At 38.6% G+C, this 127502-nt stretch overlaps 1 protein-coding gene across 1 annotated transcript; it reads left to right on the plus strand.

Annotated features, from left to right (window-relative positions):
* Window positions 1–44707: 44707 nt before the first annotated feature.
* On the plus strand, window positions 44708–101869 carry LOC308705365 (cell adhesion molecule 2-like; the record flags this gene model as incomplete). The annotated part of the gene is made up of 7 exons (XM_081390332.1): window positions 44708–44859; window positions 45184–45238; window positions 45339–45411; window positions 68502–68558; window positions 77236–77451; window positions 82666–82908; window positions 100173–101869. 7 exons carry the CDS (start codon window positions 44708–44710, stop codon window positions 100394–100396), a joined length of 1020 nt encoding a protein of 339 aa, XP_081246458.1. The 3' UTR covers window positions 100397–101869.
* Between the last annotated feature and the right edge of the window lie 25633 nt (window positions 101870–127502).

Here is a 127502-nt window from a genome sequence, read left to right on the forward strand (position 1 = left end):
CAAAAACATGATAGATTGTCATTTGTGATAAGAATGTAAAATAATGTGTGTGTGCGCAGTCCCGTAGTCTTTATTTACAAAGTTGCATCGCCAACTACTTGTCTGTTATGCGATATACAGCATTATTAGTCATTTTTTACGGGTTCGTGTGAACAGGGATCATTTTGATAACGTTGTCATCTATACAAAGAAAAATGTTTCTGTTTTTAGCACATTGTTCATACCCTTGTTCTCCAGAGTGCAGTGGAGATCCTCCAGTAGGTGGCGACAAATCACTGTCAATGAGTGAGTCATTGAACCTCATTCAAATTAGGGCTGCACAATTAATAGCAATTTACATTAAATCGCACTTAAACTTGTTTGGCTTATTGCGATTTTGAAATTTATAACGAAATCAATTCGCAAAGGCTGCGATTATTTCTTTATGCGCAGCTTGTCATTGATGTACGGCTCTGTAAACACTGTGAGTTTGAGTCACTTATAACGTGCATTTGAAAAAGCAACACACATCAGACATCTTTCCAAAGACGAGAAGCATTTATGAACCTCTTGTGTGTGTGTGTGTGTGTGTGTGTGCGTGTGTGTGTGTGTGAGTGAGTGTGTGACGCCCTCTGGCGTTCTGATGGAGCATTTACTACCGATTCTGCATAAAATAATTGCAGCCTTTGCCAAATCAGGTGCGGTTTCATTGCGATTAATCGTGCAGCCCTAATTAAAATCATTCGTTCAGAGATTCTTTCATTACGAGCAACTGTTCTCATGTGGCTTTGTTTAAAATGTAATTTTAAATTTTAAAATTTGTCTGAAATGTAATTTACTTCATACTAACTTGTTTATTAAACTTTTCTATAACAATATCAGATTTGCAATATGCTTTTCCAGGAAAAACAGCACTCTTGATCTTTACTCTTATTGCTTGCCTGTATCATTATAAATATAAAAATCAGGAACTCATTATTGGGGCATTCCTCCAATGTATTGATTTCGTTATAAAAATGGTGTTGTGTTTATAAACGTGAAAACTATATTTGTTATAACCATAAACTTGTAAAAAAAAAAAAAAAGATTTAAACAAATTGTGTGTGTGTGTGTGTGTGTTGTTGTGTATGTTCTTCAAACAGCTTGACAGTGATATCATGTTGCTTGTTCTAGATCACTCGTCTCAGTAATTAGTAAACATGCCAGTTTTATTCTGTATCAAATGTTCTGTATAAACAAATTACTAAATAAATAAGTGTGGATTTTAACTTATTTGGATTTGCTCTTTTGAACAATTGTTAGAACCCTGATCGAACTCAAATGCCTGTATATTTCTAGTAATCCTGAAGATCTTCATTAAAGTGTATCTCGACGGCCAGAGTTGCCCACTGGTTTATTTAATGTAACATCAACACTCTTTAAAGGATTACTTCAGTCCAAAAAAAAAAAAAATGAAATCACCATCATGTCGTTCCAGAACCCGTTGAACGTTGAACCCGGAAGCGCTGCACTGTGTTGAGAGACGCTCTCGTCGCTTCATAACATTAAGGTTGAACCACTGGAGTTACATGGACTATTTTAACAATGTCTTTACTACCTTTCTGGGCCTTGAAAGTGGTCATGTATTGTGTGGTAGATTTTTCCCCTACGCGCCTGACTTAGGTTGAACCGAGTGTCCCTAACACTTGCAAATATTATACTCAGTTGAGTTCTCCTCTGACCGCACGGGTTGACGCCTAAGTATCTGACCGCATAAAATGCCTAAGAATTATAGTTACCTGACCGCAATCTAACCCCGCCTAAGAGTCGAACGACGTCTCGGTCCGTTCAAACACTATCACTTGGGAATAGAATTAAGATCTCTAGTGTTTCGCTACATAACTTGCTGCGCAATAATAACCGACAGACTTCAGACAATGCCTTCGGATATGCTTTAATCACAGCCGGAGGATCTCAGACAAATCTCAGAGAAAATCCCACCAGCAAAAAGAATACAACGTTTTTTATAGAATAGGAGCAAAAATGACATGATAAATTACATAATTTCCCTACATCGAATTACGAATTTCTCCCATCTAGTGGTGAAATTGTATTTTGCATTCAAACGAATATTGCTCTCCAGCGCCTCGTTTTTTCAAATGCGTGTTGCATCTACGGTAGCCGTTACGTACCATAAAGCTATGACAGGATGTCTTTTAATATCACTTCATCGAGTTCTACTGTCTGTCTATATAATAAAGTACACAACCAAGCAATGAAAAAAAGCTTGTAATTAAGATCGTAACATTGACTTACCTGTCGAGAAGAAAGCAGGCAACTTCAGCGTCTCTTTTGAAAGCTTTCTCCTGCATTAGCTCTTTCCACCTGGAAAAAGCTATCCCGACATTAACCCTTGTTTTTGTAATCTCCGGTCACGTTTCGTTTTTACGGTCTACTTTGGACTTTTTCGACGACGAGGACTCCTTATCCTGTGACTAATAACCGTACAGTGCAGCTTTTTAAACTTGCCGAGGCAGTGACAAGCGCCTCTCACCGCTCTGCTCCTCCGTTTCTGCTGGCTTCAGTCACGTGGCGCTGGCTCTGAACGAAAACGCGTTGTGGAAACATGTTGGCCTAGTACTTTTTGTCCCTCTCTGCTATTATAGTTTTTCAAGATGGCGGAACTAAGCCTCCGTGGACCTACCCGTCCCATGTATATAAAGATAATAAATTCTTTGCTTACGAGGATAAGTCAGATCATTGGCAGAGGTATTTGTACACCATTGAGGACATATTTAAGAATAAAAATATTGATTTTAGATAATAAAATACCTAAAAAAAACTACACATTGTCCCTTGAGAAAACAAACAGGAAAGATTAAGTGTGCAAGAGTTCTTCAGGATGGAGCATTGATGGTAATATGTGAAAATGAGGAACAGAAGGATAAGGTGATGAAAATGAAGGTTGTAAACAAGTGATTTCAAGTTGTAAGCAAACAGGTGAAAAACATGGATATGTGGAGTAATTACAGGGGTCCTATTGGATGTAACAATGACAGAGCTGAGGAGGAATATAAAAGGAGGAAATGTAATTGAAGCAAAGTGATTGCAAAGGAATAGGGAAGGTAATGAGGAAGAAAGTCTGTCTGTAATGTCACGCTTTGAAAGAGGAATGTTACCAAGTAGAGTGATGGTTGAATATGTTAGCTTTCAGGTGAGAGCATATGCGTGCTCCAATGAGATGTTATAACTGCCAGAGATATGGTCATATGTGGCCCTGGAACACAAAACCAGTCACGAGTCGCACGGGTATATTTGTGGCAATAGCCAACAATACATTGTATGGCTCAAAATTATACATTTTTCTTTTATGCCAAATATCATTAGGATATTAAGTAAAGATCATGTTCCATGAAGATATTTAGTAAATTTCCTATCGTAAATATATAAAACATTTATTTTTGTGAGTGAATGCGAACATAAATGGAGAACTTTAAAGGAGATTTTCTCAATGTTTCGATTCCAGATTTTCAAATAGTTGTATTTCAGCCAAATAATGTCCTATCCTAACAAACCTTACATTAATGGAAAGCTTATTTATATTATTTATATTCAGCTTTCCATTGATGTATAAATTTCATTGTCCAAAAATTGACCCATGTGACTGGTTTTGTGGTCACATATTGCAAGTGTATGCAGAGCCAAAAAGAGATGTGCACATTGTGTGAAAGAACACGAGTATGGAAAATGTGGAAGTAATGTTGAAGCAAAATGCTGTAATTGTGGTGGGGCGCATAATGTGGCATATGGAGGATGTCAATGTCAATTTTATTTCTATAGCACTACTAAACACAACACCAGTTGACCAGTGTGCTTTACATCAATACAAGAGGCAATACAAACACACAAACAAAACACAATGCAATACATTTCATCCTTGACCATAAAATAAGTTTTTAGCCTAGATTTAAAAACAGCCACGGATGGAGCAAATCTAAAACTAAAAGGTAACGCATTCCACAGTGTGGGAGCAGCCGCTGAAAACGGGTGGTCACCCCTACTTTTCAACTTTGATTTCGGAATACGTAATAATTTCTGATTAGACGACCGGAGAGACATAACTGGAAGATGTTCTGTCAGTAGATCCGAAAGGTAAGGAGGGGCCAAACCATGTAAGGATTTAAATACCAAAAGAAGAATTTTAAAATCAACACGATATCGTACAGACAACCAGTGCAAATAACGTAGCACTGGAGTAATATGGTCCCGTTTTATAGTACATGTCAGAAGTCTTGCTGCCGCATTTTGTACCATCTGTAACCAGGATAAAGCTGCTTGGCTGATCCCGTAATACAGTGAATTGCAATAGTCTAACCTCTGTGGAAAAAATTTAATATGTTCTATATGTTTGCATTTTCTTATATTCATAGAATCTTAGAAATATGATGATAATCAGATGAATGTAGTGTTGATACATACCCTTATGAATATACAAATGTGTATGTCCTTGTATATGACCTGACAAAAGTTAATGTGACTGAATGTATGACCGAGACAGAGAGTCTCCATTCAAGAGTGTAATATGATTAAATATGATAGACAAATCTAAACAATATTAGTTATGGCTAAGATGTATCTTGATGTAGCCTCGGGAAAACAACCTTGGGGGAGGAACAACTATAAAGAATGAAGGATACCCCCCACTCGTTGTTACACTCTGCAGGCACTTTGTAATGACTGTATGACTGCTGACCTCTCCTTGCAAGGGAATAAATAATTGTTAAAGACAATTGATACCTGTTTGTCTCTTATTCAGATTTAGAAAGTTGTTTGGCACCACACCTCGATGATAAAAATGCATGAATTAATCTTTCAAAGTTATTAAAAGATAAAACAGGTTTTACTTTGGCTAAAAGACGGAGCTGGAAAAAGCAGGATTTGACCACTGAACTTATCTGCTTGTCAAATTTCAGACCATCATCAAAAACAACACCCAAGTTCTTTACCCAAGGCTTTGCAGAAAGTATTAAATTACCTAGGGTTATTTGACTAAAAGAATCTGATGAGCCAAAAACTATAATTTCAGTTTTATTTTCATTAAAATTGAGAAAATGCAAAGATTACCAAGCTTTCACCTCAGATAGGCAGGCCCTAAGTGTTTCCAGTCCATCAATATTTGGTTTTAGGGGTAAATAAACTTGAGTGTCGTCCGCATAGCAGTGGAACGACAACCCATGTTTCTTGAAAATAGACCCTAATGGAAGCATAACGTAAAAAGAATGGGAGCTAAAATGGATCCCTGAGGAACACCACAAGACAGAACAGCAGCCTCCGACGAATATTCCCCAATATTAACACTAAACTTCCTTTTTGACAGATAAGAATTAAACTATTCTAGGGCAGCTCCTTTGATACCAACCCAGTGCTCCAGGCGAGCAAGAAGAATAGAATGATCTACCGTATCAAAAGCCGCACTCAGATCTAGCAATACAAGTACGGTAAACCCCAGAATCGGCAGCTATTAACACATCATTTAGAATTTTCAGGAGTGCAGTCTCTGTCGAGTGATATTTTTTTAAAACCTGATTGAAAAAGCTCAAATACCTTATTTTCATCCAGGAAACTCTGCAATTGTTGCAACACTGTCTTCTCTAAAATCTTAGAAACAAAAGGCAAATTTGAAACAGGTCTGAAATTGGCCATAACATTTAAGTCTAGATTTGGTTTCTTTAAAAACGGCCGAACTATAACATGTTTTAACGCTTCTGGTACCATGGAGGTTTCCAGACATCGATTTATGATGTTTAAAAGATAAGGCCCCACGGCATCAAAAACTTGTTTCAAGAGAATTGGAGGGATGGCATCCATAGAGGAGCCGACGGCTTTAACTGACCCACCATTTCTTGCAGATGGGAGAGAGAAATAGGTTTGAATTGCTTAAACTCCGCCGAATAAGCCGTCGAGATAAAAGGATCAAAAGAAGGGCAAGATATCCCCAATCTAATGTCACTGATCTTATTCACAAAAAAATGTAAGAAAATCATCACACAAAGTACTTGATACAGTAGGATACTCATAAACAGGTGGATTTATAATAGAATTAAAAACAGTCAAAAGAGTTCTTGGTCTATGGTAATTTTTAGTAATGAGTTTCGTAAAATAATTGGATCTTGCTGCTCTCAAGGCCTTTTGGTATTTTAACAATGAATCACTTAATATTTCAAAAGAGACATGAAGCTTATATCTTCTTCCATCTTCGCTCTGCTCTTCTGCAGGACTGCCTCAAGGAGCGCATGTTATCATCAATCCACGGGTCAACTCTTGGCTCAGGTTTTAAGGTCTTTACGGGAGCTACTATGTTTAGAACATTCACACATGTAAAATTGAACTCACACAAAAGCTCCTCTGCACTTAATTTATACTGGTTTGCATCCATAGCTTGCATAGTATTGCAAAAAGCTGATGAGAAAACTGTACTAGTATAAGAGTTAATTAATCGGGATTTACGGACTAGCCTTTTAAGTTGCAAAGAGTTTGATGATGTAGGAATAGAAAATATAACACATTTATGATCAGAAAACCCATTGTCCACTATCTCCAGATCATACAAAAAAATACCATATGATAACACAAGATCAAGAGTATGTCCACCCTGATGGGTAGGAACATTTACATGCTGATCTAAGTCAAAGGCATTTATCAAAGTAATAAACTCTTTAGCTAAAGAGTATGTTGTGCAACACACATGCACATTAAAATCTCCTAAAATTAACAATTTATCATAGCCTACTTTGGTACAAATTCACCTAAAAAAATCTGCAAACTCGTTTAAAAAGTCTGCGTTGTGTTTAGGAGGGCAATATAACAAGGCAATCAATAGTGGACTATTCAGTTCAAATACAAAAAGTTGCAGCTCAAAACTTCTGTAGTCATTTTGTACTATTTGGTGGTATGAGAATGTGTCTTTAAAAATAGAGAGTAATCCGCCACCCCTGCCAGTTAAGCGAGGCGAATTTAAAAACAAACAGTTTGAAGGTAAAAGTTCCGACAGAGGGCTTGAATCACAGACGGTGAGCCAGGTTTCTGTAATAAATAAGTAATCCAATTCACACTAAGTAAAAAAGGTCATTTATAATAAAAGTCTTATTTACCACCGATCTCGAATTGAGTAGACCCAGCCTGAACCGAAGCGGACTGTCCGTCAGCTCCTCCGACTGCCGCACCTGAGGAAAAGTGCGAAGATGGCTGAGGCACACTCCTCGACCGCAGATATGGGGAGAGCCATACACACCAGAGGTCCCCACAACACCTCCCCCGACGTCCCAAAGGCCGCACACCACACCGCAGAGCCAGGTAGGACTTAAAGGAACACTCCACCGTTTTTTGAAATAGGGCTTATTCACATTCTTTCATACATTTAGATAGGAGGGTAAATGCATTTTTGTCTCAGTGCATGCATTGTTTTAGTTTGACAGGGTCGGCGCTAGCTTAGCTTAGCACAATGAATGGAATCCTTTGTTGCCAGCTAGCATGGCCTGAGTAAAAGTGATAAAAAAACAAAAAAAAACACGTAATTACTTATTGTGGCCTGCGTATTCACAACGAGTACAAATAGCGATGCAGATTAACACTAGGCGATTTCCTAGGCAGATATTGACTTGGGACTATATTAGGGGGAAGCACAGGCGAAGCACTGCTGCTTAGGCAAAGCACTGCTACTTGGGCGCAGAGATATCACGCAACACATGAAATCCCACGACTTCCGTCAACATACCGGTGTGAATAGTAGCTGGCTATTTTTCCTACAGTACATGAATGGCAAAGAACATGGCTGATTTTGTGTGAGCCAGAACCATACCTATATGTACAAGAGTTTACAGAAAATGAGTGGAAATAGAACGACAGGCGGAGGTTGCGATCGCTCAACAGCCCGAGGACGTGAGGATGAGAGCCAACACGAACTGGTGGTGTGAATGTGGGGGAATATGCCGACTGAAATAGTGTCTGTGCTGTGGCGAGTGGGACAAGTTACTGCCGTCGATGACCAGGCTCAACGTGTCAGATCAAGATGAGTGTGCCCGCAGTTGTGTCACAGCTACCGAGGATTTCACAGCGCTGATCCATCCGGCAGTACTCGATTTTTTTTCCCGGTGTGATAAAGTGAACTGGAAAAAACGCCCCACGCCGAATAGACCAAATGGACAGCTGTCCACAGAGTAAGTGATTATTTTAAACATGACACATGTATAGTAAACTGCTTGTAGCCTTCTCCTCTTGGTAGTTGTACTAAAACTCCTGAGTCAAAAGAACCAGGCTAACGTTAACTCGGTGAGAGAAATAGCTAACTTAGCCCTCAGTCATTTCATTTTACAGGTAACGATAACAGCGATTTTTATTTTAGTTTGGTTGTTCATGCTAAACAGGTTGAATTCAACATGAGGTTACACTAGAGGAGGCTAACTTTATTTGAACTGTAGTCTATATACAACTTCTCAGCATCTATCTTACAACCGAATAAAGACACAGATTAACATAAGGAAGAGTAATAAAAGACAACTTACATGTGCACTTTGTTCAACCTGTGCTTTGAAAATAGACGGGATGGGACAGCCGTATGTTTCAGACGTAACTTAGTACCGTCTTTCTGAGCCCATATTCCATTTTTTCAAAGTAACTTAGTCCTCCGGTGCAAAATGCTCTTCGCAAACACGATACTGTTTAATTTTGTAGAGAGGCGTTGAAGTACAGATATCCAGAGCAGCTAGCCATTTATTTCTCAGTTCCACATTCGATGGAATTCTGTGAAACATTACATTCGTGTATGTCCTTTGCTTGTTCTCAAGCAAAAGTTATTTTGCTACGCAGGTAATTACCATGTTTGCTGTAACTATAGCTGTAACTTCTCAAAATAAACAATCCAAAAGCGAAGACACTCGGTGCAGGTCACGCGCGTTGTTCTTCTTCTTGTCACAGGTCGGGGTGGGCCGAGCCAGACTGCACCCACCCCTGGGGACCGGGCACCGCCTCGAGGAGCGCGTCAAGGGACCAGACAAAGACAGAGGATAAAGGAATAACAATTTCTTTATTAAGTAAAAACAAGTAAATTTGAAAAGTCCTAATTAAAATCTCTTCTTTCTCCAGAAGCAATTCGATGGGCCCCCTGGACCGGGGCGGGATGAACGTTCGTGGACACCCTGCGGCTCGTCGGGAAGGAATCAGAGGAGGACGCACACCACTCAGGTAAGCCGCTGGGTAAGTACCCTTTACAAGGCTCTCAAGGAAGTCTTGGCTACACGGACCCCAATCGGACTGGAACCAGGTAGGTATTCGCAGTGAGGATGGAACGAACGCCGGAGGCTGCCCAGAGGTAGGTATCCAGAGGACGGGGATCCTCGACTCAGACGGGTCACAAGGACGCAGGTGGCGAGCGGGCCGGGCCAGGAGGGGACCATGAACAGCAGACAACACTTTAATCGAGACACATGCCGTAGTTACTCTCCTTCCTTCTGAACAGTAGCAATGCTTTGCAACACGGGCACGGAGGGCCACCCGGCAAGAGAACACTTCACTTTGGCTATGCCCTGCAACGATACGACAGGATTCAATGGTTCAACAAGATGCGTCAACAGTGATACCTTCTCTCCTTCTGAACAGGCGGAGGCTTCCAGTGGGGACAGGTGGGAACCACCAGGCGGAGAAGATGCTTTGAGGGAGACACTCCACTTGACTGCACACTGTAACCAGGTAACAGGATTCAACTTCCCAACAACATATGGAACGTTTCAATTACAATACCTTCTCTCTTTCTAAGCAGGACAAGCCGTCAAAGGGGCAGGTGGGGACCACCAACGGAGGGGACACTTGAGCAAGACACTCCACTTCGGCTGTGCGCTGTAACCAGGTAGCAGGGGTTAACGATTCATCCGCATGTCAAACGTTCTTTCCAAATACCTTTCTCTTTCCTGAACAGGCCAGCAACTTCCGCTGGAGCATGTGGGGACCACCAGACGAACAGGATGCTCTAAGCAAGACACTCCACTTCAGCTGTACACTGTATCAACACAACAGGATTTGACCATTCAACAGTAGATGGAACATTCATCTATAATACCTTCTCTCCTTTCCAACCAGGGCGGAGGCTTTCGATCGGGAACGTGTGGGGACCACCAGACGGGAAGATTGCTTAAGCAAGACGCTCCACTTCAGCTGTACACTGCAACAATGTAACAGGAATTAGTGGATCGGCAACATTCACAGAGCAGAACTGTCTCAAATGGTAAGTTGGACGCTGGATGTAACAAACCCCGTTCAGAGACAGCGGGTGAAAGACTTATAGAAGCGAGTGCACAGCAGACTATTAATACTTCTCCACACGATAAACTTCACTCCATGACACAAACCGTGTGAATCGTCACTTCAGGCACTGCATTCCACTCGCACACCGTGCATTCGGGCCAGCACTCACCCACCGGTCTTTCTCCCACCAGATCGACTCTCGTCTCTCACACGGGCTCCACTTCTCTCAGAGACAGTCAAACGGATGTAGTAATCGTCACATTCAGTGCAGGAAGAACAAAGGTTGGAGACAGATCATTAATTCACTCGGTGTAATACTTCACTCGTGCCACACACTTTCCAGACTCTCCACACCACTTCAGTGTCAGTGCATATAAACAATGGATCAAATACTCATCACTTTGCGTCTTTCCCACCGTTGACGATATCCCCTGGATCTTCATTGACAACTTCACTCTCTCATTTCCATTTCTCAGCTTCAATCTTCGCCCTGCTGCACAGCCCAGCTTCAAATATAAACAACCCGCCGACAAAACACAGTATCCCACGGGAGGAGAACCACAGACAGGGAGGAGAACCCCCAGGCGGGGAGGAGAACCCCCAGGCGGGGAGGAGAACCGCCCCGACAGTCTGTTTCCTCTCTCTTTTTAAAGCCCCATCTTAATGCGCGTTCCTCTTACAACACTCTCTGTAATTCTCCTCACCTGTTGTCAATCAGGCAATTGGCCTCGCTGCCATGGCAACAAATTTCACGGTGTGATGAGACGACCATCCACAAGAGGTCTCCAAATAATACTGCCTTCACGAGGATTTTACTCTCTCTCTTTATCTGGCTTTTGTCACACCGTGACATTCTTCTGTGTTTTGACTCGTTGCAATGCACACCGGTATGTTGACGGAAGTCGTGGGATTTCATGTGTTGCGTGATATCTCTGCGCCCAAGTAGCAGTGCTTCGCCTAAGCAGCAGTGCTTCGCCTGTGCTTCCCCCTAATATAGTCCCAAGTCAATATCTGTCTAGGAAATCGCCTAGTGTTAATCTGCATCGCTATTTGTACTTGTTGTGAATACGCAGGCCACAAGAAGTAATTACGTGTTTTTTTTTATTTATTTTCTTATCACTTTTACTCAGGCCATGCTAGCTGGCAACAAAGGATTCCATTCATTGTGCTAAGCTAAGCTAGCGCCGACCCTGTCAAACTAAAACAATGCATGCACTGAGACAAAATGCATTTACCCACCTATCTAAATGTATGAAAGAATGTGAATAAGCCCTATTTCAAAAAACGGTGGAGTGTTCCTTTAAGCCTAACAGCACAGCCACCCCGTTTTCCGCGTTTCTTCCTATGATGTGAAGTTAGAAAGAGGGCAATTGAAATATAAAAGGAAAGAGATATTAGAAAGAAATATTCAGAAGCAGTTAATAAAGTGGACTCAAGGAAAGAGAAAGAGAGTGAGAAGGAGGAATGGAGAGACCAAATCAGAAATGAGAAAAAGAGAAGCAATATATCAGATGACATGATAGTAAGTAAAACGAGTTTTGTGTTATTCATGGCAGAGGTCATAAATAGTTCAGTGCAGGCTGAAAGAAGAACAGAAAAGAATAGTGAGAGTCGCAGGCCAACATTGGAAATGATTAGAGATGGTCTAACTTCAGAAGTATGTAAAGGGTAAAGTTAGTTAGAAAACTGTTCACAGTTAGGCATAATAGATGTTAAAAAAAAGTAATTGAGTTAGTACAGTTAATTATACTACCATTTATTGCTAAAATAAACAATGTGGAAAAAAATACACCCATATAATATTTTTTTTTTTTCATGATATTGTGTATTAAATAGTTACTAAAAGGCAAATTTCATTGTATTGTACTTGCTACTGTGGTGGGGCGATACTTAAAGAGGTCATTAGATGGCGCAACTGAACTTAAAACCCTTACTGTGAGTTCACACCGGACGCGAATAGCGCGTCAAATTCGCGCCTGCCGCGTCTATTTATACGCTTGACCACTTTGTGTGCATTCGCGCGTCAAGAGCGAAATTGACGCGCGTAAAATCAAAAGTTTGAAGCGAAATTTACGCGCGTCACGCGCGTCAGAGGCGAACGTTTCGAAACCTGTTGGCGGCCATCTTTTTTTTGTTTATCGAGCATTAGCATTAATCGAGAGAATCACCGCTCGTATATGCTCTGGAGAGCAGAAACAGCTGCGTAGGGGACATCGTCGCTGTACTCGGGTCCACCAAACCCTCCGGAGGGTTTCAGGAGGTAGGTTTGGTGGACCTAACGGTGAGGACGCTGACGAGGACAGCGTAGGCCGTATAAGCCTCGGCCTCGAGTGGTCGCTGCCTGACGAGCCCGCGCTGTACAGCCCGGCGCGAGGTTCACCCTCGCCCGCACCTAATCTGTGATTTATTTTTGTTTTGATAATAAATGGAGCCAGCCTTCAAAAGTGAAACCTGTCCTGTGATTTTTGTTTGTTTTTATACAGTAAATTGTGTTTGTTGTCTTTACATTAGATTAATAATATTTCATATAATCTAGAATAGATATGGAATAAATAGCATTCAATACAAAATGAGTATCTCTATTGAAATCGAGTTTTATGTTTTTATTTGCTTTATTGTGCATTTTAGTCATATTACAAAATAATTTATTGAGGCCAAACATAAAATAACATTATAAACTGTCACTTCACCACGTGACAGCAGCATGCAAGCAGGCTCCTGATTGGTTAACGCGGCGCGAATTGACGCAGAAGTTCAGATTTTTCAACTCGGGCAGCAGACGCGAATTCGCGTCAAACGCGTGAATGCACAAATAGCACTAATAAAATCATTCGCGCTTAACGCGGCAGACGTTCAATTCGCGTCATTCGCGCGAACTTGACGCGCGAATGAGGCGAATTCGCGTCTACCGCGCCGCACTAAACGCCTCATTCGCGCCGCAGGAATTTTTTACGCGTGTAACGCGTCTTTGCATTGACTTAACATTGAAATCACTCGCGCCTGACGCGCTATTCGCGTCCGGTGTGAACGCACCATTACAAGTTGATTGTACTGAAATGTGTGTTGGCAGTGCCTGTACACAACCATCATAAAATGATAAAAATCCATCCAGTGTTTGTTTTTAAATCTTCTTATATGTTTCCTCCTGTCTCAAATCAAGCTGTTCGATATTGTGACGTCACAATATCGACGCCCCTCCCACGATGGGTGATTGACAGCAGCGTTTCAAACACAGACCCGCCCTCGCGCCCTCGTGAGCGAGCTGTCAATCATAGCATGCGCCGCCGCCGACGCGCGCCGCGTTCATTGTTGATAGCTGGAGTGCTGAGTAGAATGGCGTCTCATTGTGGTGTTCTGTTCTTGGGTGTAATAACGAACACAGCAGTCATATAGATGATGTTTCTAAATCCGTACAGCTGAAGAGGCAGTGGCTGAGTTTGTTTTCGAAGGGAATATTCCCCACGATCAACGTCAATGCTGTCATGTTTGCGCGAATCATTTCACCAGACTCGAGACTGCTTTACAAACGAGGGTCAATATAAAGCTGTTTTTGCTAAGAAGCTGCTCCAGAAAAAAGGATCATTACCAACTATTCGTGTTCCTGCTGAACCTCCAGAAGAACAAGTGAGTGTAACGTTTTATTGACCTTTATATTAATCTTTATATTAATCTTTGCAAATAGCTTGCACGCTTCAGATGAATGTGGCTATTTTTACACTCAGGGTACATTATGGCATGTTTTCTAAGTACGACTTTCTCAATATAATTCATAATCCCACGTTTATAATGAACAACGCGTTATGGTTTTTGTATTATTATTTTAAACGGTGTACGCACAGAACAGAGGGGCGGGCTGAGCAAAGCTCATTATCATTTAAAGACACACTTAAATGGCGTGCTGAAAACAGAGCTGCTTTTGACCAGGTAAAATGAGTGTTTTCTTACAATACTAATGAGAATTTTTAATTAAAGTATATTACAAACTTTTAATTTAGACCCTAAAGAATCATATTAGCTTGTGGGTCAATGACGTATAAGGATTTTCAACAGGCCAATTTTAAAATACGAAAATTAACAATATATATTGCAATTGTTCAATCATTAAGAATGTTGTGTACATATAAATTCAAATAAAAAATTTAAATTAAGTGATTTTAGTGTTTTTTCATCTAGATGAATTGTCCATAGGCTTAAAAAATGTCATGTGGGGCGACCGTGATTTATCTTAAAATTAATTAATTTCCTTAACATAAATGTATTTTTTTTTACATGTTCTCAGTAATTAAAGTGTTTAAAAACAGAGTATTTGAATTTCTTTTGAGTTTTTATATATAATGATCTCATATTTTTGTTCTGCAATTTCAGTCGCCTTCTAAAATGCAGTTAACAGACTTATTTTTCCTGTAAATCGCATAAAACTGATAGAAATGTTTTAAAAATATAATTTACTAAAGCATACTGTATCAGTGATTCATATTTCAGCCACAGAAATAAGATATTTTATTTTAAATTTAATACAGTGATAGCTTTTATTGGTCGCACCACATGATAAGTGGTCGCTCCAAATGACACGAAAACCTTATATAGTTAAAAATCTATTTAAAGAGATCAATGAACAATACATTTTATAAAAAAAAAATGTATTTAAACCAGATTTTATACAAATTTCACAGAATTTTCCTGAACACAAACATTTTATAAACTCACTTTTATAAAAAAAAAAAAATCACTTCACAAACACAAGTGCACCATTTAATTTAACTTGACTTAGAATTTCTTTAATAATAATGTTATAGATATAAATTATTTCATAAAAGTATTGTATACAGGTAACATTTGGGGTCAATAGTTTTTTTAAGTAATTAATACTTTATTAATCAAGGACACATTCAGTGTCACATTCAGGCGCAGGCTATAATGTTCCGAAAGATTCTATTTCAAATAAATGCTGTTCTTTTGAACTTTCTATTCATCAAATAATCCTGACATATAAAATGTATCACAGTTTCCAAAAAAAATATGAACATTGATAATAATCAGAAATGTTTCTTGAGCAGCAAATCATTGGTGACCCTAGATCACAAAACCAGTCACAAGTCGCACAGGGTATTTGTGGCAATAGCCAACAATACATTGTATGGGTCAAAATTATCGATTTTTCTTTTATTCCAAAAAATCATTAGGATATTAAATAAAGATCATGTTTTATATTTTGTAAATGTCCTACCATAAATTTATAAACATTTATTTTTGTGAGTGAATATAGCAATATTGCAAACATAAATGGACAACTTTAAAGGCGATTTTCTCAATGTTTCGATTTTGTAGCACCCTCAGATTCCAGATTTTCAGTTGTATCGGCCAAATATTGTTCTATCTTAACAAATCATACATCAATGGAAAGCTTATTTATTCAGCTTTCATATGATGTATAAATCTCAATTTCAAAAATTTACCCATGTGACATTGACCCATTGAGTGGTTTTGTGGTCTAGGGTTACATATTAGAATTATTTCTGAAGGATCATGTGACACTGAAAACTGGAGTAACGATGCTGAAAATTCAGCTTTGATCATAGGAATAAATTACAGTTTACTATATATTCACATAGAAAACAGATATTTTAAACTGTAATAATATTTCACTCTTCTCCTATCAAGGTACTCTGCTCTTGCTGCAGGGTTAGAATTTTTTCTCTTGGCAGTGGCATCTGGTAAAATAGATTAAAATAGTTTTAAATAAATAAATAGGCAATAATAAATACACTACTAACACATGCATTATTACTAAACTGAAATTACATGCTCTAATTTTTTTTTTTGCATTTTTCTCATATTGTACAAAGAGTAAACACAAACTGTCTGAAATCTATAAAAAATCTATAAAAATCTCAAATTGCATAAAAATCTATTCCAAATGATATTAAAGTAAAGTACTTTTTTTATATAAACTGTCAATTGAATATAAAAGCATAAAACTGCCAATCTAGGACATATATCTATCATGGAAAACAGTCTGCAGTGGTCGCACCACATGATATTTGGTCGCACCACATGATATTTTCAAATTCAGTCATAATTTACAGGCACAGAATTGGCCACCTAAACAAAACAAGCTAGCTTGCCAAAAAAGGTCACTATGAAATTTATAATAAAAATATATATTTGTAGAAATAACTTTAATATTAATTTTTTTTTTAGGTCATCCCACATGACATCCAAATGTGGCAACTACATACCAACCATTACAAAGGTTTATTTTTTTTCCAATTTGAGAGAATTACAAACCTGCTTGCTGCTTCTATGGGTCCTTGGTATATTGGTTTATGATGTAACTTCCTGTGTTTGAATAGTTTTCAACATATAAGTCCCAAAATGGTAGTTCCTTGATGGTCGCACCACATGATATTTCACAAAATGGACATCATCGGACAAAGTTTGTTTGTATATTATGATGGAAATATAAATACAAATGCTTTGAATTTTTTTAAAGGATTACAAAACATTTTGGAAATCATGCCAAATAGTGCAGAAAATAAATTTGAATAAATTCAGAGTAATTTCAAAGACGTTTTCAAAACAGAAGTTATGGCCGGACGGTCGCACCACATGATGTTTTGACACTTTAAATAACAAAAAAAATAACAAATAAGTAAAGGTTTTTTAAAAGTTAAAGTGAGTACATACATGGGAGAGGTACTATAAATATACAGTATCTTTTTATGCATTTAAACCCATTTTTGCCTGAAAAAATGCAATCGGACAGAAAATGTAGGCGTCACGTCATTGACCCTTGTACAAAAATGACATTATATGACCCCTTTAAACGGTTTTCCTGTGTGTGTAAGCATTGTAGTTGACTTTAAAAGTGATGGAAATTTAGTCATTTGTGTAATGTGATGAAACTGTCGAACTTTGGAAAATGTTTGTTACAATAACCAAATGAGAACAAGTTAGTTTTGTTGTTCGACTGGTCAATATGTAATTCACGTCAAATGAAGCACAATGAAAAGTATGGACATGGATATGGTTTATTTTACTGTGCTTCCGTTATTATGTATTCACATATGTTATCACTACTTTGGTATTTTCTGAAGTGATATCTTACATACTTGAAAGTACTGTGAAATACCTGATGCTACAACAAGCATTTTGTTTATTACCTCAGGGAGTCGAATATTATTATTTTTTCCTTTGTTGAAGCAGAATAAATACTGCAGTTAAGCTGAACGCAAGCTAAAGTTTCTGTCTCATTATTTCTGCTTACAGGATTTAAGAACACCCCCAGGCCAGGGGGGGGGCAACAAGTACAACCTAGTCAAGAATCATGGGATGGACAACAATCTTGATGTTAGTAATGGAGTGCTAGAAGTTTGGTGGCTAATGGATTGTAATTTAAGGGTTATCTAAATCAGATGGAGGAAAAACAAGATGTGATATGTGTACAAGAGTCTTGGCTGAAACCTAAATTAGATTTTGTAATAAAAGGATAAGTATCTGTGAGAAGAGATCGGTAAGAGGGAAATGGTGGTGGGTGTAACGAACTAGCTCTATGAAATATTAATAATCAATAATAACTGGTTATACTTGATTATGAATATTTGGATCAGTTCATATAATTAACTTAATGTAGTAAAATTAATATTAAAATCAACCCACCCATTCGTCGTTTACCAGAAGAAGAGAGAGAAGAGCTGGTGTAGTGACCATTTAAAGGAGAACTCCGGTCAATTTTAACATTGAGCTCATTTTTTTGTAAATTTGGAGTGCTGTCAGTACAGAGAACAACGACAAAAATCGGTGTTGCCTACACCGTGTTTTCCTCTTTTTAAAATTTGCACCCTGTTGACTTCAATGGGGCAAGTTTTAAACCAGCTTTTAGCCTCTTAACATCCTTGATGTGTCATTACAAGTGCACAGCCAATGTGAGTGATTCCTTCAGAGTGAACACGGTGAATCTGACTGCAGTAGATGTGAAAAATATGAATAAAAGTGATGTTAATTCAGCCAGCGCACATACCTGTATTTACATCCTGTTTTCGGTCTAAGTCCACAGTAGTCGATTGTCGAGTTCACACGCTCACGTGTAACTAACTAAACCTACGCGTGAACTCGTACTGACAGCACTCCAAATTTACAAAAAATGAGCTCAATCTTAAAATTGACCGGAGTTCTCCTTTAAAGCCTGAGAAAGGTCCCCTTTCAGGGTTGGCTCAACCAATAAGAAAGGGGGAATTTCCAAGCGGGAGATTCCTCTGTGGGGAGGATTTATAACGCTATCTCAAGTGTGGTTAGACATCTGCCTTCCCGTTTGTGTCCATTAATGCTCAGCTATATAACAAACACACACTCCATTCTAAGAGAAGGTGATGTACACTAAAGTGTGAGTCATTAAATGAGGATTAATTAGATAAGAGTCATGATACAGATGGGGTTACATTGACCGTTGGTTGTATAATAAAATACATACCGAAGTATCAAATACATAATAGTACACAAGACAGTAAATCATTCACACAGTTTCTGGGATGCATGTTCATTTATAGATCAGTTTGCATGATTAATGCAGCAAAGTCTGTATTAAAGGCTGTTTCCGTCTTCCCCATTGTCTCTGTCTTGACCATGTGAGCACATTTTTAACAGCAATAAAACCAACTTATCTGATCGTGGTCATGGTAACCAAGACCTTCTTGCCCTTGTTGAGGGGATGGGACCACAGATCCCAGAGTTTTAAATATTATTTGTTGAACTATAACAAATACTTGTGTCTGATTTGTCTCAGTCGACACACATGGGTGTGTTACTTTTGTTAATTCAGGAATACAGTATAGAATGGTGGGGAAAGGAAGTGAAATATATGTGGTGGTTGAGGTATGGAAGGAAGATAAGAGTGTAGTAATAATTCATTTTTACAATCCATGTAAGCAAATGACATTGGAAGAGATGATATAATGGATGTCCCATTTGGAATGACGGAACTAAAACGAGCAGTGAGGAGAATGAGAGAAACTGCTCCTGGTCAAGATGAAATCAGCTATTATATGATTAAGCAGTTAAGCAAGGAATCGTTGAACGTGATGTTAGAGTTCTATAATAAAATCTGGGAAATGAGAGTACTACCACAAAGTTAGAAAGAGGCACTGGTGAAGCCAATAAGGAAACCAGGGAAGGATCCAAGTAAGCTAATTTTAGACCAATAGCCCTTACATCTCATGTAGGGAAAGTGATGGACAGAATGATAACAGACAGATTAGTGTATTTTTTGGAAAAAGAAGGAAAATTCTCACCTTATCAAAGTGGATTTAGGGTAGGAAGAGGAACTATGGATCCGGTTATGTGTTTGGAAGTGGAAATAAAGAAAGCTCTATCAAATAAAGAATCAGTAATAGCAGTATTTTCCGATATAGAAAAAGCATATGACATGTTATGGAGAGAGGGCCTGATGATAAAACTGGAGAAGATGGGGATAGGGGGAAGAATGATTCATTGGATTAATGACTTCCTTAAGCAAAGAACAATAAGAGTGAGAATAGGAGACTCTATATCATCTCAAGGAATAATAGAAAATGGCCCTCCTCAGGGAAGTGTAATAAGTCCAGTGCTTTTTATAATAATGATAAATGATAATTTTAATAAGGTGTATTGGAAGATCATTGTTTGCAGATGATGGGGCTTTGTGGTTCAGAGGAAGAAAAAATAAGTATATTATGGGGAAAATGCAGAAGGCTGTGGATGAGTTGAATGGTCATACAATTGGGGATTTAAGTTTTCTGTGGAGAAGTCACAAACTGATATTTTCTAACAAGAAAGTAGATAATGAATGGAAGTTAAGAATATACAACAAAGAAATGGCACGAGTGACATCAATTAGATTCCTAGGAATGTGGCTGGATACTAGTGAAATAGTATCGCGTAATGCTGACGTTAATGAACAATTTTGATTAAGGCAACATAAGTTACATAAGGCTGCATTTAGGCTCACCAAGGCTGCATTTATTTGATAAAAAAACAATATATATATATCAGTATATATAACAGTAATATTGTGAAATATTATGACAATTTAAAATGACTGTTTTCTTTTAATATTTTTTAAAGGGCACCTATTATGCAAATTTCACTTTTACATGGTGTTTGAACATAAATGTGTGTTGGCAGTGTGTGTACACAACCAGCCTATAATAATAAAAATCCATCAAGTGCTTTTTTTTATAATCCCCATAAATCATAAGCACTGTCTCAGAACAAGCTGTTCTCAGATTCGGGGCAATGTGACGTCACTTTGCACAGGCCCCTCCCACGATGGTTGATTGACACTGCAGTTTTAGCATAGACCCGCCCTGAGTGAGCTGGGCACAGTCCGCCATTGTTTCAACGCCGGAGCAGCTGTAGACAAGAATGTCTCCTAAGCGATTGAGGTGTGTTGTTGTTGGATGTAAGAATGAACATAGCCGTCTTCATTTACTCTCGTTGTTACTCGAGGATGGATCTGTACTGTTTGTGATCAAGCTTACAGTCTCCGGAGCGACAGGACTAACGTTAATGATCACGGCAGAAATGAAAGTGAGAGCGCGCACTATCACAGCTCATCGAGTCATTTTACGGATATAAGGTTTACCAGTTTATTTAGCACCCACTGAAAAGGTGTGTATATATTTGTTTACTCTTAGTTCTAACCAGTGTTTTGTGTACTTCGCTGTGTATGTTCCATGATAAGGAAAGGGAGAGAGAGAGAGAGTTTATGGATAAGACTTTAATGCGCACTTCTTATACTGTGTTTATTTAGCTGCTCTTACAGTGATTCTCTGGAGTAAAACTAACGCTTCATCTTTTGTGTGATGTACATTAAACTTCACTGAACTCATCAGTATATTTTGGTCATCATTCGGGCGAGGTCTGCTACAGCAGGCTTGTATTAATAGTGGATAAAAGTAGATGACAAATAACCGTAATTAAACTAAACTATTCCTGTTCTATCTCCATACAGCATTCTCTGGCGCTGTTGGCATTATTGTCCGACTCCGAGTCGAAATGAACACCATACTGAGAGTTTCTGTTCTGATATTATCAGATGAGATTGTCCTGGCTCTGAGCGTGAGCTCGTGAGGCTCCGCCCCCTGGGCCGGCAGCAGCAGTTAATTTGCATTTAAAGGGATACACACTAAAACGGCGCGTTTTTCTGAGCCCCAAAAAATGACAATTGAAACATGCTGTAAAAAATCTGTTGGGTATTTTGAGCTAAAACTTAACATACATACTCTGGGGACATCAGAGACTTATTTTAATTATTAAAACTGTAATTTATTCCTGTGATCAAAGCTGAATTTTCAGCATCATTACTCCAGTCTTCAGTGTCACATGATCCTTCAGAAATCATTCTAATATGATGATTTGATGCTCAAGAAACGTTCATTATTATTATCAATGTTGAAAACAGTTGTGTACAATTTTTTTTGCAAAATTCTTTGATGAATAGAAAGTACAAAAGAACAGCATTTATTTAAAATAGAATATTTTCTAACATTATAAATGTCTTTACTGTAACTTTTGATCAGTTTACCTCATCCTTGATGAATAAAAGTATTGATTTATTTTATTTATTTCCCCAAAATCAAATTCTCAAATTCTTACTGACCCCAAACTTTTGAACGGTAGTGTTTAATGTTACAAAAGCTTTAGATTTCAGATAAATGCTGTTCTTTTGAACTTTCTATTCATCATAGCATCATGAAATAAAAATGTAAATAACTGTTTTCAACATTGATAATAATCATAAATGTTTATTGAGCATCAAATCATCATATTAGAGTGATTTCTGAAGGATCATGTGACACTGAAGACTGGAGTAATGATGCTGAAAATTCAGCTTTGATCACAGGAATAAATTACACTTTACTGTATATTCACATAGAAAACAGCTGATTTAAATTGGAATAATATTTCACAATATTACTGTTTTTGTTTGTATTTTTAATCAAATAAATGCAGCCTTGGTGAGCAGAAGATACTTCTTTTAAAAACATAAAAAATCTTACTTATATATATATATATATATATATATATATATATATATATATATATATATGTGTGTGTGTGTGTGTGTGTGTGTGTGTGTGTGTGTGTGTGTGTGTGTGTGTGTGTGTCATGGGGTGCAGGAATAAGGAATACAGGTGAACTGATGGCTATTCTGCTGGCAATACAACTAATTAAGGAAATAGAATGCGGTCATATGTTCAGATTCATATTCAGCAATAGTTAGTATTGATAACCAAAAGTCAGAATCAAGGCCAGACATAGTAATGGAAATCCGTCAAAATCTCTTTGAGTTAAAAAAAGATATATATAAAAGATATAAATATAGTATAGAGGAACAGTTTATGTGGGTTCCAGCCCATGTGGGAATTAAAGGGAATGAAGAAGCAGATAAATTAACTAGCAGTAGATGACAAAATAGAAATTGAGCTACCACATAGTGTAAGAGAAATTAAATCAGTCATAAAAGAGAAAGTGATTAAAAAGTGGCAACATTTGGGATAATGAGACTAAAGGGAGACATTTATATGCAATACAAAATAAAGTAGTATACTAATAAACGGTAGAACGTGATTATAAATTGTAAGGATTATGATGAAGAAAGAGAAGTGCTAAGAGAAGAAATGTGGAAGAATGAAGGAAAAGAGTTAACATTAAATAATATTTTAGACTCAGATATAGGAAATAGTATTCTATTGGTAAAGGTGTTGTTTCAGTTTCTGAATAACACAGGATTAATTAAAAGAATGTAGGAGAAATGTATAAGAGAGGAGAGTGCGGATAAGATGATAGTAGTCTATATGGGGGACTATGTGTCAAAAATGATTTATGACCCTTGATTTATGACCCTTCATGACATTGTTTATGACAGGAAGTCCTTATATGGGGGTTTTATGACCAACAGGTGGTATGTGAAATTTGACCCATGTGTGGATCCGGTGGGGAGGGGTTTATGACTGTGTGTTTTATGACTGCAGTAATGCTTGGTGTGACAGTGAATGTTTTATCAGGGGATGTTTTTTTTTATTATTGGTGGAATTAATAATTAAGTCCACAGATTGGTGAAATGGAAGTGAATGTTTTTTTGCAGGGATGTTTTTTCTTATTGGGGGATAATGTCCACAGAATGACGAAATTATGAACATGACGAAATCTGTCATGGATTTGTTTTTCAGATTTCATGGCCGCGTCCATAATGTCTGTGGGGCGAGAATGAAAACGGGTTTAAGAAATAGCATTGACAAACACATAAAATAAAATAAGATGACATTTATTTAAGTATATGCATTTAAAAGTAAGTTTTAACCTTTTAAACACCACATTATATGAGTTAAGAATGCAAATGTCTGTCTGATAGTCTCTCAGGAGTGTATAAATAGCCGATCGTGGAATTTAAGGAGCAGAAGAAAATATGTCAGAGTGAATTGTTTTCAGATTACACAGTCACATCCATAAGTAAAACCATGTTGATTATATGAAACAAGATGTTAAATGATCAAGTATAAATATTTTAATCTAATATACAGCGAAAGACTGCCTTACATAGATAAAACATAAAATAGTGAATAATAGTTCATATTATTTTAAATTTTAAATGATCAAGTATAAATATTTTAATCTAATATACAGCGAAAGACTGCCTTACATAGATAAAACATAAAATAGTGAATAATATATTTGAAATGTTAAATTATCAAGTATAAGTATTTTAATAGTGAATATTAGTTCATATTATTTGAAATGTTAAATTATAAAGTGTAAGTATTTTGATCTAATACACAACAAAACACTGACTTGCATAGATAAAACAAAAATAGTGAACAATATTGCATATTATTTTAAATGTAAAATTTTAAAGTATAAGTATTTGAATCTAATACACAACAAAACACTGACCTTACATATATAAAACATAAAATAGGGAATAATATTTCATATTATTTTAAATGTTAAATTATCAAGTATAAGTATTTGAATCTAATACACAACAAAACACTGACTTAGATAAAACATAAAATAGTGAATATTAGTTCATGTTATTTTACATTTTAAATTATTAAGTATAAATATTTTAAGCTAATACACAGCGAAAGACAGCCTTACAAAACATAAATAGTGAATAAAGTTCATATTGACTAAATTGTTACATTTGGCATACAATCTAAATGAATAGCTTCAGTAGAAGTTTATCTATAAATGGGAGTCACTGGTGTCACTGGGGTTCTACCATAAGAAAAGAGACACCAGTGACAGCAACACCAGTAACAGTTTTCATGAAAAATACCACATCTTGTCAATCATGGTATACTAACTAAATGAAGTTGTTTATGCCATAAGTATTCTAGTTTATTTTTTATTATTTTTTACAACTCCCTAACAGTAAAGCAGGTCATACCAGTGAGTTCAACTAAAGCTTCATATGAAACCATGAGATAAATGAGAAGATTTTGATACCTGAAAAGAGGCCATGGGCCTCTCTTCATAGATATTCATGAATTTGGAAGAAGGAAGTTGAGTGATGTCATCAGTATGATTTTTATTTTAAAAAACATTAGATTTTTGTTTAACGGTAACACCAGTGACACAACTCCAGGGGACCACTACTTTCAAATATTAAAAATCAAATATTGCCACATAGAAGGCTCAAGACGACATAATTGTTCAAATAACATATTGTTTTATTTTAAAATGTAAAGAAATTGTAACCCTAAAGTATTTTTCAAGTGCGATATTTCTGTAAAGGCTAGGGACAGAAAATGGACAATGCCATAAAATGACCCAGAAATGATTTTGCATAAATTTTACCCAAGCTATTATTTTACACAACAGCATCTGTTGAAAACATTACAATTTTAAAGCAAAAACTGTGCTTAGTCGTCTTAAATCTTATTTATCCAAAGATATTCAAACAGTATTTTGTCCACCGACACATACCAGATGTATCCGTGGAGTGCGTATGTAACGTTATGTATGTATTTGTATATGTGTGCGTGTATGAAAAAGTATCCTAAATGAAAACTATGCAGCCCAGAAACTTTTCTAAACTATAGCAAAACAAAACATTAAACATTACTAAATCACCCACTTAACATTAATCTGGTACAAAACAATTTTAGCATTTACTCTCCCCCTTTAAGTGTCATGGCAAAGCATGCGGGGGAGTAGAGATCCCAGCCCAGTTTCAGTTCAATTTAAGTTTGTCAAATAAAAAGAAACAAGTTCATAGAACTCAAATCAATTAAACAGTTCAACATAATTAAAATGTGTAAGTTTTGTGAACTCAAAAGAAAAGAAAGTTCTTAATACTCATAAAAGTTAATTTGATTGAACTAATTTGTACAGTACAATTTAAGTTGGCCCTACTCAACCAAGTCATTATTTTGAGTTTTTGTAATTATTACAGTGTATCTTTAGAAAATCAGCACACATAAGCCTCTGTGGTCCATGACGTAGCATAAGTAAAGTTGTCTTGAGTGGATATTTAATTGTGCTCGTCTTAAGGTCTTCAGAAGTCATTACTTCAGGGTTCAGTGGGGATCCCGAGAATATTTAATTTCCCTTAAAACCAAAGATTAAGCTAAAAGACACTAGTTTCCAGTGTTCCCTACCAAAATCAGATAGTGTATACAATTTGTATTACACTTTTTGTTGTGTTATGACACAATGTCATTAATTGGTACTTTTTATTTTATAAAATGTACTTTTCTAACGTCTACACTGTTTCAATGTCAATTAATATCCTAGCAAGTATAAAATATAAATGAAATATTATAAATATGCCTGACGCAATGTTTTCAAGAAATAGCTGTTGCAATACTCCACACAGTTCCTCACACAATGACATCCCGCCCAAAACAAAGACTGTATGTTTTGTATTACACTTTTCAAAGAATAATCTAGCTTTAAAGTTAGAATAAAACAGTAAAAAACAATCATGCTGTAGCTTCATACCTGTTGTGTTCTGACACAAAGCCATTAACTGGTTATTTTTGTGTTATAAATGTAGCCTACTTATCTAATTTCTACAAATTTCAATCGGATAAATATAGAGTTAACACACGATGAAACAAGTGAATAATGCTACCAAATACATCTGACACAATGTTTTAAGAAAAGCAGTGTTTAAAATACAGATGATTTTTCTTTTGACAATCAAATAATACCCCTGTGGGTTTAACATCCAATAAGTAGTAATTTATGCAAAGGTTATATGTTTTATTAAGTTGTCATAAACAACACCCAGATCCTCCCATAGTTGTAGTAAACATTTACAATATGTAAATGGATCAGTTTTCAGATTTGTTAAAGTGCCTGTACCACATTATTGTGAGGCAATCACATTTGAGGAATAATGTGATTTATATATTTTTCCCCACTAGCGGATGACACTGTTTACATCTTGTTTCTTTCACAGTTTTTAGACGAAGACTACACTTTGAGCACTGTCAAACATGTTCATATAGGATTAATGAACAAATACAGCATAAGAAAATTATATAAATTTTAAAATTTAAACTGTGATATTCTTTTAGGTCTGTCTACGAAGCGGTCACAGGACACATAACAGGCCCAATGTGAAAAGTGAGGCCTGATGGTTTTTCTATCACACATACGTCTGTTACACTTAAAACAAAGCCATCAATTAAGTTATGCATTAAAGTGTCAAGGTGTCACAGATAGACAATTTGTCATGTTTGTCTTCACAGTGTGTGTTTCTTTAAGAAAAACAGTCTTTGTCCCACATCAGCAGCATACCAAAATTGTTTAACATATCTTAATTTTTCACGATTATAAATATTGATTGGCATCAGCTCACAGCTCAATTGTTACCAAATGCTAATGAAGAGATAATCTACAGAATGTCACTGTCACATTAGTTTGCTATTACCAAAGATTTGACTATGAAGCAAAAAAACTAAAACAGCAATTAGTTGTAGCAGTATGGAGATTGAGTTTTATGTTTCTTTGATTTTGTTCTCATTTTTCTAAAACAGCCTGTTTTAAACTGTTTACCTCGGTTTCATTCTTAACATCACCATTCTTGTTGTAATGCCGGGTGTGATTGTAATGTTTGTGTAGTGTTTTCTTTACACTTTTCCCTGGATATCTGTTTCCTATGTAATGTTAGTGAACTCGAGGTCTTCTCGTCTTCTATTTGTTCATATACGACAGTATTATGAATTTGCTTGATTTAATAACTTCCAATGCTGTGTATTATATCCATATATGTGTTACATAACGCCAACATGTATTTAAAGGACCATTGTGTTACAGCAAAACCACTATTTGTAGAATGATATTGTAATGTATCGAGTTTTTGCCTCTGTTTTTCTGTTACTCGACATTATCTCAGTGTTTCTTGCTATGTTTATTTTGTTTTTGTTTAACCGTGATCCAATTTTCACACCTCAAATCTTACAGACGTAATGTGTTTTTCAGAATTTAGACTACTGTTTAAAAGTGAACGTGTAGGGTTATATACAAACGGTACATTGTTTTTAATCTCACTATAGAGACAATTTAATAAACGCTTCAGGGACTGAACTTTAACATTTTAATCTTTGGTAAAAGTTAACTTAAAGTTGGCACAAAAAGAAAATTCCATCCTATCTATCCTTTCTAAATGTATGTTATGGATATATTGCGAACAATTCAGGCATATGTTTTGACCGTGTAATGTTTAATCAAAATTCTGCTGGAAACTTAAAAATATATGGTGGATTTACTTGTGGAATTTAATTAACATTGTTTATTTCAGTAGACTTAAGTTTATTACATAAGGTTAATTCAGTGCCATTTAGATTCAGGTTAACATTCTTAATTTCGTCCAAAACTATTAAGTTCAATTATCCTAAAATTAATATCAAACAAAAATTAAAACAAATAATCCAATTGTTTAATTGATTCTTTTATTTAGTGAATGCGTTCAACAATTTTACAACTTTTGCAAATGTCATCTAATAAGAAAACCTTTTAAAAAATCTTTACTCCGTAGTAAAGACTCTTAATGTTAAGCATTTGCTAGAAAACGGTTATGTTGCATCCAATGTATGTCTGAAGTAGTTGTTTTTATTATTATTAAAACCACTTTAATTGTTGTTAGCACGTCCTCACCCAAGCACATGGTCTACACTTCATCACAATGGTAACCTCCAAAAACACTAACATATCAGAAACTCTTTTAAATATAAACATTAAAGAACATTAATCATTAACAAGTCACCAATTTTTTATCACGATGATGAAAAAACACATAAAATAAAGTTTTATTTCAAATTTACACCCCTATTCAGTCCTGTGCAAAGCATGATGGGGAGGGGGAAATCCTGTTCCTAGTTTTCTATATTGCTATTTTAACACAACTAAACTCATTTATGTAATCTCAACTCAAATGGATTAAGTAAAACGGTTGAAAAGAATCGTGTTGAATTAACTCCATTTACTTAAGTAAATTGAGAAAGCATCAAATGTTATTTTTGGTCTACTTAACTGAAACATGTTCTTTCGACATGAAAATATTGAGTTAAGCCAAACGCAACTGTTTCAAGTCAGTTTAACGCAATGCATTGTGTTTGAATGAGAAAGCTAATACAACGGTGTTAAATGAAAATTATTTTTAAATAAACTGTTCAGTTTATTTAAAAATCATTTTTGAGCGAAAACAAAAACTTCTCTCTGGTGACATAGGTTCTCTGAAATATTTAATCTTTTAAAGGTGAACTAAGTAACTTTTTTTACCTTAACTGAACTGCTTCGGAGTCATTGGAATGGTTATATTACTTATTTCGGGTTGAATGGTGGTCGTTTCGCACCCCCCTGGTGCCCGTGAGCGGAAAATACGCACTTGCAACTTTGAGCCGGCGGGCCACCGGCCGCCGCGTCAGGAAGTCTCGCGTGATATCAGGTCTCGTGATGTAAACAATTGCTTTACGGCCAAAAGAAATCTGCTAAACTGCTGTCATTATTGCGCTCCCTCACGCTGTTCGAACCCGAATGAAGAAGACGTTTTAAAGAATGTCCCATCTGCTTTGATGTCGTTGATCTACTAGCCATCGTGTCTGAGAATCACCAACGAGTTTTTACAACAGTGTTTTAAATATTTATTCCGAAGCTGTGGGGGGAGCTCTAGAGAGAAACCTGCGAGCAAAAAGCGAGAATACAGCGAAGAAATCCCGAAGCTACTGAGTGCTGCTTTAAATCTTGTAGTATGTTTTAAAATGCCGCAAAACAATGAATGAAGATTATTAAATTATTAATTTGTAAGAATCAAGATGCATAATACCATTTTTACTAGCTCAGACAAATGAATGACGAGTTAAGTGACTCAACCTTTTATTTCAACAATATTTTTCTTTACAAAAATATGATTGTCCGAAAACAATATGAAAACAATAATGCCATTTACAGGTGGTCTAGCCAGAATAGGAAATCGCGGCAGGCTATCATGTTTTGGTCAAGGGTATAGTTGACCAGACTTTCAACTATTTCAGCAAGGTCAGTTTTTGCATTTTTTGACACCAGTGACACACAGAGATCTGTTACAAATGTATACATACACAATATTTGAGTGACTTCTAGTTCACCACCACATTCACACAACACATCCAGAACTTTTCTGAGGATTACACCAATCGGCTCTTTGGTGTTAAAAAACATGGGGGTCACATCTGTCCATGAATTTGTCAGGCCTCTTACAACATCCATTTCATTTTTGAGATTTGTTACACGTTTGGTATCCAACACACAATCTTTTTTCATATCACATGCAGCATCGATGATCCTACGCATCAAGCTAACCATCTGGCCTCTAAAATAATCTTTAAACATACAGTCTATCGTAGCTCTTAAACGACACTCATTGCCCGTGGCGCACTCGCACTCCGGATGATACTGGTGCCCCGCATCGCTAGAACTTGACGGGCAGTCGCTCTCTATTTCAGAAGTTTCTAGATTTTTCAATTGTCGAATAGGCCCCTGTTTGATGATGAAAGATTCGGTTAGGTCCTTGAATCTCCTGAGTGAGTCCTTGCGGTTGTCCAGGCCTTGTGCGTTAACGTTCTGAAGTTTGGGTTTTGGGTCAGAAGTGTATCCAGAAGAATCCAACGGTGCTGAAGCAGCCATCTGTAGCGTCGAAACCGGGTTTAGCTGCGGAATCGTTACCACCACACACGCATCAGTTAGGAAAGCGGCTTGCGTGCGATAACTGAGGCTGAGCTCTGTAAGCTCTGTGAGCTCTGAGTTTATCAGGACAGCATTTGAGGTCCACCCTCGCCCTCCTGTTGTGTTTGGGGGTCGTCATCAGCACGCCATAAATAACTAGGTCCTGCATAAACAACGAGTCCTGCATGTCACCAGAGAGAAGTTTTTGTTTTCGCTCAAAAATGATTTTTAAATAAACTGAACAGTTTATTTAAAAATAATTTTCATTTAACACCGTTGTATTAGCTTTCTCATTCAAACACAATGCATTGCGTTAAACTGACTTGAAACAGTTGCGTTTGGCTTAACTCAATATTTTCATGTCGAAAGAACATGTTTCAGTTAAGTAGACCAAAAATAACATTTGATGCTTTCTCAATTTACTTAAGTAAATGGAGTTAATTCAACACGATTCTTTTCAACCGTTTTACTTAATCCATTTGAGTTGAGATTACATAAATGAGTTTAGTTGTGTTAAAATAGCAATATAGAAAACTAGGAACAGGATTTCCCCCTCCCCATCATGCTTTGCACAGGACTGGATAGGGGTGTAAATTTAAAATAAAACTTTATTTTATGTGTTTTTTCATCATCGTGATAAAAAATTGGTGACTTGTTAATGATTAATGTTCTTTAATGTTTATATTTAAAAGAGTTTCTGATATGTTAGTGTTTTTGGAGGTTACCATTGTGATGAAGTGTAGACCATGTGCTTGGGTGAGGACGTGCTAACAACAATTAAAGTGGTTTTAATAATAATAAAAACAACTACTTCAGACATACATTGGATGCAACATAACCGTTTTCTAGCAAATGCTTAACATTAAGAGTCTTTACTACGGAGTAAAGATTTTTTAAAAGGTTTTCTTATTAGATGACATTTGCAAAAGTTGTAAAATTGTTGAACGCATTCACTAAATAAAAGAATCAATTAAACAATTGGATTATTTGTTTTAATTTTTGTTTGATATTAATTTTAGGATAATTGAACTTAATAGTTTTGGACGAAATTAAGAATGTTAACCTGAATCTAAATGGCACTGAATTAACCTTATGTAATAAACTTAAGTCTACTGAAATAAACAATGTTAATTAAATTCCACAAGTAAATCCACCATATATTTTTAAGTTTCCAGCAGAATTTTGATTAAACATTACACGGTCAAAACATATGCCTGAATTGTTCGCAATATATCCATAACATACATTTAGAAAGGATAGATAGGATGGAATTTTCTTTTTGTGCCAACTTTAAGTTAACTTTTACCAAAGATTAAAATGTTAAAGTTCAGTCCCTGAAGCGTTTATTAAATTGTCTCTATAGTGAGATTAAAAACAATGTACCGTTTGTATATAACCCTACACGTTCACTTTTAAACAGTAGTCTAAATTCTGAAAAACACATTACGTCTGTAAGATTTGAGGTGTGAAAATTGGATCACGGTTAAACAAAAACAAAATAAACATAGCAAGAAACACTGAGATAATGTCGAGTAACAGAAAAACAGAGGCAAAAACTCGATACATTACAATATCATTCTACAAATAGTGGTTTTGCTGTAACACAATGGTCCTTTAAATACATGTTGGCGTTATGTAACACATATATGGATATAATACACAGCATTGGAAGTTATTAAATCAAGCAAATTCATAATACTGTCGTATATGAACAAATAGAAGACGAGAAGACCTCGAGTTCACTAACATTACATAGGAAACAGATATCCAGGGAAAAGTGTAAAGAAAACACTACACAAACATTACAATCACACCCGGCATTACAACAAGAATGGTGATGTTAAGAATGAAACCGAGGTAAACAGTTTAAAACAGGCTGTTTTAGAAAAATGAGAACAAAATCAAAGAAACATAAAACTCAATCTCCATACTGCTACAACTAATTGCTGTTTTAGTTTTTTTGCTTCATAGTCAAATCTTTGGTAATAGCAAACTAATGTGACAGTGACATTCTGTAGATTATCTCTTCATTAGCATTTGGTAACAATTGAGCTGTGAGCTGATGCCAATCAATATTTATAATCGTGAAAAATTAAGATATGTTAAACAATTTTGGTATGCTGCTGATGTGGGACAAAGACTGTTTTTCTTAAAGAAACACACACTGTGAAGACAAACATGACAAATTGTCTATCTGTGACACCTTGACACTTTAATGCATAACTTAATTGATGGCTTTGTTTTAAGTGTAACAGACGTATGTGTGATAGAAAAACCATCAGGCCTCACTTTTCACATTGGGCCTGTTATGTGTCCTGTGACCGCTTCGTAGACAGACCTAAAAGAATATCACAGTTTAAATTTTAAAATTTATATAATTTTCTTATGCTGTATTTGTTCATTAATCCTATATGAACATGTTTGACAGTGCTCAAAGTGTAGTCTTCGTCTAAAAACTGTGAAAGAAACAAGATGTAAACAGTGTCATCCGCTAGTGGGGAAAAATATATAAATCACATTATTCCTCAAATGTGATTGCCTCACAATAATGTGGTACAGGCACTTTAACAAATCTGAAAACTGATCCATTTACATATTGTAAATGTTTACTACAACTATGGGAGGATCTGGGTGTTGTTTATGACAACTTAATAAAACATATAACCTTTGCATAAATTACTACTTATTGGATGTTAAACCCACAGGGGTATTATTTGATTGTCAAAAGAAAAATCATCTGTATTTTAAACACTGCTTTTCTTAAAACATTGTGTCAGATGTATTTGGTAGCATTATTCACTTGTTTCATCGTGTGTTAACTCTATATTTATCCGATTGAAATTTGTAGAAATTAGATAAGTAGGCTACATTTATAACACAAAAATAACCAGTTAATGGCTTTGTGTCAGAACACAACAGGTATGAAGCTACAGCATGATTGTTTTTTACTGTTTTATTCTAACTTTAAAGCTAGATTATTCTTTGAAAAGTGTAATACAAAACATACAGTCTTTGTTTTGGGCGGGATGTCATTGTGTGAGGAACTGTGTGGAGTATTGCAACAGCTATTTCTTGAAAACATTGCGTCAGGCATATTTATAATATTTCATTTATATTTTATACTTGCTAGGATATTAATTGACATTGAAACAGTGTAGACGTTAGAAAAGTACATTTTATAAAATAAAAAGTACCAATTAATGACATTGTGTCATAACACAACAAAAAGTGTAATACAAATTGTATACACTATCTGATTTTGGTAGGGAACACTGGAAACTAGTGTCTTTTAGCTTAATCTTTGGTTTTAAGGGAAATTAAATATTCTCGGGATCCCCACTGAACCCTGAAGTAATGACTTCTGAAGACCTTAAGACGAGCACAATTAAATATCCACTCAAGACAACTTTACTTATGCTACGTCATGGACCACAGAGGCTTATGTGTGCTGATTTTCTAAAGATACACTGTAATAATTACAAAAACTCAAAATAATGACTTGGTTGAGTAGGGCCAACTTAAATTGTACTGTACAAATTAGTTCAATCAAATTAACTTTTATGAGTATTAAGAACTTTCTTTTCTTTTGAGTTCACAAAACTTACACATTTTAATTATGTTGAACTGTTTAATTGATTTGAGTTCTATGAACTTGTTTCTTTTTATTTGACAAACTTAAATTGAACTGAAACTGGGCTGGGATCTCTACTCCCCCGCATGCTTTGCCATGACACTTAAAGGGGGAGAGTAAATGCTAAAATTGTTTTGTACCAGATTAATGTTAAGTGGGTGATTTAGTAATGTTTAATGTTTTGTTTTGCTATAGTTTAGAAAAGTTTCTGGGCTGCATAGTTTTCATTTAGGATACTTTTTCATACACGCACACATATACAAATACATACATAACGTTACATACGCACTCCACGGATACATCTGGTATGTGTCGGTGGACAAAATACTGTTTGAATATCTTTGGATAAATAAGATTTAAGACGACTAAGCACAGTTTTTGCTTTAAAATTGTAATGTTTTCAACAGATGCTGTTGTGTAAAATAATAGCTTGGGTAAAATTTATGCAAAATCATTTCTGGGTCATTTTATGGCATTGTCCATTTTCTGTCCCTAGCCTTTACAGAAATATCGCACTTGAAAAATACTTTAGGGTTACAATTTCTTTACATTTTAAAATAAAACAATATGTTATTTGAACAATTATGTCGTCTTGAGCCTTCTATGTGGCAATATTTGATTTTTAATATTTGAAAGTAGTGGTCCCCTGGAGTTGTGTCACTGGTGTTACCGTTAAACAAAAATCTAATGTTTTTTAAAATAAAAATCATACTGATGACATCACTCAACTTCCTTCTTCCAAATTCATGAATATCTATGAAGAGAGGCCCATGGCCTCTTTTCAGGTATCAAAATCTTCTCATTTATCTCATGGTTTCATATGAAGCTTTAGTTGAACTCACTGGTATGACCTGCTTTACTGTTAGGGAGTTGTAAAAAATAATAAAAAATAAACTAGAATACTTATGGCATAAACAACTTCATTTAGTTAGTATACCATGATTGACAAGATGTGGTATTTTTCATGAAAACTGTTACTGGTGTTGCTGTCACTGGTGTCTCTTTTCTTATGGTAGAACCCCAGTGACACCAGTGACTCCCATTTATAGATAAACTTCTACTGAAGCTATTCATTTAGATTGTATGCCAAATGTAACAATTTAGTCTCATCTACTTAATTATGGTTGAAGAATAATGATCTTTGGTCGTATGTGGGTCATTCATTGGTGATTCATTGTGTCATTGGTGTCACTGTCGTTTTCTGTCACGTTAAGTAAAATGTCACATGATAATAATTTTACATCCAATTAATTCTGATGCACTCAAAGTTAAGATTTAAAGGATTGCATCATTACTAGATTTTAACAGGTTTTTCAGATATTTTCATGGATATAGCAAATACATGTTAGCGCAGATGAACTATCATCATTCAAGCATACTTTTAACATACCTGATTAAAATAAATAAAACATAATCTCCTTATTTGTTGCACTACTAATATGTTCTGTAACTCTGACTGCATGTGCTGAAAAATAGAAATAATATTTCATAAAACCTTTAATATTGCGTCAAAATGGTAGGCCTACATGCAGTCTTTAAATAAATGCACAAAATATAAAAATCATTAAGCTGTCATTTTTGCGTATTCATAAAGTCAAAGGGTGTTCTATAATGTGTTCCAAGTTTAAATGTTAGAAAAAGAAATCTGATCTTCAAAAGGTGTCAGAATTGAGGTGTCATTTTGGGTTTTATCTTTCTTTCACGCGTTCTCCTAGAACAACAGGTTAGGGGACAGCACCCCCAGGAAGGAAGGATGATTTAGCTTATCATAAAAATCCCATAAGAGTAGGCTATATAAAATGTAAATTCCTGGCTCTTTTGTTTTGACCCCTGACTTTTCCTGAAGACACTGGTATACATCTAATTATACTGATGTTACAGCCTGGTCCCTGTGAAGTGTCAGAATGGGCACATTTTGGGGTCTCCCTTCCTGACAGGAATGCTCAGATCAGGAGATTTTATGATAGGAGACTGTGGCATCTTTGATTGTAAAACACCAGGTGTCCGGCCTATCTTTTAATTGCTTGATGTTTTCTGAAACAAACTGCATATGCTAATATAGCAACTACGCAGAGAAGAAGGGGAGGGCCTGTGCCCCTGCCATGATGGAAACAATCCTCATTTACAATTTAGCAAACGGAGAGCAAACATCTCTTCTGCTTAAGGATTCTAAATTTAAGCATCTATGATTTTATCCAGAGACAATAAGACCTCCTAATTTCACCGATGGTAAGTTCACTTCAACACATGTTTAAAACTACCTTTAAAATACTTTAATAATTTAACATCTTATTTCAAACAAAACAAACTATTATACACTATTTTATGTTTTATCTATGTAAGGTAGTGTTTCGCTGTGTATTAGATTAAAATATTTATACTTGATAATATTACATTTAAAATAATATGAACTTTATTCACTATTTATGTTTTTTCTATGTAAGGCAGTCTTTCGCTGTGTATTAGATTAAAATATTTATACTTGATAATTTAACATTTCAAATAATATGATATAATATTCACTAAAGTGCTTATACTTGATAATTTAACATTTCAAATAATATGATCTATTATTCACTATTTATGTTTTATCTATGTAAGGCAGTCTTTCGCTGTATATTAGATTCAAATATTTATATTTGATCATTTAAAATATAAAATAATATGTACTAATATTCACTATTTTATGTTTTATCTATGTAAGTCAGTGTTTTGTGTATTAGATTAAAATACTTATACTTGATAATTTAACATTTAAAATAATATGAAATATTATTCACTATTTTATGTTTTATTATGTAAGTCAGTGTTTTGTTGTGTATTAGATTAAAATATTTATACTTGATAATATAACATTTAAAATAATATGAACTTTATTCACTATTTATGTTTTGTAAGGCTGTCTTTCGCTGTGTATTAGCTTAAAATATTTATACTTAATAATTTAAAATGTAAAATAACATGAACTAATATTCACTATTTTATGTTTTATCTAAGTCAGTGTTTTGTTGTGTATTAGATTCAAATACTTATACTTGATAATTTAACATTTAAAATAATATGAAATATTATTCCCTATTTTATGTTTTATATATGTAAGGTCAGTGTTTTGTTGTGTATTAGATTCAAATACTTATACTTTAAAATTTTACATTTAAAATAATATGCAATATTGTTCACTATTTTTGTTTTATCTATGCAAGTCAGTGTTTTGTTGTGTATTAGATCAAAATACTTACACTTTATAATTTAACATTTCAAATAATATGAACTAATATTCACTATTAAAATACTTATACTTGATAATTTAACATTTCAAATATATTATTCACTATTTTATGTTTTATCTATGTAAGGCAGTCTTTCGCTGTATATTAGATTAAAATATTTATACTTGATCATTTAAAATTTAAAATAATATGAACTATTATTCACTATTTTATGTTTTATCTATGTAAGGCAGTCTTTCGCTGTATATTAGATTAAAATATTTATACTTGATCATTTAACATCTTGTTTCATATAATCAACATGGTTTTACTTATGGATGTGACTGTGTAATCTGAAAACAATTCACTCTGACATATTTTCTTCTGCTCCTTAAATTCCACGATCGGCTATTTATACACTCCTGAGAGACTATCAGACAGACATTTGCATTCTTAACTCATATAATGTGGTGTTTAAAAGGTTAAAACTTACTTTTAAATGCATATACTTAAATAAATGTCATCTTATTTTATTTTATGTGTTTGTCAATGCTATTTCTTAAACCCGTTTTCATTCTCGCCCCACAGACATTATGGACGCGGCCATGAAATCTGAAAAACAAATCCATGACAGATTTCGTCATGTTCATAATTTCGTCATTCTGTGGACATTATCCCCCAATAAGAAAAAACATCCCTGCAAAAAAACATTCACTTCCATTTCACCAATCTGTGGACTTAATTATTAATTCCACCAATAATAAAAAAAAACATCCCCTGATAAAACATTCACTGTCACACCAAGCATTACTGCAGTCATAAAACACACAGTCATAAACCCCTCCCCACCGGATCCACACATGGGTCAAATTTCACATACCACCTGTTGGTCATAAAACCCCCATATAAGGACTTCCTGTCATAAACAATGTCATGAAGGGTCATAAATCAAGGGTCATAAATCATTTTTGACACATAGTCCCCCATATAGACTACTGATGATGATGTACTGTGGGTAAAGGAAAGAATATCTGAAGGAAAACAAGGATATAGAGAATTATTGGGAGTTAAAGGGGTGGAAACTGGAGGAGATGAACATGCATCGTGCAGTACCAGTGTTTTTTTTATTTTATACATATATATAGTGGGGGTGGTTATAAAGTGTTAAGAGGAATAGGAAAATGTTTCTGAGCCAAGCTACCTGATGATGGCAGTAATGCACTGTTTAGTGCGGTTTCTTGTGTTACTCAACATGATGTCCTCTTCATGACATAAACACTATAGGCCTATGTGATATATATATATATATATATATATATATATATATATATATATATATATATATATATATATATATATATATATATATATATATATATATATATTTAAGTCTATAAAAAAAGCAGCCAATAGATTTAAAATATTTGTGGAGTTTTTCTTTGAAATACTTTTATCTTGCAGCAAAAATATAAAATTAGACCCTTGAAACAAGTCAATTTTGTGTTATGACACAGTTGATCACAGTCTATTGCTTACACTCCTTGAGAGAGTGTCTGGTGTGTCGGGGACAGTTTTGAAGTGGTTTAGATCCTATTTTGCTGACCGTTCCCAGTTCATCTCAATGGGTGACCATAGGTCTGAGATTAGCTCTGTTCTCATTGGTGTTCCTCTTATCCAGAGTAAAATGAGGAACCTTGGAGTTATTTTTGATGCTAATCTTTCATTTGATTCTTTCATTCAGAGTACTGTTAAAACATCTTTCTTCAATCTTAGAAACATCGCTATATTGCGGCCAATGTTAACTTTTCCTGTAGCTGAAAAGCTGATAAATTCCTTCGTCGTCTCTCGGATAGACTATTGTAACGCCCTTTTAGCCGGAGCAGGGCCGGAGTGGGACTCATTTTCAGCCCTGGAGTTTCATGCCTTAGACCGGCCCACTTTAGTTCCCGACTGACTATTAAAATATTGTAATTAAACCCTCAGTATATAAGGCCCAATCTTTCAAGGGCTATCTGGCCTTTCCCCCTTACCCCTACCCCTCCAACCAAAAAAGAATTGAGACAACCATACCCCTTCACGGGAACACGCAAAACGGAGGGGTAGGGGCAAGGGGTGAATTGGGATTGAGCCTAAGTCTGCAATAGTGCACTGTTCTGTACAGCCTTGTAATTCATTGTATTTTTCAAAAATATAATTTTCTATTCAGTGCAATATCAGTACACAGTGTTTTATAAATACAGAGGTCCCAAAAGTGATCTAGGGGGTTCGGGGGCATATTATTTTTCCACTGTCATTGGCAAAGAACATCTGACTGTGTTAAATAGGAATCCATTGTAATAAAGTTATTCTCATTATGGGCACAGTATGCAATAGGCTATTGCTCTACCTGCTCTCCTCTCTCATCTCCATCTCCTTCTCTCGTTCTTCTTCTCTCAGTCTCTTTATCTTTACCTGTAAATCTCCCCTTCCTGAAGATGCTTAGATTGATACATTCTTTGCAAAGTGATTATTTATGTCGGTCGTTTAAAATTTCTATCGTAAAACAGCTGTTTAGTTTAGCCACTTGCACCTTATCTCGTGAAGCGTCGCGTTGGGATTCGCGCGTTGCCGCAGCTCGCGCTTCTGTGAACATAAATCCCGCTTGCTTTGATCGGTCATCTCAAACATTTTGCCGACGAGCGTGTTTGAGTGCTGAAGCAGCTCAGATGATGAGGTCAGTTATCGTCTCGATATGCGAATCATTGCAGCAGTTAATATTAGGCAATTATTTCACAATGTTCATTATACACTCAGGAAAAATTACCGAGGTCCGGACCTCGGAGACCTCAATGGTCGGTACGGCCCTGACTCGTAGGCTATTTGGCCGCTTGAGTTTCTAGAGATATTTTATTATTTTGGCCTTTTCAGCGCCGCCTTTGCGCCTATGCTATTATCCATGTTTTGTATCTCTTATTTTTTGTTCGCACATCTCTAACAAAGTGACTTTATTTTTTTTGTGGGGCTGCGATAAAGTAATAATAAAAAAAGTAGTGGGGCTGCGCTATGACTGGAGCCTATAAGGAAAGCATTCAACCCAGTGCCATGACTACACTCCTAATCGCAGGTTGCGCTCCTCACAATCGAGCATGCTGGTTGTTCCTAAACTCGCTTAAAGTCTATGGGTGACGGGGCTTTCTCTTTCTATGCACCTGTCCTTTGGAATGCTCTACCTCTTGAACTTAGGGAAGCTCAGACTTATGCCATTTTTAAAGGTCAACTTAAGACATTTTTTTAAACTTGCATTTTCCTGTTGATGTGTTTCTTGTTGCTTTTAACAATTGTTTATGATGTGTACAGCGCTTTGAGAAGCTGCTTTTAAAGGCGCTTTATAAAATGAAGGTTATTATTAATAACATAACATTTCAGAAAGCCAATGATAATCAGTTATAGAGCCGCTCACAAACCAAGAGTTCATAATGGGTCAAACACCCAATAATAGCGACTCCGCAGAATTCCACCAAAATATACTGATTAGAAAACTACAAATAATGTCTGCAGAGCAGAACCCACTAATAATTAAAATGAAAAACAAGCCATTAAAATTCATGCCCATCTAAAAGCGATACTAAGACCCTGCATCACAAAGCTCTACTGTATCTGACCACAGAGAGAAGGCCCTCAATCACAACTTAACAAAAGTCAAACAAGTTAAACCCTAAAACAGAACCTCAATCACAACAAATCAAATTATTAAAACATGCACAAAAAAATGATTTAAACACTGGGCAGAAGCAACAACTTAAAGTAAATTAGAATGTTTTCTGTCCCTAAACAGAGAATAAATTGTGAGTTTGTGTTGCTTGTTTAACTCTCTTTGCTATTTTCTGCAGGTTTTTAGCTCTGCTGAAGCTGTTGGTTCCTCATTGCATGTGGTTTTACACGTCCGAGGCCTGCTGTCATTTTGCTGTTTTTTTTGTTTCCAGGAACATTATAACCACATGTTTTAACGTACAGTAACAGAGTTCTGCCCTGATGCTGAGTTTGAGAGTTTGGGGTCAGTATCTTCATCAGCTTCTCTCTGTACATCCACTTCCTATACGGATATTTGAACACTTTCTCCAGCACAAGCCTGGAAATAAACATTTACATTTTACATGTAAACCATATTTTATCCAAATAATTATTTTGTCCATGTTTTATTTTTATTGTTTGTTTAAATGTTATTATGTATAACTCAATTCAAAATGACACCTCTTTTTTTCACAGTTTCTGCCAACAAGGCAATATGATTGCAACACTTTTTCAGCTGTGGTATATGAGTTTTACCAATTTTAACCAACTTTATCTTTGTGTTTTGTGTTCTGATAACACTGGTTTGTACCTCTAAATATGTGAGATTGCTGTTCATCTGAATGTGTGTGTGTGTGTGTGTGTGTGTGTGTGTGTGAGACTTAAGGACTCTTCCTTAAAGCAAGGGTGACAAAAAAAAAAAAAAAAAAAATTGCTCAACAAAAAGACTACAGAAAACAGAAACAGAAAAACTAATTTAATGAACAACACAATTCATTCTCACTCAAAGATGTTAACAGCCAAAAAACACTCCATGAACCCCAACAAAACCCTAACTTCTTTACGCAGAATAATTAAAATGAAAGAAACTAATTACGTGACTAAGGTTGGCTGGAAACACAAGGCTGGGCATCGGATATACAAAAAAAAACAAAAAAACATCAAATGTCCCGCGATCCACTCCCGTTTACAACAACCATAAAAGCTACCAGCAAAGCTAAATCAGGCCTGATCAACTGCTGAAATGAAACGAGATCAGGCCTGACCAGTGGCCTAACAAACCATCCATAATGTTTGCTTCTGCATTAAATCACAATACCCTAATTTAGTGGAACAAAACTACATATTATACAACAAGAGATAAAATGATTGATATTCACTTAGCTCACCCAGGTAATGTCTTCGCAAAAAAACATACAAGGAAGAGCTATCGGACATAACGCTTCAATGCATAAGACAAAACCCGAGCTGTGTCCCAATTCAGAGGCTGCATCCTTCGAAGGCCGCATTCGAAGGCCGATTGTGTCAAAGCGGTGCGACGAAGGCTGTTTCAATTCGAAGGCTTCTACAAATCCTGCCATCAAATGTGTCCTCCGTTTCCCGTGCAATGAAGGAGCAACAGAAGTGCTGCATCCTTCGAAGGACTCAGACTTTAAAAGCCGCGCATTGTCACTGGTGCGCAATGAATTCTGGGGTAGGAAAGGCTAGTGATGGGACGGTTGATCCGGGGCTCCGATGCTCCAACGCAGTTTTCAAAGCACTATTGTATCACTCACTGTACCGATGCTTGTATCGAAACGACAATACCACGTGATTGATGACGTTTGAAGCTTCAGAAGTTCAGGACAGCTGGTTTGAAAAAAATTGGCGCTTCGCGACCTCATCTGATGATGCATAAAAAAGAAAATGATTATTGAGGAGGCATTATTTAAATGATGAACACTATACTTCCCTATAACATAAATTGTATTTTTTTTAAACCGAACAGCCAAAATATTTTTTCAATTACAATTACTATAATTATGATCACATACTTATGATCATATACTATATATATATATTATTTATTTATTTTTATTTTTTCATTGATCAAGAAGTGAATCCGTTGACCAGGCTACACATTGTTGTGAGTTGTGGTCTCAGTAGCACAAATTAATTTCGATGATATTAGACAGAACTGTATTGATCGACTTCCGAAGCTTTGTTTGGTCACATGCTTATTCTGCTCTGCTGTGATTTGTTCAATACCACCAGATATCACTAATGTGCATTGTGTTAAAAGTAGTGGTGGGCCGTTATTGGCGTTAACGCGCCGCGTTAACGCGAGACTCTTATCGCGCGATAAAAAAAATATCGCCGTTAATCTATTCCCCAAGTTGGGTTGGGAGATGGCTCTACTACACAAGCTATGATGACGCAATCTACCCGCGGCCGCGAGGTAAACCCGGCTGCAACGCATATTCGTCGTCATCTTAAGTAAACACGGCTGTAAGTGAAAGCTGCAACATCCATTATTTGGACTTGGTTCGGATTTAAAGGAGAAGTTCACTTTTAAAATGAAAATTCTGTCATCATATACTCACCCTCATGTTGTTTCAAACCTGTATGAATTTCTTTCTTCTGCTGAACAGAAAGTAAGATATTTAGAAGATTATCAGTAACCAGACAGTTTTTGGGTCCCAATGACTTCCATAGTAGGAAAAAAAATACTATGGAAGTCAATGGGACCCAAAAACTGTCTGGTTACTGATAATCTTCTAAATATCTTACTTTCTGTTCAGCAGAATAAAGAAATTCATACAGGTTTGAAACAACATGAGGGTGAGTATATGATGACAGAATTTTCATTTTAAAAGTGAACTTCTCCTTTAAGCCGTCCGACAAACAGCAGCAAACTATCCGAGTGTGTGGGGTAACGGTTCGGTAAGTTAACACACGACTAATCCGTTCTACCACCTCAAATTCAAAACGAAACTGAAACTGATATCACTGAATACCAGCGCGCGCGTATTATTCTCAATCCTATCTTAGTGGTGTAACGTTAACACATAATCTCTGTCTACGCCCGATTTTAAGAATCGTTGTTGTGTTTCTTTTTAACTGAAAAGACATCAGTTAGACAATATTATAACTTTAAATTTGGGGTTTCATAAGCTCAAAGCTATAATAAACATTAGACCTACTTAAGATCTCTGCAGCTAGTGTACTTAAATTTTATTTATCTGCAAAATTATGTTGTATACTTACAGTTTTGCACAATATATGTTCTCAAAACTACATATACCCTTTAAAAAAAAAATTAGCAGTTGTTTAGCAGGGTCTGTGTAACCTGTTCTGTAATGGTTTTATTATAATATACTGTATATCGTTATCGCAAGAGGCTGCAATGTATATCAAAATATAGATTTTAGGCCATATCGCCCATCCCTAATTGATAGCCTATAGTAGTTGATAATAACATAGGCCTTTGTTGCCTACGGACGGTAACAGTACAGTAGTAACCTTTTACAGTCTATGAGTAGAACAGCTTTCTCAAGCAGTTTGTGATGCATTTTGGAAACAGTTCCTGAGATGAGCCCCTAGTCTAATGCGCCACCTGGCTTGAGAAACCCGTTCTCAAAGACTTACTTTTATAGTCATTATTTGGGTAGCACACATATTCTGAATGCCTTCGGCAGAATTCAAATGAGCCATTTTAATCTAGATTAATCTAGATTAATTTCAAAATTAATCTAGATTAATCTAGATTAAAAAAATTAATCTATGCCCACCTCTAGTTAAAAGCTTCGAGTAATGAACCTTTTTTCGACACAATTTGATGAAAGCCTCAAATGCTTCAGAAAGCCTTGGTTTCCTATCACTAGGCAAGGCCATGAATGATCCATCTGTTGTATCCTTCATTTCACAGAAAACGGAGGACACATTTGAAGGAGCCTTCGAACTGGGACAGCCTTCATCGAGCTGTGATGCGATCGGCCTTCGACGGATGCAGTCTTTGAATTGGGACACAGCCCACATCTCGAGGTCTCAGTTTTATGGCGGGTAGCACCAACATTAAGGTGTATTATCGCCACCTACTTTGTTGGAATGTGGACGCATTTCATAATTTTTTTTTTTTTTAAATCTAAATTCTCTTAATCAGCTCTGTTCTCTTCAAATAACAAAACACACTCTCTAGTCCACAAGTTATTATATTCTTAAATATTTTGTTCTGCCACTCCCACCAAAGTTCCCTCTGTTTATCGTTCATTATAATACTTTTGAGAGACAAATAACCAGTTTTATTAAGCTTGGTATGCCCAACCCTTAATCTTGTTAAAATATTTTCCTCTTTGGTGCTTCTTTTAGCTATCCTCACTACTCCTACTTCTTCATAAAGTTGACGGAGCCTACGGTGTTTCCGGTATCCAATTTTTGTTGCCACTCTTTAGTGGTTTAAGTTTTAGTTATTCCTTTTGGTTCATATTCACTAAGTGATATATTCATGATCTCATTTTCCAAAGCCTGTCTCGAGGTCTCCTTTCGAGTGCCTGCCTAAAAACCCTCTAAATCCCAGACTGGCCATGCCCTTGACTGGTAACCACCTCACCGGCTAAATATATCTACAGATGTTTAATAACTGTAAAAAATAATGATAAAAGCATTGACAGCCTTATGGATAATATAAACGACCCTAATGTTCGCAAAGAGAGTTCTGCAGACGTTTCTCTCAGGTGGTGTGGTTTGTAGACGTACCTTGTAGCGGAAGTCAAAGCATTAGTTGTTTCTAAAAGTAGCCTTCATTTTTGGAGGCCATTGGTGGTTGAAAATGAAAATTCAGAGTCACAGCAAATCACCTCATTTACAGAGGCTTCTTTCAGCTCATCATTGAAGATGTATTGTTAACTTTAGCAGCTGCTTGTAGAGAGAATATTACAGAGTGTCTTTAGTTTAAGAGGCCTATAGAGGTGAGCTTAATAGTTGTGGTTTGACTTCTGCTCTGTTTCTGTTCTGTGGGTTTACCCGACTAGAGGAAATATTTGTGCCCTTTCTGCATCTTTAGTTTCATAAACCTCAAAATATCACCATAAAACCAAAGATTCACAGTAACAACGTGCCTGTCATTTTCATTGACTTCCCCATCAAACCCATCTGTCTGTGTACAGGAAGGCCTGAATGAAGCACTTCTCGTTTCTAAAAGTAGTCACTTTTATGGTGCTACACTCCTTTTAGAGAAGAAATGAACATGTTTTAAATCCTGTTGCGGCCGATCATCAGTCCATCTGACCTGAATCAAAATCACTTTATCTGTGTCACTTTGTGTGACTGTATTATTCACTTTCATTTGTAGGCTACTGGTGTTCATTGCAACTGGGGTCTCTGACATTTTGAAAGTAGTAAAATAATTGAAATATCTTAAAATGTATTCCTTTGTTTACTTTCTCATGTATTTAAATAGCAAAAATCATACTGGGCTTTAAAATGTTGACAAATCGCTTCAAGTCTTCTGTGTGCAATATGAGGATGTATACAATAATAGTAAAGCGGTAGAAGATTTGTATCTGGTCATTTTACACAAATAATGTCAAACACATTGGATAACTTGTTAATTATATAAATGTTCTAGTTATTGCAGCAATATTTCAAATGCATTCACTTTTTTTTAGCAATAAGCAATGTGGTAGCGTTATTTGCGTTTGCAGATCAGTGCTGGTCAAACAGAGCTGAAAGTTGTCCGACTCGACCGCTCTTTTCTCCCTGGTTTCAGACACTCTTTCGTCTGCTTTCAAGACGAGGCCTTTGGCATCTTAAATTACTCTAATTACAATGGCTTGTTATCATTGGGGTCAGACACAGATTTATTCTAACATGTTCACTTAATATTGCTTTAAACAGAATAGCATTTCTATAAATTCTCCATAGTAAAAATCTCATAAATTGTGATGTGCTTGCAGTGTGATTAGCTAGATGATAATTGTAGCTATAGTGCATCTGTGACCCAGCTGCGATTTTGTGATGTATTTGGTCAAAATAATTCTGGTTAACAGCATTATAGCTAGTTTGTGTTTCTGGTGTAGTAGCCTACCAATGTACAAAAGGCCCTTAATGAGTCAAACATGTATAATTAATCTGGAAACATCACTTTGTATGTCCAGTAGGTGGCCATCACTCAAGTTCATTGCAAGTATGCATCAGCCTTTTTTTTTTTTAATGGGGATTAGGTTATAAAGCCCATGGAAAACCATATGAGATACATACACATGGAAAAATGTATTATTGGTCAGCGCCACCTATTGTCCAGGCGTTAATCATCCAAAGGCGATCAATCGTTTTGCAATTTGCATTCGGTGTGTGTGCATCATGCATGCTTGGTGTGAAAACGCCTTTACACCAGTAGCCCTAAACTAGATATCACGTGGTGATTTAATTTTGTATTCACTGTCTGTAGTGTGTGAAGCGCGAGAACAATCACTGGAAAAACTTTTTTCAAGTAGACGAACAGAGCTGAAACAACCTGCATACACCAAAAGACAAGCTAAATATCTTAGAATGGCTCTCTCTTTTCCTTTCTCTTTTTTCATGTACTTCTGTGTAGAGTTTTGTCTCCTCCTCCCTCATCTCTTCTTGAAGTGTGAAATGACTGTTTAAACACAGGAAGTGTGTGTTTTAACACTCAGCGCTGTTAACACAGTCTATTAATGTGACAGTATGGGCTCCAGTGCACTGCCTCTCATCTGTGAGTATTTTATTATATTCTTAATATCTTCTGTTTCTAATGCATTGTATTCAGCTGAAGATGGGATACAATAATGATTGTTGTGTAGGAGAGTCTATGAATCCACAGTCTCACTGTATTCTTCATTGTTCAAATTCATTGTGATGATATGTTGCGTGTTGATCAGACAAAGAGGTTGATGATGCATTTATCTGTGTGATAATGCTTGTGAAAGATGGAGGCAATGTGTGCATGTATTTTTGCTTAGTTCTGTTGTAATGTTTCTTCCTATTTCAAGTAGTTCAGTTAAATCAGGGGCCGTATGCACAAAACATGTTTTCTTACGACTAAGAGTTCTCCTAAATAGCAGTAAAAGTTTTTAGTTAATAGTTTTCTCTTAAACCCTATTCACAAAGCTGTTGAGATCAACTTTTAATAAGGAATAGAGAGAGAGAAGTCTAAAGCTAAGAGAAAGGGAGGGATGGCCTCGTTGCTATGGATGATGTCATCATGCTTACTAAATATGACCACAGTGATTGGCTGATGGGAGAGGCGTCTCTGTCAGTGATATAATCATATAAGTATCATGTTGCCATATGCAAATAAAGATCTTAAAAATATAGGCTAGGGGTCACTATTAATATGTTCAGCTAATTGTCAGCCTATTACATGTCTGCATCTTTAGAGATTGTAGAATTCAAGCGACAAATGGTGCTTTATAAACAATTCCGGAAGAGCATGTTCAAACGGTCTATCTAATCATCTCAAGAGGAGGTATATATATATATATATATATATATATATATATATATATAGTATATACACACACACAGCTGACTCACCAAGTTACCTCGACAGTTTTCTGCATCCCTCCACCACATAAATTATGAAGTCTGAGCCCTCGATCCCCTTCGGACAGCAAGCCAAATACACTTATTTTACTCGTTTACTCTATTCGCATTCACACTCGTGAAAACAACTGCCACAGGTAATTGGACATTGTTTATTTATTTATTAAACATTTATTTTTGCCGTTTTTGCCTTTTTATTATGATAGGACAGTGACAGGAAGCGAAGTGTGAGAGAGAAAGGGTGGGGGGGATTGGGAAAGGTTCACGAGCCAGAACTCGAACTCGGGTCAACCCGAGCTTCCCACAAGGCTATCGGCGCAGACGATGGGACAATGACTACATGTGCACCAATAATGAGATTATTTCTAATAGTCAGAGTAAGGTCTTAATCGCAGTAACATGTTTATATGACACGAGCAGAACTCTTCACTCCAGTTTACATGCAATATTCATTACTCTGATTATTCGTTAATAAGTGTGGTTATACCACTCTCAGATAGGCATTTAATCTACTCATATCAAATTCAAAATACATGTTTATACTCCGTCTGGATGAAGATACGGAGCAGAGACTGCACAGTGATTTGTGTAGACAGAGTTTAGCGATTTGGAGAAGAGAAAACTTGAGAATAATGTCACATAGTTCATTAATGAAGTTGTGTGAACATCACACACGACGTCATTGTAGAACCGAGCACAAGCGTACTTTGGTCAGAGCGGTTATAAGGTGATTAAAGGAGTAGGCCTAGTTCACTTTAATATTAAAATTAGCCCATGATTTACTCACCCTCAAGCCATCCTAGCCTTATATGACTTTCTACTTTCAGACGAATATAAGAGTTATATTAATAAACACCCTGATGCTTCCGAACTTATTTAATAAGGGTTTATTAATATAACTATGATAGTATTCGTCTGAAAGAAGAAAGTCATACGCCTAGGATGGCTTGAGGGTGAGTAAATTAATATTTAGATGAGCTGCACACTGAGTGGTTGGTTTACAACGAGGAATCTCCAAAGCAAAGATGCAACATGCCCAATGAAGATTGGCAGTACTCACTGGAGGTGAACCATGGAGACGTTAGGTGTGCAACCATATATGTTTGAGCCTGAATCAGCACCTTAAAACACAATGTGTGCTATTGTTGTGTGGTATTATCACATGTAACGTCAAGTGAGGGGAGGAATAGGCCTTTATATTATTTATGACCATCCTGGTCTCACGGGTCGTGCTGTTAGACAAGCAAGCGCCGCATTTAAGCAAAGCAAAGCCTCTCCTTTTAACATGCAATACAACAGGGAATACAACGCATTGTTAACCCGTTGCTCTCTTGCTGGGCTTAGTGGTTTGTGTGCAAGCCGTTTATTTGACAGCTATGTTAACTCTTTCCCCGCCAGCGTTTTTTTTTTTTTTTGCCATCTACCGTCAGTATTTTTGATCATTCCAGAAGCAGTAAACTTAGCACGCCGGCTAAACTGTGTCTGACTGCATGACCACCATTGATATTGCTGGGCCAAGAAAGTGGGCTGTGTGTATGCAAATTTAGGGGTGTGACAAATGTACAGACCAGATCCAGATAAGGAAATCCCCCAAGTGTTACTTCACATCTGAGCTGATTTGAGATCCAACCGTTTTACAGCTGCAGTTTAAAGTTTTGAGATTTTCATATTAAGGAGGTGACATAGGATTTTGAGATTCTGTGTATGGTCATTTTACCCACCGAGCTGCTGTTCAACTATGCCAAGGTAAACTTGGTTTTGCATATACCACCCCTTTAAAATGAACTACTCCTTTAAGGTGTTTACATGCCTGTTTATTGTGATTAAAATCAGCGTATGCCTCATAGTTTACTATGATTATGATCTTAAAGGGTAACTAAACCCCTGGTCAGAGCCTGACTCCACCCACTGGCAATATTTGAAAAATGCTAGAAAAGTGGGCAGACCCCAGCGGAGATAGAGGGGACGAACCGTGAGCGGGGGGGCGTGCACCTGAGACCTGCTGCCAGACTCTCTAAATGGAGAGTGACTCACAGGGTCACAAGACGACGTAAAGTAAATGCATCTGATGAGTTTTATCGAGTCGATCGATGTCATAGCGCGCACTCTCTAGGCATATTCATATTTTGCCACTATGTGAAAAAATCCAGCAAAAATTTGTCGACCCCAGAGGATTAACATTAGCCTAACCATAAATTGTGATTAAAATATAAATGATCACTCACATCAAGACGGCGCTGTGGTGGTGGAGTCCATGCAGGAGGAGCAGCGTTTGGCACTGCGTCGCTTTTCAGCGCCAGCTGTGTAGAGAAGCCCATTTCCACCTCTATTGCGTTGGAAAAGCATAAAATGCAGGTTTCACACTCACGGTCTTCCAGGCCAAGTGCATGCAACCACTGGTGCCTAATTTCCAAGTCTGCTGGACCAACCAACCTGGGGTGCGTTTCCCGAAAGCATCGTTAGCCAACTATGGTCGCAAGTTCCCTCGTTACCAATAGAGTTCAATGGACATTGCGATGAACTTGCGACCATAGTTGGCCAACGATGCTTTCGGGAAACGCACCCCTGGTCTGCAACCAGCAACACTACACCTACGTACCATCCTGACCACTGTACTAAATACAGATAAATCTACGCTAGCTCGTACCAAGGGCGTGGTGAGCTCAAACATCCAATAGGAAAATTCAACTGCAGTAGCCACCGTTCAACCTGAAGAGGGCAGCACTTAGACGTTTTTACACCATATATTGTAGAATTAAAACCCTTTATACCTAAATGTCAAAAAAGTCACTCGAATCAATGAACAGCATTAATAAAGCCCCATTCTTACAGATCATTAACTAAAAAAAAGTTGGTTTGGGTTTCGTTACCCTTTAATCGCATTAGTTTGATTGAAGTATTGCATTTACATGAGGTAAAGTTTAATCGCAATAGCCTATTGCCAAAATCCCAATATAGTCGCATTATGAGGGTGCATGTAAACATATTGATTGATTTCAACTTGACCGTAATGTTTTATTCTCCGTCATTCAATGTGTTTTGCCTGTACATAAATTAATCTTTATATAATGTGGTTGCAGATTAAAATCTATATCGGCAAGTTAGTTACTTTTAGCCTTAAGGTGTCTTGTGAATACGGCCCCTGATTGTATTTGTGTTGATGTGAGTTAGTGTTGAATGATGCTGTATCTTTAAGAAACTCTCCATCAGAGACTCAGAGAGCTTGAGAATAGTGACTGAACACACAATCAGCTTCTCTATCACTTCTCTTTCTCTCTGACCATCTTAAGAAATAGTTGCAAAAAGTATCTGGACACTTAAATCACTCATAGATGTGTCTGAGTTTCATTACATTTGACACAGTTTATCAAACCAAGAGGAAACTGTCATCAAATGATGCTCAAGCTTTTCTCAGAACTAACTTCTCTTTTCTGAGACACTTTACAGTTATTTTTTAACAAGCTGGTCTCAGTGTAATTTTTTATTGGATGTATAAAGTCATCATAATGCACACACTTCTACAGTTATATCAGAGAATGCCTAATAAGGCGAGAAGTTTCACTCTCAGTAAACTTCCGGCTTCTGAACTGGTTGCAGTTCCACTCTGGCTCCACATGAGGGCGCTCACAGGACGAGTGCAGAATGAATGGAGGTCTATGGCGCTATACACATCAAAATCCACTTTTCTCAGGATATAATATTTTGTCTAGTAATTTGAATGTTGTATTCGAAAGGAGATGCAAAGAAATTACACATTGCTGGGTGTTAGATTTTTTAGAGTCACTTATTTGCTTTAAAAAGTCTTTTAAAGTGTCAATGACGTCATACACATCGTACGACCAGAGATACTGCTTTACGGCAATCCTTCAGTCACTTTGGTGCTTTCGCGCTCTGCACTTTCTTTTCACTCGAGGCATCGACAACACAGCTGACACAGGTAAACACACGTGCTAGACGAGTTTTTGTTTTGTTTGTTTCTGGTCCCGCTTCGGATGCCACGATGCCATCAAGCGGTATCTCTGGTCGTAATCAGTCCTTCACTGACCAATCAGCATTCATTAGCAGAATGCTAGCGTGTTATGAGCAACAACAACTCAACCTGTAAGAAATCAAAAGGACTTAAGTACTCGTTCATTCAACTTTAAAGCTATAACCCATGTTGAACTTGCAAAACCTACAATCAAATCTGAGATTTCTCAACGGCAATCGGGTGAAAGAGACAAATTTAGCCGTCTAGCCCCATAGACTTCCATTCATTTAGCACTCATGGCGATCGCCCCCAGTGGAACTCTGGTGGAACTACAACCAAAATTCGGTACAATAGAACTTAATAGGGAGTGGGCAGGCTCTCCGTAGACGGGCTCTGGTTATATTGTAGTAACCTGGCCCTTTAAGTCCCTTAACTACCTCTACTGTATTCTTGTTTCTTATTGGTTGTTCAGTTACACACTCCTTAGTATGGAGCGTGAAGTTACGCTGGAAACGTCACGTTTAGTGCCGGAGCAAGAGCGCCTATCAGCTGCATTGACTGAATCTTATGCTGAGTCCCAATTCGCCTACTTATACTACGACCTAAAAGTATGTACTTTTTTTGTGAGGAAAAAGTACATACTTTTGAGTGTGTAGCAAAAGAGTATGCACGTTCTGGGACATACTTCGATGACGTCATGCAACGTGAACTTGAACGTGGTTGCCTAGTTACGCACACCTCGACTGTTAACAAAACATTTTACATTTCATTCATTCTTATATGTCCAATATAATTTTATTTACTATTCCCATCTTTTTTTCCACAATACATTTACAATGTGTTTTACCAAATTGAGGAGTGAAGCAGGGCGTCGTCGTAGATCAACCAGACGCAGGTCGTTTGTGAGGCGGCTGGTTCTGACGTTCATGTGCAAATGTGTGTAACGAAAGCTACTTATTTTCTGAGTTAAAATATTTAAAGTTTAAAATGTAACTATTGTTTAACGTATTTTATACTTAACCTTATACTTATGTATAATACTTAAAAATACCCCGATGAAAATGAACCATGCTTTTACTATAGTAAAAGTGTAGTTTCTTTGGTTGGACTGATAAAGTTAACATTTGTACAGCCACAGTATTACTACAAATAAGTCAGACAGAAACATCAAAATAAATACATAAAAAAGACACTTGCATGACACTTTACTAAAGCCTTTTTATTTGTTGTTTTGTAGCCTGCAATGAGACGCTCAGTATCTTCATCGGACCCTACAAGATAAACACGGTACTTTTTTGGCACAACATAAACCCATTAATATTACGAGACAATAAAATATAACTTTTATTAGGGTTAAACATTTGAATTCTAAAGCCGCTTGTCCACCAGCGTCTCGATTTCTGACGCGACGCCAAAGCCCATTCATTTCCTATGGAACTACGTCAGGCAGCAAAAACGCCCCCGCAAAGCATGATGGGTCGCGTCGCATCGATTTGGTCAACAGCGGCGCTGCAAAAAAGTATCTCGGTGGATACTTTATGCAAATGAGAGCGTCAAAACGCGGGGCAATAGCCAATGGAAACTCGGCGGCGAGAATTTGTGTATGGCCGTTGCTATGGTTTCATATTTAAAGTACATTCCCCCAAGCAGCGAAAACGTCACAGGCGTCGCGTCGGAACAAAAATTGATCGGACGCTGGTGGACAAGCGGCTTTACACTTCAAAACTGAGGGCACATCTCCGCTGCTGCATCCGACTGCCAGGTTTACATCACCACCATCACCGCAAAGCTCCTCCCTCCCGCACGCAATGGGTTGTGGGCAATATTAGCCGTTAGAGTGTGCATTGATCTGCACTTCGAATTCTAACCGGAAATAGTAGACCATCCGGGTATCTTTGGAACACTCATTTAAACATACTACGATTTGGGACATACTAATTCTAGTTTCGCATACTATTTAGGACGGATAGTATGCGAATTGGGACTCAGCAATAGACTTTAAAAAAATATGGACATAGTGTCCGTGACGTCACCCGTAGGTTTCTGAAGAGCATTTTTGAAGCCTAAAGTGGGCGGAGCCGGCCGTCGCCATCTTGGCCTTGCGTCACTCCAGGATAACAGAAAATGGGCAAAGAGGCGGGGCGTGAGTGGAGCTGAGGAGCCTGAAATCACGCACATCTAGCTCGACGTATAACGTTAATGCTACTGACAGTACCAAGTCTGCGACTGCAGGGCCTCGCGCTAAAGTAACAGTTGATGATGTAAAGCCAATTAAAAGTTCCTATTTTTGCCCTTCGAAATATTATAATAGTTAAAAGATATGGCTTATAAGTGAGACTGTGTATCGTGATTCTGTATTTTGCTAGTTGAAAATGTATTATGCAGTAACTTAATATTACTCTGAGAGAGTGTTTGTGACAGTGATATATGTGCATACATGTCAGTCACTTTTTTATAGTCTATGGTCCGTCAGCGCGGCATCGCTCGTCAAGTTCGTAGAGAGCTTTTCAGTCCATTTTAAATTCTGATTTTGGCCGCCTCTCAAATGGGTTATAGATAAATTGCCTATGAAGTTCAAGGCGCTCATTCAAGGATGTGCATATATTGCATGGACGGAGAAAGCGCCGACGCCTGTATGATTTCATCTGACGGTACATAAGCATATTATAATCCATCTGTTCCGTGAGAGCAGAACGAACGAGCCTTTATTGACGTTTTTAAATCTGAAAACTCCAAAAAGCAACGAAATTGTCAGACATCCATTAGTGCATGTTCACAGAGGAAAACAACTGAAATACAGCGCTGGTACCCAGGGGGCAAAACACCTGTTTTTTAGGAAATCAGACATGGGCTGCTGTAAAAGGTTGTCATATAAAAATGAAATCTATGATGTCTGAGGATCACAACCTGGGTGGCCAACCCGGTCAACAAGCTGCTGGAAACTTGTAATTAGGGTCAAAACAATGTTACCTCAAATTCGGCTTTAACTGCCAGAATCACCCAAACATGCTAAAACGGTTATTATATTTTATTTATTATTTTTTTTTATTTTATTTATAGTTTATTTATCAGGGACAATGCAGCGCACATTATTACATACATAATTATCATAGACAAAGCCATAACAAAATGTGTAAATGTGTTGCATAAAAAGGTTTCTAGCCAATAGGCTAATTTGCAACCCCAGTCCCTGGTCAGGCCTTTCTAAAAACATATACCAAATATATAATTTATAAAAAACTACATAGTGTAAAATACACAATCATGCAACAAATACCTTATTTTACACAATCCCGACCACATTACACAAAACAACACATCACATCCAGCACAGACAATACATTACAACAAAAATGACTCAATGTCCACATATTTGATTTTCTTTCAGCCAGTGTTTCACCTTTCTATTAAATGTTTTCAGGTCGGTTTCTGTTTTTATTTCCGTTGGTAAATCATTCCAAAAATGGGTCCCTATCACTGAAAAACTTGACTGGCCAAAAGTGGTTTTGCGCCCCTCTGCTATGCAGTTGCCACCCACTGCTCTCCTAGTGGCAACTCTCCTTGTGTTTATTTTTGTCACAAAAGGACAGAGTACGGCTGGAGCTAGATTATTTGTGCATTTAAAAATCAACTTAAGAAAAGAGAACTTAATAAAACTGTCAAAATTTAAAAGCTTGTATTTCTGTACAATCAAACAGTGATGCCACATAATTGGTTTCTGATCCATTATTTTTTCAGTGCTTGTTTGTATAATGATATGATGGGTTTGACTGTTGTCTGGGAGGCTTGGCCCCATACAGTAATACAATAAGATAAATGAGAAAGTATCATAGCATGAAAAAACAGCAAAGCTGCTTTGACAGGTACATGATGCCTAATCATTCTAAAACAGTTTAGGTTTGTCCGAACAGTCTTACAGAGTTTGTTAATGTGTATATTAAATTTGAGTTGGGAATCCAAAATAATACCTAAAAATTTAAATTCCTCAACTTCCTCTATGGCTTCTTGATCTATTTTAATAGTACATTTAGTTGTTCCTCTAATTGAGAAGCACATAGATACCGTCTTTTTGACGTTAAGCGTCAGATGATTTTCTTTAAGCCACTGGGATATACCCTCCATTTCCTTGGTAAGGGTCTCTGCTACTATAGTTGGTGTCCTAGCTGATGCATAAATTACTGTATCGTCAGCATACATTTGGCAGTTGGCTGACTGACAGCATGTAGGTAAGTCGTTTATATATAGACTAAAGAGCAGAGGCCCCAAAATGGAGCCCTGTGGAATACCCATTGTGGATTGTAATGATGTTGAGAGTTCGGCGTTTATTTTAACACGTTGCTCTCTATGCTCCAAATATGATGCAAACCAGCCGATAGTATGTTCAGAGAAGTTGAAGGTGGTAAGTTTGTTCAAGAGTATGTTGTGGTTCACGGTGTCAAAGGCCTTTTTTAGGTCTATAAACACAGCTCCCACAACATTACCCTTGTCCAACCTACTCTTAATGTTCTCGGTAAGGTAGCAATTAGCCATTTCTGTAGAATACCCTGCTCTGAATCCAAACTGTTTAGAGTTGATAAGTTTGTTACCTTCAAGATGTTCTACTAACTGTTCTATGATAATTTTCTCTAAAATTTTGGATAAAGCCGGCAGTATTGAGATTGGCCTGTAGTTGCTTGCTTGATTCTTTGCGCCAGTCTTGAAAATCGGTGTAATAATGGCTTGTTTCCAACTTTGTGGGAATTTGCCCACTCTGATGGAAAGGTTTACAAGGTGGGTTACAGGTTTAATCAAGGCAGAACAGTGAGTTGTAATAAAGGCAGTGTCCAACCCAAATGCATCCTTTGCCTTAGATTTATTTAATTTATTAATAATTGTATGTACTTTTTCCTGACTAACCTCTTTAATTTGAAAAAGATCTGATTGGTCAGACTTTGTAGTCTGTGATAGGGTTGCTGGTTCAAAAGTCTCAGCAAGCTCCTCAACAGACTGAATAAAGAAATTATTAAATTCATTTGCAATAGCTGAGTTGTTAGTGCTGATAACTCCATTCACTTCCAACTCAGCTATTGTTTTTTGTTGACTAGGCTTAAGTTTAGTAAGGCTATTGAGGTGCTTCCAAAGGGATGCACTATTTCCTTCCGATTCCTCAATCAATTGCATAAAATAGGCTGTCTTTGCTTTACGCAGTTCTCTAACTACTGCATTTCTCAATCCTTTAAAGATGAGAAAATCGGTATTTGTTTTGGAGAGCAGCGCTTTTTTCAATGCATAGTCTCTTTTTTTCATTAGCTGACGAGTGTCATTGTTCAGCCATGGTAAGGAGGCTTTTCGTTGCGTGCCTTTGAATGTCTTACTATATTTCCCAATCAGATTTGTGAGGTTTTTCATCAAAGAGTTACAACAATTTTCTAAATCATTCGATTGTAAAACATTATTCCAATCTAAATTATCTAAATCATTTTTAACTTGTGTCAAATTATTTTTGGGGATACCCAAGTTCCCTGGTTTACTTTCGATCGTAAATTTGGGTAAACGCTGTTTAGTGAGTTTCCGTACAACCATGGTCATATTGTGATCAGAGAGCCCTGTTAGTAGATTATAAATTCTAATGATTCTCTGTGGTCTGTTAGTAACTATCAGATCTATCATAGTTTTACTCGCTCGTGTGATCCTTGTTGGACCTTTAATCATCTGTTGAAGATTGTGTTTTGACAACAGTCTCTTTAATTTGTTTCTACGGCTTTTCTCTAGCCAGTTAATATTAAAATCACCAAGAAAAACAGATTCTGTACGAGTATTTACATATTTAAAAATTTTGTCTAAATTCTCATAAAATGAAACATCATGTGATGGTGGGTTATACAGCACTATAATGTTAAAATTCATCTTAGGGGATAATACAACATTTAAAGCCAAACATTCTAATGGTGTATCCAGTTTGATTTCATTACATTTCAGAGTGTCTCTAACATAGAATAGTACTCCCCCCCCCACCTTTTTTAGATGTTCTATCCTTTCTATGACAAATGTAACCAGGGACATCAATCATACTGGTCTGAATATTACTGTTCAGCCACGTTTCACTCAACGCTAAAAAATCTAAATTAGAGTCAGTTAACAGATGTTGGATCTGATCCCGTTTAGGCAATATGCTCCGAATGTTCAAATGTCCACCTAGAATACCCTTAGGTTTAGACATAGGCTCCCATATTACCCGTGCGTGATTTACAGTCTGAAAAAATCTGAATTCTCGTTGCTTCCTTACTGATTGGATACTGTCACCGTATGAAATTCCTGTTACCTCGGGAAAGACGTCCGTCCGTCCGGAGGTCAGCCGCTGCACGCGCAATCCACCCGCCGATGCACCCTCCGGAGAAAGGCCAACAGCAAATGGGCCTGGATTCAATTGTACGTCCCCAGACAGCAAAATCAAGGTCAAGAGAACACCAAAATCACGCCAATTGCAACCTCTCTGGTAATCCCGCTTTCTCAGCGTGCCGCGATGGGTGAGTTCAATTTGTTTGGTGTTCGAGCCGATGGCAATGTTTTGTTTGCTCGGCGTGCCGCGACGGGGGTGATCAGATTGTTTGGTGATCGAGTAGATGACAAAGTATCCATGTCCGAAGAAGTTTAATCTTGGTAATCCATTCGTATTTACTGACTGATGGTTGTCAGCCTGAGACAACTGTTTGTTTGCGCTTAGGTGTTGTCCAAGTGGCAACAACAGAAGCCAACAGCAAAGCAGAAATACGCAAACATTTCCTTCATCTCTATAATTATTATTTAACTGGTTTCTTTGTTTTGTTCTTAAACCAGTAACTATTTGAAAAAATGAGTTAGTAGAAAGTATTGGAGTGGAGCCTGACAAACCACCCAACATATCTGCCGACATCACATATCTGCCGACATTCATGAATCGTAAGCCATATCTCCCTGATACTTTATGCTAGAAACAAACTGAGCACACCTTTAGAAAGAGTGGAAGATAAGCTTTCATCTGATGCCTTGATTGTACATGTAATTAGAATGTAAGAGTTAACAATGCCTCTTAATTCATAGGTAGGCAAAAAAAAAAGAAAAAAATATTGAACATTCCATTTGTAATCGGTAGCATTCTTTTCCCTTTGTTGTTGTTACAATAAACAAATTACCATGTAAAGTTAACTTTTACTGGATGAAATCATATTTTGATTCTTTTTTTACTAACCAGACAGTCCTCATGGCCCATAACACATTTAGAGGGAATTCAATGTCAAGCCTATAATAGCCTGTCAATTCAAACAAGATCCAAGAAAGAAGTTTACCATGGTGTTAATTGTATACTGCTCTGTTTCTGTATGTACAGTATATCGTTTGCATATTTATGCAATATCAATTATTTGTATTGCAATGTCTATTTCTAATATTCTTTCACAAGTGGGATAGCTTTATTTATTCTATTGAAATAAAAAAAAGGGATTTGAGGATTTTGGTTTAGGCTGGTTAGTGTTCAATCCTGGTGTTTGGAGTGTGAGACAAAGGTACTGACAACTAAATGCTGAAAGACTAAAACACACAGGAGTCATGTGTGGAGTAGGTTTAAAAGTATTTACTGATTAAAACTGTTACATTAAGTAGCAATTTGTACCAAAGAAAAAAAAAAAAAAACGAAACAGACAAACAGATTACAATTCAGAGTGATGACTAATTTCTGTAATAATGTTTATACAATTTGTTTAGCTGTTTTCAGAGTCACCGCTGCTGTCGCTGCTCTCTAGTGTTTCAGCATGCTGTATCCTACTACATTTGGTTGCCAACCCCTATAACAACGGCATCCTATGTAGCATGAAGCAGTTCTTCTGACAACCTTTAACCAGAGATGGGCACAAATACATCAAAAAGTATTAAAATACAAGTAATTTGTAATTTGAAAATACAAAAATATATTTTTTACAGTCTTCTGTAGTGTAAGTGTGGCGTTAGGTACATGTAAGAGTCTAGAATATTGCAATATTATTGTTTAGTGCAGAAGATGCGCTTTTAACGTACATGTTGCCACATACTGTCATAATAAAATATAATTACGCATATAACGCTATATTTGTATTATTTACACAAAAACTAGTTAACGCTGTTGTGAGGGGGTTTCTAATAGCGCGGCTATGACAAAGTTGACAACTTTCTTTCTTCCGACTGCCATTATCTATTTTTTTACTCTTTTTGAAAGTTGTGAAAACACTGTTGTGGCGTTTTTCTTTTGCTATTTGAGCAAATTGGAACACAAAAATATATATTTAATGTAGTCTTTCATTCACTGCTATAGAAGTTAACCCAACTATGATGCCTTACACTTCTGAGAAACCCAGAAATGTGAACAGGGTCAATAGGATGTGTCACATCATGTGATTTACTTGCCAAAAACTGTGATAGGCAATTTGGTAGTCCTATTTGTATTTTATGTCTATGGTCCTAGGGATAGTTCACCCAAAAAGGAAAATTAGCCCATGATTTACTCACCCTGACGTCATCCTAGGTGTATATTACTTTCTTCTTTCAGAAGAATACAATCAGAGTTATATTAAAAAGTGTCCTGGCTCTTCCAAGCTTTATAATGACAGTATATTTTTCATCAAAGTGCATCTATCCATCATAAAAGCGTATCTATCCATCATAAAAGTACATCTGTCCATCATAAAATCGTATCTATCCATCATAAAAGTACATCTATCCATCATAAAAGTGCATCTGCCCATCATAAAAGTACATCTATCCATCATAAAAGCGTATCTATCCATCATAAAAGTACCTATCCATCATAAAAGTACATCTATCCATCATAAAAGCGTATCTATCCATCATAAAAGTACATCTATCCATCATTAAAGTGCATCTGTCCATCATAAAAGTGCATCTGTCCATCATGAAAGCATATCTATCCATCATAAAAGTACATCTATCCATCATAAAAGTGCATGTGCCAATCATAAAAGTGCGTCTATCCATCATAAAAGTACATCTATCCATCATAAAAGCGTATCTATCCATCATAAAAGTACATCTATCCATCATAAAAGTACATCTATCCATCATAAAAGCGTATCTATCCATCATAAAAGTACATCTATCCATCATAAAAGTGCATGTGCCAATCATAAAAGTGCGTCTATCCATCATAAAAGTACATCTATCCATCATAAAAGCGTATCTATCCATCATAAAAGTACATCTATCCATCATAAAAGTACATCTATCCATCATAAAAGCATATCTATCCATCATAAAAGTACATCTATCCATCATAAAAGTGCATCTATCCATCATAAAAGTACATGCTTGTTTCTAGCATAAAGTATCAGGGAGATATGGCTCACGATTCATGAATATAATTAAACCGTTTTAGCATGTTTGGGTGATTCTGGGAGTTAAAGCCGAATTTGAGGTAACATTGTTTTGACCCTAATTACAAGTTTCCAGCAGCTTGTTGACCGGGTTGGCCACCCAGGTTGTGATCCTCAGACATCATAGATTTCATTTTTATATGACAACCTTTTACAGCAGCCCATGTCTGCTAAACCCCCTTTGCCCCCTGGGTATGGTTGTTCTCTCGAACGATACTCGACGACAACGACGGAATCCTAAGCCGTGGGCGAAGTAAGAGGTGTATTAAATTGTATGAAATTATCCCGAAAAAAGCACAAAACACTGCAGAGATGTCAAGTTCAGCAGCAACATTTGCTGAGGTGAAGTGACAGCTAGTAACAGCAGACAAACGGCTAGCATTGACAGCGGCAATCCACCTGTCACTCAAGTGGCCACACCCTTAATTATGCAGAACTTTAAATATTAATCAAAACGGATGAGTTATAAAAAAATTCACCGTTGTTATGAAGGGCCGTTGTTATTAAATTCACAGTTGTTATGAAGGGGAAAATTAGCTGTATAGACCAAAGCCACATAGAGTTCCAGGCTGTAAACATGTTTTTTTCTGCTGTAAAGTTGGTAATTTTAACATGGGGGAGATACAGATTTGACTCACTTCTGCAGCCAGCCTCAAGCGGCCAGTCGATGAATTGCAGTTTAACTCACTTCCGTGTTGGTTTCAAGAGAGAGACGGGGAGGTTGCCGCTTGGACTGAATATATGAATATCGCACTATTGGTGAGTGTGCTGTGAACTGTAACCTACATCCCTGTCAGAAGAAGTTCAGTAAAGCTTGTGAAAGAATCTCCTTGTCGTGGCTCATTCCACACGTTTCCATGTGCATTAATCCAAATCAACGGCACGACAATATTTAGCATTACAACATAACCTTACACACAAGATTGTGCTTTCTGTTTTTTGTTGTTTTTTTTTCGCACAATGATGAATTACATTTTAAGTATCAACTGCATAATCATCAGATATGTCAGCTAGAAAGCAACTTGCGACATCACTCATAAATAAACCACACGGGCCACCTCATTTTCTGTCCATTTACATTATGATCATCACAAGTACTGAGGTCTTGCATCTGGTTCTCTTTCTGGTTCTTGTTAAATGCCAGTTCAAACTAACAAAACACTGACCAATGCGGACAATCACCAGATTACAGTATGTCACTCCTCAGACATTTAATAAATGCAAAAACAAGCGCTGACCAATACCAACAGAGACAGAGAAACACACTGATCGACAGAAACCGACTGAGTCTCTGTTGCAGTTTGTCGTCGATGTCGTACAGTGTGAATTGGACTGAACTGAACTGGGTTTGGTTCATTAAAGTGTTGTATATGTGAAACACACTAAGTGTCCAAATTATTTTTGCAGCCACTATAAAGTCATAATGAAGTTGATGGTGCCGACATCAAACAGGAAGTGATGTCATGTGTCTCAAACACTTTAATCTGATTTGGTTCTGAGTTCTGAAGCTTGTTTTGTTCCAGTAAAGAATCAGTGCTGTGAAACGTTAATGATAAAAGTTTATTTTAGGGTTAATTTCTCACTTTTAGCAGGCATATAACGATATTGGCTGATTATTAGCACTTATAAAGCACATATGCCTTAGTCAGCATGATCATATTCTACATCTCTTAGTCCTGCCCAATACCTAAACTTAAACACTACAAAAACTATTAATAAGCTTAATAACTATTAATAAGCAGTAAAATATGAGTTTATAGAGGCTAAAGTTGTAGTTAATAGTGAATATGTGTTCCCCATACTGTTACCACATTAATCATATTAATTTTAGCTTGTAATGTGTGTATGCGAGTGTCTTAAAACACACACATCTTTTTTTTATGTAATGTCATAGTGGCATGAATATGCATTATTCTATGTTATTTATATACTTTTCATGTTTTACAAAACAATAAGCAAACACAAACGGGGACAGAGGGAATGATACAAAATTGATATGGAACATGAATAGTTGTATAGAAAAGCAAAAGAGAGTTTCAGAGATTCACTGACTGATCACATTTATTGACGAGATTAACATCATATGTTGTGTGTTGTGAAGCTCAGTGGTTCAAACTGCTGCTTTTTTGTTGAGCATCAGTGAATCCTTCAGTGAATCGACTCTCATATCAGTTCACGAGTCATGTGACATCATTGAGTGTGATGATGTTAAAGGGATAGTTCACCCAAAAATGAAGTTTCTGTCATTAATTACTCTCCCTCTTGCCGTTCCAAACCCGTAAGATCTTCGTTCATCTTCAGAACACAAATGAAGATGTTTTTGATGAAATCTGAGAGCTTCTGACCCCACATAGCCAGCAATGTCATTGCAACTTTCAAGGCCCAGAAAGTTACCAAGTTTCGTACCATTCTGATGAAGCTGCGATTTTTAGAGATTCTAAACGATCGAAAAAAATGATCGAAGAGCACCTGAGGGTTAAATTCTGGAGAATAATCCATCAGTTCTCCCCTGAATGAGCATCAAAACAGAAAATCACTGTCATTTCATGTAGAATAAACTCTACGTTTCAGTGTGTGATTTACCTTGTGTTGAATGAATGGAAAAGCTTCATATCTGTTTCTTCTGCTTTTAGTGCTGATGTCCCTCGTTCACTCTGGACTCGGTCAAAATGGGACGGGTGCTGAAGGTAGTATATATGCATTATTATTACAGTAAATTGTATCTATTTAACAAATGTGGGTTGTGTTGTAGTTTTTTTTTTAATGTTTATTGTATGGATCAGATCAGGATCACACATTTGTCTTTTTGCTGATGTTTATGTCCATATTTTGCTGTCACACATTTCCACACAGCATCATCTGTCTGTGTAGTTCCTCATGCTGCTGAAACTGTTTCTAGCTGTTTATTCAGTCAATCAAACACAGTCTTGCAGTTGTAGATCAGTCAGACAGTCTTTTATGGGATTAATATCGTGCCATGATTCAAAACTGAAAATAAAGTTCTGAAAGGTTGAAACTAAGTGTTCGAAAACTCAAAATCTTACAAAAAACAGTTTTGCAAGATCGAAAAATAAGATTTGCAAGCTTGCAAAATGTAAAAAAATAAAAATATCTCTGCAAACATATGTTGTTTTTGAGATTTCCTTCTTCAGAACTGCAACATTTTTTTTTACGATGTTGCGCAAACAATTTTTCAGAGTTTCAAATTTGTCAGTGTTCTCCCACTGTATTAGTTTGTTTTCCAGGTTTGAAACCTTGTAAATGGTGATCTGAAAACTGGTGTGCGAATGTGTGAAAAAAAAGTTTTGAAACTCTGAAAACAGAGTTTTGCAGGCTTGCAAAGTGGTAAAAAAAAAAAAAATCTCTGCAAACATAATTTTGTTTTTGAGTTTTCCTTCTTCAGAAGTGCAACACTCTTTTTTACGGTGTTGTGCAATCATTTTTTCAGAGTTTCGAATTTGTCACTGTTCTCCCAGTGTATTAGTTTGTTTTCCCGATTTGAAACCTTGTAAATGGTGATCTGAAAACTGGTGTGCGAATAGGTGAAAAAAGTTTTGAAACTCTGAAAACTGAGGTTCGAAAGGGCGAAACTTATTACATTACATTACATTTGCACTCCTATTGCAGACTATTTTTTCAGAGCTGAGTTTACAACACCCACTTTGCGGAGATACGCACACACAGTTGCGAGCTTGCGACTCACGTGATTTGTGGCAGCGTTGTCACGCAGCTCTGCTCTGAAACTCTGAAACTCAGACTGAGCGAAAATGAAGCTTCACAACTTGGCAACTTCAAAAAAAGCCTGGAGGGAGGGCCTTCTGCTCTTGGCCAATGCTTTGCTGTCTGCTGACGTACAGTCCAATCACAAGTCATATTTACTGGAAAGGTGGGATTGACCATAGACTGTAAAAAATAGGGATTGACCGACTGCTCTGCCAATGACGAAATTCTCACTCTCGAAATTCTCATGCTCACTCTCCTCACAGCGAGCGACTCACTTTCCTCACGCAGCGAGCGACTCAGTCATGTACATTGGCCTAATATTATAATAAAATCTCAAGTACTGTATTTGTGCAATAACTAACTTCAGTAAACTGTTCAATTTTTGTGTTGTAAAAGTCATTTATTCTGAACCAATAATCTTAAATTGATTCTCATTGCATTTTTTTTTTTTTACATTTATAAAGGCAATTTCCCCCTAACTGTCATCTTTCAAGTCAAATTCTATATATTTTAAGTCACTATATTGCTTTTACCAATCAAATTGACTAGTATCAACAAAAACATTTTTTTTCCCCCACTGCAGAGAAAACAGAATCTGCATCAGAGGTGGCATTTATAAAAAGTTTAATATGCAAAACAAGCATAAAAAAAAAACAAAAAAACAACAACATTGTTTTGGTATCAAATATTCAACATGAATGCATGGGGCAAAAATTAAAAAATATTTAGTGTATATTATGTGTATTTTATGTTTGTTTAATGACTGCTGCTGGCCAATAAAAAAGCCAATAAAACTTATGAATACAATTGGAGTTAAAAAACAAAAAATAATCATAAAACATAATGGGGCATTCATGTTGAATATTCTTTTGAATGGTGTTATCAAATAATAATCTGTTATAATCTGATAGAGAAAAACAACATGAAAGTAATTTATAGGCCTACAGTTAACTAATGTGATCTTTACTAAAACATAATGGTGTATGTAACTTTGAAGTGTGTTTTACCTACACTCTAAAAAGTGCATATGGCTTGTCATTAGTTTAAATAACTTTTTATACTTGATCTGACTCAATACATTCACTTTTCTGGCATGTCGTTGGTCTAATGTAATTGAGTTTATTTGTCTTGAAGTAAAACAATTTGTTTGGGTGTAATTTAAAATAATTGCTTTAGATCAAATTAAATCAAACAGTTTTACGTCCACGTCCAAACCACGTGACTACTGACGTCATCAAGCTTGGGTCGAGAATTTTTTGTTCGGCCGCCATCTTGTTTTGCTGTATGAAGACCGTTGCGCATCCACAGTATTGGTGAGTAATCCTAAAAATAAGTTTTCATTAAGTTTTATCACCGTTGATATACATTTGTATAATATTAAAGTAGAACTCAATGCATTCATGCATGTGTTTGGTTGAATATCTGTTTTATTTTGGTCAGAGTCATCTGATATTTCAAGTGTAGGCTACAGTTAATGCTAGCTAACGTTAACTTATAACTGTTAGTAACGATGGATAGCCATTAATAGATACTTAAGTAACGTTAGATAATGTGTGGACTTTTAATTACATTATTTATTTATTTATTTGGGTTTTTCCTGCATTGAGAATTACAAGGCGAACGCCTCCGTCAAATGGCGTGCCCTATCCGGCTGTCCTCAAAACTCAGACAGGCTCAGATTACGCCTGTCGCGATAAATAATCAGAAATATTGTTACTCAATCATTCACAAATTCTAATATAATGATTTAAGTGGTGTAAAGCCATTTCATATCTTGTTGTGAGGGACAGAAGAAATTTTACATCGTTAAATTAAAGCTTGCGCAAACTCGTCTTCCCTCCGCTGCTGTCAATCATTTGATCCATTCAGTATTCAAACAGCGCGTCGCGGTAAAACTCCTCGTCTACCAAATTGAACAATCGTAACAGCCCAAGTTCAGATACCTATTTTCCAAGCAGGATTTTACCACCTTCTACTCATTTTGATCCAGGAAAAACCCTAAAATAGTATAGAATTGTTACTATCGGTAGAGATTGTAACGTTATAATAATACATTGCGTATCTACATTTCGTTCAGTGAGTGGATTGCATAAGTTTCTGACATTTGATTGATGTAGAAACATTGGTGAATGAGAAAAATAAAGTAGCAAGAGTTAGTTAATACTTTAAAATTAGTCAAGCAACAAGTTGGTGTGATATGCTTCAAATCAAATGACAAGTTTGCATTCTGTTTAAGCCACGCGAGTGACCACGGACGGACAAAATTCTTCTCGACCATCATCTTCTTTTGCTGCAGGATAACCTCATGGTGGACACAAACTTAGCCTACATGGTGAGTAATCTTACAAGTTAAGTTAAGTTTGTTTTTATCATACATTTATAATCACATGAGGATCAGTTAACTGATTAATGCAAACGTGTTTTATCAAATAATTCAAAGTTTGAATTCAAAGTGGACATCAGAGAATTTAGACTTTATTGCACAGCACTGAATTGAGTTATTTTTAGTGTCATATGGCGTTTGAATGGTCATAGATATTTTATTTTAATTGAAAATGTCTACCTAGTCAAGTATTCACATTAACATTAACGTTGTGTCTTAAACATTTGCCAAAAAATCGAGTTTGTCTTTGTTGGTATGTGTGTTAATTCTTAAAGTGACAGTAGCTTCATATATACATACTACTGTAAGACCTTAAAAGAATAAATATATGGTAAATACTTGATTGATCAATTACGTTGTTGACGTTTTAACACACTGCAGTAGGTTCCGATTACGTCATAAAAGTTTAAACATGCATACACGCACACAATGACTTATTACATAATATGATACACAAAATACATTATTTTATGAAATCTGTATGACATGACATCTTTGCAACTTTGAAAATAATTATTGATAAATGTTCAAATTACACCAACTTATTTAACGTATTATTTATAAATATCTAAACTTGCAAAATTTTGGGCTCTTAGGTAAAAGCATATCCATCCATTTTAATATTCTTTATGAAAGTTGGTGATTGCTGTGTTTGTCTTTTTTTAAGATACAGATGTTGAAAGAAAACAGTTTGGAGTCATTGTAGTCGAGTCAGAAGATAAAGGTAAGTAATTGGTCTCTTTTTGGTAAGAGCAGTTGAATTTATGAATTGGCTCTCTGAGTAAGAATTGTTTCTTTTTTTTTTTTTTTTTTTGCTTGTGTCTCTTTCAGATTGGCCAGAAAGATGAAGCACAGAGAGAACTTGGACAGTTTTTGTGCTCTGTGAAAGGGATGGTCTAAGCACTCCCCTGGACATCAGCATTGTCATTGATGGTATTAAGGTTTTACATGAGTTGTCCTCAGTTGCATCTGCTTGTGCCATGATGTTTGGAATCACGTACTGAGAACTTGAGGTATCCTGAAGTACTTAAATATACCTTTGAGGCCTTTCAAAAAATTGTCATGGACATAGCGAAGATGCAAATGGATTTTAAAGGGTTAATTCATCCAAAAATGAAAATTCTGTCAGTATTTACTCACCCTCAAGTTGTTCCATCCCTGTAAGACTTTCGTTCATCTTCTTGACATGTTCACAAAAGCAACACAACGCATGCGCAAGAACTGAGAAGATGCCGCAGATGGATGGTTCTAAAGTGTGCATAACTGGATGTCCGAATCGTGAAACACCAACGAGAAAACGTATAAGTTCCTTGCCAATGCTGCTAAATGAATTGCTTACCTTTCAGCCTTTCCCATCAAATGATCGTGAACATCATCTTCTCAGTTCTCGCGCATGTGTCGTGGCGCTCTCGTGAACTCACTCAAGACCCAAACTCAAGAAAATGAATAGTTGAATAAAGTCGAAAGTTTTGTTTGTTTTTTGTACACAAAAAGTATTCTCGTCGCTTGATAAACTTAAAGGGATAGTTCGCCCAAAAATGATATTTAAGCCATGATTTACTCACCCTCAAGCCGTTCGAGATGCATATGTCAATCTTTTTCAGACGAACACATTTTCAGTTATTTTAGAAAATGTCTTAGATCTTTTAGTGGTTATAATGTGAAGTTATGGGGTCCACATTGTTGAAGTCCGAAAATGTGCCTGCATCCTTCACAAAAATAATCCATCCGGCTCCAGGGGGATAAACGAAGGCCTTCTGAGGGTAATCTGTGCGGTTTTGTCGTAAAAATATACATATTTAAAACTTTATAAACGAAAATAATCCGGTGGCGGTCGGCGCGTGTTCATGGAGATGGATGCTGGCGTATGACGTAGCGTAGGAAGCGTCGTGACGTAGAACGAACAGAGTTTTGATTGCTCTGCTCTCTGACTGCGCTGTCACGTTCGTTCTACGTCACAACGCTTCCTACGCTACGTCCTACGTCATAAGCCAGCATCCATCTCCATGAACGCGCGCCGACCGCCACCGGAAGCCAGTTATTTTTGTTTATAAAGTTTTAAATATGTATATTTTTACGCCAAAACCGCACGGATTACCCACAGAAGGCCTTCGTTTATCCCCCTGGAGCCGGATGGATTATTTTTGTGAAGGATGCAGGCACATTTTCGGACTTGAAGCAGCTGGACCCCATTGCTTCACATTATAACCACTGAAAGATCTAAGACATTTTCTAAAATAACTGAAAATGTTTTCGTCTGAAAAAAGATTGACATATGCATCTCGAACGGCTTGAGGGTGAGTAAATCATGGCTTAAATATCATTTTTGGGCGAACTATCCCTTTAAGGTTGATCCTGGACTATTTTAACAATGTCTTTACTAACTTGTCTTGGCCGGCAGAATGAAATTACATAGCAACCTATGAAGGAGTGAGATAGCTCTCAGATCTCATTGAAAATATTTTAATTTGGTGAACTAACCCTTTAAATGTTCCTTCATGTCATGTCTTTTAAAGAGCTTTCAATGTTGATTTGTTTCAGTGTTTTTTTTTTTGTTTGTTTTTCAATGAATTGATGTTACATTGGATGATTTATCAATGCCATATTAAGGGCTTTTCAATGTTTTCTGTTACATTCCTAAATTTAATGCAAGTTAATCTGAAATGTCAAGTGACAATTTTACTATAGCAAATGGAATTGATGTATACATTTATTGATGGATGTTTTTTTTTTGTTGTTGTACAAAATTACATTGTTGACAGTTTTATTATTGAATGTATTTATTTATTTATTTATTTATTTATTAAGTCATGCACTAAAACGGTTTCAGTATTGACTTGTAAATCAAATGAATTCTGCATCACATGTTTTAACAAGTGGAAATTCTGGTTTATGTGAGTTTGTTGGAAGATTGCACTAAATAAACAGTTAAATGTTTGATTCCAGAGTGTAAAAGGCTTATTTTTTCAGACAAAAATTTGGTGATATTAAATGTTTGTAATTTTGTTTTGTATTTATTTTGATATTTAATATATATATAAAAGTTTTAAAAATTAAGTTAATCCAAATAATAATTTTTAATTTGATGCTAATTAAACGAATCTCTTTGGTTGAAAGAGTATTTTTACTTTAAGTTGACTATGGAAATGTGATTTGAGTAAATGCATTTTTTTAAGTTGAGATAAAGTAAACCGATTACTTGTAACAAGTTGAAGTAATTGTTTTACTTTGATCCAACGACTCATTTTTTTCAGTGTATTTTGATACCAATGTGAATCAGCAAAAATGGAAATGTCACTTTTTCAGAATATTCTATTTTAAAGATAATTTATAAAATAAACTTTTAAAAAAGCCGTGCATCCTGTTTGCGTATCCTGTGCGCTTTCGTCATTGGCAGAGCAGTCGGTCAATCCCACCTTTCCAGTAAATATGACTTGTGATTGGACTGTACGTCAGCAGACAGCAAAGCATTGGCCAAGAGCAGAAGGCCCTCCCTCCAGGCTTTTTTTGAAGTTGCCAAGTTGCGAAGCTTCATTTTCGCTCAGTCTGAGTTTCAGAGTTTCAGAGCAGAGCTGCGTGACAACGCTGCCACAAATCACGTGAGTCGCAAGCTCGCAACTGTGTGTGCGTATCTCCGCAAAGTGGGTGTTGTAAACTCAGCTCTGAAAAAATAGTCTGCAATAGGAGTGCAAATGTAATGTAATGTAATAAGTTTCGCCCTTTCGAACCTCAGTTTTCAGAGTTTCAAAAAATGTTTCACCTATTCGCACACCAGTTTTCAGATCACCATTTACAAGGTTTCAAATCGGGAAAACAAACTAATACACTGGGAGAACAGTGACAAATTCGAAACTCTGAAAAAATGATTGCACAACACCGTAAAAAAGAGTGTTGCACTTCTGAAGAAGGAAAACTCAAAAACAAATTTATGTTTGCAGAGATTTTTTTTTTTTTACCACTTTGCAAGCCTGCAAAACTCTGTTTTCAGAGTTTCAAAACTTTTTTTCACACATTCGCACAGCAGTTTTCAGATCACCATTTACAAGGTTTCAAACCTGGAAAACAAACTAATACAGTGGGAGAACACTGACAAATTTGAAACTCTGAAAAATTGTTTGCGCAACATCATAAAAAAAATGTTGCAGTTCTGAAGAAGGAAATCTCAAAAACAACATAATGTTTGCAGAGATATTTTTATTTTTTTACATTTTGCAAGCTTGCAAATCTTATTTTTCGATCTTGCAAAACTTTTTTTTGTAAGATTTTGAGTTTTCGAACACTTAGTTTCAACCTTTCAGAACTTTATTTTCAGTTTTGAATCATGGCAGGATATTAATCCCATAGTCTTTCTGTTGAATCCTGTTGACTGTAAACAGCGCCATCTACCGGCCAGAACAGGTTCTGTTCAACAACCGCCAGACAAACGTTTTCTCATCAGTTAAAAAAAGGTCCGTTTGAGTGATATAAAATCTCCTTTAAAATAGACTATTGTTTGTGATGCATTATGACAGTCGAGCTTCAGAAACACAGAGTGATCAGATGATCCAAAAAGAAGGATGGCAAATGGTTTATTTGTAAAGAAGGGCAAGTAGCCTAACAGCAAGGAAATTAAAGAAACATGCACTATTAGAAGGATTAAAACACTCTGTAACAGTGTAACACTCTAATTTAAACATATTTTGCTGGTGCTAAAAATGTGTAGAAAAAAAATAAAATTTTGTGTGTAGTTTAAAAATTAACACAACTTCGTTATTTGTGGCATTTAACACAGGAGACTGATGTGCTTAAAGGCACAATATGTAACTTTTTTTGCTTTAAAAATAGCAAAAATCACTATATCTATGTTATATATTTTTTTTAGTTGTGTACTTACATTATCCCGACTGTTTCCAACAACTTTCAAACCAGGATAAATTTTAATTTAATTCGAAGACACGGCACGTTTCTTTATTTCCGTTTTGTCGCAGTCAATGGCTTCATATCCGCGTTGTCCCTGGTTTCCGCTACTGCCATGGTAACCAGAGCTATGAACTAGAGCCCTCTGATAGTAGCCTAACCAAGACGACAGACATGGACCACTGTAGTTCGCAATGTCTATCTGCACGCTGTTGTTGTTTCGTTCAAACATTATGGACCATGGCAGCAGACTTTGGATAAAAAAGGAGAACTAAAACGAGAATCAATATCAGCGCGGTGTTTTCGAGATGCCGAGAGCTCCCATAGACAGTATATAAACGAGAGCTCCACGTCCGAGACTTCAACCGCTTCTACATGTAACGTTACTTTATTAAACAGGTGAGCACATTTACATAAAACTAATCAATGTTATATAGTTCAACAATGATAAAATGTTAGAATATGATCTGTATGTTATTCTCATGTTGATCTAGCTTACTGCTAGTCTCATACAGACAGACTAACACATACATTTAAACACATTCAAATGCAGTTTAGTGTGCTAGTGTAATGTTAGACCAAGTGAAACAGCGCTGCGTTACCTCACAAGTTTAATTTGTCTAATAAACTGACCTGTGAGTTGTAATTCTGCGTGTAGTTTGGTAGAATGAAATGTCCATATTCCTTTTATATCCGCGGGACTCGCGTCGCGTTTGGAGCTGATAGCTGTCTCTTAGCAATCCCGAACTGCTTCATATCACAGTCATGATAAAAACATCTGTATTCAGTCATCCATAAACATTATTAGATCGGCCGGCTTGACGTTGACGACAAGATCCATAATTCTTAGCAAATGTTGCGTCATCAAACTACGCCTTTGTTATTGTAAATAGGTTAGCGACCCCTAGTGGAGAAAAAAATCCATACTGTACGTTTAACACACTTCATGTTATTTTTTTATTTTTTTTTAAATGCGTTATGTAAATGATCTAGTTGAACTGAACATAAGTCAGTCCATATAACTTAGTCTGTTAATGACAGTGACTTGCCATTTCATTTTTACTTGTATAGGCCTATTGTTGTATATAAAACATCATATACAATAATCATACTTCAGCGTGTTAATCAATACCCTTGCTGACTGCTAGTAAGATTTTGAATCCGTCTTCATCTGTTTACTTTTTTATTTACGAAAACAATATTTTTGTCTGGCGGCCCATAAACTTAAACATGGTGGAGGAGAGACGATTGCTGCTGTTAAAATGTATTCTATTAGTTTTTTACACAACAGCTATCGCCTTGTCTTGTTGTTAAAGTATATTTGAACATTTATGTCACTCTGGATTATAAAGTTTCAGATGATATAAAAGTTTGTGTCCACTGATGTAGAGTTTATAAAATACACACTGATGTCTATGAAAGCGGCAATAATAATCCTTTCCATATAATGAGGCACAAACTAACATGGCGCCGCCCATTGCGCATATACAGTAGGCTAGCTCAACTAATGCAATCATTATAAAGGTGTTTAAACAACAAAACGCGTCAATATTTTGAATAAAAAAATAAAAATAAAAGCAGATCATCAGTCATTCAGCGCTGTTGTGGCTGCGGTGTGTCACGTGACAAGCAATGACGCGTCACCATGGAAACAATAAAGTGATACTTTCTAAATAACGGTCGCCTTGAAAACCTCACAGGGGTCAGCCAGAATATTTTAAATGTAGCCTACGTGTAAAAAGGTTAAATATGATTACAGAGCCTGTGTTCATTTTATTTATTTATTATAAATTACAGTACTTTTTTAACTTAATATTTTAAGTACAGTACAGTTTTTTATTTAACTTTTAAGTACAATACATTTTCATAACATAATCTTAATCATAATCATAATCTGCAATACATTTTAATTTCATCATTATTTAAGTTTTTTATTTACCTGAATAGAGTAAGGGGAGCCGCTAGAAACTTTGGGCTCTATGAAAGAATATGAGGTTGGGCTCCCTCTACTGCACCCATTCCATTAATAAAATCGATCTCCGGGGCCCCAAAAGTGCGTGGGCCCTTAGAGTCGTCCTAGTTTTCTCCCCCTTAGCGGCGCCCCTGCCTGTATGTAAGCAGCACAGTGCAGTGCTAATATTCAATCTGTGTTTTTACAATGTTTAAAGTGGCTGGCAATAATAAATATTTTTTATTAGAAATAAAACTGCCTCATTTTTGAGCTGTAATAGTTAGGCCTACTCTACTGTATTTTCATATTGGTAATTATGGTGGTATTTGGTGAGCCACATATTTTCTGAGGTGGTACTTGGTGTAAAAGAGCTTGAGAACCACTGTTCAAGTGCATCACACACACACACACACACACACACACACACACATGCGCGTACAAGCTTCGTGTTTAACATATTTTATGCACTTTTGTAACGAATCACTCAAAAGTAATTTATAGATCGTATTCAGAGCGGCGCCATGACAGGCAGAGGCGGACAGAGTACACAGCTTCATTACTTGAGTAAAAGTACAGATACCCCTTGCTAAATTTTACTCAAGTACAAGTAAAAGTACTACAGTCAGATGTCTACTTAAGTAAAAGTACTGAAGTACTTGTTTTTAAAAGTACTTGAGTATCAAGAGTACAAGAGTACATTTTCTAAATATTGCATTACTACTGCCACAGTGCTTACATTGGTAAACACAGCAAACACTTGAAGCGAAAACTATCATTAACTTGTTCAGAAAATTGAAATAATCTGGCGAGGTGGGGCCATGGGAGCCATATTTTTTTTCCCAGGATGGTAGGGGAAGACTAATGAATATTCATTAGGGAAGTCATCCCTGATTGGTCTGATGACCTACCCCTAACCCCGCCCCTAAACCTACCCGTCACTGGGGTTAAGACCAATCAGGGATGACTTCCCTAATGAATATTCATGAGTCTTCCCCTACCATCCTGGGAAAAAAAATACTCCTGGGATGGACCTGCTGCGTCTTCATCCATTGTTTCGTCCATGGTTTCGTCTCTTATCTAAATCTGACCATGGAGTTGACTTTGGCGGAAAGCTGAAGGTGATTGCTTGCTGATAGGCTGTCCCAATCAGTGGCGCCTGCACAATCCAATCACATTTGAGAGGGAAACAACAAATTGAGGGTTTCCGAGATGTTTTTTTTTTTTTTTTTTTAGAAGAAGTAACGGGTACTCACAGTTATGGATAGAAATGTAGCGGAGTAAAGAGTACAATATTTGCCTCTCAAATGTACTTGAGTAAAGTCATGAGTACTCCCCAAAAATGATACTCGAGTAAAGTACAGATCCCTCAAAATTGTACTTAAGTACTATACTCAAATAAATGTACTCCGTTACTGTCCTGCTCTGATGCCAGGAATGAAAGCGAGGCTGTGAGGGATAAATCTACCGTTTTCAATGACATCCGCTGTTAAAAGCTGTTATTAAAGCTCATAGATCACTTATAATTTTCCACAGCTCATATTGTCTGGGGTTTTTTTGTCTACTGAAATTTCTTGGAAAGATATTTTTTCAGTGTTTCGTCAGCAGAACAATCCAAAAACACATTAAATAACAGTAACACCCACTGAAGATGTCTGTCCACAGCCTCACTTTCATTCCCGTTAAAAATCAAATAAGCTGCTGTGATTAAAGGTTTATTTACGGTTTATTTTTATCTGCTGTCAGACTAACATCTATCTTTTTGTTGCAATTAATCTGATTATTATACATTTCAACTTGTTCTAGATGCCCCCCCCCCCTTTTTTTTTTTTTTTACATCTGAGCTCCTGCCCCTGAGAAACTCAAGTTTAAATAATTTAAATATTATATTTTTTATGCTTAAAATTCAATTATTTTATTGTTATATGCTGAAGGTTTATGAATTAGATTTTTATATATATTTTTTGACAATAAAATAAAAACCAATGACTTTACATTAATTTTGTCAAATGTTAACATTTTGTTTTGGGATTTTGTAATGTTTTTTAACACAATGTTTGTGGCCAAGGACAGCACATATGTTAATGTTACATGTTCACACATCTTTGTGATGACCTTTCTTACACATTTACTGTGTTTAAATTCATTAACACTATAAAGGAGTTAAAATGAACAAAGCTCACGCATTAAAGTGTAAGAATTTAACACGGGTTGAGTCATTTTTAACACATCCTTTCTAAGAGTGTGTAAATAACATTAATAGGAATATTAATTTCATGGTATCATAAGACAACTTGACTAGTCTTATTGAAAATGTATTTAACTTGTGTACAGTAAATATTGTAAATGTTGGACAAGCTGTAATTTGAACATGATTTATTCAAAGAGCATATCATACATGTGGACTAAATATAAATATAAATATTTTATTTAGTTTTAACAATACATTTATTTATTTATTTATAATGTAATCATCAACACAAGCAAACTTTTTTTTTTTTTTTTGAGTTCATGACAGTGATCTTGATACTGCAATACTTTTTGTTATCACCTGCAGGGATGAAGAATCAAGATCAGCTTCAGACAGTCACTCTCACATGTGAGATACAGAGAGAAGACATTCAGTGGAGATACAGCTGGTTTAAAGATGGTTCAGTCATCAAAGACAGCACTGAGAGAGTCATCAACATCACATCTGTGTCTGCTGGTGGTCAGTACAGATGTGAAGCAACGAGATCAGACATCAGTGCTGGTGTTACAGTGAATGTATCAGGTGAGTGTTCATATTCAACTGTGTTGCTCATTTAAAATCCACATTTGTGTTTCAGCACTTTTCTTATATTCTTCTGTATCAGCCACATCTGTTCTTAAAGGGGAAATGAAGCAGTCAATCAAGTTTACATGATTTACAAGATGGATTTCCACTTTAATCAACAATTATATAAGAAACATGACAAATGTAAACATATAAAAGAAAAAAAAGAAAAACCGTTATATCTTTTGCTACCAGGGCGCTGCCATTGTGTGCAGTATTCTAAAGTGTGACGTCACGGGGTTGGTTGGCTTTAATAAACCTGGCTGAATGTATTAATATCACAACGTCAAACTGTCTACACCACGGAGTTTTGACCGCGAACAACTAACGTTAGGTACAGTCATTATTAGCTAACAGCTGTAAGCATGAACTAGCTAACACTAACTTAGTGTTTAGCTAACTTTAGTGGAGTTTATTAGTACCAGACAAAAAGACGACGTCTAACGTTAACGTTAACAAACTGCACATGGAAACATTGTTCGCGATTTCTGCCATCATATTCATGTCTCTTGTCAGCACCATGTAAGTTAGCATGTATTAATATATGCATTTGAGCCGATACGGCGTGGGAACCGAGCAGTGGAAGTTACGTTGTTATGTCGAACAGCCGGTGGTGGTTTTGGGCAAAGAGCGGGTTGGTAAGTTGCAACGCGTGCGGCTGTTGTAATGCGATGCCCACCGTGTCAGAGTCCATCTGCTGTATATAACATCTAACGTTAGACTTCATTAGTTGTTCGCGGTCAAAACTCCGTGGTGTAGACAGTTTGACGTCGTGATATTAATACATTCAGCCCTATGATTCAGCCAGGTTTATTAAAGCCAACCAACCCCGTGACGTCACACTTTAGAATACTGCACACAATGGCAGCGCCCTGGCAGCAAAAGATATAACGGTTTTTCTTTTTTTTCTTTTATATGTTTACATTTGTCATGTTTCTTATATAATTGTTGATTAAAGTGGAAATCCATCTTGTAAATCATGTAAACTTGATTGACTGCTTCATTTCCCCTTTAAGACAACTGAAGCAGTTCACTTTAGTCATTATTCTCTCAGATGCAGAACTGCTCACTGAATAAAGCTCAGTATCTGTTTTCTGCTCATTTCTTTAAAGTCCCATTTTGCTTTTTCAATATTACCTGTCATGCAGTGATGTTGCTGTTTATGAATGTAAAAGGTCTGCAAACGTTTAAAGATCAAAGTGCAGATAAATAAAGTTATTGTCTCCTAAAAGAATAGATTCTGAACTGCAGAAACGAGTCGTCAGTGTTTCCAGTCTCACTTCCGTAACTTATCTATGCAAAAATGTAACTAATTTGCATTATTACCAGACTATGATCTTCATTATCTGCCCGTGAACAAAGTCTGATTTGACACTCAAACACTTTAGGTCAGAGGTCAGGAACCTTTTTGACTAAAGAGACATTTTTATTCTTCTTTGCTAGAACCGCATCATAGCTCATTACCATAAAGCTGACCTGACTTCAGCTCTCCTCGACGCCCTCACCGTCCCAGACGCGCCACCAGCTCTAAAAGACCCTAATCTGAATAAAACACAAAACTTTTAAAGACAATTTCAATAAACATTTTATAGAAAAACACTATTGTTTTACAGATATATCCTGGATTATTGTGATCAAACATTCTCTGTAATATGTAATGGTCTTGCAGTTAACCGTTAGCTAGCAATAGCATAGCACATGAGCTCATGTATTTATCACTGCAACAGTTACTGCCTATAAAGCAATGCCACATATCATCAGTGTTTGTTGGTCTTCTCCTGACTGAAGCACAGACTCTCTTCAGCACAACGGTGACCCACAAAACTCACACAACAGAAACACTTTAAATCCCAACAGAACTTTAAACACTAACAGATCTCTCAAGATCTCAGCGTCTTCACTTATTACAATCCAGTTTGACTATTTCTTTCAAACAAAAATTCTTGTAGAATTTACAAAAGTTTAGTTGTTGATGTTTTATTGAAAATAATAAAGATGTTACCGTTATGGTGATCAGTGTTTGCTTTAGTTGAGCTCTTGACTTTTTTAACATTATTATTTATTTTTTTCTGGCTGTTTTAACTTTGAGTTTCTAAAGCACATTTGTTATGGCAAAAATTGCAAGAGAAAATCTGAACAGATGATAGACATGCAGTGGTCTGATTCACTGATCTCGTCCTATTATATTGTTTTATTATGAAAGTTATTAATTTCACATTGCTTATCTAGCTCTAGAATATAACTGCTTAATTTCCTGCAGTGCTTTGATATTTTGAAATATTTTATTACACTGAAACAGTTGAAGCAAATCCAAATCCTGTCTCCACAGTGACCCCTAGTGGTCAGAACAGTGTAAATGCAACAAAACCCAGACCAAACATGCATAAAAACGTTTTTATTTACAATTTTATTATTATTATTATTTATTTTATTTACATATATCTCATGTAATCGCTCAATCAGTGTTTCAGTGGAGGAAAGACATAAGTAAAACAGCTTGTAGACAATATGCCATGTAGACATTTACCTCAGGCAAGTCCATCAGTGTCCACAGCTGTTAGTCAGCAGATAAATGATCTTTCACTAAATATATGCACTATATTATACATTCATTTTATTTTACTTAACCTGTTAGTGATGTCTTCATTATTTAATGTAGGCTACGCTTAAAATATCTGTCATGAAAATGACAGCCACTGTAAATGATTATTTCAACAATGAATTGGAGTAATTAGATTTATAAGTTAATGCAAAAAAACTGCCTTATGTGCAGTTTATATGTTTGAATACAATGTGTTTTTTGAGTGTTGATTTTATATATATATATATATATATAGAGAGAGAGAGAGAGAGAGAGAGAGAGAGAGAGAGAGATTTACATGGTTTTATTTCAGTTAGCCTAATAGCTGGTTTGATTTGCATTGAGAGATGATCTTATGGAAAGTACCCCATGCCAATCTCTAGGTATGGTGAAGGCTATGTGATGATGTGGGGCTATTTTAATTCCAAAGGCCAAGGGAACTTTATCAGGATGCATAGTATCCTGGATCCATGAAGTAACTGGCCTTTAAAAATAAAAATCTGCCTGCCTCTATGGGAATTTAACATAGGGGTGTCCAAACTTATGCACCTTGTATTTTAAGGAAAAATGTATTTATTTATGATATATTATTCATTCACAAAGAAAATTGGTGTATTTAAAGGTTGGATTTTTCCTAATTTTTTTTTAAATGAGGCATTAAGATCAATTTCCAAAAGATGATTTTTTTTATTCCTCTTTTTAGTCAACTTTAGCATGGGTGTCTAAACTTATGCATAGCACTGTATATATAAGGGCTCCCGATTGTTTACAGCATTAGCAGAGATAAATATTTTTTTAATCCTTAAGATACTTTTAATTATAACTGAATTCATTTAAAGACAGGGACACAATTTGTTTAGTAAACCACTGTTTAATAAAAAAAATAAAAAAAATAAATAAATAATTATGTTTAGTTTTCTCCCCCCTTAAACGAACGGTGATGTCAAAACTGAGGTAAGTACCGAACCGCCAGTTTTACCATCACACCCCTAATGATGTTATATTATCACCAGTTAATATTGATGTATTTTATGTCATAGAATTAAATGTGAAAATGTCTTGACCTTATTTCAGCCATTTAACAAAAAAACATAAAAAAAAACGTTGACTTCGGGATGATGAAAGTTGTGCTTAAATGCAGCTCGCTTCAGTGTTTTGGCTATAAGTGATGTCATACCTGCACCTCTCTAGTGTCAGCTGACCCTTTGCACCATCTGGTGGTGATTTTACAAATTATTATCACCATTGTTTTTGTAATTTTACATACATTTCTATGTTATTTAAGACAACAGAAAAATACTATATGAATAATACAGTAATTTTTCTGTATAAAAAATTAGAATGAATGTAATTTGTAATTTGTCATTAATGGTATAACGGGCTCCTGTAAGAGCTGTGTGTGTAAACCTCTCTCTCCTGATCTGAAGAGGTGCGCTAGCGACTGACAGTCGAGGCCGCCGTGTTTAGCGTCCTTGTTAGCGCGCCGCCTCCCTCGGCGGAGACTAAAAGTTACAATTGTTAAAAGTTACAATTGTTGTAAAAGTTACAAATGCTAGAAACCACATATAATAAAGACAAGTTTTGAAAATATGCGACCCGCAGTGTCGAAAAGTGTAAAAGTTGCTCAATTCCAATTCCAATCGTTCTTCGACGAGCAGAACTTTTGATTCTTTTCTATTTTTTTCCACAAAATAGTTCTTTCAGATTCATGAGAAAACATTAAGAAACGTACAATTTGCCCCTGATTCAAGTCAACTGCTTGGTTCATGGAGAGTAACTGGAGTGTTAAAGGGATAGGTCACCCAAACATTTTAATTAACCCATGATTTACTCCATCTCTTACTCTTCTGTTTACTTAAGCCATCCTAGGTGTATATTCTTCATTCAGACGAATACAATCAGAGTTATATTAAAAAATGTCCTGGCTCTTAAGCTTTGTAATGGCAGTGAATGGACAGACAAGTCCGTTTTTTGAAGTCCATAAATGTGCATCATATCCATCATTAAAGTCCTCCACAGACTCTGACGGGTTAATAAAGGCCTTCTGAAGTGAAGCGATGCGTTCGTGTAAGAAAAATGTCCATATTTAAAACTTTGTCGACTAAAATAACTAGTTTCCAGGAGGCGGCCGTACGCATGTTGACTTGCGCCAGAGGAGTAACACTTGACGATGTATGACGTAGATGTAGGAGTAGCGTAAGCTTTGAGTTCAAGTTCAATTGTTACTCTTTTGGCGTAAATCGATGCGTACGGCCGTCTGCCGGAAGTTCATTTTGTCGATAAAGTTTTAAATAATTTGTGACCTTACATGCATGTAAACCTGTTGTAGGAGACTCCAAAACAAAATTAGGAACCTTAAAAATAGCATAATGGGGTACTTTAGTGTGAAACGGGACACATGCAATGATTCAAAGGTTTTCCTTCATGTTTTTCACGTACAGATGTTAGTACAGTAGACTACAGTTCTTTACCAATATATATATATTTTTTTGTCAAAAACACAAACTAGGTCTTTAATATCATGATGTTTTTCACATAAGGACATTTTGAGCTCATAACACACATTTTCAATGTTTACTTCTGTTTCTCAGTGAAACCTGTAGTGACGGTGAAGCCAGATCAGCGTGTGTTCAGAGGAGAGAGAGTCACTCTCACATGTGACATACAGGGAGGAGGAGACATTCAGTGGAGATACAGATGGTTTAGAGAAGGTTCAATCAATCCAGACAGCACTGAGGGAGACACCAAAATCATATCTGTGTCTGATGGTGATAAATACAGATGTGAAGCAACGAGATCAGACATCAGTGCTGGTGTTACACTGACTGTATTAGGTGAGTCTTCATATTCACATCTGTTTAATGATCATTTAAAATCAGTATTTGTGGTTCAACCCTTTTCTTATATTCTTCTGAATCAGCCAAGAGGACTGAAGTAATTCACCTTTAGTCATTATTCTGTCAGATGTACAACGACATAAAGTGTGTCTTTATATCACTTTTTTTTTTTTTTACTGCCACCATCAGTATTTTTGATCATTCCAGAAGCAGTAAACTTAGCACGCCGGCTAAACTGTGTCTGACTGCATGACCACCATTGATATTGCTGGGCCCAGAAAGTGGGCTGTGTGTATGCAAATTTAGGGGCGTGACAAATGTACAGACCAGATCCAGATAAGGAAATCCCAAGAGTTACTTCACATCTGAGCTGATTTGAGATCCAACCGTTTTACAGTTGCAGTTTAAAGTTTTACGATTTTCATATTAAGGAGGTGACATAGGATTTTGAGATTCTGTGTATGGCCATTTTACCCACCGAGCTGCTGTTCAACTATGCCAAGGTTTTACACTTGGTTTTACATTCTATCACCCCTTTAGAGTGAACCACTCCTTTTTATTGTTTACACGCCTGTTTATTGTGATTAAAATCGGCGTATGCCTCATAGTTTACTATGATTATGATCTTAATCGCATTAGTTTGATCAAAGTATTGCGTTTACATGAGGTAAAGTTTAATAGTCAATGCATTTACATGCATTATGAGGGTGCATGTAAATGCATTGACTATTTTCAACTTGACCGCAATGTTTTATTCTCCGTCATTCAATGTATTTTGCTTGTACATAAATTAATCTTTATATAATGTCGTTGCAGATTAAAATCTATAAATCAGAATATTTATTGCATTTATGAAGAAAAGGCTCAGCACCCAAGGCTCAAATGGCGTTCAGTGTCTTCGAGGCAGTTCTCTTACGAGAGTTCTCTCGTCCTGCTTTGAAAACGCTACGGGAAAAGTCTCTTTTCACGAAACACTGAAGCAAAAATTATCCTTTAATTTTTCATATATGTAAAACGCGTTGCGGCAGCAGCAGACAGCTGAAGCAAGACGGCTTGTCTGCTCATTGGCTGCTCTGCGGCAACTGCATAAGCCTATCGAGCGCAGGCTGATGCAACATCAGACCAATGAGGGCGCTTCGCGCCCTCCTCGCCACTTCCCGCCGAGACGGGCGTGGCTTACCTCTATAAAAGGAGCTCGAGAAGGCTGATTCACTTGATTTTAATCTCTTCAGCGAAGCGCACGCATCGCTGGATCACGAGGAAGCACGCCTCGTCTGATGCAAGCACTTCAGCGGGACGAGCCCTTGAAGCCGCTGGCCAACGCCGCCTTCTACCGCCGTACCTGCTGCGCTTTCCGACGCCATATCCTTTACATTCTTGTTCTTGTGTTTGTGTGTGTGTGTTTGCTTTGCAAACCCCAGGCCGGCCGGCTGAAAATATTTATGCCGCCGAATGCAAATCACTCTGTTTGTTCCCCGAGAGGCAACTGCAGACGTGTTTTTTGCTGCCCACGAGCACGGCCAATGATGCTATATGTGTAGAGAAGATGCCCACTGCTAGTGCCCATTCCTACACACTAGCACAGCCCTTCACACAGGGCCCGCGCTCATATATTCGACTCGGGTCGATCACGCACGCAACATAGTGAACGTGCCCACTGCCTAGTGCCCACAAACACTATGTTCTGCATGCCTTGTGGTTTCTGTGAAGACGAAACCTGTGTGCATTCACTCTGCTCAGACAGACAGTGCACTCATTGCAGTAACTGTGCCCGCTCTCCCGCGCCCACACTTACTCACGGTATTTCTGGTGTCCCGGCCACGGCCGATGGTGCTATAAATGTAGTGTCGATGCCCACTTCTCAGTGCACATCCCTACACATAAGCACAGCCCTGCACTTAGGGCTCGCGCAAATAAAATCGACTCAGGTCGATTGCGCTCCCCACATAGTAAAAGTGCCCACTACTCAGTGCCCACGAACACTATGTCTAACAGATCACAGGCTCTCTGTAAAAACGAGACCTGTGTGCGCGCGCGCTGCTTACACAAGCAGCGCGCCCCAAGCAGTAAATGTGCCCGCTCACAGCCCACATCTACTCGCACACATGAGTCCCACGGGACTCGCGCAGCCCCCCCTCACTCAGCCAAACACTGTTGTAAGGTCGAGGGCGAGCGCTCCGCCCGCTGTATTAAGCGCGCCCCCCGCCTCAAATGCCGCAGGCATAACGCCTATGTTTGTGAGCCCCATAGCACCTCTGTTGCACGGCGAACAGAGCGCGCTCTGTATCCGGCCCTTAGCCAACCATGCAGATGCATGGGCAGCGCTTCCAGGGGTTTCGGATTGGGTCTTTAGGCATTATAAAGAGAGGCTTCTCGCTACAGTTTTGTCAACGCTCTCCGCGCTTCACAGCGCGCGTCGAAACTTCGGTTCCGCTGAATGTAGCACACCTACTTCGCGCCGAAATATCAAAACTGATAAGCAAAGGGGCGATAGAGCTGTTCCCCGAGTTCAAAGCGAACAGGGGATATACAGCAGATACTTTCTAGTCCCCAAAAAGGACGGCGGTATCAGACCCATTCTGGATCTAAGACGACTGAATAGAGTATTAGTGAAACGCCGTTTCAAAATGCTCACAACCAGCAAAATTCTCGCGCATGTTCGCCGAGAAGACTGGTTCATGTCGATAGATCTGAAGGACGCATATTTTCAAATACAGATAGCGTCACATCACAGGCGATTCTTGAGATTCGCCTTCGAGGGTCAGACATACCAGTATACAGTCCTGCCTTTCGGCTTGTCCCTGGCACCTCGTACATTTACGAAATGCATGGACGCAGCGCTCGCTCCTCTCAGACTCAGAGGCATGCGAGTGCTGAACTATTTGGACGACTGGTTGATCCTAGCCCAATCACGATCTCAGCTCATAGAGCACAGAGCCATTTTACTCGATCACCTCGAGAATCTTGGTATCACGGTCAATTGGGCGAAGAGTTCACTGAACCCCAGCCAAACGATTCCGTTTCTGGGTATAGTTCTGGACTCACAGTCTATGACAGCGCGGCTGTCGCCACAGCGCGTGCTGAACATTCAGCGCGCGGCGATGTCTTTCCGCCGCGGCGCTTTCACCCAGCTCAGAAAATTTCAAAGGATGCTGGGTCTCATGGCCTCAGCATCGTCAGTTCTCCGGCTGGGCTTGCTCCGCATACGCCCGCTGCAGTTCTGGTTGAAAGCGCGGGTTCCGCGCAGAGCGTGGGTGTCCGGTCATTACGCCTCAAGGTCGATCAGGACTGTGTCACAGCCCTGGTGCCTTGGATGGCGAACGACTGGTACCAATCAGGTGTAAGCCTGGGGACTTCCTCGAGGGTGAGGATGGTGTCTACGGACGCATCCACCTCGGGATGGGGAGCGCTGCTCGAGGGCAGACCGTCCTTCGGCCTATGGTCGGAACGGGAAAAGCTCCAACACATAAACTGCCTAGAAATGCTGGCAGTGCACAACGCGCTGACGCGTTTTTGTCCCCACATCAAGGACCAACACGTCATAGTCCGTTCGGACAACATGGCAGTGGTGTCCTACATAAATCGCCAGGGCGGTCTGAATTCCATACCCCTGTACAGGCTGGCGAAACGCCTCCTGCTATGGGCTCAGCACAACCTGCGCTCGCTGAGAGCAGTACATGTGCCCGGGCTGCTGAATGTGGGCCCGGACAGACTGTCCAGGAACAACGTTCCTACGGGCGAATGGTCTCTACACCCACAAACAGTCTGGCTGTTGTGGGAGAGATTCGGCATAGCGGAGGTGGACCTATTCGCGTCCCGCGAAAACGCTCACTGCCCCGCATTCTTTTCAAAGACCGACAGCGCGCTGTCCCAAAAGTGGCCGCGCTGCCCGCTATATGCTTTTCCCCCGTCTCCCTCCTGCCTCAGGTGTTGGAATGGGTCAGGAAAACGAAATGCCCAGTGCTGCTTGTAGCACCGTTCTGGAAGAACCAGGCATGGTTCCCAGTTCTGATGCAGTTAGCAGACATCGCTCCATGGCCAGTGCCGTTGAGGAGAGATCTCCTCTCGCAGGCCAGGGGCTCGATCTGGCACCCACACCCGGAACTGTGGTCCCTTCATGTGTGGGCGCTCAACGGATACCCGTTGGTCTCGCAGAGGGAGTCATGAATACCATCACGGAGGCTAGAGCGCCGTCGACCAGGCGACTCTACGCTTCAAAGTGGTCGGTTTTCTCCGGCTGGTGTACAGCTCGGAGCCTTTCACCCCTCGAATGTGAGGTAACGGAGGTTCTCTCCTTCCTACAAGAGCTGTTGGATAAGGGCAGATCCCCTTCCACGCTCAAAGTGTATGTGGCGGCTATTTCAGCGTTCTTCGGTTCAACGCTGGGTCAGTCACTAGGAAGGAATGATTTAGTCATCCGCTTCCTCAGGGGAGCTAGGAGACTGAATCCACCCAGACCTCCGTCAGTCCCTATGTGGGACCTTTCTACGGTCCTGGCGGCCATGAAAGGTGCCCCTTTCGAGCCTATCCAGTCAATCAGCCTCAAACATTTGTCTTTCAAAACAGTGTTTTTGATGACTCTCGCTTCAGTGAAGCGCATAGGCGATCTGCACGCGCTCTCCGTGAGCCCGACGTGCTTGGAGTTTGGTCCTAATGACTCTAAAGTCATACTCAAACCTGAGCACGGCTATGTGCCGAAATCCCTCAACACGCCTTTTCGGGCTCAGGTCATTTCCCTGGCTGCCCTGCCGGCGTCGAGTGAGGAAGGGGACTCGAGTTTTCTTTGCCCTGTTAGGGCTTTAAGAACTTATATGTCCCGCTCTGCTGCCTTTAGACAGACAGAGCAGCTCTTTGTCTCGTTCAGCGGACGTTCCAAAGGAACGGCTGTTTCGAAACAAAGTCTATCCAGATGGATAGTTGACGCCATAGCGCTGGCTTATACTGCCAAGGGCATTCAATGCCCGTTGGGAGTTAGAGCGCACTCTACGAGAGGCGTTGCCTCCTCGTCGGCTTGGTCCAGCGGGATTTCCTTACAGGATATATGTACGGCGGCAGGCTGGGCCTCTCCGTCTACATTTATCAGGTTTTATAACCTAGAGGTTCCCGCCTTACAGGCTAAGCTTTGTCGGCGTAATCTAATTACAGGCGCAATGCGCTACCGACTATACTGGGCAGAACTGTGTAAGACCCACGTTTTCCCACATTAGTGCAGGCTCCCTACCCTGGCTATGTGATGTCATATTCGCGTCTGTGGACATGTCTATGTAAGGACGGAGGAAACCCCTCCTGTCTTTAGACTCTCCCTGTGAGGTCATGTTAAGCCTGCGGACGCTACAATATAGGGAATTAAGGCTCCCCCCCTTTTATTCCCTGACTCTGTGTGAGTCTATCTGGTGATTATGCACTGTATGCCTGAAATAGCTTCCGGTGATCAGTGTTCTTATCCCAGCACGCACGGCGTTTTGCAAGGGGTTCCCGTAGCGTTTTCAACGCAGTACGAGAGAACTCTCGTAAGAGAACGTACTCGGTTACTAACGTAACCTCGGTTCTCTCTAGAAGAGGGAACGAGTACTGCGTTCCCTTGCCGTGCGTTTGGTTCACTCTGGTTCGCTTCGGCGATCAAAATCAAGTGAATCAGCCTTCTCGAGCTCCTTTTATAGAGGTAAGCCACGCCCGTCTCGGCGGGAAGTGGCGAGGAGGGCGCGAAGCGCCCTCATTGGTCTGATGTTGCATCAGCCTGCGCTCGATAGGCTTATGCAGTTGCCGCAGAGCAGCCAATGAGCAGACAAGCCGTCTTGCTTCAGCTGTCTGCTGCTGCCGCAACGCGTTTTACATATATGAAAAATTAAAGGATAATTTTTGCTTCAGTGTTTCGTGAAAAGAGACTTTTCCCGTAGCGTTTTCAACGCAGTACTCGTTCCCTCTTCTAGAGAGAACCGAGGTTACGTTAGTAACCGAGTACGATTTCCAGCAACATCCATTTTAGGATTGTTTGTGATTTTGGTTTTAGTGACTTTTTATTATTATTTTATTATTTTTATTAGGGACCATGTACAATTTCCAACATAAATGTTACCATTTGATGCATTGTATCAGAGTTAGCCACAGGCTAATTTACATCTGCAGTCCATTAAAAAAAACATACAAATAACACTCCCCCACCCCCCACCCCCCACCCCCTAACCACACATACACAAAACACATTTTGTTAGCACCACATCAGTGTCAGTGGGTACAGATTTGAGTGGTCTTCAGAAAAGATTTCAGTTGTGATTTAAAACTCTTAATGGAACTGCAGCTCTTTATGTCATCTGTTATTGCATTCCACTGTGTAGTGGCTTTAAAAGAAAAGGCAGATTGTTTAAAGGGGTCATATAATGGTACATGCACTTTTACAAGTGGATTGTACTGAAATGTGTGTTGGCAGTGCCTGTACACAACCATCATAAAATGCTAAAAATCCATCCAATGTTTTTTTTTTAAATCTTCTTATATGTTTTCCCCTGTCTCTAATCAAGCCGTTCGACCGTGTGACGTCACACGGTCGGACGCCCCTCCCACGATTGTTGATTGACAGCAGCGTTTCAAATCAGACCCGCCCTCGCTCGTGAGCGAGCTGTCAGTCATCATAGAGCTGGTAAGTCCCGCCCATCCATAAAACCCCAAGTGGACCTCTAGGTTGAAAAATCGTCAATGCAAGTGAATGTGAGAAAATAATTATTTTCTGGTCCCGTTTGAATTGTGCCATGAATGTGAACATATGTTGTCTGTGAATGTTTTATATAATTTTTCATGTTACGAGTTTGACAGTATATTGCATGATTCTTTGGCTAGCAGTTGTGGAAAAGACATAACGAGAAAGACTACATGTCGCCTATGTGACGTCACCCCATAACACATTTTCCCTCCACTTGTCAAATCACGGTGCTAATGCTGCGATCATCTATGGAGACAGATCGAGATGCCTGTGTGTTTTGTACCCAAATGTCACCATTCAAACCAAATGGGCTGTTCTTTCTTCAGATTCCCGTCTGAAACGCGTCGAAAGCAGCGAAGAGTTGTAGTCCACAAAGTGCTCTCACACAAAGTCTAACCGTATCAAACTTCTACCCGCTAAATTGTAGCATTCTTCACACGAAAAATTATATTAAAAATTCACAGACAACATATGTTCACATTCATGGCAAAATTCAAACGGGACCAGAAAATAATTATTTTCTCACGATTTTTCAACATAGAGGTCCAGTGGGGTTAGCGGAAGGGACGGGACTTACCAGCTCTATAGTGCGCGCGGTCATTGTTGATACTGGAGCACTGTCTATGAGCAGAATGGCGTCTAAGTGATTGTGGTGTTCTGTTCTTGGGTGTAATAAGGAACACAGCATCATTTTGATGCTCCTAAATCCGAAACGCTGAAGACACAGTGGCTCAGTTTGTTTTCGAAGGGAATATTCCCCACGATTAACGTCAATGCTTTCATGTTTGCGCGAATCATTTCACACACCAGACTGCTTCACAAACGAGGGTCAGTAAAGCTGGTTTTGCTAAGAAGCTGCTCGGTACCAACATTATATTGACGTTCTCAATATAATTCATAATCCCACGTTTATAATGACAATGTTATGGTTATTGTGTTATGGTTGTAACAAACTGTGTACGCACAGAACAGAGGGGCGGGGTGAGCAAAGCTCATTATCATTTAAAGACACATGCACTTAAACGGCGTGCTGAAAACAGAGCTGTTTTTGACCAGGTAAAATGAGTGTTTTCTTACAATACTAATGATAATTTTTAATTAAAGTATATCACAAACTTTTAATTTAGACCCTAAAGAATCATATTAGCTTGTACAAAAATGGCATTATATGACCCCTTTAAAGGTTGAACGGCAAAAAGTTATGTTGCAGTCAAAAATAGACACTATTCTGGTAGATTTTACAGAAATTACAGGGCGATTGCAAACAAAAAACAATAAACATGCAGGGGCCAGGCCATGTAGAATCGTATACACTAGAGTCAAGTTTGAAAAGTCTAAAATTTTCAAAACTCAATAAATTGGGTTTCTCTAGGATCTTGCAATGGTGGTACCGAAATGGCTTTTTATCAAGGATTTTTATAGCTTGCTTATATAATGATTCTAGAGGTCTAATGGCAGATTCACTGGCCTGTCCCCAACAGGTGATACAGTATGAAATATGTGAAAAAATTAAAGTATGCATAGATATTGTGGCTACATCCATAGGGAGGGACGATCTAACCTGTCTAAAGTTTGCCAAATTATATTTTAGTTTTCTTGAAGTTAAGATTCGAATCTAAAATTATACCAAGATATTTAAAATCAGTAACTATATCAATTGATTCATTTTTAATTAAAATGTCTGCAGTTTGAATCTGGCCCTTGGTTTTATAAAAGAACATACCTTTTGTCTTGCTGATAATCAAGGAAAGACAAGATTCTTAAGTCACTCAACAACACCTTGCATGGCATGAGTCTATTTCTCAGCTGCTAGCTGAGCATTTTTGCATGTGTGTACAAAACAGTGTCATCGGCATATAATTGTATATCAACACTGTGACAGTGCTGTGGAAGATCATTAATATAAAGACTAAAAAGTAAAGGACCTAATACAGATCACTGAGGCACGCCCATTGTGTCTTTCATATAGCTGGAGCGTGCATCTTTAATTCTAACACACTACATCCTAAATTTGACAAGTAAGATGAGAGCCATGCTAGTGTTTGTGCTGAAAAATTTAAATTAGAAAGCTTGGAAATAAGGACATCATGATTCACCGTATCAAAGGCTTTACGCAAGTCCAAGAATACAGCGGCAACAACTCCTCCCTTATCAAGTTGTGTTCTTATTTTTTCTGTGAAGTGCAAAACGGCTGTTTCTGTGCAATAGTTCTTCCTGAAGCTAAATTGCATGTGATTTAAAGCAGGTTTACAGTTATTTAGATTGTTGTAAGCTGCTCTATGATAATTTTCTCCATTGCCTTTGATAGTACTGGTAATATACTTATAGGTCTATCGGACTGAGGTGTCCTCTTGACTTAAGCCTAACTTTTCACAGATTTAGGAGCTGATTTTAGCGCTAAAAACCTTTGGGAAATACTCGTAGAGCAAAAATTTAGGAGTCCTAAAATTAGGACAGACATGCCCATTATTTGTAAGATTTTCTCCTAAATCGGCAAGTTAGTTACTTTTAGCCTTAAGGTGTCTTGTGAATACGGCCCCTGATTGTATTTGTGTTGATTTGAGTTAGTGTTGAATGATGCTGTATCTTTAATAAACTCTCCATCAGAGACTCAGAGAGCTTGAGAATGCACAGTTGCCCTACAGGTTGGAAGCAGAATTGTCCATTACCGCGTAAATAATTTCGCCGCCCGCAGCCTACTGTCGCACGCACGCTCACTGTTCATCTAGCATTGGCTTTGGAATGAACGATGTCCACAGACAAGGTAGAGTATGTTGCATGATTTCATGAAAGCATGATGTATTGCGACATCAGAAACGAAGAAAAACGAAATAATGACTATTGTAATGCTTGACGTAAAGCAAGTCAAATTTGTAGTTTTCTTATGTCTCATTCGAACTACAGAAACGTGACCCAGTTTGGCAAACTTGCATAGTGTGGTTATAGCAGATATAGAGCTGCAAAGCGAATCCAGAAGTGCCTTTCACCCTGTTACGACTTGATGAACCACTGATACAATTTTGGAAACATTATTTTAAGGTAAAAAATGTTACTTAGTGTTGCTTTAAAGTAGATTTGAACATTTAAGTCACTTTGGATTATAAATCGCAGTTTCAGACGATAGAAAAGTTTGTGTCCACTGATGTAGAGTTTATAAAATACACACTGATGTCTATGAAAGCGGCAATAAAAATCCTTTCCATTATAATTAGACGACACGTTTTATTCATATCAGATACTAACACATTGTGTAAGTAACTTTTAAGTTTACTCTATTCTTCTCCCAGTTCACCGGCCACTTACTTTAATGTATTTCGGGAGAAGTGGATGATTTCACGTGTTGTAAATCCAACAGATCCGATTCTCTGAACTGTGTCTGAGGCACAAACTAACATGGCGCCGCCCATTGCGAATATACATCAGGCGGGTAATCCATCGACCGGAAGTTGAAGCCGGCCGCGTGCTGCCATCTTGTAGCAGAACTTCACTTGCGTTAGCATTCCATTGACTCCCATTCATTTTGGCGTCACTTTGACAGCGAATAACTTTACATCTGAGGCGTTTAAAGACTCCATTTGTCCATTATTTATTTCTAAAGAAACACGACAATGTATAAAGGGCTCCATTACCTTCTATGTTACATTATGGCCCCGTAAAAAACAGTTTTTGTAAAAATAGGCTAACGATTGCGTCATACCCACTCGACTCTCTGTCGCACAGTAGAGAAATTACCGTACAGACAGGAGGAGAAGCTCGCAGGCAATCGGGGGGACATCAAGGGAGAAGCCCATAGATACTGTATATTATACTGTCAAAATAATTAATCAGAATACTTACTCCTGCTCACTCACGCCAAAGAACTCTTTGCTCAAGCTCGCCGTCTCTGCAAGATTAACGTTGGCAGTTTGCACACACAGCTACTAGAAGGTTTACAGGTTTATCTGTCAGACAGGTTGCTCACGTCATCAAGCTTAGTTTGAGTCGGTTTGAGTCTGCGCGTCAGGAACGGAAGTGCTAAAAAAAAAAATCGCTAAAAATGGGCTTCACTTGTCTCAATTGAGTTCCAATGAGATGGCTCTGTCCACTTTTTATACTGTCTATGATATACATACAGTCGGCATCTAGTCATAGTTGTGGGCCTGGCAAGGGTGGAGTCGGTGTGGGGGAAAACACTGCGAACATCGTGTGTATTTGAATGACAAAAATGTGGTATTGCGAGTCATTGACGCCTGCCGACCGTCAACGGTACATTGTAAAATTATGCAATAGGTTATGATAGCCCCTGGGTTAATGACCCAACCAAATGGCCGGAGGTGTCGTTTCCAGACATATTTTGTTATCTGGTTGAATCTCCAAGACATCGTGGTAACATTAGCCTATAACTCAATCAACTTTCGTATGTTGCATACTATAACTCCATAAAACCTTGTCACTTACCAATTGTACGTATGCTTCACTCCAAACTATTAATCCTTTTGTAAAACGGTGATCAGAAGCCTACCCGGAAGTGCGAAAAACTGTAGTACATCGAAAATCCGCTAGGGGTAGGTCCCAAAAGGGAGCAAATGTCCATAGACATGTTAAAATGTCCGATTTCACAGCATAAATTTGTGTTTTCACAGGTTGGTCCCATGGACTTTTATTGTATTTTTCGATAGGTTCCGAGTGCCTGACAACTGTGAGGGGGGTGAATTTTTTTCTAACTCGTTAGTTTAGATCGTATTTAGATATAAAATGTATGACAAATAAGGGTGTGGTTAACTTTGATTGACAGCTTGATTGACAGCTAATAACGAGCATAGGCTGCGCCGAGGAGAATGACAACATAAGAAGCGCCATTTTTTAACACAGTTGAAATATAATACTACTGTTTCTGTATCATGAAATGTAGTTTTAAGAGTTTTTCAGGCGAGAATGTAGTTGTTTAAAGCTCAAATCTGTGGTTTATTTATAAAGATTTATGAAAATTTTATCCAGGTTGTGAGATCCAGGTGATCAGCGGGCGCTCGGCACTCATGTACCCCGCCTGGAGCAGCCTTTCCTCGGCTAGTCGTTCTGACGTTTGCCGCTGACTCTGGCGTCTCTGTAGTGGTTAAACATGAGATATAATTCTTCTTGTGTATATCTAACGGGCGATTTTTGGTCTCGTGAATCTATAATTTGTTCCCTGGCCAATCTTTTGGCTGAGGGCTAAGTGAAGTTTCATAATTTTATAAGCTATTTACCTTTACCGTTGTATGGTTAGACTAGAGCGCTGACTTTGTAAATTTGACTGAATTTTTTTAGCTTCTTGTACCATTTACTTATACTTTTATAATGGCTAATATTGATAAAACTGAAATTTATCAAAAAGAGACTGGGTTGAGTTTTGTCATTTTAAATTTTAATACAACGAAGATGATCTGTAATGTTGTTTACTGCAACGTCTGTTGTTTAGTACAAATGCACATATTGCCTTTGAATATAATCAATACGAGTTGCCTGAACCACATTGGTGTGGCTATAATGTTTAAGATTTCTTTAAATTAAAACGAAAAGAGGCAGTGTGGTGTTTTATAACATATTTCGTTTTATTGTTGCCTAAAATATACATACAGAGATAACCGGAGTAACAGAGCGAGCTGACTCTGCAATACTGCAATACATTTTAATTTAATCATTATTTAAGTTTTTTATTTACCTGTATGTAAGCAGCACAGTGCTGTAGGGCCCGCTATATTGGTCCAATCTGCCGGTCCACCAATACACGGGGAAGGTTATCACGTGTTCTGTCCTCACTCATGCAAAGTATTGGTTGGTTAAATTTACAATACATTGTAGCGACTGGGCTATTTGAATCATTCGTTCGTCTGATTCTGAATTAACCAATTCGGACTCTGTGTTTTCGAAGCACATTCCTGTCCAAAACGTTCTTTGCTAAGCTTACCAGAGCTTGTAACCTCCTGACTTCAAAATTGCAAATCATACGCCAGGCTCCAGAGAGACTGGAGCAAATGGACTTTTACGACACTAATTGCACCTCAGAGACACTCCAGAACCTGAAACTAACATTCCTCTCTGCACCAAAGAGATAACAAAACTTTCTCCTGCTACGTGACATCACACCCCCACACACACACAAACATCCTTTGTGTTTAACTTAGAACTTAGAGATATTCTTTTTGATATATGTACAATTACATTATGCATGTGTGATTAGTTTTGCTTTATAATAGAGATGTAGTTTTCTAATGTGTAATCTTGAATCAAAAGTGTTTAGTTTAAGAACTCTCTGGCAATTGCCTTCCCCCCCACTTTGCTGTTTTATGACCTTAATGGAATGTCAGCAAGCCAGGAATCTCACTGAGATTCTGGCAGTGGAGCAGAATTAAAGTGTTAATCTTTACTCCTACTTAAATCCTACATTTTCTATTTCTATAACCACTTAAGAAATGTATAAACATGGATTGGATTTTCCCGTGTCATAGTAGCCGATATCAGGGCTTGATAGTCGTGTGAGGAAACTTTAAATGTGTGTATTTCTGCATATTAATGTAACTTTATGTTTCTTCTACTTTTATATGTCATGCTTGGTGTCTGTTTGACCGTCTTGCGGTGACTAAACCAACCGTACATAGGAGATTACAGTAAAATGTATTGTTCTGTGTGTACAATCTTCCGAGGTAGAAATGACTGAATGTTATACCATCATAAACTATGCAAATAAGTTCTTTTGACAAGACAAAGAAGAACTTTTCCCGCTCGAGATACTCTAAGAGGATTGGTTCAAGTACGCGGAGCAGGCGTGAGCCCATCCTCTCCATAAGAGACAGACACAGAACTTTCTCGAGAGCACTTTCACGAACCCTCTTCGTCAGCGAGAAGATCCATATGGCTCCCTTTTGGGAGCGTTCTCCGTTTTCTCTTTTATTTTCTTTACGTCTTTTCATTATTTGCGTCTTCGGACTCAACGAAGCAAACGCAGCAGGCAACTTCAACTCAAAGAGAAAGACTCTTTTGAAAATCCCGCGACCGCGCTCACCGGAAGACACGAGAGCGCGAGCCCTGTTTTCTTAAGGAAACACACGCACGTTGCTCCTAACGACGCACGCACGACTTTGCGTTCTTCAGCAACAAAGAGAACCATCTTGCAAGATAAGTTTATTGAACTTTAATGTGATTTGATTCCTTGTTGTCTTTTAAAAGGTTACTGTCTGTGATTTAGTTTACTGTGATCATTTCAGATGATCTTTTGCTTTCACTTTCTCTCGCTCACTCTCCCATCCTCTCTCTCACTCTCCCATCCCCCCTCTCTCTCTCTCTCTCTCTCTCTCTCGGATATCTGTTATCCGTTTGGTCTTGTAATGTTTTCGTCCATATGTTTCTGTTGTAAATATATGTATTTACTCTGTGTATACTCGTAGTTTCGATGTAGTATTAGTCCAATTATTAAAATTCCATATATCCTCGATTGATTCTGTCTGTCTGCTCATAACCATATAGTCAATGAAGTGCTGATCCTAGCTACATGCTTTATCTTGTTACGATTTAAGTAACCTAATTTTACAAACACAGAGAGAGTTGGGTTTTTTTCAAGGCCAGGAAAAAATACTCTTTTTTGCGTTTGTAAGAAGGATAATTTTCTTTGAGAGTTGAAGTTAATCTTACGTTTAATGTTTGCTGGACAAACAGATTGTTTGATAACTAAATTAATTCCATTAAAAGTTATCCCATAACTTCGATTTGAAATAAGACTATTGATGTAGTAATGACGAACCATAACCCGTTATGGTAATCATTCATATATCGATCTAGTTTCAGCTTCGATAAATTAATGTAACTGTAATATGTAAAATATTAATCATATTCATGATTAATTATTAAAATTCCCTATAGATCATTTGAGCTAATATTAATATTAATGTACAACCCAGTGTTGCTACAACATTTAGTTATGTATTCTCTCGTTTATTTCATCTGACTCCATAAATGAAAGGGTTTTAATAATATCTGTGCCTCACTAAGAGTGGGTGAATGTTTGACTATTCCTTTTAACCATTAAATGAACATCAAGATCAGTTAGAATAATCACATTAGGATTTATTATGTCAGGTAAATGTATCATGTCAATTTCATAATCAATTCAAAGATAATCGATACAAACATCAAATGCTCTGGAATAGAGAGAAGATGCAAACCCAACTTTAAGAAATACGTGAGGCTGAGAGATCTATCTCTCTCAGCCTAATGGACCGATCTGAAGTACAGAAAAGGCCCCGATCTCCCTGCTGCATCTCATTAAATAGCCAGACCTCTTTTACATGTAAACGTGCTAACAAAAGAAATTTGCATTCAGAGGTAGCACCTCTGGGTGTAGGGAGACCATTTGTCTAGAGGCCAACCCCTCCTTGTATGCTAGTTATCCATAAACCTTCAAAAACCTTATTACCTTGTGTTTTACTTATTCTGAAATGAGACATTTGTACCAGTCGCACTGTGACATTTTAAACGATACCAAACATGAAAATACTCTGTGATAATCATTCACATTAAACTATATATTTTCTTGGGAGAAATCAGGTGATCGTCTGAGCATGAGAGAGGGGTGAGGGGAGAGGGAAGGAGATGTAGATTAGGATGACTCGGAGGTGAGACTTTCGTCTCAATAGCCGCTTTCCGACCGGAGGAACCTTTTCACAGTTCCTAGAACTATTGGCTAAAGTACCCGGATGTCGGCGTGTTTGCACTGCAGGAACTAGGAACGATTTTAGTTCTAGGAACTCCATTTGGAGTCCATTTGGAGTCGTCGTGCCGTCAAAATAAAAGTCATCGTGCTTGCGTCACTCCCTTACCCCTCCTACCAGTTCCTATGGCCACTTGGCCAGTGCAAACGCAAACAGCAAAACCGAGTTTGGGGGAGAGTAGTTCTTAGAACTGTTTAGAAGTGGACAGTTCCTAGAACTACTTGGTCGGAAAGCGGCTAATGGTGCACGAGGGCCAGTTCAAATGGTAATCTCCAGAGAGGTCCTTTTGTCCTCTCAGGGTCTGGTCAACCCAGAAACAGACTGTCTGGAATTTCCTAATTTATCAATTCTTACAGTGCAGTGTTAATATTCAATCTGTGTTTTTACAATGTTTAAAGTGGCTGGCAATAATAAATTTTCTTATTAGAAATAAAACTGCCTCATTTTTGAGCTGTAATAGTTAGGCCTATACTCTACTGTATTTTCATATTGGTCATTATGGTGGTACTTGGTGAGCCACATATTTTGTGGGTGTATTTTTACTTGGTGTAAACATTTTGAGAACCACTGTTCAAGTGCATCACACACACACACACACACACACACACACACACACACACACACACACACACACACACACACACACACACACACACACACACACACACACACGTGTTCAAGCTTCGTGTTTAGCATATTTTATGCACTTTTGTAATAAATCACTCAAAAGTAATTTATAGACCTTATGCAGAGCTGCGCCATGACAGGAATGAAAGCGAGGCTGTGAGGGATAAATCTACCGTTTTCAATGACATCCGCTGTTAAAAGCTGTTATTAAAGCTCATAGATCACTTATAATTTTCCACAGCTCATATTGTCTGAGGTTTTTTTGCCTACTGAAATTTCTTGGAAAGATATTATTTCAGTGTTTCGTCAGCAGAACAATCCAAAAACACATTAACAGTAAAACCCACTGAAGATGTCTATCCACAGCCTCACTTTCATTCCTGTTAAAAATCAAATAAGCTGCTGTGATTAAAGGTTTATTTACTGTTTATTTTTATCTGACGTCTATCTTTTTGTTGCAATTAATCTGATTATTGTACATTAAAAATAGTTCTAGATGCCCCTTTTTTACATCTGAGCTCCTGCCCCTGAGAAACTCAAGTTTAAATCATTTAAATATTTAAAACATATTTTTAAATATTTTGCCTTATGTTGGATATTTTTTTTTATTTTTTAATGCTTAAAATTCAATTATTTTATTGTTATATGCTGAAAGTTTATGAATTAGATTTTTAAATATTTTTAGGGCTTTTGTAATGTTTTTTAACACAATGTTTGTGGCCAAGGACAGCACATATGTTAATGTTACATGTTTACACATCTTTGTGATGACCTTTCTGACACATTTACTGTGTTTAAATTCATTAACACTATAAAGGAGTTAAAATGAACAAAGCTCACGCATTAAGAATTTAACACGGGTTGAGTCATTTTTAACACATCCTTTCTAAGAGTGTAAATAACATTAATAGGAATATTAATTTCATGGTATCATAACACAACTTGACTAGTCTTATTGAAAATGTATTTAACTTGTGTACAGTAAATATTGTAAATGTTGGACAAGCTGTAATTTGAACATGCTTGATTAATTCAAAGAGCATATCATACATGTGGACTAAATATAAATATTTTATTTAGTTTTAACAATACATTTATTTATTTATAATGTAATCATCAGCACAAGCAAACTATTTTTTTTTTTTTTTTTTGAGTTCATGACAGTGATCTTGATACTGCAATACTTTTTTTAACACTCAGTTTTTTTTTAACAGTCACTCTCACATGTGAGATACAGAGAGAAGACATTCAGTGGAGATACAGATGGACTAAAGATGGTTCAGACATCTCACACACAGAGAGAGTCATCGACATCAACATCATATCTGTGTCTGCTGGTGGTCAGTACAGCTGTGAAGCAACGAGATCAGACTTCAGTGATGGTGTTACAGTGAATGTATCAGGTGAGTGTTCATATTCAACTGTGTTGCTCATTTAAAATCCATATTTGTGTTTCAGCACTTTTCTTATATTCTTCTGTATCAGCCACATCTGTTCTTAAGACAACTGAAGCAATTCACTTTAGTCATTATTCTCTCAGATGCAGAACTGCTTACTGAATAAAGCTCAGTATCTGTTTTCTGCTCATTTCTTTAAAGCCCAATTATGCTTTTTCAATATTACCTGTCATGCAGTGATGAAGCTGTTTATGAATGTAAAAGGTCTGCAAAATTGTAAAGATCAAAGTGCAGATAAATAAAGTTATTGTCTCCTAAAAGAATAGATTCTGAACTGCAGAAACGAGTCGTCAGTGTTTCCAGTCTCACTTCTGTAACTTATCTACGCAAAAATGTAACTAATTTGCATTATTACCAGACTATGATCTTCATTATCTGCCCATGAACAAAGTCTGATTTGACACTCAAACACTTTAGGTCAGGGGTCAGGAACCTTTTTGACTAAAGAGACATTTTTATTCTTCTTTGCTAGAACCGCATCATAGCTCATTTCCATAAAGCTGACCTGACTTCAGCTCTCCTCGACGCCCTCACCGTCCAAGATGCGCCACCAGCTCTAAAAGACCCTAATCTGAATAAAATACAAAAACTTTTAAAGACAATTTCAATAAACATTTTATAGAAAAACACTATTGTTTTACAGATATATCCTGGATTATTGTGATCAAACATTCTCTGTAATATGTAATGTTCTTGCAGTTAACCGTTAGCTAGCAATAGCATAGCACATGAGCTCATGTATTTATCACTGCATTGACAACAACACAGTTACTGCCTTTAAAGCAATGCCGCATATCATCAGTGTGTGTTGGTCTTCTCCTGACTGAAGCGCAGGCTCTACTCTTCTGCACAACAGTGACCCACAAAACTCACACAACAGAAACACTTTAATCCCAACAGAACTTTAAACACTAACAGATCTCTCAAGATCTCAGCATCTTCACTTATTACAATCCAATTTGACTATTTCTTTCAAACAAAAGTTCTTGTTGAATTTACAAAAGTTTAGTTGTTGATGTTTTATTGAAAATAATAAAGATGTTACCATTATGGTGATCAGTGTTTGTTTTAGTTGGGCTCTTGACTTTAAAAAAAAAAAATAATTCTGGCTGCTTTAACCAACCCCAAGATGATTTAATATTGTCTAAGGACATTAAGGGTGTGACATTTATTTGCAACTAAATATCTTTAAGTAAAACGCAAAAAGTGGGAAATAATAATGCAAAGGAATTCAGAAGATTTAGGCTACATAGATTTATTCATATTATCAGCCCATAAACATAGTGAGAAAACAAACTTCAAATGATTCTGACTATAAATAGTCAACGTAGATAAAGGAAAATACAATGAAGTTTACCAAACAAAAATGAAGAGCACGAGTGTTGCCCAAATCAAAGAACAAAACAAAACAAAACACCTCTAACTATAACCCTGAAATCTAACCTAGCTAAATCAAAGAAAAATCCAAAAAAAAAAACATCTTCGGCGTGCTAACACACGCCTTAACTTACCTCCACTAACTAACAAACAAAAACTACAATTCAAGGCAACACTCCCTAAACTAATGAACTAATACATCAAAAAGAACCTAAGTGTAGCACGATGTATGTCACGTGACATTCTAGCTTGCTCTTCAATGAACACGAGAACACACCGTTGTAACTTATCAGAACTAGACACAAGATTTAAAGAACTAAATAGAGAAACAAATAATGACGAATGAGGGACACAGGGCTACATAATAAGTCTCTACGAGGGCGCGCGCGCACATACAGCAAAAGCCCAGCCAAAACCCCTCCTTAAAGACAGCTGGCGTCGCCCTTTTATAGCCAGCTTCCGGCAGAGCGTCATGGAGACGAACGAATCCCAGCCGACTGTCAGGATCCGAAGCCAATCAGAATCTAACAACAAGACACAGATCATGAGCACACAAACATACTCGTAACAGTTGGGCTCTTGACTTTAAAAAAAAAAAATAATTCTGGCTGCTTTAACTTTAAGTTTCTAAAGCACATTTGTTGTGGCAAAAATTGCAAGAGAAAATCTGAACAGATGATAGACATGCAGTGGTCTGATTCACTGATCTCAACCTATTATATTGTTTTATTATGAAAGTTATTAATTTCATAGTTATTAATTGATATTTTGAAATATTTTATTACACTGAAACAGTTGAAGCAAATCCAAATCCTGTCTCCACAGTGACCCCTAGTGGTCAGAACAGTGTAAATGCAACAAAAACCCAGGCCAAACATGAATAAAAACATATGTATTTACATATATCTCATGTAATCGCTCAATCAGTGTTTCAGTGAAGGAAAGACATAAGTAAAACAGCTTGTAGACAATATGCCATAGACATTTACCTCAGGCCAGTCCATCAGTGTCCACAGCTTGTTAGTCAGCAGATAAATGATCTCTTTCACTAAATATATGCACTATATTATACATTCATTTTATTTTACTTAACCTGTTAGTGATGTCTTTATTATTTAATGTAGGCTATGCTTAAAATATCTCTCACTTAGCCACTGTAAATGATTTCAACAATGAATTGGAGTAATTCGATTTAGAAGTTAATGCAAAAAACTGCCTTATGTGCAGTTTATATGGTTGAATGCAATGTGTTATTTGAGTGTTGATTTTATATATATATATATATATATATAAAGCAACTGAATATAGGCTCAGCTGTTACTCTTTAATATTAGAGTAATGTGCAAGTAAGGGCTCCCGATTGTTTACAGCGTTAGCAGAGATATATATTTGTTTTATCCTTTAGATACTTTTAATTATAACTGAATTCATTTAAAGACAGAGACACAATTTGTTTAGTAAACCACTGTTTAATAAAATATATATATATATATATATATATATATATATATATATATATATATATATATATGTATATATGTTTAGTTTTCTCCCCCCTTAACCGAACCGTGATGTCAAAACCGAGATAAGTACCGAACCGCCAGTTTTACCATCACACCCCTAATGATGTTATATCATCACCAGTTAATATTGATGTATTTTAGGTCGTAGAATAAAATGTGAAAATGTCTTGACCTTATTTTAGCCATTTAACAAAACAAAAAAACATAAAAAAAATACGTTGACTTCGGGATGATGAAAGTTGTGCTAAAATTCCTTCCAGTTTTTGGCCTATAAGTGATGTCATACCTGCACCTCTCTAGTGTCAGCTGACCCTTTGCACCATCTGGTGGTGATTTAACAAATTATTATCACCATTTTTTTGTAATTTTACATACATTTCTATCTTATTTAAGACAACAGAAAAATACTATAGAAATAATACAGTAATTTTTCTGTATAAAAAATGAGAATGTAATTTGTCATTAAAGAGGCTACATGCAACTTTTTCCCCAAAATAAACGTAACAATAGCCTTTTTATTTGACCATTTATGACTCAAACATCTCCTGATGAGCATACTGACACCTTGTCAGCTCACAGTGGGTGCACCTATAAGCCTGTATCCTATTTTTCCTATTTTATCGGATTTTTCACGCGCTGTCTGCGGATGTGACGTCAAGCGCGTTCATGTTAAACGTTTCAGATCACTTAGTTTCTCAAACAATATATGTATTTGACTGTTCTTACCTCTGTAAACATAATGTTGACTTCTTTGCAGCGGATGACTTGTGAAGTGTGCACGTACGAGAGCGAGCAGAAAGGAAGAGCAGTTCCGTTTTTTGGCCACAGGTGTCAGTCGCGAGTTTAAATTTCAGAAAATCGCATGTAGCCTCTTTAATGGTATAACGGGCTCCAGTAAGAGCTGTGTGTGTAAACCTCTCTCTCCTGATCTGAAGAGGTGCGCTAGCTACTGACAGTCGCAGTGACGTGCGGTGATGTCTTAAAGAGGCTAGGCACTGAGTTATGAAAGCCAGATTACCTGATTTATTGTTTAGGCTAATAATACATAATAACAGTAAACATTACGCACAAGCGCGGCATATCAAGAAATGTACAAATCAGGATGTATATCGCGTGTATTCTCTCAGTCTCTCTCTCTCTCTCTCTCACACACACATACACACACACACACACACGCATACATACACGCACGCACGTCGCACACACACAAGCGCGGCACAGGCACACACCGGTAACAGTAGTTTATGTCCACTCCAGCATTAGAATGCAACCATTATTAATCCTTATTGTTGCACAGCGGCCAAAAGTAAAAGTAAAATCACACACTGCTCAATTGAATATGAAGGCAAATGGCTTAATTCAACCATATTTATCAATTCAATATTAAGCCCAAAATAGTTTTTGACTCACCAATCGGTAGCCTACATAAAATTCATCCGCCGCACTTTCCTCGTGAAGACGTCGATCACAGCTTTGTAAAACTCGTCTTTACGGGCCTTCAGTTTGCAAAGTCTCTGGCTCTCAATTTAAAACATTTAACTCCGGTGCTGTCATTTTGGCTTTGAATTTGGCGCGGGGATTAGGCATGTAGGCTAGCTGTGGTGTAACGTTAATGACGTTAGCTGCGTAAATGTCCAGTAATATCTCGATTTTAATTGGTCCATGTCTGATATGTTACGGAGATGTTACGGGCATAACATATTTACGTCCAAAGGCACAGCAGAGTTGTGCTTTTTGACGTACATGTTAAAGAATACAGGATCGAAGTGCGCATGCGCAACATGGGTTTTTCGCTTGCCGTCTGCAATGAATGGACAGTAAAAGCACTGCTTATTCTACGATTTGTTTTTTATTTGATTATGCGTAACTGCTACATTTGTCATCATAACGTCTAAATAATTGGAATAAGACATATTGCATACATAAATCACAAGAATAAACAGTAAAAATACAAATACAAGTTTATTATTTAATAAACAATTTTATTTTTGAATTTTGGCAGGGTAGGCAGTGCCTAGTTTGCCTACCCAGACCGCACGTCACTGGACAGTCGTGGCCGCCGTGTTTAGCGTCCTTGTTAGCGCGCCGCCTCCCTCGGCGGAGACTAAAAGTTACAATTGTTGTAAAAGTTACAAATGCTAGAAACCACATATAATAAAGACAAGTTTTGAAAATATGCAACCCGAAGCAAAAGTGTAAAAGTTGTTCAATTCCAATGAAGAAAACGTGGATTTGGCAACTCTTCATGCAGCGGCTGCTCTGTGTGCTAGAAGAGACTATATCCTTGCACTGGGTGGGAATTCCTTCACTTCATATTTGTCATTTCAATTTCGGCATATTTCAACAAAGAATGTATGATTTTATGATACAATATTAGGAAAATAAATTCGTTACGAAACATCAAACGCAGCAGAACTGCTTCGATGAGCAGAACTTTTGATTCTTTTCTATTTTTTTCCACAAAATAGTTCTTTCAGATTCATGAGAAAACATTAAGAAACGTACAATTTGCCCCTGATTAAAGTCAACTGCTTGGTTCATGGAGAGTAACTGGAGTGTTAAAGGGATAGGTCACCCAAACATTTAAATTAACTCATAATCTTACTCTTCTCTTTACTTAAGCCATCCCAGACATCAGCCCGTTCTCATCCCAAGGCGTCATATACTGACGCTTTTGAAATTTCTTCAATATCCGACGCACAGGGCACCCTTAAGCCTGTTTTATACTTCTGCGTCAAACTAACGCCGTAGCTACGGCATAGGCTGTGTGTAGCGCGCGTACCCTCCGGCATACCCTGATGTGCACCTCTCCAAAAATGTAACAACGCGTCAACTCTACGCGGACACAAGCGCTGTGATTGGTCTGCTAGGACCCCTCCCTCGGGTTTCACATGCTCCCTCTGCAAGTGTAATTGCGCGTCAACGCGGACAACGACGCAGAAGTATAAATGAAAACCAACGCGTTGCCTACAGCGTAGAGGCTTCGGCGTAGGTCCGACGCAGAAGTATAAAACAGGCTTTAGGCGTCAATATGAGACAAATGAGATAAATATGAGTCTAGGAGGCGCCTCCTAGCGGTCTAACCCTAAACCTACCCCAGACCTAAACCTACCCATAACCGGCGTCTCATATTGACGCTAAAGGGTGCCCTTTGCGTCGGATATTGAAGAAATTCAGTATATGACGCCCTAGGATGAGAATGCGTTGATGACATTCTTCCATCAGACAAATACAATCAGAGTTATATTATAAATGTCCTGGCTCTTAAGCTTTATAATGGCAGTGAATGGGCACACAAGTCCATTTTTTTGAAGTCCATAAAAGTGCATCATATCCATCATTAAAGAGCTCCACAGACTCTGACGGGTTAATAAAGGCCTCTGAAGTGAAGCGATGCGTTCGTGTAAGAAAAATTTCCATATTTAATACTTTGTCGACTAAAATAATGTAACGACACCAGCTCAAATGAGGGGAATGTACAATTATTGATTATTAATCATCAATTATTAATTATTAATAATCAATAACTAATTATACTGGTTATCACTTACACACTTTAAATCGCCCAAAAGGGGAATACAAAGCCCCTATATTTGTATCTCTATATATAAATAATTAACCACAACGAATTACAATTAATTATGAATATACATATGGGCTATATATCAAATTTGTGAATTCCTACAAAGTTAATATTACATCGAATAATTTGTTTGTCCGCCAAACGAATCATGCGATTTCTTATCGACTCAAGGAGGATTCTTCTTATAAACTGTCACAAAAGGTTATTCCTCTGGCCATGAGGAATATCTCTCTTGTTCTCTTACGAGAGGTTCTCTCGTATTGCGTAAGCTCTGCTTACGCAGCGGGAAAAGCCTTCTTTTCTCGAGATACTGAAACCAAAAATTATCCTTAATTTCATATATTGTCAACGCAGTGCGGCTGCAGGCAGCTGAGCTAGAGCGGCATACTGCGCGCTCATTGGCTGCCGCGCGGCAACTGCTTAAGCCTACCAGTGAGCCTGGCGTGACGTCACGCCCAATGAGGGCGCGCGCGACCTCGCGCGTCACAGCCCGCCAGAATGGGCGGCGTCAGAGCGTATATAAGGAAGGCTCGTAGGCTATATTCTCTGATTTCTGTCTTTTCAGCGAAGCACTCGCATCGCTGGTCTCTGAGAGGAAACCGTCGCCGTGGCCTTCTTGGATCAAGCTAACGAGCCAGCTTAGGACAGCCTGAGGAAGCCGGACGATCTCTTCGCCGCCTTCAGCCTGCCGTGCCAGCTCAGCTATCCGGCGATACATATCCTTCCGTGATAAGCTCTTTGTGTGTATTGCTTTTCTCCGCAGCACTCTAAAAGAGCACGAGGCGTTGTTTCAAATGCCTCGCACCACGTGCGGCTCATGCCGCTCACCGCTCAGCGACGGAGACCGCCACCTTCTCTGCGCTCTCTGCCTGGGACGGGATCATGCAGCCGTCGCGTTTTCCTCGGGCGGCTGCGAATGCTGTGAAGAGCTGCAGATGTCGACCCTGCGGGCTCGACTCGCCCTCTTCTCAGACGCCGCTCCTGCCGTTGCTGGGCCGCGTAAGAAAAAACGCCGCTCACAACGCCCACCGGAGCCTGAGACACGAGCCAAGGCCTCGCCGGAGCCTCTCCCGCGAGCCTCGCTCTCTCCCTCTCCGCCCCCGCTCCCCGACGCGCAGCCGACGGCTCTCGCCCTCGATGCCGTCGACACAGCGGATGAAGCGGATGACAACGACCGATTGGAGATGCGGATGATTACGGGGCTCGCTCTCTTCCTCTGTTCGAGCCGCGCAAAACGTGCCGCTCACAAGGGATCGCAGACGCGTACGGTCACGGGGCTAGCTTTCTTTACGTTACAAGAAAGCTACCCCCCCCCCCCCCCCCGCCCGCCGTCTCCCGGCGAAAGGAGAAAAGAGTGTTCTAGACCCGCCAAGGCCGGTTTAACCTCCATCTCTAACATATTTCTCAGTCCCCTCCTAGTTCAGGCTACTGGGAATATCTATACTGCAGTAAACGAGCCTGTTACAGTACACGCACGCCTGCAAACATGATAACGCTCTCTGGCTACTCGCTCTCCCCGCACTCTCTCCCTCTGTTCGAGCCGCGCACACTGCGCCGCTCACAAGGGATTGCAGAAGCTGACAGTCGCGGGGTTAGTTTTCTTTACGTTACAAGAAAGCTACTGTCCCCGCGTCCGTCACTCGCCGGTGATAGGAGGAAAGAGAGTGTTCGAATCCCACCGAGGCTTGGCTACCGCCTTCTCACACATTTCTCAGTCCCCTCTAAGTTCAGGCGGCTGGAGATATTAATATTGCAGTAAACGAGCCTGTTACCTTACACGCTCGCCTGCAAAACATGATGACGCTCCGGCTACTCGCCCCGCTTCCCGCGCAAACTGCGCCGTTCGCAGGGATGTCAGAGCGGACGGTCACGAGTAATGCTCAGCACCACCGCGTGCCTCACTCACCGGCGGAAGGAGGAGGGAGATGTTTGTAGCCCCGCTGAGGCCGGGCCATTCTCCAATTCCCGTACGTTTCTCAGTCCCCTCTGAGTTTAGGCGGCTGAAAATGTTAATGTTGCAGCAACGAGCCTGTTATAATACACGCACGTCTGCACGCTATCGCCGACGAAGAGCATGACCCACACTCTCTTATGCTCGAGCGAACCGATTGCCTATGCACTCTTCCCCTGTGGCTCAGTGGCAGAATATCAGGCTTTCACACCAGAGACCCGTGTTCGATCCCGGCTCTGGCAGCAAACATTTTTTATGCTGTTCGCTGATCCGAGCTCGCGGCCAGCTTCTCACACGCAGAAAGTGAACCCGCCCCTCGCATCCTCCCTCTGATGGTGCGCGAGGAATCATGAGAGTTTAAACATTTGAGCCTTCAAGCGTTTCGCGCTGTCAGTCACTTAAGATGACCGCAGATGTGTATCGCAGCCAATGAGTCAGTTGCACAACTCGCTCGCCTGCACACAAACGCTGTTCATACAGCGGCCCAGAAAATCTGGAAAAGAGTGTTAATTCTGGTTATTCAGCTCACGCCGACGGTGCGGCTCAAGCCGTCAGTGTTATGAGTGTAGTAAACATGCCCACGTCCCAGTGTTCATCGCTACACACAAGCACAATTTCCCCTGTGTACCCCACAGAGTGCACTCGCATGAAGCGCGCTACGGCCGCTCGAGTGATAACTGTAGGTCACGCGCCCACACTTCAGTGCTCACACCTACACAGTGTTCGCTCTGTCTCACACGCTTGGGGACCAGAACATTCTGCCACTGGCCGCGTGTTAATAAAGAGCCCTGTGCCCGCTACACAGCACGCACACTCTCATGTAAACACGCACGAGCCAGCCACCGGCTGTGTGTTAATAAAGAGCCCTGTGCCCGCTACACAGCGCGCACACTCTCATGTAAACACGTACGAGTCAGCCACCGGCTGTGATAATAAAGAGCTCTGTGCCCGCTTTACAGCACGCACACTCTCCGATAAACATGCACGAGCCCGCCCCGCTTCCGCGCCGCGAGCCGTCACACACAACGCTCTCACACAGTGCCGTTCAGCCGGCTGCCGCCATCAGCGAACCCCCGTTCGACTGCCACTGCGCGACTCGCGCTTACACCGCCACAGATCCCCCGTCCCGCGCTGTGCGGCGGGCGAGACTCAGAGGCGATTCGACCCCTAGCTATGAGTGCGAATGCATGGAAAGCTATTCAGGGAGTGTCGAAGTGGGTACTGAACACAGTGATAAAGGGCTATTCGCTTCAATTCGCTCGCCGCCCTCCGCGCTATCGCGCTCGGGCCGAGACTATAGTGAAAGCGGATGCAGCGCATCTGCTTCACACAGAAATAGCGAATTTGCTGCAAAGGGGCGATAGAACGGGTTCTCCCTCCGGGTTCCGAGGCAGGCGTATACAGCCGCTTTTTCCTCGTTCCCAAGAAGGGCGGAGCACTCAGACCTATATTGGATCTGAGATATTTGAATAAAACGCTTATGAAACGGCCGTTCAAATGCTCACAACCAGTCAAATCCTCGCGCAGATTCGCCCGGGGGACTGGTTCATATCTCTCGACCTGAAAGACGCGTACTTTCAGATTCAGATTATACCCCGTCACAGGCCATTCTTGAGATTCGCCTTCGACGGCCAGGTATATCAGTACACCGTCCTGCCGTTCGGCCTATCCCTGGCACCCCGTACATTTACGAAGTGCATGGATGCGGCTCTCGCACCCCTGAGATCGAGGGGAATGCGAATCCTGAACTATCTGGACGATTGGCTCATTATAGCGCACTCGGCGGAGGAACTAGTTTCCCACAGAGAAGCGCTTCTCGGTCACCTGCAAAGCTTGGGTCTTTCCGTGAACTGGGACAAGAGCTCTTTAGCCCCCAGCCAGTATATCACTTTTCTGGGTATAGATCTGGACTCGGCGGCGATGACGGCCAGACTGTCCGCACAGCGCGCGCGCTGTGTTCGACACCTCGCCGCTTCCTTTCAGGAGGGAAAAGTTTTTCCATTGAAAACTTTTCAGAGGTTGCTGAGCCACATGGCATCAGCAGCAGCCGTCCTGCAGCTGGGTTTACTCCGAATGCGTCCGCCTCAACGCTGGCTAAAAACGGAAATGCCCCGCAAAGCATGGATTTCGGGCCGTGCTCCAATCAGAGTGACTCAGCGCTGTGTTACAGCCCTGCAGCCCTGGCTGGCGGCCGAATGGTATCAGCGGGGAGTGTCGATGGGAACCATCGCACACCGCAAAATGATCTCGACAGACGCGTCCAACATGGGTTGGGGAGCGACTCACGAAGGCAGTCCGATTTGCGGCCCGTGGTCAAATACGGAGAAAGACCTTCACATAAACTGTCTAGAGATGCTGGCGGTCGAGAAAGCGCTGAAGCACTTCTACCGCTTCTACGGGGACACCATGTGCTAGTTCGCTCGGACAACATGTCAGTGGTGTCGTACGTGAACCGCCAGGGCGGAATCAAATCCAGAACCCTGTGCGCGCTCGCAGAGCGCCTCCTATCCTGGGCTCAAGGCCCGTTGCGCTCCCTAAGGGCAGCTCATGTACCCGGTCGTTTGAACGACGGCCCGGACAGACTGTCCAGGGACAACGTTCCCCCAGGGGAATGGTCTCTACACCGCCAGACGATACAGACGCTTTGGCGTCGTTTCGGCGAAGCGAAGATCGACCTCTTCGCCACGAGCGAGAACGCTCAGTGCCAGAGGTTTTTCTCGAAACAGGAGGACGCGCTGGCCCAGACCTGGCCCAGCGCTCCGTTGTACGCGTTCCCACCGATCTCGATGCTACCTCAAGTGCTAGCGAGGATCAGGGAGGCGAACTGCACAGTGCTCCTCATAGCCCCGCGCTGGGAAAACCAACCATGGTTCCCCGAGCTAATGAGACTGGCAGACACAGCCCCATGGCCGATTCCGGTGAGGAGAGATCTCCTCTCTCAAGCCCGAGGCTCGATTCTGCATCCCCATCCAGAGCACTGGTCTCTGCATGCGTGGATAATCAACGATTACTCGTTGGCCTGCCAGAAGGGGTAATTAACACGATCACGCAGTCCAGAGCCCCCTCGACGAGGCGGCTCTATGCGTCTAAATGGTCAGTGTTTAACAAGTGGTGTGTGAATACGGGTTCTAATGCTCGAACCTGTGGAGTTCCACAGGTACTGAAATTTCTCCAAGAGATGTTGGACGCGGGCAGGTCCCCCTCCACGCTCAAGGTTTATGTCGCGGCCATAGCAGCGTTCGCTGAGTCGGCGCGCGGCCGTGCACTGGGCAGAAATGAACTCATTACCCGCTTTCTACGCGGGGCCAGGAGAATGAACCCTCCACGGCCCCCGACGGTTCCTATTTGGGACCTGTCCCTGGTCCTGGAGTCCTTAAAAGCGCATCCCTTTGAGCCTTTGGACTCAGTGGAGTTGAAATACTTAACGCTTAAGACCGTTTTTCTGCTAGCTCTGGCTTCAGTTAAACGTGTGGGAGATTTACACGCGCTGTCCATCAGCGCGTCGTGCCTCGAGTTTGGACCTAACGACTCGTTAGCCATTCTCAAACCGAAGCACGGCTATGTCCCCAAAGTGTTAGGCACTCCCTTCAGGACTCAGGTCGTTACCCTATCGGCTCTGCCGTCCTCCAGCAGTGAGGAAGGGGTTAACTGCCTTTGCCCGGTCAGGGCGTTAAGGTGTTATGTGACGCGCTCTGCAGCCTTCAGGTTCTCAGAGCAGCTTTTCGTTTCGTTTGGCGGGCGCACCAAGGGTCGCGCCGCTTCGAAACAGACACTGTCCAGATGGATAGTAGACGCAATTGCAGCAGCTTATGCGTCAAAAGACCTGCAATGTCCGTTAGGCATACGGGCTCATTCCACCAGAGGCATGGCCTCATCGTGGGCATGGTCCAGTGGGATTTCCATTGACGACATTTGTAAGGCGGCGGGCTGGGCGTCCCCCTCCACATTTGTTAGGTTTTATAACCTGGAAGTTCCCGCTATGCAGGCTAAACTTCTGTCAGTCTAGTCGTGATTCGTGTCCTGCCCAAGGGTCAGGCTGTATTTCCGATTAGCTTGTCTGTTGAGCTGCACGCTCAGGGTATCAGTTAACATGAACCGGCAGTGCCGTTCTGTGTTTTTTCCCTATGTGTGCTTATGAACATGTGTTGGCCCGCACCGCTGGCCACCTGTTTAATCACCTCTATGTTTTTCTATGAGTCATATGTGATTATTAGGCTCGCACGGCGTGGACAAAGGGTTCCCGCTGCGTAAGCAGAGCTTACGCAATACGAGAGAACCTCTCGTAAGAGAACGATACTTGGTTACTCACGTAACCTCGGTTCTCTCTAGAGAGGGAACGAGTATTGCGTTCCCTGACCGTGCTGAGCCTATCGCTCGCGTCGCTTCAGTCGACAGAAAACAGAGAATATAGCCTACGAGCCTTCCTTATATACGCTCTGACGCCGCCCATTCTGGCGGGCTGTGACGCGCGAGGTCGCGCGCGCCCTCATTGGGCGTGACGTCACGCCAGGCTCACTGGTAGGCTTAAGCAGTTGCCGCGCGGCAGCCAATGAGCGCGCAGTATGCCGCTCTAGCTCAGCTGCCTGCAGCCGCACTGCGTTGACAATATATGAAATTAAGGATAATTTTTGGTTTCAGTATCTCGAGAAAAGAAGGCTTTTCCCGCTGCGTAAGCAGAGCTTACGCAATACTCGTTCCCTCTCTAGAGAGAACCGAGGTTACGTGAGTAACCAAGTATCGTTTTACAAGATTATTAACTTGTAGGTTAATCACAATACATAAAGCTTGTAGCTAAGATCGTACACATTTAAGAGGCTTTCGTTCCGTGAGCAACAAACAGAGACAATCAAGCGTATAATGGGTTTTTTAATAAATTAAACTATAAACGTAACGTTACAACTACATCTAACACAAGATACATATATGAACAGTAAATGAAAGTAAATAAAGAAAGACAGAAAAACAGATACCAGCGTGCCAAACAAATCACAAACAATGAACCTTGAGAACCAGCAAAGAATCAAAATCCTTAAGCAGGACAGATAATACGCATTTAGATCTTAGTAAAAGAATACTTGCATTGGTCGTAGCGGCTGAACAGAGGTGCACGCGTGTGCGGGTCCGTTCTCTGTGTGTCCGTTTCGCTGAAAATGTTCTTTCGGTTCTTCCGGAACTCGTGCAGTTTGCGGGAAGTTCAAACGGTCTATTGTAAGAGTTGCCAGAAACTTAGTTTAAAGTTCGTTTCACTCGTAGTTGGAACTGAGTGACACGAGACTAAACAAAACGAGAAGTCGGAGGTACGACTAATACAAAAACAAAGTAAAAGTAAAACAAAACGAAGAGACGAGACTAAAAAACACAGAAAAACAAAGAACAACGAAAAAAGCAAAAAGACAAAAAGCAAATAACACTGTGTGTGTCCGCTTTTTAAAGGGTTTCAAAATACACCCCTTCTGTGGAGTTTAGGCCAATTGGAACGCGACATTCCGAGCGGGAAAAAGTTTCTTTGTCTCAGCTTCACAGCTTAATTAGCATGTTTTATGGCAGTGTTAGGATCTTGTCGGTTCTATTCCAAATGATATAAACCCAGTAGAATACATTTTATCATAACCTAATACATATATTTAGCCCAAGCACACCGAGAGGTTTAATTTGAGACCAAATTTGATGTGTCTGGAAGATACAACATAGAGATACATTCTTCTGTAAAATAAGCTTAAAAGTTCAACTAACAAACCAAATAACATAACTTCGTCATAAAGTTACCAAAATGTGATGTACATTAACAAATGGGGAACGAGGATTGGACTTTATGGAGACTAAAACCTTAATCTAAAATTTTACATGAACACAAAGGCAAAAGCACATAGCAGGAAAGTCATTAAATGAGAAAGTTAGATACATACACATTTCTCAAGTGGGTATATCTATATAGAATATATAGGATTACGTGGTTTATATAAAATCCTCAAAAGAAATTAAGTAAGCTTAGCAGCTCTCTACAAATTCTTTTGGTCGTAAATTCTTATCGATCTAGCAGGAGGTCGGGTTACAGGACAATGCTTTTATTGGGGAAACATTCTTTAAAATACACTTCAACGCTACACACTAAGTCAATATAAAGGAATAACATTCATGCATACAGGGATATACATTTCAGAAGTATTTATATTCTGTGTCAGATACAAAGGAGTTTGTGTGGATATGTGTATGTGTGTGTGTGTGCGTGGGATGCCATTCCGGAGTTCTACTGGACCACCGGGATTCATGCTTGCAGAGAGAGAGGGGGGGGGGAATCGATAACAATCTCTTTGAACTGCAAGCAAGGCGCTTGGCGCTGGATCTGCCAAACTTCATTCGGCAACAAAAGTGTCAAAAAGGGCAATTTGATTCAGACTTTTAAGCGCTAAGCTGTGATTTAAACTTAATGGTTAACGGCTAAACGCTTTTCTTTGAATCTTTAAATTGACAAGTCACCATGAGATTGTCCATCCGCTACAATAACTAGTTTCCGGCAGACGGCCGTACGCAAGTCGACTTGCGCCAGAGGAGTAACACTTGACGATGTATGACGTAGATGTAGGAGTAGCGTAAGCTTTGAGTTCAAGTTCAATTGTTACTCTTTTGGCTTAAATTGATGCGTACGGCCGTCTGCCGGAAGTTCATTTTGTCAATAAAGTTTTAAATAATTTGTGACCTTACATGCATGTAAACCTGTTGTAGGAGACTCCAAAACAAAATTAGGAACCTTAAAAATAGCATAATGGGATACTTTAGTGTGAAACGGGACACATGCAATGATTCAAAGGTTTTCCTTCATGTTTTTCACGTACAGATGTTAGTACAGTAGACTACAGTTCTTTACCAATATGTTTTTTTTTGTGTGTGTGTGCTAAAAACACAAACTAGGTCTTTAAAGGTCCCCTATTATGCAAAATTCACTTTTCAATGCTGTTTGGACATAAATGTGTGTTGGCAGTGTGTGTACACAACCACCCAATAGTAATAAAAATCCACTCACTCCTTTTTTATTAATCCCCATAAATCATCAGCAGTGTCTCCCAACGACCTGTTTTCAGAATGCTGTTTTAGTGACGTCACTGCAGCACAGGCCCCGCCCACGAGTGTTGACAGATATTGCCGTTCTAACATAGACCCGCCCTGATCGAGTTCACAGCCATAGATGAGAATGTCTCCCAAGAGTTGTAGGTTTTGTGTGGCTGGATGTATTAATCCACATAGCTCTCTCTATTTACTCCCGAAATCTGAGGCAGCCGCTGAAGACGAGGTGGAATTATTTTGTTTTTAAAGAAAATGCTCCCTCAACTCTACCGAAATTTGTTTATGTAGGCCTACTTGCACACTTCTTATAACTTACTGTGTTTACTCAGCTCTTACGGTGATTTTCTGAAGTAAAACTGACGCTTCATCTTTTGTGTGATGTACAATAAACTTTATTAAACTCATCAGTATATGTTTGATCATCATTCGGACCTGGTCCGAAACAGCAGACTTGTAGGCTATTAATAGTGGATACATATAAGCAGATGACAAATACGTTATAACCGTAATTAAACTACTAAACTAGACCTGTTCCATCTCTATACATCACTCTGACTCTGTAGGCATTATTGTCCGACTCCGGGTCGAAATGAACACCTTTACTGAGAGTTTCTGATATTATCATCATTCCGTGAGATGAAATTGTCCTGAGAGACTGAGCGCGAGCTCGTGAAGCTCCACCCCCTGTTCCGTGCAGCAGCAGCTTATTTGCATTTAAAGGGCACACACTAAAACAGCGTGTTTTTCTGAGCCCCAAAAAATGACAATTTAAACATGCTGTAAAAAATGATCTGTGGGGTATTTTGAGCTAAAACTTCACATACACACTCTGGGGACATTTCACATAAGGACATTTTGAGCTCATAACACACATCATAACACACATTTTCAATGTTTACTTCCGTTTCTCAGTGAAACCTGTAGTGACGGTGAAGCCAGATCAGCGTGTGTTCAGAGGAGAGACAGTCACTCTCACATGTGACATACAGAGAGGAGGAGACATTCAGTGGAGATACAGATGGTTTAGAGAAGGTTCAATCAATCCAGACATCACTGAGGGAGTCACCAAAATCATATCTGTGTCTGATGGTGATAAATACAGATGTGAAGCAACGAGATCAGACATCAATGCTGGTGTTACACTGACTGTATCAGGTGAGTCTTCATATTCACATCTGTTTAATGATCATTTAAAATCAGTATTTGTGGTTCAACCCTTTTCTTATATTCTTCTGAATCAGCCAAGAGGACTGAAGTAATTCACCTTCAGTCATTATTCTGTCAGATGCACAACGACATAGTGTATATCTTTATAAGACAGATAATGTGTTATCAGTGATTTTGAGAGTGAAAACTGCATTTCATAACTGTAGTGACTTTATAGAGTTTATAACTCTCAGGACTCGCATCAATATTTTTAAGTCACAATGAAACAGAAGTACTGTGAAATAACTTTATGGCAGGGCCTTGTTTCTATGATTGTGTTTCTATGCCATGATTCCACTCATTTACTGCGTCATTAAAGGGATACTTCACCTCTGGGAAGATGAATGTGTATTTAAAATAGGTCATTTATGTAGAAGAAATGTGAAGAAATTTTTTAATTTGGAGCTTTCTAGACTGAGAAAAGCCAGAAAATGTATTTTTGGCTTATGTGGATGAAAGACAACAACTCCCAGAATGCACTTGCTTCACTGCCCTAGGAGGCCACGCCTACCGGTAAGACAGCGCAGTTGAAAACAAGGTTAGGCTACCCTATGAGGCTACCAGTGAGTCTCCGTGACGAGTCTGCCTGGGATTTCGGGATCGCCCAAAATGTCCGGGATTCGGCTTTTGCGTTCTACAGTCGCCATTCATTCATCATGTTTACTGTGGCGAGCAGGACGAGGCTGACGGCCGCGGGAGAACGGCGCGAGGCCGGTGGCGTCATTACTGAGACGCGCCGGTCTCGCAACGGAGGTGCAGGAATTTTCTTAGCAATGTTTAAAACGCACATCAACCGATCACTTGATTAGCGTTCATGTAAACACTACATTCAGACTCACCGGTCGGAATGAATTCAATTAGATTGAAACAAGAGGTGTGCATGTAAACAATGAATGGCGACCGCAGAAAGCAAAAGCCGAATCCCGGACATTTTGAACGATCTCGCCCGCCGGACAAGTCCGGGAAAAGGAGGATATAACCCCTACTTACTCAGCTTTCTCCAACTATTCAGCATTCTCCACAGAACAAGAGCCTGCTAGCTTAGCTTCCAAAGAAAGACGGCTGACTGTGTGTACATTCTGTGAGTGAGATCCCACCCTCTATGGGCGGGCTGAAAACATGCGGAACAACGCCTCCTACTGGCTGTAGTCTTTAGCCTCTGGCCAGAAAATCCTCCGATGACGCAAAATGACGATTTTTGCGTCATCGGAGGATTTTTTCCAGACAAAAAATACATAAATCTCTCCTCTCAGAGGGATATGAGGGTGGAAAGCATGGTAATTCGAAAATACTACAGGTTTTCTACTAATACAAAGCTTAATGCTAAATCCTGAAGTAACCCTTTAATCTACGCCTTTGTTAATGTTTTGAAGAGGTTAGCGACCCCTAGTGGCGAAAAAATACAGATTGTAGCTTTAAGCATAGCTAACATTTAATATAAAACTTAAAAAAGCAAAAAAGCATCAAAAATGCTTCACACCTTCACAAAACACCCTAAAGATGACATAACATTATTTATAATAAGTTTATTTGATTCATAGCTTATATAGTGTTTTGACCTCGACAAGCCAGCTGCATTTTACAGCAAACTTGCAACTAACTAACTTACTAAAGAAGGCGCAATCGCTTGTTTGCTAAGGGTCGGTTCGGGACTCCAACATTAACACACTGTCAACATTGTATTCAGAATATAAAATATTTTTTTGATCTCAGATGATCTCATTTTCATGGAGACAGACACACGGAGGGGAGGGGTTGTGTGTGTGTGTGTGAGAGAGAGACGTGTGAGTGACAGAGAGACGGAGGGAGAGCAGGGAAAGGAAATGCAGCTGAACGAATACGCTGCGTATTTTAAATAGAGTTAAAAAAAAATTAATGATTTAAAGAAACACAATATGTGGCGGCCGGTGTTGATTCTGTGGCGCACCGCCAATAATAAGTCTATATGTGGGAAACACTGGATTATTCAGGTTTATTCTGACTCTGATGAACGCAGGGGCTTTAATGCACTTTGTCACTGTTGCTGGAATAAAACTTCATTCAGATCAGATCATTCAGATCTTCAGCGTCCTCATAATTTTTTTCTTACAACAGTTTTGTAAAACATTTACAAAATGTAATTATTTTACATTGCCCTGAAAGAGATGTTTGAGCCAGTTTGTGTTTGTCTTTCTTCACAGATTTACCCACATCTACAGTGACTGTGACACCAGTCAGTCCTGTATTCACTGGAGAAACAGTCAATCTGAAGTGTGTGATAAACTCTGATCACAGTAACTGGAGATATGAGTGGTATAAAGACAGTGTAATATTACAGACGTCTGATCATCGTTACACTGTAAACAGAGGCACTCTCACTATCAGAGGAGCTACTGAGTCTGATCAGGGTCAGTACAGGTGTAAAGGTCACATAGATGGAAGATCAGTTTTATCAGAAGAAAGCTCTGTTTCTCTCTCTGTGGAGGGTGAGTTGAACATCATTGTCCTCTTTCTCATTCTGCTGTTACAGTATATATAATTGAGACACTGTTCAGGCTGAACTACTATCTTATTAAATATAGCTCTTTATATACTGTATTCTATCACCATTAATATATTTGCAACATAAAATTATACTCTAAAAAATGCTGGGTTATTTTTTTCAACCCAAACGCTGGGTTGAGGCTCGCTGACTCACTCGTCTCCGAACACTCGCTGACTCACTCGTCTCCGAACACTCGCTGACTCACTCGTCTCCGAACACTCGCTGACTCACTCGTCTCCGAACACTCGCTGACTCACTCGTCTCCGAACACTCGCTGACTCACTCGTCTCCGAACACTCGCTGACTCACTCGTCTCCGAACACTCGCTGACTCACTCGTCTCCGAACACTCGCTGACTCACTCGTCTCCGAACACTCGCTGACTCACTCGTCTCCGAACACTCGCTGACTCACTCGTCTCCGAACACTCGCTGACTCACTCGTCTCCGAACACTGAACACTCGCTGATTCACTCGTCTCCGAACACTCGCTGACTCACTCGTCTCCGAACACTCGCTGACTCACTCGTCTCTGAACACTTGCTGACTCACTCGTCTCCGAACACTCGCTGACTCACTCGTCTCCGAACACTCGCTGACTCACTCGTCTCCGAACACTCGCTGACTCACTCGTCTCCGAACACTCGCTGACTCACTCGTCTCCGAACACTCGCTGACTCACTCGTCTCCGAACACTCGCTGACTCACTCGTCTCCGAACACTCGCTGACTCACTCGTCTCCGAACACTCGCTGACTCACTCGTCTCTGAACACTCGCTGACTCACTCGTCTCCGAACACTCGCTGACTCACTCGTCTCCGAACACTCGCTGACTCACTCGTCTCCGAACACTCGCTGACTCACTCGTCTCCGAACACTCGCTGACTCACTCGTCTCCGAACACTCGCTGACTCACTCGTCTCCGAACACTCGCTGACTCACTCGTCTCCGAACACTTGCTGACTCACTCGTCTCCGAACACTCGCTGACTCACTCGTCTCCGAACACTTGCTGACTCACTCGTCTCCGAACACTCGCTGACTCACTCGTCTCCGAACACTCGCTGACTCACTCGTCTCCGAACACTCGCTGACTCACTCGTCTCCGAACACTCGCTGACTCACTCGTCTCGTAACACTCGCTGACTCACTCGTCTCCGAACACTCGCTGACTCACTCGTCTCCGAACACTCGCTGACTCACTCGTCTCCGAACACTCGCTGACTCACTCGTCTCCGAACACTCGCTGACTCACTCGTCTCTGAACACTCGCTGACTCACTCGTCTCTGAACACTCGCTGACTCACTCGTCTCCGAACACTCGCTGACTCACTCGTCTCCGAACACTCGCTGACTCACTCGTCTCCGAACACTCGCTGACTCACTCGTCTCTGAACACTCGCTGACTCACTCGTCTCCGAACACTCGCTGACTCACTCGTCTCTGAACACTCGCTGACTCACTCGTCTCTGAACACTCGCTGATTCACTCGTCTCCGAACACTCGCTGACTCACTCGTCTCCGAACACTCGCTGACTCACTCGTCTCTGAACACTCGCTGACTCACTTGTCTCTGAACACTCGCTAACTCACTCGTCTCTGAACACTCGCTGACTCACTCGTCTCCGAACACTCGCTGACTCACTCGTCTCCGAACACTCGCTGACTCACTCGCCTCCGAACACTCGCTGACTCACTCGCCTCCGAACAGCTGTGAATGAGATTGTTCTGCGTCGCCGTCTTCACCACACTTCGACTCACTCGTCACCGCAATGCGATGCATAAGGATGTAATGGCAGATAAGAATAAGGATAACGACAAATTATTATTTTTTTCCGAAGTGTTGACAACTTAGTGTTAACTAATAATTGTTAAAAACTGGTACTACCAACAAAATGGGGTCCATCAGTCGTTTGGTTACCGACTTTCTTCAAAATATCTTCTTTTGTGTTCAGCAGAAGAAAGAAAGTCATACAGGTTTGGAACAACTTGAGGAAGAGTAAATGATGACAGCATTTTCATTTTTGGGTGAACTATCCCTTTAAAATCACGATCTGTTTCCTTTGTATGTTCTGCTCTCTGGTATAATGATGACCTGTATGCGATGAAAACACCTTATCATGGTAAACTAGAGCGTCTCACTGTTCATCACCAGGCCTGGAAAGACAAATTACTAGAATATAAGTCTGAGATTGAATCGGCCAGGTCTGATTATTTTTCACAGTTAATTGTAAACAATCAGAGAAACCCTAGACAATAGTTTCATTCCATCAACAAACTTCTCAAATATTACAGTCTCTCAAATGTCCCTGCTTCAACTCACATTTGTAATAGGTTCCTTGATTTCTTCAGCTTGAAGGTTGAGTGTATTCGTAATGCATTATCACTACTCCTCCATCTGTTTCTCTTTTAAATACTTCAGATTTTTCTGGTATCTCTCTCTCAAATTTCTCTACACTATATGTTCATTCTCTTAGCAATGAGGTTTCACAAATGAAAGCTGCCACTTCCATTGCTGATCCTTTACCGACTTGTCTGTTTCAGTCACGTTTTGCTTCTTTATGTCCTGTTGTTTTGAGGATTATAAATGACTCTCTGTGCTCTGGTGTTGTGCCAGCAGCATTTAAACTAGTTGCTGTAACACCTAAAAAAGCTAACACAGACTTTGATAAGCTTAATAACTTCATTCCCATTTCCAATTCCTTCCCTTGCTAAACTTTTAGAGCGAATTGTTGCTTCTCAATTGCACTCTCATCTTAAACAATCTTTTTGAGCCCTTTCAATCTGATTTCCATGAATTCCACAACACTGAATGATTTGTTAATTGGATTGGATTCTGGCTGTTGGGATTTTGATCCTTCTTGATCTTAGTGCCGCTTTTTACACAGTAGATCACTCTTTTAATCAACCGCTTGGAAACTGTCTTTGGTGTTTCTGATACTGCACTAAACTAGTTTAAGTCATACCTTTCAGATCGAAAGCAGTTTGTTGCTATGGATGAATGCAGGTCTGAGGTTGGTGTGGTGAAATCTTGCGTTTCTCGAGGATCAATTTTGGGTCCTTTACTCTTTTGCATCTACATTTTTCCACTCGGTCAACTTTTAAGATCACTTGGTCTTAACTTTCAATTTTACACAGATGATACTCAGATTTACATACATTCAAAACCTGATGATAATGTGGCTGTTGCCTTTCTGTCTCCATGTATTTCTGAGAAAAATCTAAACAGTGACAAGACTGAGGTTACTTATTGGTTCACCCCACCAGCTACGTAAAGCTGGGTCTTTAACTTTAAATGTGGATGGCTCTAATTTAGTTTGTTCAAAATTCTGCCGCCAGAATCCTGACTAGGACCAGGACTAGGGATCACATCACTCCTATTTTGTAATCCTTACACTGGCTTTTAACTGTCCCGCCAACTCGTTTAAGATCTATGGGCGATAGGGCTTTCTCTTCATTTGCTCCAAAACTATGGGGCTCTCTGCCCTCTGAGATTAGGCAAGCGGAATAAGTGTTTTTAAAGCTTTCCTCAAAACGTACTTTTTTAGCCTAGCTTTTATTTGATTTATTTGATTACTTTAACTATTTTTTTTCTATACCATTTTCTGATGGAACTCTTTTGATAACATTTTATATTTGTATTGTATATTTGAATGTACTTCTCTTTTATGAATACTTTTCTTTTATATTGTTGTATTTCTCTTTTATCTTTTCGTATTTTTGTGTAAATGTAATATTATTGTAAATGTGTAAAAATTTAGCTTTTAAAGGCACTATAAAAAATAAAGTTTATTATTATTATAACAGTGATCATGAGACTGTGATGCTGTTTTAATCAATATTTACTCATGTGTGTATTAATACAGGAAAACCTGTAGTGAAGGTGAAGCCAGATCAGCGTGTGTTCATAAGAGAGAGAGTCACTCTCACATGTGAAATACAGAGAGGAGGAGACATTCAGTGGATATACAGCTGGATTAGAGATGGAAACACTTTCTATACAACAACAACATCAACAGCAGAGATCAGTTTCACAGCTGATCGTGTGTCTCTCAGTGGTAAATACAGTTGTAGAGGAGAGAGATCAGACTCACACACAGACTTCAGTGATGCTGTTACACTGACTGTATCAGGTGAGTCTTCATATTCACATCTGTTTAATGATCATTTAAAATCCATATTTCAACACTTATGATCTTCTGTATCAGCCACATCTGTTCTTATAAGCAATTCACTTTTAGTCATGATTGTCTTTAGATGTCTTGTGTGTGTTGCACATTTTTATCAGGATATTTTTTAAAACATCATGTAAATTGTGACTTTCCAGTGTTATTGGCGTCTCCATCTTTGAGATTTACTTTAGTCACTGTCGCTATGGTTACAGTAGATATTTACTAATAGAAAAGATGAGTTTTGTGCTGAAGTCAGAGAGAATGACGAGACTCACAGATAATGATGTTAAATGAGTTCATGAAGTCTTCAGATAGTCTGATGAAGTTGATTCAGACTCAGTATCTCCTCATATGAGCTTGTAGTTGGAGATCTTCATCTCTCCTTCAGGAGCTTCATTCTGCTTTCTATGGCGAGTCAGAGGTGTTTGTCTGAGATCGTGACGGAGCCAGAGCCTCAAAACAACTGACATGACAAAACTAATGACAGTACAACAGCAAAACACAACTAATATAATGAAATATGAGATAAAATCATCTATAAACTATAATGTAAGAAATTATAGTCTCTATAGTGTCCCGACTCAGCTTCCACTTCAAGATATGTATTAGAATATGTTTCTTCCCTAAAAGAGCTTAATTATCATAGAGACGATTCCTCCTGATCTCAGTAATATGTAAACACCACCGGAGTGAAACTCGATCACTTCTAGTGTGAAACGGCAGTGTGACGTCGAGAATAATCCTGTGTTCAGAAGATACATGAAGGATACATGGAGTTCCCGTCTCAAACAATATCAGAGATGTGGGAACGGAAGGCTTTCACTTTCATTGTTATCCTCAATTTACTTTTAAGACAAAAACTGAGCATGCCGTTAGTTCAGGTATAGGCCACGTCAGTCAAGCTTGCATCAGCTGTTTCTGAGATGTACCAATCCAGTTGTGACACTCATCACAGCGGTTCCTTTAAAACCCCTATTCATTCAGCATCTCTCTATGGGTTATCTGCGCGCTGCAACTCCCGCCTCCATCCTGAACTCCACCAAGCTGAATCTGTAATCTAATCAATTCTGTTCATGACTGTCATAGTTCATTCCATTGTATCATCTTTCATGTATTTTGGCTTGTTTACAACACTCATGTAAATTGTGATTGTAATTATGTGCATGATTACTGGATCTGTTATGTTACCCCAGGGGGTTTTACTTGCTGCTCTCCCCGCTCTGTCCAGCCATGGCTGCATGGGCGGGCGAGTGGATTTTATCCATAAGGTTTAAGGTTTATATATATATATATATATATATATATATATATATATATATATATATATATATACATGTATATGTATATATATATATATATATATATATATATATATATATATATATATATATATATATATATATATATATATATATATATATAATAAGGTATATATATATGTTTAACCTTTTTTTTTCAACATTTCGACCCCTTGGAATTATAAGGTTCTATCTGCGTTCTGAGCAGTTTTGGGATATTGAGCTTTAAAGTTTTTGCATTCCATTCGACTGTGTAGAAAGAACCTTTTTATTTTCTAAATAAAAAGTTCCAAAATGTACACAACTTAAAAAACAACATCACATAATGTAAAGAAGTGGTCACAGAATAAGAATATGTGAATAACTAAATTTTGACAAAAATTTCAGATAGAACCTTATAATTCCAAGGGGACGATTGTTGTGTGGTGATATTTATCATATTTATTTTTGCTATAAAAAGTTTAGATTATAAGCTTATTTATCAGTAAACTCACCCGGTCTGTCACATTCCCTGTTGATACTCTGAACTATAACTAATATTCCCTGAACGTACCAGAGACTATTATTCTTTGAAAGCTCTGGATTTTTTTTTTTTCTCAAAATCTATATTTTTGTTATTCTGTTTGGTGTCACTAGTGGGAGCGGAAAATGCAAACACCCCTTTAAATCTAAATAAATTATATAGTTTCCCGTAATTTAAATATGACCATTAACACTATGGGCCCTATTTAACAATCTAAGCACATGGTCTAAAGCGCACGGCAAGTGCACTTAGTGCGTGTCTGAATCCATTTTTGCTAGTTTAACACCCAGCATATGGTCTAAAAGTGTCGTCCCTATTCTCTTAATGAGTAATGGGTGTGTTTTGGGCTTTAAGTGCAATAAACCAATCAGAGTCTCATCTTCCATTCCCTTTAAAGGTCCCATATTGTACACCTTTCTGAAGTTTTATTTTAGGTTTTGATGTCCTTAAAATTATATATTTGCTATACCAAAAACCATCTCAATATATTTTTACAGCTCCTTTCTCAGGAGCTCTGCCAGAACAGGTCGATTTTGGCCTATCTACTTAATATTCATTAGCCTCTCTTCTGATTGGCCTGTTGTTTTCTGAGTGACGCACGGCCAGGCCAACCACAGGTTGTAGGGTCATGTTTGCTGTAGCCGGCTTGGTGATGCTGATGCTCACAAGTAAGGTATAAAACACCTGTAATGATGGTGAGAAATTACTTGTTATTAAAGCATAAACATTCACAAACCACTGTAAATTTAACATAAAAGCAAGCATAGGCTACTGCGTGCATGGTTTGGCATGACAGAAATAGCGCAAAGTGCGCTCCCTTAATAATTCCTAAAAAGCTGATATCTCAGTTCATCGCAATCTCACAAAGCTCCATTTTCACCAATGAAGCTGACTGCACAATAAATATTTCATAATGTCTACACTTCGTTTGTTATAATCAGAGGACTTGCCAGCAGAATTCAGCACTGAACAAAAACTCGGTGGATTCTATCTTAAATGCATCTCATTGATCATTGCGTTCAAGAAATCAACACATATGTCTGTGATTGGCTACATTGCTCAACCCTGCAAACATGTTATAAACAGAAACTCGTTCTGGCCTGTAAATTGTTTTTTAGTTTTAGTTATTCTTGTTGTTTTTGTGTAACATATGAATAACGATTTATTTGTTTTTAGATGTTTTATTTTTAGATATTTCTATTTTGCAGGAGTCCCGCAAATCGTTTATTCTCCCGCAACCCGCACAAACAGGAGTACGTTACCTTACGCCCCGCTCTCGGCCATCAGATCTAGTCCCGCGCCGCACTCTGTTGCGTTGGGTCCCGCGGGAGTGCAGGTCTCACATCCATCGATTGAACAGCATTTTCTCAACATGTTTCTGTGTTGTTGTTGCTCCATCAGCAACGATGTTGTCTGGGGTTGGGCAAAAGAAGGGAGTGGACAGTGTTTGGTGACTGAATAGTTCTGACATCACATTTTTACGGAAGTCACAACGGCTCATGAAAAGGCACAGCTACTTTATGCAAGTGGACTGACTGTTTTGGAACTTATATGGTAGTTACATAGCCCCTAGACCTCTGCTATCAGGAAATTTCATTTTTGACAATATGGGACATTTAATACTTTGTTTGCAGATTTTTGCTACCACAATGGGGTTTAATAAGAAATGAGAAAGTGAGACAAATGTATTTAAGACATTTTTTTTATTACAGTATCTAACTGTGGTTGCAACTCATCACTGTAACAACAAAGAGTTGAAATGTGCAGAAAGTTTTCAAATCTTATTTGCATTTAGACAAAAAAAGTACAAGAAATGTGATCCATGTGATCTTGGCCTCACGCTGGCACTGCTGGCCTCCTGTCGGCGATGG

This window comes from Scardinius erythrophthalmus (genome assembly GCF_964197995.2).
Source record: "Scardinius erythrophthalmus genome assembly, chromosome: 2".
Classification (NCBI taxonomy): Eukaryota; Metazoa; Chordata; class Actinopteri; order Cypriniformes; family Leuciscidae; genus Scardinius; species Scardinius erythrophthalmus.